The sequence below is a fragment of the Micropterus salmoides genome, unplaced genomic scaffold (assembly GCF_014851395.1).
Source record: "Micropterus salmoides isolate LMB-PRFRI ecotype aquatic unplaced genomic scaffold, ASM1485139v1 Ms_hic_scaffold_1, whole genome shotgun sequence".
Lineage (NCBI taxonomy): Eukaryota > Metazoa > Chordata > Actinopteri > Centrarchiformes > Centrarchidae > Micropterus > Micropterus salmoides.
This window is the reverse complement of record NW_024040040.1, coordinates 64554909-64699087: the sequence shown is the minus strand read 5'-3', so window position 1 is coordinate 64699087 and position 144179 is coordinate 64554909. Positions and strand designations below refer to the sequence as shown.

Sequence of the window (144179 nt, the reverse complement as noted above, 5' to 3'; positions counted from 1 at the left end):
TGATGAAGTACTCATTAGTCGCAGCAGTTCAGCAGATGCACAACAACATGCTCTACATCTAAATAAAACACATATATGAAAATAAATGAATGTACAAAGTCCAGTGTGGATTTCTCCAGTGTGAGTCTTACCTTCTCCAGCTCTCTCAGACTGGCGGTGAAGTTGCTGGCCTCAGACCGCTGCAGGGCGCACAGCATGGGGGGTGGGGCATGTCTGGAAGTGGGTGGAGCATCAGCCGTTGATGGGGTTGAATTAGGGAGGGCGCGGAGGAAGGCGTCTAAATCAGGGAAAAGAATGTCAGAGAAATTAAAGGTGCTGGGTGAAACATTTTTAAATCCTCATCACTTTCTGTATAGGAAATAAATAAACTACAAAGAATACATCAGCTGTTAATATATTTTCCCTTTTAATATATTTTCCCTTTTTTAAATAAAGGATAAAACATTTTTGGACATGTTTGTGGAATCTTCGAGCCATAATGTTTTTAAAGCTTTCAGCCGTTTAATATTTAAGCTGTCTGCTCCTTTAAAACGTTTGGAAGGGCCCGTCATACTGTTAAGTTTATATTCTGCTAAAAGCTGGTGGAAGCTAGTTAGCAGCATTAGCAACCCCAGCTTGTTAACTTTCTTTCTATTTCGAGTGCGTATCGAGTGACTTTCGAGTATTACACTAATCAAATTACCAGCACCAACATTAGTGGCAGGGAAAATTCATGCGCCTGTGGAACACTAATGTAGGGGGCGCTACTGTGGCAGACAAAATAAATTCTTCCCCAAATTATTACACAAGTCAAATCAAACCAATATGGTCTCACTTCCTGGGTGAAAGTCCGGTGTTTCCACTAAAGGGGTACCCAGTGCGTTAAAAAGTGACCAAGCGTCCATCTGTGACGTGTTGATCAAACACTGGGGATATATTTATTTCTTCTTTCTCATTTCTCATTTCTCATTTTGACAACAGCTTACATAAATATAAATAATTCAGTGTATTTAAATGAGAGCATGGAGGAGATGGTCACTTCACTGAATTCTTCCCATCAACCCATTGCTGCTTGATAAACATGTTGAAAGTAAATTGTCCATTGATTGATTACTACTACCACACCTGAGACTCTGTTTGCTTTGTTTGCTCCACAGCAGCTCTCACTTCCTGTTTAGTGCCAGGAAGCAATCGAGTAGATTCACCAACACGTCTTACCATTGAGGCTGAGACTGTGCTGGATGGTGGCGTGGGAGGGAGGAGGAGGAGGAGGGAGAGGCAGGGGGAGGGACTGCAGGGAGGCGCCCATAACACTCACTAGGAAAGGCCCAGGCTGAGGCCCAGCTATGTCATCTGGAGGAAGGACAGGAAGGAAAGGAGAAAGCAAGGACGAAAGGAAGGGAGGAAGGAAGGAGGTGAGACAGAGACAGGGAAGAAAGAAAGGGAGAAAACAAAAAGAAAGCAAAGCAAGTGTTAAGACGGGAACAAACAGGAAGACAGGGTGAAAGAGGTAAAAAGGAAGGAAAGATAAAAGGAAGGACCATCACACAGAAAGCCTCACACCTCTTTCTTAATATTGACCAAAAAGATTCCTCTATTTTGTGTGTTTACTCAGTATCTCAATTTATTGCCCAATTTTTATTGTCAACAAATCTCATGAAAAGACCAAAACCAACAGTGAAATGTATCAGCAATCATGTGTAAATCCAAAGCCTGATGTCTCTTCGTCCTCTGAGCCATTGAGCTCCATTGTTGTCCAAAAACTATTACAAGCACATCAGTGAGCCTCACTGCTGCACTGGTTGACAAACACACACAAACACACACACAATGTAGTTTGTTCTGACTCATTCCCACATATTGCTGCCCCAAATACTCAATAGAGCACTAAATGTGGATTCATCCACCACTGGAAATAGTCCCCAACAAATGTTTCCTCCAGTTTGAAAACTTAAAACTGCAGTGCGCAGGAACTACATATTTGTGAGGTGTTTTTAAAGATTTACATCTTCAGTAGGAAACAATGTGCTCGGGATTGAGTGCTGCAGAGTAGGAAAGTCAGAAAGTATTTAGAGACGGACTAACACATTGTCGGTAATATTGCCAACCTTTTTAAAGTGTGCTGCAAATGTGGGTCAGAAAATAACACCAGGCTCAGAGATGAAAATATGCATTTTAAAGGTCAGAGAATGGCCATGACATTAAAAATGGGAAGACATAAATGCCCTGATATTTAGGAACATATTTTTTTTACATTTGGTGTAGTCTCCTATCAGTCTCTGTGATTAATGGGAATCTCTGAATGAGCAAAAAATAATCAAATTTGAGCTGAACTACATTTGAAAAACCTTCTGTCAACTCAATGGATCATAAAAAACACAACCAACAAATGACAAAAAAGACAAATATGCCCTAAAAGTTGTTTTTTTTATCCCCTCTCTGGTACAGATTGTTTTCCTGTGAAGAGGGGAAAACTGTTTCTCATCGATTGAGTCGTTGCACTCAGATTTCAAATTAAATCTGTAGTTTGCAGCTGACCTTTCAAAGCTTCTCCAATCAGATTACAACAGATTAAAAAAAAAAACTTGTCTGTGTCTGTTTCTGGAAATGTACGACAGAAAATTGATAACTAAAACTGCCAGAGCTTTACTCTTTATCTAAATTTAGACAGGCTAAAGTACTTTGTAAAGCTCGGAAAGGACAGTTTGGCCTCAGCTGTTTTCTTGCTACCATATTTATCATTTACTATTTTATATAATTTTGTGCGTGTGGGTTTCTGTAGAGCAAATAAGATGAGGAGACAAATAGAATTAGAAAGAGACAGGAAGGAGAGGAAAGTACCTAACAAACTGAGACTTCGGCGTGGAGGAGGGGGAGGCGTGGGAGGGTGTGGCGTGTTCACCCCTCGCCGCGAAATGTCCACATCCACCAGGGAAACAGTCTCACCTGAAGCCAGAAAAGCAGCAGAGGCGAAAAAGAAAGGAAGAGAAGGAAAAGTGAAAGGGCGAAGGAAAGTGAAATAAAGATGCTGACAGTAAGCAGGAAGAAAAAGATTAAAAAAAGGAAAACGGGTCCTGGTTTGTATATCTGTAATTGAGTGTTGTTTTGTCTGTGCTGCAGAGTGCCATTAAAGCTGCACCCGGCAGGATGTTTGTGGAAAATTACACCCAGCTAATCAGCCTAAATCACTGCAATAAAGAAGAACATCCCCATCCCCGCTAATTGAGATGCTGCAGATTCACTGTTTACCAAAGTGAAATTCTGCAGTTGGGGATGGTTACTGGCAGAGAAAGAAACAAATTCAAATGTAAGGGCCAAGTCCCCACTGTCTCCTAAACAGCAGAGAAAGCTGGACTCCTCGCCCACTTTACATCTCTTCTTCTATCATCTCTCTAGCTTCTTTTACGATTGGGAAACATCACAGACCGGCTGGGTTGGTAAATACGAGCATGCTGTGCGCAGGACATCTGGGTTTTTGAAGTCAAACAGCACACCCTTGCTCCTATGGGGCCGCCAAATGCAAAATGTTACCCGCATGGTGCAGCTTTAATGTTTCTGTCTAATTGGTGGTTAGCTCTCTGCAGAGCTCGTGCTCATTCAACTACAAAAAAACAACAAAATTCATCACATTCAATAAGTGAATATAGATAAACTGAAATCTACGAGTAATGTGGGACACCAGAATGTACTTCTGAGCCCTGCGGAGGTTGTGGGCTGATTCCCATAAAGTCAACTAAATAGTTTTGCCAGCTGAGCTACAGACCTCACCGAAGGCCTTTTGTGCTAAATCCTGACTTATTTTATCTGCTGCACCATTTCCAGTGTGTGACTGGTGAGGTTGCAGCTTTAAAAATGTTCCTGTTTTTAAATTACATTTCTCACTTTTATAAGAACTAATAAGTTATTAGAACTTTAAAGGAATAGTTTAGGGTATAATAATAATAAAATTTTCGGATTTTCTTTTTCGCCCAAGAGTTAGATGAGAGGATCGACGCCACTCTCATGTCAGTCTGTTAAATATGAAGCTACATCCAGCAGCCAGTTAGCGTCACTTAACATAAAGACATGCAACTGGTAGCCTATCCTTTCAGTCACTTCACCTAGTTATTGTTGGTGAGTATAGGCTTCCTTCAATTCTTCTACTCATTAAACCATAATGTTTCATTTTCTATTTCTTCACAAGTTAAATCCTAAATACAAAGTGTATAGGAACCGAGCTGGAGTTGTTTATGAAACTATAGGCTAGCAGTTTCCACCTTCTTCCAGTCTTTTGCTATGCTAAGCTAAACCTTGCTAAACACAGAAGGATGAAACTGATATCAATCTTCTGACTCTGGGTAAGATGCTAAAAAAGTGTTTTCCAAAATGTCTCTGTGTGACCTTTGTAGTCAGCGTTGTGACAATTTGACTACAACCCAGCAAAAATCAGGTTAAACAGCTTCACAAACACAAATACGCAAATATTACTTATATAACAATTCACAAACATGATTTATAACGTTTATATTACAATACTCCAGTCTTAGATTACACTTTTACTTTTGTAAAAGTACAAAATTATTATAAGCTAAATGTATTTAAGTATCACAAAGGATTACAAATGTTTGTTATAGTTTGGGTGCCAAAAAATTGTCTATATTAAAGATTAATATGCCACTAGTTGTCATTGTTAAACATTCAATAAAATATGTCTTGTTAGAAAGTGGGACTCAGCATTTTTTCTGTGGAGGTGGAATTAGTTTAAGGCAATTTGTTTTAAGACAATTCCTTACATCTAATGAGTTCATTCAAGTGTTTTATATTTCAAATCTTAAGCTGCAAACTAAACCTACTAACTAAACCTGTCAAATACATGTAGCAGAGTAAAAACGTACAGTACTTTCCCCTGAAATATAGCGGAGTGGAAGTATAAAGTAGGAGAGAACTTGAACATATGCTCTTAATTTCTTCTCACTACTTTAAAGTGGTGTAGAGATTCATTAATATACAGCTGACAAATGCATAAGTATATTTAAAAGACAGGAATAAAGAGCAACCGAGATCGGTCTGACCGTCTGCAGTTTCTGACACCACTAATGCACCTGTCTGAAGTTACTTTACGTTATTTGAACATAAATATAATCAAAATTATATTTCAAATTAAACTATTTTGATAATTGACTCATTGTTTAAATAATGATTCAAGCAAAAGTGCCAAACATTAAGTTACAGCCCTAAAATTGTGAGAATGTGCTGCTTTTCTGTGAGTAAACAGAATATTTTGGGGAGGGTTGGACTGTTGAGTGCAAGAAGCCATTTGAGGTCACCGCCTTGGGCTTTAGATGGGGCAGACATTTCATAGACGAAACCATTAACCAATTAATCGAGAAAATAATCGGCACATTTATCAATAATGAAAATAGGCCCCACCGGGGAGTTTCGAGTGTTCTGTGTGCTGAAGTAAGTGTCAGGGGACTTCTTTTTATTTTACCCAGGAAAGAAAGCATTTCTGTGGGAACCAGAGTTACAAGCGAGCAGCCCTTACCAGTGAAAGCAGAGAGGGAAGCAGACAGGGAGGCAGGGGAGAAGGCACTGTGCGCCCTGGTCAGTCTGGGCTGGCTGTGGCTGCAGGACCGACATCAAGACAGGCAGAAGAAGAAGAACATGAGAGCAGAGAAGAAGTATTAGTAGCCGCAGAGGTTCAGAAAATTTGCTTTTCAGTGTGTGTGTGTGTGTTTGGGTCCTGCAGCTTTTTTTTTTTTTTTTACTTTTTCTGTTTGATGCTCTTAGCTCTGGCAGTCAAGACTTCTGAAGCTATGTTTTTTTAATCATAGCCTTCCCTCAGTGTGCTGCTGTGAATAATGACTAAGCAGTGAGTTGGATAGAGGGTGACAAGCCACAAAGGTTTGAAAAATCTCTGCATCTAATAACAGGCATCACTAAAAAGTACTTGAACGTCTAAAAGAGAAGGCCAATAAGCTGCCAACTGAAGGAGTAAATTCAAGCCATTAGAAAACAATGACTGCCCAGCTTATTAAAACAAAAGTCCACAGCAGAATGGAAAAAGAAAACTTGGAAAGAAGTCAACATGTCTGGACTTTGAATGAGTCAGTGACTGGATTCAAAATGTGTTGCTTCATTTAAAATATTGAATGGTTTTACTACCCATCAGATCTGGCAGAGCCTGCCATGGACTTCCTGACCAACAGCAATCACTTTTTACTTTATGTAGCCTAACTTCTGACCTTATCAGTGGTTGGACTCCCATTTCTGAGAGGTCTTATTAAAAAGCTAAACACAACAGAGGAAATACATGAAGGGACACTTGAAAGCAGAATATTTCAGTTCCATTTCTGGTTACAAGGTGGAGTGGTAGTGTCACTCTGGTTCAGATCTTGATTGTTCCCCTGGAATGGTTTTACATGTGTCACCCAAGCAAGATTGTTTCGTTCTACTTCTCATTGATAGTGGGAAAAACAAATAGGCTATCTATATAGGCTCACCTGTCTGCGTCCTGCTCAGCACCAGCGGTGCTCGCCATGTCCACCAGACTCCCGGCAGAAGATACTGAGTAGGTCACTGAGGGCCTCTTGTCCAGCAGGTGATTGGAGCCACTGCAGCTTTTAGTCCGGAACAATTTACTCAGGCGGATCTTTAACGAGCCCTTTTTGGACTTCCCTGGAACTTTGAGCGCCTTTTCCCCACCCGCTGCCCAGCCTGTGGGAGTCCGCGGCGCACTGGCGCACCGCTCCGGTCGCCTTCTGGGTGTCGACGCCTGACTCAGGTTTGGGCTTGTTGCCCAAGGGGAACTCTGGACCGGCGTAGGAACCGGAGACATGGCTGAAACCTGGGACACAACCTCTGAAACCTCGGAGCTTACCTGCGAGAGCCGGCTGGCCAAGTTCCCGTGGAGGCTGCACACCTGCGCGCCCAGGCGCGCTGCTGCCGCCTCCTCGGTCGCCGCCGGGGCCATCCCTTCCACCTGCCTCCTCAGCTCCGCTTGGAAGCTGCTGATGGAGAAAGCCCCGGACATTTTCTGAACAATTTCCCTTTTCCTGTTGAGTAAAAACTCTCGGCGACCGTTCTCATCATCCGTCTCACCCTCCGGGCAGTCTTCCATGTCCAGGCCGGCAACATCCCCGCTCCCCAGCCCTTCCAGTACCAACAAAGCATCACTGGTCTCTGTCGGGTCATCCCCGGGCTCTACTCCCCGTCCAACCGGTCCGTGTGCACCCTGACACGAACACTGCGGGAGCTCCCCTGCTTTGAACAACATCTTGGGTACAGCACCGACCCCCAGCTCCCCAAACCGTCGGGCCAGCTCAAACACGGCTCCCTCTCTGTCCCTGGTGGCACATCCCCATTTAGAGTCAATCACAGTGAGAGGGTTGGATCTCTCCGACAATAAGGGCCACTCGGGCGGGGTAGTGATGAGTCGATGCCGGCGGCAAAGCTCCGCAGCTCCCTGCATGTCCGCGGTTACTGAGAGCGGCGGATGCGCTCCCCATGTCCGCTCCAGCAGGTTCTGCTGCTGCTGAACGTCTCCGGGGCTCAGGGTGTTGTTATTGACAGTCGGGCCGGAGCAGCCAGACCCCGGGCTCTGTTCCAAACCCAGAGCATCCCTCGGCTGATTCCGATGGTCTAATTCTAAAATCCCTTCTCCATTCCGCATTATATTGGAGAAGACCAGCAGCTGAGGCCGTAGGCCAGGGCTGGGAGCGAAGTCAAAGCCCTGGGCCTCCATGGGGCTTTGCGGCGGAGGAGGCGCAGACAGCGGGGCTCGGTTCTCCGTCACCCCGGTGTCAGGTGCGGCCGTGCCCTCGCCGCTCGGCTGGGCTTTGTTCAGGCGACTGCTGGGATGCTCGAGGCCCGCCGCCGGATCTCGGCTGATATCCAACCCCGCTTTAACGCCGCTGTGAGCCAGGACCTCCTTCCCCAGCCCTGCCACCACTCCTCCCGGCGGCAGATTCCCGTTTTCTGCGTCCAAGCGGTCATCCTCGGCCGCGGAAACCAGGCGCATCAAGACGAAATCGGGCGACATATCTTGCGCGTTGTTCATAATTATTCCTCGGGGTCGCGAAATGACAATTATTAGGCGATCTGCTCTTCACATAGCAAACCGCGGAGATCTCTTTCCTATAATAAAGAAAGGGCCAAGCCGCTGCTGCCTCCCATAAATAGGCTATGAGCGAAAATGCCAAAAAATATATCAGGCGATTTTTTCATCCTCCTCCTCTACGACAGGACAGCATCCATCTGTCAAATATCGGGGAAATGAGTGCAGTTTGCTCCCGGCAGCAGGCGGACCCCTGGGTCAGACATGCGGTCTGATTTGAGTAGAATAAAAGCCAGTAGAGTCTTCGGTCAGTGACCACAGTCTGCCTCTGTGTTCGCAGCCAGGCCCCACCCGCCCCTCCTCCGCTCAGCCCTTAACACCACTTCATGAGCACCGATGATGACAACAGTAAATCAGTCTGTGGCATTTCCGTATGGCAGGGATACCTGATTCCGCCCCACATCTGAACAGCTGATTTCTGTGTCCGTTCTTTATAAGAGGATGAAGGTAAAAAGAAATTTAATAAAACAATATCCTTATAATATTCCTATAATATTCAGTCAGGAATCAGCAGTGTCTCTGCAGATTTGTATTATGTAGGACTATATATATATGTAGGCTATCTGTGGGCCTATGTGTATGTATTATAATATTTCTGAATCGACTATGTTTTCTTCACATTTCTTCAAATTTTTCTAAACAACAGGCCTATTTATGCAAAGACATAATATCTAGGCTGTTTGGTGAAATCTGTTACATTTGTAACACTGCATTGGTTATATTAAAGGGGCACATTTGAAAACAAGAAGTCCAGTTGCCTTCATGAAGAGAAGATTGAGTGTGAGAGAATAAAACAACCCTGATGACGTCATAGCGATGTCATCAGGGTTGTTTTGAATTGAGCTCATGACCTTAAATTATGGTTCAAAATTACTATAAAATACCAAAAGTATTTATTATGCAGAATCATTTCAGAATAATATGTATTATATTACTATATTACAATTTGTGTTGCATTGATGTGTAAGCATCATGTTGCGGCAGGTAAAGGTGGAGCTCATTTTAACTACTTTATATATTGTTGGGTAGCTTAATACAACATAATTTATTAGTTGATTTATATTTTATATTAATAATCTGAATCTGCAAAGTAACTAGCAGCTCATGTTGTCAAATAAATGTAGTGGAGTAGAATCACAAAATGGAAAAACTCATGTACTCCATATATACAGTAAATCTGCTAATGTTACCCAATTAATGTGGAAGTATGTTCAGGAGGAGAGAACATTAAAGAAAGTAGAAAAAAGAAAGGTTGATAAAAAAAAAATTACGGTAAAATTACAATAAAAATGTAACAACAGTATCCTATAATAGTATTTTATAGTAAGTATTTTCAGGTTAAAGGAGTTTGAATGAAGCTGCAGTTCAAACAGAATAAGAAGCTTTAAGGTTCATATAATGTAAGTATACTTAATTTTTGACATGGTGATGGCGCTAGAGGAATAGTTACAGTTACAATAGTTAGTTTTTCAATTGCTAACTTGCGTTGGTCAAATCTGATGTCAAATTGTCAAAACTCTTCACACAGTCAGCGAAACACTGAAAACTGTAAATCATTTTGCATTGCTTTCACACAAAATGCATTCAATGACCACTTTTTCCAAAATCCATGAACTCTTTTCTCATTACCACTTCACCACCTGCAAAAATTGTATATTTGCAGCACATTTTTCAAATGCTAACACGCTTCGTCCAGAACTGCTAAAACACATTCAAAACCGAATGATTACAAATATCCTGCATTTTTCCAGTAATTTGGACAGATATACAGTATATAGAAAATCTTAGCAAAACATTTATGTGCATTTTATGTTTATGTCTAAACACAGAGTTACAGTAAACATGGCAAGAGATTGGATAGGATTCACAGTTACACTTTTACTGTATGCACTGTAATTTGTTGACAGAGCATGTCGTTGTGATGCAGAAAATAAAAAAACAAGACTATTTTATAGCACTGCATAGCACAGAAACAATTAGAAAATAAGAAATGGAAACATGAAAACACCCCCTCAGGTTGATTTTCCCTTCCTTTTCGGCCAAGATTCTTATTCACAGCACAAGAGATCGGAATTTCATCAATTTACTGACACACTTACGAAACAAATCTAATAGACATATGTAGGAAAATGCAGATTATGACGTGTTCAACCACTTTGCATGGAGTGACTTACGCGATGAACTTATGTGTAGCTGTTTGGGGGGTAAGACTTCTCAACAAAGAACCAGTATACTGTAATACATTGTGATCAACATGACATACAGTAAGCAATTGATAATGTAGGAAATAGCCTACAAATGTACATAATAATTTGCATAAATGTGTCAAACCATGTGCAATTTGCAATTTCTCAAAAAAAGACTGAGAAATTGAATTGCTTTTACATATGATGTGCACAAGCGACTAGATGATGTGGAGGGTGAACAAGTAGCATTTCAATTCTGATCTGAGAAATGTATCAAAGTGACTGAAAACAACTGTATTCTATAATGAAATACTGATTTATATGAAAATATCAGTCACATTTCAAGGATAAAAGTTCAACAAATGTACATAATGCTTCCTGTTGTTAGTGTTTTGTTGGTCAGTGTGTTATAAGTGACAATGTATGCTTTCTGAGTGGATTTTGTTGCCAGTGTTTTGGCTGAACGAGTTTATTTTGAGGCTTATATGAAGTGTTTTGGTGGTTTGAGTGACTTTTGGAGGTGAGATTAATTGTTTGGCCAGGATGCATGTTGGTAATGCAGACTGTGTGAAGAGTTTTGAAAAAGTGGCTTCAGTTTTGACCATTGCATCTTAGCAATTAAAAAAAAAAAACTGTAAGACCTTTGTATGTGATTCTTGTTTTTATATCCCAGTGGTGACTTTAACCCGAATGCACACTAACCATCTGGGACTTGTGCCACTTGTGTCACTGTGGGAACTCGTGCCACTGTGGGGACTTGTGTCACTGTGGGAACTTTTGTCACTGTGGAGACTTGTGTCACTGTGGGGACTTGGTTATGGGGTTCAGGTTACAATTATGTTAAGGCTAAGGTAAGGGTTAAGATAAGGCATGTAGTTGTGTTGGTTGAGGTTAGGGTAAGGGGCTAGGGAATGCATTATGTCAATGAGATGTCCCAACGGGGACAGAGGAACAAACGTGCGTGTGTTTCATGGCAAAAATATCAACTATCAAAAAAAAAAACTATCAAAAAATGTGCACACTTGTATGTAAGCACGTGCTTAAAAGTAAGTAAGTAAAGTAAGTAAAGTTTATTTGTAAAGCACCTTTCACAGATAAAAATCACAAAGTGCTTCACAATAAAATGTAATACCAATACAACAAAGTAAGGGCTTAGTCTTTATCTTTTCTTCTCTTAACTCTTTATGTTAGGGCTTTTGTCTGACTTAAAATCACCTCAGAGATATATAAAGTACCTATCTATATCTTTCTATCTATCTATAGACATCTCTATGATTGGCTATCTACCTGGTCAGAAGCGGGACTGGTCATGCAACTACAACCCAGAATAAGAAATAGAAGAAGATGTTTTGATATTTTGGAGCTGGATTTTTAAATGTGCATTGTTATATTTCTCTTTTTGACAATTTCTTTTTTAAGGATAGTATGGAAGCTTTATATTACATTTGAATGATGCCACTCATTTGTGTTGTGACTGGCGGGTCTATTGATCTTTTATATTTAAATTGTAGTTGAAACACAGGATTGTAAGAAACTGTACAACAAAGAAATTGTAGGCTAACTAAAGTAGATATGAGTAGTGATGACAGAAATGGTAAATTAAGTCTATTCTGACATGTGTGTGCACCTGCTCAATGCCCCTGCCGCATAAGTCACCATAAGTTTCTTTGTTTGAGGGCCCCCTGGTGGCTTCAGGGCCTCGAGCACCAGCTTAGCTGCATCCTACTCTGACTGCATAAAGCACAGAAAGCCACGTTCACACCCAACATGAGCCTTAACTGTCAATGATAACACTGATCTGGAGTGTTGTATTAATGTTAAGTGACAGGCAGATGGCGCTGCAGGCCATCCAGCAGTGATGGGCAGTGATGCTGGTGAATACAGGTGCTGATGGGAGAGTGCATGAAGGGCCATTAATCCTTAAAGTGTGTGTGTGTGTGTGTGTGTGTGTGTTTACATGTATAAGCCACAGGGAAGGAGGCAGTGTTTTTTCATATCTGAGGTTTATGTGGAGTAATCAAACTAAAAACCCTGCAGCCCTGCAGAGCTGAATATTGATGTGATGCAGCCTGGAGGTCAGAGGTCAGCAGCATTAACGTTACACCACCACTCTGTTGTCTGATGAATGCATAGAGGAACAGCACCGAAGGACAAGACAGGAGCAGAGGCTCTGAGAGAAATTAAAACATTTTATCTTATGTTGACTTCTCTTATTTTGTTTTCTCATCTCACTTTTTTTCTCACTTTCTTTGTCTCGGTGGATCTTGTCTTGTATTATGAGACAAGACATCCCATTTGATCTAATTTAAGTTTGTCTGGTTTTACTTTGACAAAAAAGACTCCACTTCTTTAGGCTAAGAGAAAAGACTTTAAAATAAAATTTACACCAGATCCCCCCAAAATAATCATTACAAAGGATGAACAACCGTATATTTATTTACTCAGTACTTCTGCAGCTTTAATGTTGGCAGATACAGTCTGTGAGTTTTTGGTTTTGGTGACTGTAACCCTAACCACCAAACCTGGCAACCTCACTGCTCCCATTGATGGGTGGTTGTGGCTCAGGGGGTTGAGTGGTTGTCCAATTAACAGTAGGTCGGTGGCTCGATGCCTGGCTCCCCCCAGTCTGCATGTCGAAGTATCCTTGGGCAAGATACTGAACGATGGTGTGAATGTAGTGTAAAAGCATTTTGAGCAGTACCATTTACCACCCTATCTCTCCTCAGAGCACGTAACAACCAGACTTGAGGAAGCTAGAAATAGCAATAATAGAATTTAACTCTCCAAAAGGTTAAGTTGTGTTTTTGTCTTGACAACAAGACCATAAACTGTTGGAAGAACAGAGGAAATATGATCATTTAAAGGCTACACTTTTTAGTAAAATGTCTTTGTTTCCTGATGAGTTTTTGTGGAAGGATGATGGATTTTAGGGGGTTTTGTCCCCATCCATCCTTCTTTGTTTGCATCATAATGTTCTCTTCTGAGAACACTTTCTAACACCTCTAACATGCACCTCCTGTGCTCTTCTTCTATCCTTTTACAATCCTCTTGTATTGATTGCACTTTTTTGTTTCTCTAGGTGTTTACCTCTTTGATGCCATTTGTGCTCTTACTATTATTTTTTGCTGCTCTTACTACTATGTATTGTCAGTTGTAGATCTTGTGCTGTATTTGATGCTTTGTTGATTCTTGTATGTTGTTCCTCAAATGTAAGTCGCTTTGGATAAAAGCGTCTGCCAAATGACTAAATGTAAATCTAATGTTATAAGTAGGGGGTTGTGTTCTTGTCTCACAAATGTTTACCCACTGTGGGCTGGGCACCTCAATGCGCACGACACAATAAATAACATATGTAGAGAAGCAAGAATTTCAGAGAGGGGAGTGAAAAATAAAATAAAAAGTAGGAAACTGAAGGAGCAGAATGTGACTCGTGTTGTGTTAAACGACGGTATCTTTTCATTATTACACATGAGAACAGACAGGAACACGATTACACTGCAACACAACACATATGCTCAGGTCAGGTGACACACACACACACACACACACACACACACACACACACACACAAACACTTTGCCTTTTTGTCTTCCGCAGGGTTGACTGCAGCTTTGCTGCTCTGCAGTGAAGTCCCAGGGTGGGAGGTGGGAGTGGTGTTTGTGTGTGTGTGTGTGTGTGTGTGTGCATGGGGGGGGGGGGTGTGTGTGTCTCAGAAATTGGTTGCCATAGTCACCAAAACAAGGATTCTCGCCTGCATCACTCCTCCCAGTGAACACGCTTTCTATCGCTCTTCCTCGTTGTCTCTCTCATTTTTCCTTCCTTTTTTTTCCTCATGCTTCTCATGCATCTCTCGCTCATCCAGACAGACATACCCACAAACAGAAAGTGTATGCTGCTGGGCACTCCTGCACACACCAACACACACACACCAATACACACACACACACACACACACACACATACAGGGAATTCCCTGACGTTGCAAAAACCTACAAACAATAATACAATTAAAATCTCTTCTTGATGTTTTGATACCTGTAATCTACATATGTCAGCATTCTGCATCTATGATCTCCTCCACTGTGTGTGTGTGTGTGTGTGTGTGTGTGTGTGTGTGTGTGTGCAGTAAGAGAGCATCCTCTTCCCCACCCACTCTCTGTAGGGGTTAATCCATCATCCATCCAGCGGGGCGATTCTTGATGGATGCCCAAATGCAGCAGAGCTTAACCTTCATCTCTGACTGACTGCATCATCCTCCCCTCTGTGAACACACACACACACACACACACACACACACACAACAGATGTACCACTCTCATCACCTTTCAGCACTGGTGAGCATCCCTGTCGATACGGAGGAGGGAGGCACAGGGTGAATGAAGGGGAGGAGGGAATGATGGGAGAGAGGAGATGATGCTGGGCGGGGGGTGGGGGGTGAGCATCACAAGCCTCTGTCAGATGGGCTGGAGGCTCTTAGGAGCAACAGATAGCAGAGTGGCAGACAGAAGAAGACAGCAGAGGAGATAAGAGGGGTAACATCGCTCTTCTCTCTCCATCCCTCCGTCTCTACAACACACGACTCTCCTCTCCCCTCCTCCCACCTGACGCGGGGATTCCCCAACTTTGAGGCTTTTCCCTCCTCCTCCTCCCTGCCTCCTCCTCCTTCTTTCGCGAGCTGCGTTTGCTTTGCTCTGGAGCTTGGCGCACGGCTTTGCGACTCTAAACCGCAACGCCGCAGGCAGGAGAAGACGGACGGACTGCGGAGATGCGCGGATTTGTTCCCTGCGTCCGCCGCCTCCCACCATCACCACCTCGGACGCGCTGGTTTAATTAGATCTTCGTGCCAGTGTATGCGTGAGTGTAGGAGCGCGCGTGCGTGTGTCCGTGGGGCGCACAGATGGAGCTGTGCGCTCCGATTGTGAGAAGAGCGCCGCAGACCGAGTGGCCGCGCTCCTCCCCGGACACCTGCTGCTGCTGCAGAGCCTCGCTGATGTGAGGATGAAGAAAGTTCAAACCTCCGCCAACATGTGAGTTTTTTTTTCTCCTCAAGGGAATTACAAAGGGGTCAGGCGCCAAAAAGAGACAGTGTGTCGGTGTGTGACTCCCTCTCCCCTCTTTCTCCTCCTCCTCCACTTCTTCTTCAGAGTGAATTCAGGATGGGTCCTGTATGGCTTCTTCTTCTGCTCCCACTCCTCCTCAGAGCGCAGTTGACTCCAAACCTCACATCAGGAGTCACGGTTGAGGCAGACAACAGGACAGACTCTTTAACAAACAACACAGGAACCTCAGACAACTCCACCAGCCCCTCCAGTTCCTTCAGGACCCCAGAGCCTTCTGGATTTGCAGTGACGCCATCACAAGCTCCCACAGTGCAGGAAGATGACTGGTCACCAGCAGAAACCTTCATGTACACTGGAGACCCAACCACTCTGAAAATGGCCCGCTGTTCACGGGCGTACAGCCCACCAGGGCAGACCGGCTCCCTGCCCTTCAGCTTCAGTGACTCCCTACGGCCAGCTCTGGGCGCATTGGCCAACACGGCCAACTTCCTGAACATGATCTTCCAGGCCAGTGACCTGCGGGAGAGCACAGTGCAGGAGGATATGGAGTGGTACCATGCCCTGGTGCGTGCCCTTCTGGAGGCCGACGTGCTCATCCAGCGGGCCCTGTTCACCTTTGACGCTGACCCGGCTTCCCCGGTGCCACAGCTGGTTCTCAGTGCCTCACGAAACATGACGGCCAAGGTGCAGACCATCATCCTCCAGGACTTATCCAAGGCCTGGGAGAGCCTACACCCGCCCGCCCCAGCCCCCGATGACAGCTGGTTCAGAAGCTTTAAATTCTCGGAGTCCACCCAGCTGACATCAGCACTTTCCAAGCGGATCCTCCTGAATGACCTCAGCACCCTGGACACGCCAAAGTGGAGGTTTGGCGACAGCTATGTGACCAATCATAGTGGGGTGCGCTGGGCCAGCGCCCCCTTCCTCGACTGTAAGGACGGATGCTTTGTGCCTGGTTGGATGCTCACCCTGTCCACGTCCTTCTACGGCCTCAAGCCTGACCTGACACCAGAGTTCAGGTTAGGGCTTACTTACACACACACACACACACAGATGAACCATTACAAATGTTTTAAGAAACCAATACACAGACTGTTACAACACAAAAACACTGGAAGACACAAACACAACCAAGCTGTCTCATGCTGATGACATCACTTAGACAAGTGCATTTTTGCAATCAGTGGCTCCAAGATTGAAAATTATCACATGACAAATGTTTGGAGGCGTATTAAATTTTTGGTGCTTTTAATTTCACATTTCACACTTACCCGGCTGTGACTAACTGCAGAACTTGTCAACATAAATGCATCTGTTCACTTCAGACTTGAGCACACAGGAGACATGACACCAAAATGTCTGAGAGGGTGACCAGCAGCACACACAGTTTTGATAGAGACGGTTAATCATTTCTGTGGCGTTAAATGTGAATGTTTCCTGTCTCATCTGCAAGGATAAAGCTGACATTCTCCGGCAGCATCACTTTACTAAACATACAGAGAAGTATTCTAGGGGTAGAGGAGAGGGAAAGTCCAGTTACTCGGCCTGAGAGCCATTAAAGTGGATCACTGTTGGAAACAATCACTTGTCTGATGGAAGTTGTTAAAGGGAATAAAACTACTGTGAATCATCATGATGCTTTCAAACTCTTGATTGTACAACATAAAAGCTGGTTAAGGGTAGGACCTGATCCATCTCATGGTGATGATGTTATTGCAAGTAAACATCCCTCCAGTTTTAACTCCAGTCTTCTGGCCTTCACTGCCTGTAAAACATTTTAGAAATACTTGGTTGTGAGTCGGAAAATACATCCTTTTTTTCTAAGTCCCTGAAAAGAATGAAAGCTTTGACAGCAGCAGTAATTTTGTTTTTCACCTGCCTTTCTAGGTCTGTGTTGGCCCTTGTGACCATTTCTCCATCACTCTGGAGAAACGTTTGATAAATATTTGGAATAAAAAATGTGCTTCAATCAACAGAGTTGGATAAAATCTGACATTTGAAAGGAGAATCCACTTAAAGGTCATGCAGGTTTCTGCAGACAAGGAGAAAAAAAATGATTACTGTGTGTGTGTGTGTGTGTGTGTTTCTCTATCAGAGGTGTGATCCGTGTGGATGTCAACATCCAAGACATCGACTTGGACCAGTGTGCAACAGGAGACGGCTGGTTTGCTGATACTCACCAGTGTAACCGCACCACCATGGAGGTAAACAAAATGATACAAGGGCCCGGGGGGCTCCCTGCTACTTGCTTTCTTTCGAATGAACCAGAGTAGAAAGTTTACTTTTCTGTACTTGTATTTAGTCTATTGAGCATCAAACTGCCGAATTACAGAGGAACTGATTATTAGTAACAGATGTCACAAATACCTGGTTTACTACCTCTGCCAATGATGCCATGTTTTCAGCAGTTTGTCAGTTATCAGGCTATTTAAAAACTATTTAACAGTGAAATTGGATGGCGAGTTAGGCAACAGACCAAGAAATAAGTACAAGTGGTTGTTTTAGGGCCACCATTTATTGACCGATTTATATTTTTAGCCACGTTAGCAGCAGAGAATGTCTGTCTATTTTCCACTTAGGCTCCTCACACTGACATATCTTAACAACAATTGGATAGATTGCTATGCAATTTGGTACCTAGAAGATAAATCCTTGTGATTTTGGGTCAGAGTTTTCCCTTATTCTAGTCTATTGGATGATTGGCACAAAATGTGTTACAGACATTCATGAGACAATGAATCCTGATCACTTTGGTGATCTTTTCACTTTTTATGTAGCCCCACCAGGAGGTTGACTTTTTTGGTTAGGGGGCATGAGTAAAATATCTCAAATATGAAATGGATAGTGTTAAGATTTGGTGCAGATGTTAGTGTTCCCCTAGAGGATGAATTGTACTAACTATGGTGATCAACTGACTGTTTTGAGGGGTGATTAGCAATCTTTCACATGCTAGCACACTCAACATTACCTGCTACATGTTTCATTGCAAGTATGTTAGCACTGAACTCAAAGCCGCCACATTACATTTATTCACTTAGCTGATGCTTTTTTCCAAAGTAACTTACAATTGCTAGATATGTCAGAGGTCAGAGCAACTTGGGATTAAGTGTCTTGCTCAGGGACACATTGGTGGATGTGTCGAAGTGGAAATCCAGCCCAGGTCTTCCACACTAAAGGCATGTGTCTTATCCACTGTACCATCATTACCCCTGCTAGTGTTTCTATGTGCTTGCTTAATGTCATTAAGTCCTCGTGAAATCCAGTCCTTAAATTATGTGGGTATGCCAGTGAAAACGCTATTAATTTGATTTTTGATTTGTCATACTGTTTTCTAAAAGTTGGTTACCAAATGTTTGTGGGTGTGGCTATATCAACTCCCACCACAATTTCATGGCACCCAGCAGGTTGGTTTGAGACTTTGTATTGGTCAAGCCCCTCCCTCTAACCTTTAAGCGGCCTCCCAAAAGGGCACCCTGTCCTACAAATAGCTTTTAGATGATAGCTTACCTTTGAAGCAACAAAGCTAGAGACCTTTTACAGGGACAAAATGGATGATGTGAAAAGCAAGATGGATAGTTAAATGAGGATGTTCAGTATTATCATACTTAATTAGATGGTCCCACAAAGGGTTTTGGATATCAGGAGAATTTGTTTCATAATTTTTTTTCAAACATGATTCCACTGTACACACTCATCACACATTAGTCAATAATCTTGTGATGGGGCTGGGTTGTGTTTTGAGTGAAAAAGGCTGAGCACTCCAAGATCACACAGTTTTTACCTCAATTCCAGTGCAGCAGTTTGGAAAATTTGGATATTGGATAAAAAAAAAAACTTGCCTAACTCCAGATAACTTTAGATCCAGGCCTGGTGTTGTTCAAAACAATCAACCAATTCGAGCTTTATAGTGTCACAGCACAAATCCTACTGGAGAAATTATCTGTCGTTATGTCTAAATTAATTAAATAACATGATCCTTGATATACCGCGTGCCAATGGTTTTAGATGCCGAAGAAGTGATGTAGGCCTTACCTAAACCCTGGAGAGAGAAACTAAACCAAAATACTTCAGGGATGATTGCTATCATTCATTGTTGATCAGCCCGTCTCCCAACCCGTTCTCCTCCCAGGGTGTCACACATGGACACTTAGTCAAGACCACTTGGCGTCCCTTTTTAATGCCATGGGTACTCTTTAGCATCGTTTTTGTACATGTAGGGCTCTGCTGTCAAGTTAGCAAGAATGCTTTTGCAATATTTGGTTAGACTTTCAAAAATAACTAGTGGTTAATGTTGTGAAACGTTGCAATTAGGTTAGGTTTAGGAAACAAAACTACGAAGGTTTAGGAAAAATCATTGTTTGGGTTAAAATAACTACATTACTTACGTGACTTAACTTACGTGAGTTACAGCAGAGACATTTTAGAGGAGACACGCCGCTCAATCACATCCTCAATACATCTCAAAGATGGCGGTTATCCCGCCCCTCCTGCTAGAAAGCCAGTCTTCTGCTTTTAACAGCCAAAGCAGGAATCAAAATCGTGTGGTTCCACTGACGTAAAGGTCTGTTATTCTTCTATAGCGCATGCGCGGAAGTGGTGACACATGTGTAGTAGAAGTAACCGGTCGGGAAAAGGCGTTGCCAAGATGGCGTCCGAGTGGCATGACAAGCCTATAAGGACTTTGGTTAAAGGGAATGAACGTCTCCTGGGTGAAGCTCTGGTTTCTGACCCACCCACCTCCTTACTCTGACTTTTCTGTTGTTTATAATAGGTCTGCTTTTAGCGTTGAATAGCCTCTAAAGGGCTTCCCCCAGTGCATTGAACTAAGATGCTAAAGGATGAAATGTGGGTTGGTACCACACGTGACAAAGCAGCTATTTGACGCCCTAGGAATGAGAACGAGATGGGTATCCACAAATAAGTTTCCCGCAATTCTGCATCATAACAACTTTCTTGCGTTTGTACTTTCTTCCTCCTTCTTTCTATTTTTTTTCTTTAGTGTCTACCTCTGACAGGCTCATATTAGATAAGTCCCGAGAATGGTTAAGTCATCTTCCCTCAGCTTCCTAGCTAGCTACCGAGCAAGATCCATGATAAATAGTGAAATGGCCAAATACATGGTGAGTCAACTTACAGAAAGAGCAGCTCTTAAATCAACATATTTTTTCAGAATATTGAAAAACGTTTAGTGCTACTAAAACGGGCTTCTGTTTCAACTAAAAGTGACCTTGGCGCCTTCTGGTTAGTTAGGACAAAACAAAATAAAATGAGTAAAACATTTTTAAAAAACATAGATTGATAGAAGTGTTTCCAAACTTGAGACAGCATGTAACAACTCTGACTTCAGCTGCAGTCATGAAACAATTTCACCACAAGGGCTCTTCAGCAGCAATTCAGAAGCTTTCAATCGTATCACACAGTCTTCCTCAGCAGAGTGAGTTGCAGAAGTTCAATTTAAAAAATCTTCTGAGCACTTAAAGGACTTCTCTTCCATGTTGTACAGAACAGCAACTAAATGGACATTATGACAATTCCATCTGCTGTTTCCAAACTTTCAGTCTCAACTTTAAAACCAACATGGCAAGTAGTCCTTAAAGTGCTCAGGAAAACTAGACAATTCAATCTACTGGGGAAGATCATGTGATTGAAAGCTGCAGAACAGCCGCTTAGTCAGCCTTGTGGTGAGATTGTTTGCCAACTGCAGTTTCCAAATTCAAGAATGACTTTTAAATCATAACTGTAGGTATGCCACAACTCAGACGATCTAAACTGTAGACAAGCTGTTTCAACTGTCTAACTCACACTTGTGACTCTTAGTTACATCACAGAAATACACTCTAAACTGTTTGGGACCTCTAAATGCTTTAAGCCCTTTCTGTCTGTGCTCATTACTTTGTTTTTGCCTCTTATCCTTTGCTCATGCTTTCACCCAGTCACACTTTCACTCTTCTGTCTGCTCACCCATGCACTCCACCTACACCCTGCTCTTTTAGCTTCTGTTTCCAGTTTCCCTGCCAGCCCGTCTGTCCAAACACAATCCTCTACCTCTCATCTCAGCCGTCTATTTAAAGTTGGTTGTGCTGGGTGGCGGGCTGCAGGATCATCTGATGGATTATGGCGATAATCCAGCCCGCTGACATACTTCCCCTTTATGCACCGCACTCACAGAGATCTGAATCACAAGAGAAGAACAGTCCTAAAAATCCCCAAATCCACATGGCAGCCTTTGTCCCGTCGTGTCCTACCTGGCTTAGAGGATTCAGACAGTTTGGCTGAGCAGAGCATGTACTGGGTCACCCACTTTCTTCTGTGCTGTGTCTTATTTCCCCTCTCATTTCTTAACTTGTCTTGTCTTATTACCTTGGCACATATCGTCCCATCGCATCTCATCTCTCATCTTGTATTGTAATCTCTCCTCGTGTTGTCATCTCATCATATCTCATGCAAACAGGTCTTGCCTTGTCCATTAATGCCATATCTCTTCTTGTCCTGTCCTGTCTTTTCTTATCTTGTCTAATCTTGTCCTGTATCATCCCATCTTATGTAGACTTGTGCTGTCTTGTCCTTTTATGCCTTGTTTCATCTTGTCTTGTTTCATCTCTTCTTATCTCATTTCTTGTCTTGTGTTGTCATCTCATATCTCATGCAGACTTGTCTTGCCTGGTCCATTCATGCCATATCTCTTCTTGTCCTTTCCTGTCTTTTCTTATTTTGTCTCGTCTCATCTCATGTCGACTTGTCCTGTCAACATTTATCTCCCGTCTTCCCGTCCTGTCTCCTCTCATCTTATCTCTTCTCATCATCTCTCATGTAGTCCTTATTTGTCTTGTCTTATGTTCTTGTTTCTCATTTCCTTGTCCTGTTGTGTCCTAAAGTTTGACATCCTGCCTTGTCACATATCACCACATCTTATCTTCTCTCATTTCATCTCGTCTCATCTCATATGGTGTAGTCCTGCCCGGCCTCGTCCTTTCCTTTCAAGCCCTGTCTATGCGAGTCTCATGTAGACTTGTCATGGTTATAGCTGTGAGTTTTTTTGATAACAAGGCAACATGCATCTAAGTCTACAGTACTTTCACTTGCGATGTTGCAAAAGTAGTTTGTACTTTTTACTGATCATATTCTGTTTGCTAAAGCTGTAAAGGTTTGTATATTTAATAAATGAAGACAGAAATGTCTCTATAGCTGACTACGTAAATGTAACTATGTTCAAACAGTAGGCCTAAAACTGCAGAGGGTATGTTTCTACAGAAACTATTGAAATAATCAATTACAATCTTGGACATCCAGTTTGAATAATACATTAGTAGATTTGAAGGCTAATCAGACACCATAACAACAGAGATTTATAATACTATTAGACAGGTTTTTACAACTCTGGAAAATTATCGTGGCAACAATACTCCTCCAGTTTCTTAGTTGACTTCTCTTTCTTGAATTGTGAGGCAAACAATAAAATTAGCACAATGCTACAAACTACACAGCTATAAGGCATCAGCACCTGGAGTGCGCTGTTGCACGTATTTGACTGGCCAATGCACAGTGTTTCCAGATGACATCCCATTTTGTTCCAGCAAAAGTTGAGCATTGCATTTTTTTCGCCAAAGCGCTCTGCCAATGGTTTGGTCACACTGAAATGACATAAGTGGGGAATTACTTCAGCAAGGAAATGCAGAGAAATTTGTTGTGGTGACATAAAGCATTATTATTGATGATTTTGCTTACGTTTTTCTTATGTTGGATTTTTTTTTTTCATTAATCTAGTGCTGAAACATGTGGCATGAGTGTTTCTTGATCATACATGTTGTTTTACGGGCCGAGTCACTGCCTCATAGCAGTTACATTACTTTGATGTAAGCGACGGTTTTTGGAACAACCATGAAGCTGTAAATTGTTCAAAGTGGCAGTCGATGTTTCCACTTAAACTTGACACATGACAGGCTCTGCTGATTTACTACGACTTTACTATTTGTTGAATTGAGAAATGCAACCATGCAGAGATTTAAGTTGACCGCTCTGTATAATCCATATCACATTAATGTTCGACCCATGGCATTAGTTCTTCAAGCATCTGATAAGGGGGTAGTGGGTTTATATATACATATCTCAGGCCAGTGTGTGTGTGTGTGTGTGTGTGTGTGTGTGTGTGCGCGCGCGCTAGGGAACAGGATTTCTCTAGAAAAGGATAATGCTCTCAGTCAAGGCATTATGTATCCATTTAGGTTTTAACTTAGATTAACACACAGAGCATCCAAGTGTGTGTGTGTTTGTGTCTCTCTCTATCCCGACTGGCTAAATTGAAGCTAGCATCAGAGGGAAATAGAGTGTGAGAGAGTAATGTGACCCCTTTTCCAACCTTTATTCATTCAGGTGCTTCACAGCACCAGCAGGAAAGTGGCGGAGCTTTATGGTCTCATAGTTTAACATTATTTTTATTGTTTACTACTTAGTTGGATTCCCGGCTCCTTGAGTCCTTGGGCAAGATGTTAGTTTCAGTTTCTGATGAGCAGTCGGCACCTTTGCCTCTGTCATCAGTGTATGCATGTGTGTGAATGGGTGAATTTTACATAGTGTAATTACGTTTTGAGTGGCCGGAAGACCAGAAAGGTGCTATAAAAGTAAAGACTATTTATCATGTGTTGTGACTGTGTTATATTATTGGCTGTTTTTTTGTCCCCTATAATAATAAGAGAAAAACTCATCCATATTGCCTTGCTTTGGGGTACAGTAAGAGTTGATTGTGTACTGTAACTGGGCAGCTTTAAGTGTGAATGTGAGTAATGTAAAAACAGATTGTTATTGTTGACAAACAAACCCTCCCTGTGTACACTAAGGTTTTCACATTGGGTGATTCCACACGTGCAAAAGTAAAATAAGTCCATGCAGGAAAATCTGTTTTTAAAAAACATATAACAATTAAAACAAGTAAAAATGAATAAATGCACTTAATTAGAAAGTACTAGTACTATTTGTTCTTACTGTATTATTACTGAAAGGAAAATGACAGACAGTCTGAAAAACTTTGCAGGGGGGAATGAATAATCAGAACAATCTTTCTGTTCTTTTCAGTGCGTACCAATTCCAGGCCGGGGTTTTCGACTGGGTCAGTACTGCTGCCGCTGTAAAGAAGGTTACTACAACCCTGAGATAGCAAGTCAAGTCTCAGGTAAGTCCATTGCAAACCTCTGGCCACAGCAGGTTAAATATCTCCTGAGGTTACTGCCTCAACTGTTGGTCTTTAAAGCCCTGCACACTGTTTTCTGCCCATTTCAACAAAACCAAGATTCACATGAATTAGTAAAAGCATGAGTAAAAGCATTATTTACATTTTAATAGCCAATTGATGAAATTGTTAGTACAGTCTTATTTCAAATTCCTATGATTTATCTGTCATCTATATTTCTTACTCTTATATTAGAGAGATGAGGAAGCCATGATGGAAATGCACAAGTTAATTCATTCACAGTAACTTAACAAGAACAAATTAACTCACTTGGTAGCTCAGATTTGCAGATATGCTGATTTGACATTGGTACCTGGATGCTACCGTGTTCTCTAGCATGATCGAAGTCTAAGCCACTCTCAAACCAAACAGCCATTTTCATCCAAAAAGAAGCTTGATGAACCCGCTGCTGTTTACTACCTGCTCAGTGCAAAACAGCAGACACAGTTAGCGGTAGCTGGCAAAGAAAGTGGAACATTTAGCAGATGAGCCAGATTTTTTTCTCAGAAATTGTTGGAAACCCTAACAAAGCTAAAAGGACTCCAAATAAATGCAAACACTGTTTAATGTCTGGATGTAAAAGTAGGCAATTGTTAGCTAACACATTTGTCTAACAACTTGAAGCTGGTTATATGGTAGTAGTTGTGTATCTGTCAGTGTGTTTTGATACAGCCACCTGAATCCACTTAATGTTTCTATAGACTAAGACCGTAACAAATTCTACTTTTAAGCTAATCAAAAACTTGATTTGATTTTCCGACTAGAATAGTTCCACAGATTAGATCATTTAGAAACGTTTTGTCCCCATTTTCTCCCATGTGTAACTTTTTATAATGTATGATGTAGAAAGGTTCACACTCCATTTGACAAGTGCCCCATTCAACTAGTAGGTTGGTTCCCTCACAGGTTTCCCATCTATCAAATACAGGCAATCATGTTGGGATAAATGACTAAGCTGGGAATCAAATTTTTTTGTGGTGTACTTCTCATTATTTTATATAAAAACAAATCCTTTAGAAATATAAAATTATGACTTTTTCTGTTTCCAGAGAATTTAAAAGTGTAAGTCACGTGTAGGTCTTCACATGGGTTTGTGTAGGTGTAGATGCAGATGGTCGCCCTGTGAACGGGACTGACGGTGGCGGCATGTGTTACCCGAACATGCCCATCTGTCTCCCGTGCTGGACGGGCTGCAAGAGCTGTCAGGATGGCACTCCCTGCTGGGTGCAGGAGGCCTGGCTTCTCAGGGGTGCCGTGCTGGCCGTCCAGGGCATCTTCATGCTCCTCATCTTCGTCAGCATGATGGTGGCCTACAGGCATCGTCGAAACCGGGTGAGTCGGGTCTTTTGGCTCAACAAGGCCACCATACGTGTGGGGTTAGACAGAAGGACAATCAGGAGAGCTGTTCCAGGAATTGAATCATGATGTCAGACATTTTGCTGTGTTTAGCAGAAACTTCTTTTTTTGAAAGTTATTGTCAGCATAGACTGTGATAACCCTGAACCTGCCTTGCAATATGACTCTAAAATTGTTGCTGATTAAATGTCTTATTATAAATGTTTTTACAGACAAAACAGATGCACAAAATTAACTGTAATCAATAGAGAGCCGAAGCCCCACCTTTTTACCAAGCTAGCTTTTGTTGCTTTAGCGTCAACCAGATCATATATTTTCTAATACATGGTTACTTTCATCAGTCTCGCTAAAAAGCCAAAACATGACACTGGGGTCTCTGAGCACTCCAGTATTTTGAAACTGTTATAACAATCATCATATTGTTAGCATGAAACAACTACAGCTCGGATTATATTTTGCTTGCGCGCCAACAGCTAAGACTAACAGGTGTGAGTTCTTTAACATTTACAATTATTCATTTAAGCTGACGCTTTTATCCAAAGCTATATATGTGAGAGGTCGCACGCCTCTGGAGCAACTAGGGATTAAGTGTCTTGCTCAGGGACACAATGGTGGATGGGCCAAGTGGGGGATTGAACCGGGGTCTCTCACACCAAAGTAATGTGTTTTATCCACTGTGCCATCACCACAAAACAAAAACACAATAATTGGTTTATCTAGGTTATGATGGCATTGGGTTTCTTTATTGTTCAGTACTGTGATCGTTTTCATGGGTCCACTTGGTTCCTAGTGGTGGACTATCTCAGCTCTGATCATTTGGTGCCTCCTCATCATCACAACGCTCCGGCCCACCAGACTCCATTAAGAAAAAGAGTCATTTTACATTGCAGATCATTGTAAAAAAAACTCTTCATTCAAACTGGACGGAAACCAACTCCAGTTTGTTCAGAATAGGTCTTAAAGTCGTTGTATCACTCTCCTCAAAGCCAAAAGCTTCACAGCGAGGGACTCACATGCAGTAACATGCACGGTCAGCCGGGCCGGCTACCAAAACTAAGCACAGAGGAGGTGTGATTCTTTGCATGTAAAGAATCTCATATACAGAAACTTTAAATATAGATTTCACGTAGTTTGCTTCACCCTAGTATTTCCATTTTATGCTACTTTATAGTTCTACTCTACTACATATCAGAGGCAAATATTTTATTTTTACTGCACTACATTTGTCTGACAGCTTTAGTTGCTTATTACAGTTTTTCACACCTTTCCTGTCCAGTGAAAACCATGTATCTCAAGATGTGGTGATTTTGAATGTTTGTGATAAACTGCAGAATAAAGGGTTTTTTTATGGACTGAGAAAATGCTCCTCCTTCTTAAGCTAAATAAACTATTTAAACACCCCCTCAGATCAGATGGAAAATACACAAGCTGAAAACAGGGCTGTTTTTCTGAGCTCATTTAAAGTTGACTTTTTAGAGAGATGTGGTTCTCACAGGACAGAGATGCAACAAACACACAATGATTTTATAGAATATGATGCATTTTTGTAGACTAAACTACCCATCAGTATATAAAGTAGTTAAAATGAGGTCAGCCTTAAACATCTACAGCAGTAAAATGCAAGAGACACATTAATGCAGCAGGAATATTAATCCAGAAACATGAGATATAATAGTAAAACACTGACAGGGACCATTTTACTGATAATATTTATATACTTTTACTTAATAACGGTTTTGAATGCAGGACTTTTACTCATTTAAACCTATTTAACATAGTCAATGGACAGAAAACCCCGGTTTCATGTTTCAGCTATTCAGAAAGAGCAATAAAAGAACCATCAATGAGAAAAATCCTTGAAAACTAGTGGAACAGAAGCTAACCTAAAATCAATCTAGCAATCTAAAAACATATCATATGCTGTGGGAGATGATCAGCAGTAATGTGCAGAATAATGTGAAAATACACTGGTGTGGTGCTTTTAAGCTCATAAGTGCAACTGCCTCTCATAACTTCCCAACTGTTCCTTTCTTGTCCACTTTCTCCTCCCTCAGAGGATCCGGGCATCCGGCCTCCTCCTGCTGGAGACTATCTTGTTCGGCTCTCTGCTCCTCTACTTCCCGGTGAGTGTTTGACCGAGCCAGGCCGGCTGAGAGGCCGGCACAGATTAGAGCTCTTTACAGATCACTGCACAGCACAGCGCCACGGATTATATCATAATGGACCATTTCTGGAACGGTGAATGGGTTGAGGGCGTGTGTGTGTGTGTGTGTGTGTGTGTGTGTGTGTGTGTGTGTAAATGGTCACAGTAGGTTGTCTGCAGTTTTCATAACGTCTCTCTGCTCCAGTGCTAGATCAATCAATTTTAGATTCAATTTACCAATTAAAGAGCCATTAACATGAGTCAGCCATGACTTTTTTATCCATCTATGTGAAGGTGTCAGTCGATATGAGCTGTTCCTGCTGACTCTGACTGATTCAGTGTGTGTGCATGTGTGCGTGCTGTACTGGAGGGGGCGGCTGTGGCTCAGGAGATAGAGTGGGTTGCCTGTTAATCGGCGGTTCAATCCCCGGCTCTTTCAGGCTGCATGTCGAAGTGTCCTTGGGCAAGATACTGAACCCTGAATTGCCTCCGGTGGCTGTTCCACCAGTGAATGAATGTGTGTGAATGGTGAATGCAGATGTAGTGTAAAAGCACTTTGACTGGTCGAAAAGACTAGAAAGGCGCTTTACAAATACGGAGCATTTACATTTACTGCAAGTCATTGATCACAGATTTAGTTTAATGAACATGTTAATGCGTTCTCATGGCAGCCATATTAACTGCACACCTGGTGGGATGATTTTAAAAGATCATAACTATTATCATTATATGCAAGTCAAACTATTTTCTTTTTTGTCCATTTTGGTAGTCGTCATTTTTTCAGTTCATGAAAGCCTTCCCCTGTACTGGTTACTCTATCCCTGTGCACAGGAGATTACTTTTCTAGTTAGTCTAGAATAAACCAAAGGAGTGAGTTTTTGAATGAGCAAAGGAGTGAGTTTTTGAATGAGCAGTGATGACAAAACAGGTTACAGACTGTAGATAAAAACAAAGGTTGGGGTAGTTTAATGCCTGGATTTGATATTCCCACTCGCTGCCATCTTGGCAGCTACATGAGACAATCCTAATTCATATGCCTGATTTTATTTAGGATTACGATCAGGGTGCAATTGAGGGGGACAGGCTGAGACATCTGTCAATCAGGCAAACATGCTTTGAAACACACACACATTTGGTTGTCAGGTTATTGGGTACATTTAGCTAAAACTAATGCATTCTAATACAACCGTCAAGCAATAAATTGTGCCTTCGAGAAGGTTATAATTTTAGCCGAAACTATTTTAGAGACGTGTTGGTCATTTTGGAGGTTTTGCAGTTTATAATGCTGTTGAATTGTGTAATTTTGAGTTGTGTTGCTAATACTTACCTGCTCATTAGCTCCTCCAGTTGTTCAGCTCCATGGAAATCTTCTTAACTTAAGCCAAAACTCTTAAATGGAAGAAATTTTCCATTCAATTCCAATACACCTTTTTAAATTCAGTGAATTCATTTATGCTATTAGTTTGAATGAAAAATGCAACAAGTGCTTTTTACGAAGTTTCAATTTAGTCACAGATCAATACTGGCCCTAGTCCTTATGATATGTTAGATGTGAATTTCCTGTAATTTCCGTGTTTGAAGTGAATTTTCAAGTCCTTGCTAAAGACCCACCTCTATTCATTGGCCTTAAAACAGAGTTGAGTTTTGTCTTTGTGATCTATCCTGAATTTGGAAATTAGTTTGGTCAACTGAGGTAGTTTTTAAATGTACTATATAAATATATTTGAAATTGAACTTGAATTTACAACTAACAGCTAATGTTCTTTAAAGTTTAGTTAAAACTCGGCCCTCTGTCTAACACCGTCCAGCAAGCAGTTAAAGATAAACAAATGTTTTGTATAGTTTATACACTTGTAATATATGGTTTATTTTAAAGACTCAGAATTTATTCGCGATGTATGTCGGCACTATGTGTAGTACAATGCAGCATGGAATAAAGACTACTGCAAAAAACAAAAAACTGAAAAGAAAGAAATATAAAGTATAAAAAATCAAATATTAAATATTATATATGGTATATATATATAAACTGTAAAACTATATACAATGAAGTAAGACAGGCTAGTGCGGGAAATGAGTAAAATCTTTTTGGTGTTTTGGGACGATGCGGGAGAAATTCAAAGGTAAATTGCAGCCCACATACCTGACTGCAGTTCTGAAAGTCCCGGATGAAAGGTTAGAGTTCGCTCTCTCATCTCAGTGAGGGGTCACTGTGGTGGGGGGTCCATTTGATCTACAAACAGATCACCTGCTGGAGGGCTTGTTTGGTGCGCACATGGATCACCATCGTCTCTACCGTTTTTCGGCTTAGTACCAAGTAAAATATAATACATGCAGATGGGAAATGTAACTAAATACATTTACTCAATTACGGTACTTGTGGACAAATATGAGGTACTTGTACTTTAGTCTCTATGAGTTGTTTCTTTTCACGTCACTTTCTACTTCTACTCCACTACATTTAATTAAAAGTTTTACTTCACGACATTTATCTGACAGCGTTAGTTACTTTACAATTAGTTACTTTGGATGTTTTACAAACTAAACAATCAATCAATTATTGGAGAAAATGAAAAACAAATTAATCAAAAATGATAGACTATATAACAGTATAAAAGTCAAAGGAGACATTTTACACCTTTAAGCACTTTCACTTTTAATACTTGAAGTACATTTTCCCAATAACATCTTTAGTGCACCTTCAGTGCAGAACAGAGTATTTCTACAAGTTGGTATTAATACTTTGCAAAGGGTCGGAGTTCTTCCTCCTCCAATGAATATATCTCTCATGTTACTTAGGAAACAAAAGCAGCCACATTTGTGAATAAAGCACCCATATGACGGCTCTGTTAAAGCCCTTAACATAAAAAGGGAAAATTGTCTACTAAATATAAATCATCATAACTTCCCTTGGAAGGTTTTTCTATGATTTGTAAAATGTTGGCAATTCAGCTAGGAGGATTAACAGCCATTCAGCTGAAAAATAGATTTTAAAAATCCATTATGTTGGCAGCGACTTTAAACCACTCTGTGTCTGTGGTGTCCTCATTTTCCAACCTGCCGTTGTTTCCCCGCAGTACTGATACATATAATTAGTAGACAAAATGTCTAAAAGGTTTGTGCCATGTGTGAACAGTCGACACAAAACATTTTACATGTGAACTGTTGAAACCATCCAGATAATCAAACCCATCAATGCTGCAGATTATTTGTGTTAAAGGAATAGTAAGCTAAATCTGTCTTTTGACTTGAAGGCTTTAAAGGTGTAGGGTGCTGCCCCTTTAAGGACGTTGATTCTGTGGGCTCATGGGATCGCGGAAGAAGAGGCGCTGTAAAAAAAAAAAAAAAACTGAACCGAACCGAACTGACCGAGAAAGCAACGTTGATGCTCATTTGCAGACTTTCTTATGTTCTACAACAATTACAGCTAAACACTTAATCTGAACTATATGTTCCCAGCGTGGTAAGTCAAATGTTGTTGTTATAAGTATATTGATAAAAGCACTATGTAGATCGCCATTCGCGATTAGCGCCTAAACGCCTAATGCTATTAGTTTGTTAGTTTGGATTGACATTTGGTTTAAATTGCTTATTTAAACATATATGCAATATGTGTAGCATTTACAAGGTTTAATAGGTGTTTGTAATACAGCGACTGTTTAGAAATCTGTATTGATAGTTTTATTACACACATGTGATAATATTTAATGCCTACATAGTCTACCACGTGTGATATTTGCTTTGTACGGAATATCTTTGATTTATAATGTTTATCATCTAAGCTGATGTTATGTTGTAGAAAACTTATTTGGGAAAATGATACATGACTGGAAACTAAAGGTGAATTATTTGTATTTACAGTTTGACCGCACGCACACACTTATGTGTACATTGTGAGTTCTGCACAAGTGGAATAAAGAAAAGAGAAAACACAAAATCCAAGTTAATGTTATCATTCATGGGTAACATTAAAGTCAAACACGAGGAGTTAAGAAGATTAATGACAACATGGACCAAGATTCAGAAACAAGTGTTACTCCTGATCAACAACAAAGATGTCTCAAGCGTCAACGTGGAAGTGCAAAGGCTGCAGTGACACGCTTGATGACACAGATTACAACTTCTATGAACTGTAACCAACCCAAAGAAGTGGAGATGAAACTTCCTGCTTTGGATGAGGCGGTTATGCGTTTTAATGAGATTCATGACATGTACCATAAATCATTAGAAGACGATGATGACGTTGATGCTTCTAAGGGCTATTTAACATCAGTCCTGCGTGATGTTCAAGACTTGCAGCACACAGTCTTGAGCTGGTTTGACGACTTTAAGCCATCAATGGAGGATCCAAACATAGAATCTTCAGATGCACTTCATTTCCAAGAGGAAGAGTCAAAGTTTGATGAAGCCGTTAAATCTCCAATGTCTTCAGTAGACCAGCTGTCTACCCAGCTTCAAGGGCTACAAAATCTAAGACAGAAAGAAAAGGAAGAGTTTTCCATGCTTATTGCTCGACAGGAAGAACGCCTTCGTGCAGAGTTTAACTTACAACTTCAACATGCAGTATTGGAAATGGATGGTCTGAAAGGCTTACTGAAACTCAAAGATGCTGAGATGGAGGAAAACCGTCGAAAGGCTGAGTTAACAACAATAAATAAAGACTTTTCCACTCCTGTCTCAGGTAACGCATCCATCAACTTTCGTTCCTCACTTTCAGCAGAGAATGAGAATTCTTTATGCCAACTATTAGACCTGTCAAGGCAACAATATCAGTCACACATCGATTCCATGCATCTACCACCAGTTGACATCATCAAGTTCGATGGAGAACCTTTAAAGTACTGGCAGTTCATGAGATTGTTCTCCTCTGTGATTGATAAAGAGACAGTGCCAGATCAAGAGAAACTCACTCGCCTGCATCAGTACACTGTCGGTCAAGCTAGAGATGCTATCTCACATTGCTTGTACAACCCCAACTCTAGCTTGGGCTATGCTGAAGCCATGGCTATTCTGAAGAGACGTTTTGGCAATCCATATGCAATATCACAAGCATGGGTTGACAAGGTGCTTAATCACAAAGATATTAAAGACAACAAGCAGTTGCAAAGCTTCGCGGACATTCTGTGCAGCTGCCGAGACACTTTAAAGGCAATGAAGTGTGAGGAAGAGCTAAACGGTGGACGCACTTTGCTACAAATTGTGGAAAAGCTACCTGAAGACATAAAGAAAAGGTGGCTCACAATAAACTATGAGATCATCAAGTCTGGTCATTTGCCAAAGTTAGATGACATAGTCAGTCTTGTTCAATCAGAAGCTGAAAAGAGGGCAGATCCTATTTTTGGGAATCTCCTTAGCTCTGCCAGTCGAAATTCTCCAGCAAGTTCTAAACCAAGTACTAAGTCAACTTTCAATAAGAAAAAGCAGACATTTGCAACAGTGTCAGTTACTAATGAATGCACCACCTCATCCACACCAAAACCAACATCAAGATTTAAGTGTCCAAAGTGCACTGACGGACATTTTCTGAACCAGTGTCAAGCCTTCAGAGCTCTGTCTGTTCAAGAGCGGTTGGCCTTTGTTCAACAAAAGCAACTCTGTCTGAACTGTTTCATGAAAGGTCATCGCAGCACAGTCTGTACTCGCACTTGGGTATGCAAGGTGCCTGGATGTGGGAAAAAACACAACAGTTGGCTGCACTCCGCCATTGTAGCTTCTAACAACGACGACAACGCCCAATCTACTAATCAAGCTACTAGAGGTGAGCCAACTGCTGACCCGCCTCAAGCCATTCAAGCACATGCCACTAGAAAGTGCATTGAAGCCAGTCGAAAGAAGATTGCACTTCCCATCTTGCCCGTAGTGGTTTCAGACAGACACAACAGATTCTCTATGAATGTCTTTGCTTTGCTTGACAGTGGCTCTAATGGGACCTTTGCTTCTAAGAAGTTAGTTCACGCACTTAAACTGGAGTCATGCAAAATGAACATTAAACTGAACACCATGGAGACCAAAAATCTCAACGTAGCCACCTTAGCGGTGGACCTACGAGTTGAAGATGCTCAACAAAAAAACTCTTACCTGATGAAAGGAGTGCTCTGTCGGGATCAGCTGAACATAAGTCTAGACAACTTGGTCACACAGCTTGAGGTGTCCCAGTGGCCGCACCTAAAGGACATTGCTGATGAAATCAGTTTACCTGACGTTGATCTAGCTGATGAGGTTCACCTGCTGATAGGTCTAGACCAACCAGACATACTCGCCCCCCGTGAAACACGCTGCGGTGAGTCAGGCGAACCCTATGCGATTCTAACTGGCCTGGGGTGGACACTCCATGGGCCAGTAGCTGATGGTTCAACATCTGTTTCGGCCAATTTCATTCAAGCTGACCACTCTCTACAACAAGCTGTTGAAAGATTTTGGAAACTGGATGATCCAGTGCACGTGAACAATGACTCGCTGTCAGTAGTCGACGAGCAAGTTGTTGATCTATGGAACAAGCAAGCAGTCAAAGAGGATGGTCATTATACTCTACCGATCCCTTTCAAAGAACATCCACCACAACTGCCCAATAACTACGGAATGGCCAAACATCGATTAGACCTTCTAGGAAAGAGGTTAAAGAAGGACCCGATTTTGCATCAAAGGTATACAGAAGGTATCAGAGACTGTTTGCTGAAAGGATATGCAGAAGAGGTCATTGACGTTAAAAGAGACGATGGTTGCGTGTGGTACCTGCCACATCATCCGGTGCTACATCCACGCAAACCGGAGAAAGTTCGTATTGTCTACGATTGTGCGGCACGGTACCAAGGTACTTCGTTGAATGATCATGTTTTCCAAGGCCCAGACCTTACCAATAAGCTACTAGGAGTTCTTCTCAAGTTTAGGCAAGAACCCGTTGCTCTGAACGCGGACATCGAGAGCATGTTTTATCAAGTCCGAGTGCCACCTGATGAAAGAGATGTGCTTCGCTTCCTGTGGTGGGAGGACAACGACCCGGACAAACCGCCTAAGCATTACCGTATGATGGTCCACCTTTTTGGAGGTGTCTGGAGTCCTAGTGCTGCCAATTTTGCCTTGCAACGAGTGGCTGAAGACAACCGTGGAAGTTTCTCTAATGACACCGTGCAAACATTGAAAGGAAATTTCTACGTCGACGACTGTCTTAAGTCAGTACCTACGGTGGAGGTCGCCATTAAACTTGCTTCCGAACTCCGTGAGCTACTCACCTGTGGAGGCTTTAGATTAACCAAATGGTTAAGCAATTCTAAGGAAGTGATGAAATCGATACCAGCTGATGATTGGGCAAAGTCATTACATGAGGTCAACCTTGACCAGGAGGATTTGCCATTTGAACGAACACTGGGTGTCCTTTGGGATGTTGAAAGAGATTGCTTCACATTCGATGCCAAGGCAGTGGACAAACCTGCAACAAAGAGAGGAGTATTGAGCGCTACTAGTTCCATCTATGATCCTTTAGGATTTGCAAGTCCATTCGTGCTCAAAGCAAAGGCAATCTTTCAAGAGTTGTGCCGCATGAAAGTCGACTGGGATGAGGAGGTACCGGTAGACTTAGCAGCACAGTGGCATAGATGGCTAAATGACTTGCCTCTGTTGTCTGCGCTGAAAATTCCAAGATGTCTTAGACCAACATCCGCTAGTTGCTTGCTAGAGACTCAGCTCCATCACTTTTCCGATGCTTCGGAACTGGCTTACGGCGCTGTTTCATACATCAGGATTGGCGACACCTGCAGGCTGGTGATGTCAAAGGCCAGACTTGCACCAATCAAGCCAATTAGCATACCGCGTCTGGAGCTACTTGCAGCTGTAGTTGCTACGGAGCTGGATCAGCATATCAAGCGCCACTTGGAGATTCCAATTGAAAAGACTTTCTTTTGGACAGATAGTACCATTGTACTTCAGTACATCAACAACAAACATTGTCGTTTCCAGACATTCGTAGCCAACCGTATTTCAAAAATACATGAGCGTTCAGAACCATGCCAGTGGAGACACATTGACTCTGCTTCTAACCCTGCGGATGATGTCTCTCGAGGAATGACTATGGGAGAGATTTTGTCAAGTGAACGATGGGTATCTGGTCCGCACTTTCTTCAACTGGAGGAGGAACATTGGCCTGCTCAACCTATCATAAAGGATTTGTCAGAGGAAGCAGAAATTAAAAGAGCCAAAGAGGTCTATGCAGCTAGCATAAAACCAAACCAAGTGATGAAAAATGCAGTGGACAGACTACTGGAACGATACTCCAGTTGGCATCGGTTGAAAAGGGCTACTTCTATCCTGTTGCGTGTCAAGGCTTTGTTACGCAAGAAAACAAGTGTGCATCTATCCGACCCTCTTACTGTAAGTGAGCTCCAACAAGCAGAATCAGCCATTCTCAATTACATACAAACTGCATCTTTCGGATCTTCTCAAGCAAAACCCAGTTCTCTTCTCAAGCTTAAACCCTTTGAGGATGAAAACGATCAACTCCTTCGTGTGGGAGGCAGACTAACAAATGCCCCAATTCCCTTTGAGGCAAAACATCAAGTGATCCTACCTAACAATCATCATGTCACTCATCTGATTATCAGTCACTACCATCTTCGCCTGGGTCATGCAGGTCCAGAGCGAGTACTTGCAGAAATTCGTCAACGTTTCTGGATTCTAAAGGGACGGACCGTCATTAACCGAACTCTCAAGTCATGTCTACAGTGTCGCAAGTTAAGAGCTAAGCCACAAACCCAGCAAATGGCGGACTTACCTGATTCTAGAGTGACTCCAGGTGAGCCTCCATTCACTCGTGTGGGCACAGACTACTTCGGGCCATTCTTGGTTAAGAAGGCACGCAGTGAGCTCAAGAGGTACGGATGTTTGTTTACATGTCTCACTACGAGAGCAATCCACTTGGAAGTTGCACACTCCCTCGATACCGACTCGTTTATCAATGCCTTACAGCGATTTATCTCCAGGAGAGGCCCACCCATGGAAATACGTTCGGATAACGGGACTAATTTTGTCGGTGGATTACGAGAGTTGCGGAAAGCCATCAGTGAGTGGAATCAACAAAGGATTTCAGATTACCTTCTACAGCACAATGTAAAGTGGATCTTCAATCCACCTGCCGCCTCCCACATGGGTGGTGTTTGGGAGAGGCAAATTCGCACTGTTCGTTCCATTCTTAACACTGTCCTCTCACAGCAGGCACCAGATGATGAAGGTTTGGCAACACTGTTTTGCTGTGTTGAGTCTATTGTCAATGGTAGACCAATCACTAAACTATCAGACGACCCGTCAGATCCTCTACCACTCACACCAAATCATCTGTTGTTGCTTCGTTCAGGTCCTACTCTACCTCCGGGAGCCTTCGTAAAACAAGACCTTTACCGACGCAGATGGCGCCAGGTGCAATATCTGGCAGATGTCTTCTGGTGCAGATGGCTCAAGGAATACTTGCCTGCACTGCAACAACGCCAAAAATGGCTGCAACCAAAGAAAAATCTTCAAGTAGGAGATCTTGTGCTTATTCTGCATGAGAACACACCACGCAATCACTGGCCTCTAGGTCTGCTTACTCAAGTCTATCCAGGTGCAGACGGACTTGTGCGTACTGTGGAAGTGAAGACACAGGCAGGTGTCTTCATCCGTCCTGCAGACAAGATCTGCCTCCTAGAAGCCAGTCTTCTTAGTTGATTTAGTTTAATTGTCACATCACCCTTACTTTGTTTGAATGACCTGTTTGGGTCATTGGGACCGGGATGTAGGGTGCTGCCCCTTTAAGGACGTTGATTCTGTGGGCTCATGGGATCGCGGAAGAAGAGGCGCTGTAAAAAAAAAAAAAAAACTGAACCGAACCGAACTGACCGAGAAAGCAACGTTGATGCTCATTTGCAGACTTTCTTATGTTCTACAACAATTACAGCTAAACACTTAATCTGAACTATATGTTCCCAGCGTGGTAAGTCAAATGTTGTTGTTATAAGTATATTGATAAAAGCACTATGTAGATCGCCATTCGCGATTAGCGCCTAAACGCCTAATGCTATTAGTTTGTTAGTTTGGATTGACATTTGGTTTAAATTGCTTATTTAAACATATATGCAATATGTGTAGCATTTACAAGGTTTAATAGGTGTTTGTAATACAGCGACTGTTTAGAAATCTGTATTGATAGTTTTATTACACACATGTGATAATATTTAATGCCTACATAGTCTACCACGTGTGATATTTGCTTTGTACGGAATATCTTTGATTTATAATGTTTATCATCTAAGCTGATGTTATGTTGTAGAAAACTTATTTGGGAAAATGATACATGACTGGAAACTAAAGGTGAATTATTTGTATTTACAGTTTGACCGCACGCACACACTTATGTGTACATTGTGAGTTCTGCACAAGTGGAATAAAGAAAAGAGAAAACACAAAATCCAAGTTAATGTTATCATTCATGGGTAACAAAAGGTTTGTAGCTTGTTCTTTCCCCCACTGACCCAGAGTTATAACAAAAAAAACATTAGTTAAACTCAACCTGTCCCTTTTGATTCATTTGTTCAGTATTTTCCAAACTCATAGTGTTTCCACAACATAACTTAAGAGGCAATTTGTGTGTGTGGCGTTCATCATCTCCCCCTTTCTCTGAAGCTTCGCTGGAAACAGTGCATTTAGCGAGGTAACTGGTGAAGCTACAATAGTTTGGAACATACTGAACATGTGGATCAATAATGGAGATCAGGTTTGCAACCTGTGGAGGATTCAAACTTTTTAGAGCTACTTTTGAGGTTAAAGGAAGTGAGCATTTAATGTTTTTGTCTACAACCATGCAAACAGCTCTGTTCTTAGCAATGCTTTAAATGCTAACATCAGCATACTAAAATGCTTAAAATAAAAATGCTAACACGCTGATGCTAAGCAGTACAGAAGCCCCAAGAGGCCATCCATTCAAATACTTTTTACTCCATTTTCCCGTTATAACAAGATCACTTTCTCGTGATCTTGAGATAATAAACTATAGCTGGTCAGCAGGTGCGTGTCTTTAAGATAATTTCAGAAAACTGTCAGTGTCACTGTGTAGCTCATTAAAAGTAGCTTAGATGTAAATAAGCTACTTTTGCCACATTGCTGTAGCTTAGCTTGCTACATTTCACTGGGGGGTAGCTTCTGTGTAGTGAAGCTTCATTTAATGTCGAGTAGCTAGTAGCTTAGCTCACTACATTTTTCAAGTAGCTTGCCCAACAAAGTCAGTGACACTAAAATCCATACAGAAATTACCATTAAGAAACGTTCCTGCCGACCTGTGTTTAAATAGTGTTTTGTTATCTTGAGATCACAAGCAAATTATCAAAATGGAGTAGAAAAAATATTTGAATCAATGGTTGCTTAGGGCTTCCGTAAAGCAGGTATAATGTTAACCATGTTCACCATCTTAGGTTAGTGTTAGCATGCTAACATTAGCTAATTAGCTCTAAGAGCAAAGTACAGCTGAAGCTGATGGGAATGTCATTAGTTTTGCAGGTGTTTAGTCCTAACTCAAAGTATAGGACACATTTTAATTTTAACCTGATGGTGGCGCTAGAGGAAAAGTCAGGGGCTCACCAAAGTCATTAAGGTTAATCCTCTGAGGGACCTGAATGTCTGGTCAGAATTTTGTGCCAGTCTCCAGGATAAGGGTGGTGATGGCGCATAGATGCCTTGGTGTGGGAGACCTGGGTTCAATTCCCACTGTGACCCATCCACCATTGTGTCCCTGAGCAAGACACTTACCCCCTAGTTGCTCCAGAGGCGTGCGACCTCTGACATGTATAGCAATTGTAAGTCACTTTGGATAAAAGCGTCAGCTTAAATGAATAAATGTAATAAGTGACAGCTCTGACCTGCTAAAGAAAAAGTCAGGAGAAGTTAACCAGTTGACATGGTCATAGGTTTTTTAATCAATCATCTTATGGTATTCATTATATTAGAACATCAGTTAAGCCAACTAACTGAGCTAAGAGACCAGGTAAATTTCATATGGTAAAACAGCACCAGGCCTTTCAATTTCATAAAGGTTTGGTGTTTTTTGGCTCCACCCACACAACGTAGTTTAAGATTGACCAATCAGATTACTTCTTCTATAACTGAGACCCCAATCTGCCTATGAGTACGGGCCATTTCTGCTGATTAAAACTGCCTTCCTCTGGATGTTTACTGCACATTGTTTCTGGTTCTATAAGTATTCACTCTGAGTCGTTTATCCCTTATGTTGTTCGGACTTGATGATGATGAGACTGACTGGCACAGTACAATGGCCTTTAATTCCTGGATTACAGACATCCACTCTACTGAAAAGAGACGACAGTACAACCTGTCTACACAAGTATAAGACACATTCAGTTCAGACATCATGTTTTTTAAACTGCCAGTTTAATGCTGATGAGACGTATTATTAAGCATCTGTTGGATATATTGTTCATATACTGTCAGACTTAGTCAAATGGTGGTAAAATGTCAACAGCAGTAGTACTTTTTGGTTCTATTAATGTTTTGGACATCTTCACTTAGGGGTGAACTCACTTTTGTTGCCAGCGGTTTAGACATTAATGTCTGTGTGATGTGTTATTTTGAGGGGACAGCAAATTTACACTGTTATACAAGCTGTACACTCACTACTTTACATTGTACCAAAGTGTCATTTCTTCAGTGTTATAATATATTTGATATAATCAAATATTTACTAAAATGCGAGGAGTGTACTCACTTTTGTGAGATACTGTAAGTATTCCATCAAAATACACTTTAAGTGCCAAAGGTAAAAGTTCTCATTTTGCAGGATGGTCCATTTCAGAATAATACATACAATAACACTGCATTATAATTAGTGATGCATTAATATTTAAGCATCACTAATTTATTAGTTGATTTATGTTTTGTATTAATTATGTGAATCTTCAATGTAACTAGCAACTAATGTCGTCATATAAATGTAGTGAGTAAAAATTACAATATTGGCTTCCAAAATCGTAGAAGTATAGATGAGCATAAAATGGACATACTGAAATAAAGTAACTCCAAATTGTATTTAAGTACAGTACTTGAGTTCATGTAGTTATATACATTACACTCCGAAAGCAGTAGTACTAATGTACTTTTGTCTAGCAGTACTCATACCAATAGTAGTACTTTTAAGGAGCAGTGATAGTAGTAGAACTAGTAGTAGTAATAACATATTTCATACATATAATCAGTGGAGATACACACCAATTAAATCAGTCGTCCACATTGATGCTGTTGTTTGACTCACAGTAAATGTCTGACTCTGCAGGTCTTCATCATGTACTTCAAGCCGAGTACGTTCAGGTGTATTCTGCTGCGCTGGGTTCGAATGCTCGGCTTCTCCATCGTCTACGGCACAGTCACACTGAAAATGTACAGGTAGGTTGGCATTTTATTTTATTTTACAGTAACATCCCACAACAGGTCAACACAACAATAAGGCCACCAACGTTTAGTTGATTAAAAACATAGAGATCTCATCACAGTCTGTACTTAGAATAGTATATATAATTATTAATTAAATTATTATAATAATAATTTTGAAGTGATACTTCTAGTTTATAAATCTGATCTCGTTGAAGAATATAAACCCAGATTTGATCTTTAGGAAGCAGTCAGCAGGTAGAACCTCGAGTCAGACCCAAACAAAGTGAAGCTGCGATGCTGCACCTGCACAGATGGAAGCAACTTCCTGATGATCTATAATGCACCTGTTCCCCTGAGCCTATGATTACCTATTAGTGCTCTGTCACTGTATTTCTGTTCTATTCTATTTGGACTTTATTTAGTGTTATTGTATTTTATCTAATCTAAACATATTGAAATGCACCAGCTGAATCTTGGACAATCACAACTGACTGAAATATAATGAAACTTCACAGTTTCTAAGTTAAACTACTTGTTTTTGATCTTCCTCATAGAAATGAAAAGTTGAATTCATAAGACATAAAAAAGGCAGGTTGCAGGGAGCTCAGATGGTAGACAGTGTGCCCCATGTACAAGGCTGAGTCCTTATAGCTGCAGCCGGGGCTCAATTCCAGCCTGCCCTTTGCTGCATATCGTCACCTCTCTCACTCCTTCATTTCCTACTTCTCAATCCTATCTAAATAAAGACTAAATGCCCCAAAAATATCTTAAAAACAATAAATAAAAAGGCACCCTTGCTCAATTCAACCTGCTGCAGTCTTACTTGCTCTGGTGTGACCAGTCTCTTAATGTTCTCTAATGTCAGCTAACTTCACATAGATATTGCCTGTAACTGACAATACTGAGTCTGTTCACAGACTCTATGACTCTCTTCTACTTGTGCTACAGGTACACAACGTCTCCATAAACATAATTAACATAATCGTAAAATAAGCAAAATATGTAAATATACCTTACCAGAAACATGGTTCCTGTTTCCTAACTGTGGGAAAGGAAAATTAAATTTACTATTATCCAATTATTTTGTTTAGCAAAAGTTATATAGTCTTACTTTAAAGTCCTTAAACCTAAAAAGTTAGTTCCAACAACAACATTTTGTCTTCAGCGGTCAAATACTGATTGATCCTTGCCTCTGCACAGGGTGCTGAAGGTGTTCCTCTCACGCACGGCCCAGAGAGTGCCCTACATGTCCAGCCTCCACCTGCTGAGGATTCTGGGAGTGATGCTGATGACAGTCAGCTGGTTCCTGTGTGCGTGGACTGTGGGTGTCCTCCAAAACCGCGACAGGAACATCCCAGTGTTCATCACAATGACCACATCAGACGGGCAGGGGTTCAACCTGTGTTACCTGGACCGCTGGGACTACATGATGGCTGTGGGTGAGTGTCAGTAGACAAACAGCGTGTGAGGCATTCTGAGCTGATAGATCCTTTCACTCCAACAAGCAGTTATTATTAAATTGTTTTTTTTGTAAGTATTATTGGTATGTTTATGTAATATACTGATAAGTTAGAATGGATAATACATTTTTTAAATAAACAATAAATTCAATTTGCTCATATTTTAACCTTAAACAATAGTCAAGTAATTATTACGCTAAAACCAAAGACTTTACTACAACAAAATCCTATTAGAAATCTATGAAAGACCAGATTATCAGACCGGTTAGCTAACTGTGGATTATAGAGACACATTTTATTTTCTTTTAGATAAAACCTGAAATGTCAGTAATAATGCGTCATTGTACAGCAAACCTACACAACTACAGTAATATGGTAGGTCAAAGTTGAACCATAAAACTACAAAAATAAGGCCAAACTTGCTTATTGACTATATTGGATGGCAGTTTTCACACATTATTTAGCATTTCATCAGTATTAGATTCCTTCACTATTCATATCTGAACTTTCAAGCGGTCAGCATTTCCTCTGTCCTTACTTTCTTCAGCTGAGCTCCTGTTCCTGTGCTGGGGCAGCTCCCTGTGGACCGCCGTCAGGCCGGTCCCCTCAGCCTTCCATGAACCTCGCTACATGGGCATTGCCATCCACAACGAGCTGCTTCTCTCCACCATGTTTCACCTGTTCCGGTAAACAACAAGCATTTCTCTGTACCTCAGATGCAGCACAGCTAATCTGAACAATACACACAGCAGTGTATTTGTATACAAAAAACACAGTGTAACATGATTTTGTATTTTCTGTCTCCCTCAGGTTCACTTTTCCCTCTCTCCATCCTGATTGGATGTTGCTGCTCTCCTTCACACACACTCATGTGACCATCACTGTGACACTCGCCCTGCTCTTTATACCCAAGGTACTCAGCATTTGTGTGTAGAATAAGGGGTCAGAGTAGAAAAAGTAATCTTGATGATACATCCTTGCTCTTGACACTTCATCTTGATTTATTTTAATAACTTTAATGTACATGTAAACTCACCAGAAGTGACAGCTCCCACTGCTTTGCACCTTGTAATCGTTCAGATGATGTATCTAGACTGAAATGTACATTTAATATAGTGATATATTGGAGTAATGGGACACGTTCAAGTGCTTTTGGCAAAGTGGAAGGAAAGTGCATGAAAGGTCAAACTAATCCACTCTCATTATTGTAGCCTGCTTGTCCAACCAATGATTTAGTGAATACAAGTGTCATTGCGTATTTTAAGTCATTCAGGATTTCAAGAAGTACTGCGTCAAAGGCACAACAGAACACACACAACAGAAAGCAAAATTGCTGAGTGGATAAAAAATGATGTTCCAAGACTCTGTAATGCTAGCTAGCTAAATGCTCCATTATCATAGTGACCGCATTCCCTTCAGTTAGCATTTAACTTAGTGAGTAATGCTACAGTTTAGCATATAATGTTTAGTATTAGTGTTAAAATGCATACCATGAAAGTCTTTGTGACAATCCATCCAAGATTTTACTGTGGACAGTGGATCACCAGCCCTACACACATTAATGAATGTGCATGACTACACTGTTGTTTTAACGTGCAAAAGATTACATATTAATTGTATGCCTGTGTGTCTGTTCCACAGTTCCTTTATGTGTCCAAGCCTGTGAGAGAGGAGATTGCAGCAGAGGTGTATGAAGATGAAGTGGACCTTCGGCGCTCCGGCTCATACCTCAACAGCAGTTTTCACTCTGCTTGGAGTGAGCACAGTGTGGACCCGGATGACTTTCGGGTAAACTCTATTGTCCCCTCAGAACGATGTTATCACTTTGCATTGGGACATCATTTACAAAGGGTAGAAGAAATTCCAAAGCTCACATTTAAAGAAAAATAAATGTCCCTTAATGTCAGTTATGACCACATGTAGACTCAATTAAACAGATCTTAAATGTATTATAATTCAAATCATAAATCAACAGTAAATACAATCAACAATTTCTCCCCCCTTTATCCTTCTCTTATCCTAAACTGTGTTCTTCTTACCTTTCCTCTGACTTGTTACTCTCCATATCTTCTCCTCTCCACAATCATTTCAACCATTTCCTTAATCCCTTCATCAATTCCCACCCTTCTTCATATGCACCAGGATGAACTGAAGAAGTTATATGCCCAGTTAGAAGTCCACAAGACCAAGAAGATGACTGCAAACAACCCTCATCTGTCAAAGAAACGAAGTTCTCGATGTGCACTGGGGAGATCCATTATTAGACGCATTGCTGAGATCCCAGAAACCATGAGCCGGCAGTGCAGCCGCGAGGAGAAAGATGGATCCTTCCACAGTAGAAGCGTGAATCTGTCTGAGTCTTTCAGGAGGGCCCCAGATACAGTATCTGTCAGTATCAGTTACAGGAGTTCAGTGAGAACACCATCTCCATCCATGCGCAAGTCTCAAAGCGATCATCACTATGTCAGGGAAAGAGACTCTTCTTTACGTGACTCCATGTTAAAGGCCAACGCTGTGAAGAGATCATCCCGGCGATCTGAGACTGATTCTTTGGATATTCCACCAGGGGTTTGTAAGTCAGCCAGTGCCCAAAATCTGACAATCGATACCAATCTCCTGCATCCTGATCATACCAAGCTCCATAAGTCCTGGAGTCTAACCTCAACTACCGCCCATTCTATGGAGAACATAGCTAAGGTTAACAGAGCCAGCACAGTGCTGACAAGGTCCAGGCAGAGCATATCCATTAGTGATCAGACCAGGAGTGCTCTCAAGTCAGAGTCATTTGACAAGGCTGAGGTCTGTCCTTGGGATGTGGAGCAAGAACAATCAGGGGACAAGAACCAGAAGCATGTCACCTACGCAAATTCTGAGAATTGTGAGCAAAAAAGGGCAATATCTCCCGAGGCACTTATCTGTCCCTGGGACCATTTACCACCTGTAGACAAGAATCCTTCAGAGGACAAGGCAACAAAAGGTGAAACTGAGTCCCCCAAACCACAGCTCACTGTGTCTGCAAGTGCACCAGGCACTCCAAGACCAAAGGTCACAAAAGATCAACGCATCTTTTCCTTCCGCACCACTACCACTAAGTGGCTCTCTGTGAAATCCATTATGGGATCCATGGATGCAGGAAGCAAGGAGGGAAGTTTACATAAAGAGGATTCTGTCTCACAAAAAAGTCAGGAAAGTGCTTCCACAACACCAAGATCAGGGACATCTAGCAGACGTCCAAGCATAGAAAAGAGGTCACTGCAGAAAAGAAGTATGACAACGGATGGAAAACCATGCCTTGTGAAGCAGAATGCCATCAGACTGTCCTCTGGGGATTCTACAGACAGAAGCCCAAGAAGGCTTGTTATTGTCAAATCTGCAGTCTACCCTTGGGACATGGAGGATATGCAAAAAGATGGCACCTATGAAAATGTGTTCTTATCAAGGCAGAATAGCAAACGTAGTAGTATAAGTTCTTGGGAAACTGCCAGCAGCTGTAGAACTCCTTCGACCCGCAGAAGAGGTAGTTATCGAAGAACACCAACCCGTAATGTTTCCTATGCAGATGTGTGTCCATGGGATGGAACTGGTACTTCTGGTACTTTCCAGGAAGAAGAGGGATCAAAGAAGCAGCAGAGCATTAAAGCAGACGTCTGCCCTTGGGAATCGCAGGTATCTGAACCATCTAATGTATGTCCATGGGAATCGCAAGAGCCAGGGGATGTGAGAAGACGAGGAAGTACCCATAGTAATGTATGTCCGTGGGAATCTCAAGAGCAAGATAAAGCGAAAAGACGAGGAAGTGCTCATAGTAATGTGTGTCCTTGGGAATCGCAGGATGTTCCCGTTATTTATCATAGTAAACCATCCATAGATTCACAGACACAACAGTCTTTAAAACGTGCAGCAGACATATGTCCCTGGCAGACTGCAGAAACTCCCCAACCTTCAATAAGGCAAGAAAATGAATATTCTAATGTTTGTCCTTGGGATGTTCAGGACAAGCCTGACGTTGTATATGAAAATCTAAGTCCTTTGGAGACCAAGGGAACGCTGACAGTGCCCTTTCGACAAGAAGTTATGAAACCTGCAGTCTACACGGCGGCATCAAAAGAGCAGAGTTTAAGTAATGAGCAAAAATACAACGCAAAATCACCTGCCCTGCATTTGGGCAGACAAGTGACCAAGACAACAGAAAGTTGTCCATGGGATTTCCCTGATCCCCCTAAAACGATGGAAAACATTTGTCCATGGGAAGAGAGCAACACAGAGCCAACAAATACAAACACAATCTCACAAATGATCATCAAGGTAGATATTTGTCCGTGGGAGACTGGACATCAAGACAAACCAGAAGACTCACTACAAGGTGTCTTGCCTTTGAAAGCTGCTTCTATACAGACTGAAGGAAAAGACGGCACAAGAGTAAACATATGTCCCTGGGAAACTGAGCCCCCTGAAAAATCCGCAGCTAGCAAGATGGGTTCACAAGGACTGGAAAGACTGGCAGATGTTTGTCCATGGGATAGTAGTGAACCAGAATCAGGAAAATCAGAGATCCCCAAAACATCAGAGAGTCATATAAGGCAAGACACAGCTCGTGCAGATGTTTGTCCATGGGAGACAGAAGCACCAAAGGTTCTGAAAAAGCAAGATAGTGCTCTGGCAGATGTTTGTCCATGGGAGACAGAAGAGCCCAAAGTTCTCAAAAAGCAAGATAGCACTCTGGCAGATGTTTGTCCTGGGAGACAGAAGAACCAGGAGTTGTCAAAAAGCAAGACAGCACTGGAGCAGACATTTGTCCCTGGGACTCTAAGGATCCACAAACTTCAACCCAAAGTCAAGCTGATATTCCCAACACTGACAAAGATGAAGTCATAGAGAACCAGGAGCCACTTAATGTAGAAGATACTCCAGCAGATATCTGCACAGAGCAGATGGAGTCCAAAGAAAACCTAGCCCTGGGCCGCCGTGATGCTTTGTGTCCCTGGGAGATGGTAAGGAGCAGATCTGGCTCATTCACAGACAATGCCTCTGACATTTTTACATGGGAGCCTGAGAATATTCCTGAGGAAGATGAAGAGGACGATGCAGAATGTGCTGCTGAGGCTCTTGTATTCCCACCTGACTTGTGACCTAAATCTAGCCCGCATTTGCTTCCACTTTTGACCCCTCGTGCTAAAGCAAGGGCAATGTGAACTCTTTAACCATTTTTGGTGGCACCCTGTGGAAGGGGAACGCTGAACTTCTCCAGCTCCACGGGGAGGTCAGAGAACAGGGTCAGCTCACTAACAGCTTCTGCAGCGTGCAGAGCTGAGAACCCTTTTCTGCTGGACAATTACCTGGGCTACTCAAAGACAAAACTTAGGGCTGTGTTATTTCAGGTTGGACTATCCATTTAGGCTATGCCACTATCTGACTAAGCCTGTAGTTGAGACTTGATGAGCTGGACACAATAAGTTGTGCAAACCTGATTGAAAATGTTTTCTTTTAACTGGAGCACATATTGCACACTCAGTATGTCCCTAATCAATCCAGCAGTAAACTACAAACTGATTTCTTGGCTGATGGAAGGGCATCTAAGGCATTTAGATGAAGTCCCTTTTCTTCCTGCTTCTACCCCCCCATTTTAAATTAAAATGTTTTTGTGTGTCTTTGTATGTTTTTAGGTGACAATTCACATATTTGCCATGTACGTACAATATGCTGGACCCATGGCTGGGGTACATATGTTACAAAAGCTGAACTTAACAAGTCTACCGTGCTCACAATCACAAATAGCACAGGGCCTAAAATATGGAACTTAATTAAAGATGGAAGCCTAACCAGCATACACCAGATAAATTCAGCCTAATAGTGGACATATTTTCAAAGTACAGGAAAGTGTTACATGTAAAGTAGCGCCACCAGAACTACAGTTGATGACAATTTACATTTCTACCAGGTATTAATGATTAATACAACTATGCAAACCTGTTTGCTTAAGACTGATTTCATGACTAAAGGCCAATAATTGATATTACTCCCTTACTTTTGATTCAGTAATAAAAAAAACATAAATTTAAATAAACTGCAGTGAAAAGCAGCCTAAACATTTTATATCTGTGCATTTAGAAAGTCATGTCAATGCCTTTTATGTGGATGCAGCTCACTGTACACCAGTTTCATTGAGATGGGACAATGTGATTTAATATTAAAAACACACTGTGAAAAATAAGTTTTTAAAAAATGTTTGGCAATTGCAAAGAACATCAAATTGTATGTCCTATACAATTTGATGTTCTTTGTAATTTTTTTGCAGTTTATGTTGCAGCTAACCTGACCTGCTTCCAAATTTTCTCCATCTAAATGCTGTAAATAATGTGAGTTATGGAGGTAAGGCCTCAGTTTCAATGAAGAATAGGGCTGCCCCTATCTGTTGAATAACTACAAACATTTTTGTCAGGGTACTTTATGCAGATAATGATAATCATTTTAAAAAGTCAAATCTTTGGCGACACTTTAATATTCATAAATATTCCTTGAAGTCTTTGAAAGGAACTAGATAAGAGATTCTTATGCATGACTCCATTAATATGCAGACGACCGATAATACTGGAGAAATTACAGATTTTATTTCAATTAAATCAATTTATGGATTAATCAAAGATGTCTTGTGACTATTAGATATTTTTATAAGAGTGGCCCTACCTTTCATGTCTGACATTAATGAGTCCTACTTTCAGAATCATTATGTTTCAGATACAGACAACTGCAACTTTTTAAAACCCAGTATTATGTTGAAAAAGGTTTTATGAAAAATAAAACTTAATATTAACAGTTTTCTGTATTGATGTAATTGAGTATTGTGTCTATGCCAGCAATTTGTCTGTGAAATCAGGTGTTTTTCAGCACTTCTGCTACAGTGACTAGGTTTTTCATTCAGTGATCTCATTGTTACACACTGCACCAAGTTTTTTGTCAATGGAGTGACCTAGTTCTGTGAGCATTGTTGCATGTAAGTGTGTTTTTGAATGAGTATGCTGTAAATTGTTGTTCCGTAAAAAAAAAAAATCTAATATTGTTGTAACTTGCATAAAGAAACAGCCTATGCTCGGTTTTCCATTTTGTATGCAACATCATCTATAAAAGATTATTCTGATAAAGAGAATCTACTGGTGTGAAGAGAAGCAGATGGGGCACTTTATTTTTGTATTTCCTGAGGTCAACATGCAGCACAATCATCAGAGAAATAAACCATATCATTTCTGGAGATCTGAACATTTTATTTTATACATGTACATGTTAATTTTATTTAAAAAAAAGAAAACTTGAAAATGTTGTGACTATTCTGTGGTAATTCATCGCAAAGACAGAAGCAGCTTTATTGGCTGCAGGACACAGTGGTTTGTTCATCCTAAATCTCACCTGCTGTTTCCATCATTTCAACAGCCAACAGAGTTTTTCAAACAGATAAGAGCCTCCAAAGGAAGCCTGGTTTCCTGCCAAAGTGGACAAACTAACCAACCATGGCCAAATTTTAAACAGCATTTGGCCCATGCCTGCAGATAATATCCTCCTGTGGTTTGATGAAAAGAGCAGTGCCACCTGGTGGCCTATTTGTTCCACTGAACTGCCTCTGGTTTGGGAACTTCATAGTTGAGGGCCTCAAACTCTTGTCCTGGCTTCAGCTCTGGACCAGGAATCATCACAGTCTGAAAAAATGTAAGAAGAGCAGATGAGTATCACTTGTTAGCAGAGTCAAATGTTAATAAAATATATTTAAGTGCCATCTAATCCATACTTGTGTTTCAAGGGGAATTAACCTTCAGGACCAAGATGAGAAAACAAGTTTGTGATATCCAAAAAGTATTGTATTATATCACAATAAATGGTTTCCCAGAATTTCTTAGAATTAGGAGGTATTTGCTATTTACCTTAGTTATTTTACAAGTAAATACTTGGAGGTTCACCACTTACTGTCCCCTAAACCCTAGAGCTGCAATTGTGTCAAATCTGGATTTTGTTTCTCTTTGATTTCATGGACTACAGCTGGAGTCCTGCTTTCATTTGTCAGCTGACCTGACAGATTCTGATTGACAGGTGGCAGAGTCTAAAATACCCACAAAGAAATAGTCAAACCTCAGAGGTTTGCTGAAACTGAGTTTAAGATATACTGTATATCATGTAAGAGCTTCAAGGTGTTTTAAAAAAAGGAATGTCTAGAAAGAAATCATGAAATGAATCACTTTTGGTAAAGACAACCAATATACAATAAAACATACGTTTAAATATTTTTGGAGGCACACCGTTTAAGACTCATTCTGTTGCGATAAATTACATAAATCTAATTCCTCCTGTTTTCTTATTGAGGGATGAAACGTTCTGCTTTGTGATCACATTAATAAGCTCCTTATTGTCACATTAACGAACTATGAGAATAAAGAAGGGATCTCCTGTGTCATCACTTTAAAGGATTCTTTGGGTATTTTTGAACCTGGACCCTATTTTCCCATATTTTGGTGTTAAAATGACTGGTAGGTACAAAAAGTTTTGGAATTTGTTCAGTAGATGGCTTCAGACGGCAGACTTTGGGGGAATTGTGCCCGTCAAAATTACATCCACAAAAGTGCTTATGTTTGCCTTTCAATTGTCCTTGAGCGAGACTTCAGTTTCCTGTTAAAAACAAAGGGAGTCACTCTTAGGGATCCTTTCCATGATAGTGTCAGACACCTGGTATAATATTAATTATGGAAAGGTGCATTTACATATTGCCTTACTTATTGTAACCTTGGATTTTTATACATGTTTGGTCGACTGTTATCCTTTTTATCTCTTGTATTTTCGGCTGAATTTGCTTTGCCGGTGCTTCAGAACCTACTATCTGGGCGGATGTGTGGTTTTTGTTTGTGTATGTATGTTTTGTCTGCGAAGCTGCAAGTGCACTTTGGGCCAAAGAAAAGTTTCTCCTTGGTGACAATAAAGTTTATGTAATGTAATCTAATAACAGTATGACCTGTCGTGGCAAAAAGAAGCAGTTTTTGTGGACGTAAGTTTGATGGGCCCCAATTGCCCTGAAGGAATACGCTGCAGTCAGTTTGCGGCTGCCAGCTGAAGCCAACTACTTCACAGATTTCATAACATTTTATACCTACTAATCAATTCAACCCAGGTAGGGCCCAGGTTTAAAAAGCACCAAAATTATCCTTTAACATTTTTGCAGCACACTGATGGTGAAGCTTTTTTTTTTACGATCTATCAGAGCAGGGTAAGAAACACCTTCCAGGCAACATTACCGCTCCATCTGTCTGCTATATCTGAGACACAGCAGGGGCTGACTCACAGATTTAAGGTGATTATATTCCATGTTTTGCAGTGATGCGTATAATGCAAGTCTGGTTCTATTCCAGTCCTACATTGTGAAAAGTGGCGCAGACACTCAACATGACCTCTCAGGTAATCAGATTTTAACAAGGCTTTGTGTATCCTTTGCTGATGCTCACATGTTTATTCTTGAGGAAACTTGTACCATATGAGAATAAATTATAGGCAACAGGTCATGAAATCATATAAATTTTAAATGGTAGTTCATGTGCATAAGACTTAACCACAACATCCTATTCCTCCTGCTGCATGTCCAAAATATGTATATGTAATGGAGATATGCTAGGTAATAAAACTGTTGCAGAGAAGAAATGTGGTTTATTCCTGCTTTCACACTGTGAACAACATAATCAGGTCGACAGGAGTCCTCTCGCTCAGTCTAGAGCTTAGCGATCGGGAACACACTGATATTATTCAAATGCTCAAACCTGTAGACTGAGGAACATTAGCTCTTTATGCTTAAGGAGCCACCTAAATTACAAAAAATATATTTTCTCATTTACCTCTAGTGGCATTTAGATATGCAGATAGTTTTGCCTTTATTTGTCTAGGTTTTGAAATATCTGGGTCTGAGATTTCTGTCTCAACATTCACTGGTATTACTTTCTATCATACAAAGAGTCCATATGAAAACTGTTGACAGTGTGTTGTGTGGATTATCCAGAGTAACTGGGACATTGTTTCTTGTTTCATGTTGCTGTCGGCTTTTAAATGTAATCGATTCAATAATGATAGCACCACAAATTTATTTTATTAGGATGAAGGCAGAAATATCAGAGATAAATGTCTCCCGAACTGGGCAAATCAAATAAAAGCTATTTGTCAACAGCTCTGCATGCTCCTCCGACTTCTCTCCTAATGTGATTTAGGTCTATTAAAACGTTCTTGTCAAAAAATAACTAAACAGCAGCCTTTAGTAACTGGCCAGTTCACGTTGCATCAAATGTGTCAGTTGAATTTCAGCTCTTTAGCAGAGAGATTTCCAAAACAGATCCCAAAACAAGCATTTTTTCTTGGAGCTTCCAACTTTGAGCAGATGGAGTTTGCTCAGTTGTCATAGAGATGGATATGTTGACTCAGTAGCTGTTCTGAATACATCCATAAAAGTATATAAAATACTGATCACAGTCCATTGGTTGCTGTTGGCTTTTTATTGTGGCCAGCCTAAGGATCACCTGTGCAATAGCCATGCTGTCTGATCAGCATCTTGATATGCCACACCTGTGAGGTGGATGGATTATCTCAGCAAAGGAGAAGTGCTCACTAACACAGATTTTTGACAGATTTGTGAACAATATTTGAGAGAAACAGGCCTTTTGTGTACATAAAGAAAGTCTTAGATCTTTGAGTTCTGCTCATGATGAATGGGGGCAAAAACAAAAGTGTTGCGTTTATAATTTTGTAATAATATAATATAATGTATGAACTGGCAAGTTTATAAAAGGTTTTTTAATCTGCTTTTTAAGGGAAGTGTGTCTTGGACCTCTGCCTTATTCTTACTAAAAGATATATGAAAGATATTTTCAGCTGTTGCAGAGTAGAGGGTCACCTTAATAATGGGGTCTTTGGCAGGAGCCCAGGACGGCACTATTTTTCCATGTAACCTCCATCGGCCGTAGGGATTGACGAGGTGTCGTTCTATAACCAGGTACTCTAAGACGTCCTTCGGCTGCTCCTCGCTGCCCAGCATCAGCCTCCCGAAGCGGTCGTAGATGGCCAGAGTCTGCAGGACAAGCAGACGTGAAAGAGGATTCATCGAGTCATCTCAATCCTGATTGTAATCTTGGCTTTAAGCCCGGGTGCAAACACAAAATCTGCTCTTGAATTTGCTTTGTTTCACCCCTGCAATTAACTGTGTGCAGCGTAGATACATTACAGTACTTATGCTCAAAACTTAAGCTTTGGCAGCACATGGTTAAGAAATACTGAAACAGACTAGCTGTACTAATTAAAAAATGGAAAATAAAGGTAAACTAGCGCACAAAGCTCTGCACACAAATACTGTATCACTATATCATGACTGAATATGAGTTGAGATGACAACAGTCTATTAACATAGGAGTCGTACCTGTTTGGAGTGCATGCGGACCGTCACCTGGCCGTACAGGTTGCCTTTGCTGACCATGTCGGGGCAGCGGGCGTGGACCACTTTGGGCGGCTCCAGGGACTCCACAAACCTCCAGCGGATCGTCTTGTAACGGTTCCCCCTAGTCATCTCCTGAACGCAGCACAGAGGAGGAAAAACAGTAAAATTAGGATTTGATGAAATTAAATTAGTAAACAACTTCAGCAACATTCAGAAGAAGCACTTACAGGATAACACCTCTCTGTCACCAAGGAGTGAAGTTTCTCTTTGTTGAACCTGCAAAACAAACAGCAGGTGTTAATCGTACTTATCTTAACATTTGTAAGGTTTGATGAAATTACATGCTGCATTACTGTACATTAAGCTCTGCTTCCTGTCAATCCCCCCACATAAAGTCTCACTTAGATAATTGTTGCTCAGCAAAAATCTTTTTATTTGGAGACATTTTGCTTTGGCAGGGAGAGCAGCAAAACACTGTTCAAATTAAATATTATAATATATGTGTTACTGCATGTGAACCAGACTGAGGAAATGTGAGCAAGATATTTTATGACTGTGCCATTTTGTTTCTAACAAAGAAAAACAAAGTTGATGAAATGTACAGAATGAATTTAGTAATAGACAAAAAATAATTAAGGTTCAGGATTTTCAACAACACCTTGATCAGCAGATGGAGTTTGCCAAGTTAACTTAGGTTTAATCAGACAGAGCAAAAGCCCATTTAAAGTGAATTCTTCAAAGTTACTTTATTGTTTACTTGATTTTTTGTCAAACTACTCATATTGCCAAGAATGAGCTTTCACACTCCATTTAATAGTTATCTTAGCAAATTATATTTGCTAATTAAACTTGAATTGAAATCTTTATCCTCAATACTTCCCAAGGACTTGAAAATATGCATCAGAAGAGTCTTCTTTAAGTCATAGGAAGATGCTGTTAAAAACAGCTGGACTGGACTCTTACTTCAATGAATAACTGTGGTTCTGCTCATTTGTTAAGATTGAAACTGTCCTAAATGGAGAAAAGAACGTATCACACAGTTTGATATCAGTAAAAGGGCAACACGACTGTCCATGTACATCAGCTTTGCAATGTATTGTGAGAATCAGCTAATTAATTATCAAAGTAAGTAGAACAAAAAAAGAAAAGCATCATAACTGGGAACATCACAAACTGGCATGGGATGTGCACGGTGCAGGACCGGAGGGCTCTGCAGCGGGTGATTAAAACTGCTCAGAAGATCATTGGTACCCATTTCCCGAGCATCAGTGATGTCGGTGAGGTGAGGTGCTCGCGCAGAGCCCAAAGGATACTAAAGGACAGTACCTGTTCACCCTGCTGCCTTCTGGGAAGAGATACATGCGTTTCTGCTGCCACACCACCAGACTGCAGAGCAGCTTTTTCTCCCAAGCTATCAGACTCTTAAACTCTAATTCATCCTCAGCACTGCTCCAGTGTTATTGTCTGCTATGTAGCAGAAGGGAGTTACAAAACTCAATTTCACTCTATCACTCGTTATATTGTGACAATAAACCTACCTACTTACCAAACTTGTTTTAGCTTATTTTGTTAACAAAGGATCGTTTCTTTATCAGAGAGCTTTGCCACCTTGCTCTCACATTTCTCACTTCTATAACAAATGTCTCACTGTAATATTCAGCATCCCTCGCTGACTAAGAGGCTGAGCCAAATTGTGTCAGCTGGCTGAGCGAGGTGAGAGACATGAGTTCAGTTTCTTACTGTGCCAGGGAGTTGTGAGCCTCAATAAAGATTTCTTGAGCTCGCTCTGCAAAATCCTTAGTCTTGAACTCGGAGTCGTGCTCTTTGATTTTACGAATCCTGTTAGAAACAACATTAAAAACAAATACATTCAGCCTTCTCACATTTCCTGTAACGTTTATCATCTTAAAATGTTTTGGATCTAATTCATTATAACAGCTGAAAAAAGGTGGTAAGAAACAAGCGTCCTCTTTATCAATGACACAGCCACACCAAACTCTTTCCTGCAAGATCCAGATATGTTTGGCAAGAAAAACATCCACATGAGGACAATCTTACGCTAGCTGTGAGGCAGCACTCTGTCGTATCTGTTCGGTTCGTTGTTTCAGGCCTTCTTTAGACAGACTGGAAAGACGAGCGTCACCCTCTGGGGGGATGTAGGGGTCAAAGATTCCCGCTGGAAAAGGACAGCAGACAGGACTGATCAATCAGTATCTACCCTCCAACCAGGAGAGATATTTCAAAAGAAATAGTTTCACTGCCGTCTGATTGATGAGGAGTAGCTACACGCTTTGGGTTATGAACTGGCATTTCTTATAAAACATTTGAGGACAAATGTGCTGTTGTTGAGTACTAATACAACACTTTCTTTATCCAGACGATGACTGGACACCTGCGTTTCTGTACCAGTCGCCAAAACAAAACAGTTTTCTGAGTACTGTGTAAAAAAATAAAAGGCTGTATTCCTTACTGTGAGGAAGAGACTGGGGTCATTATTTTATGTCTATATGGCAACATCCGGCTTAACTTAACTTAATTATTTCCTACGCTATCTCTGACACTTTGCCCTCGAAGTAGTCCCACACCAGCAACAATTTCATGCATCCCTGTCAGTAAACATTTTTACCAGTGCAGGAGATGTTAATGGGCCTCTCAAAGTACTCCTGTCTGAAGACGATCCCTGCTGCTCGGGCCTTGGCCTCTGTGTTCTCTTCCCTCTTCCCCTTCAGCCCCACTGCTGGTGGGATAAAGTACCGCTTCTTGGTCCGGACCGGCAGGAAAAGTGGGACGGGATGCCGCACATCCAAAGACGCCTCGGCATTCTAAGAGGAGGATGACGACAAATACGTGTTTTATCATCAGAGGTGTTTTTTCAAAATTAGTTTATCAATCTACACTCATTGGCCACTTTATTAGGTACATGATCTAATAAAACAGGTCTGACATTAATTCTACTTCCACAATATGAGCTTATACCTTTTCCATTTTTGGTGAAACTGTCAGACAGACATTACTGAGCTTATAGTAGTGTTGTATGTTACACTGGAAGGTGTTTCTAATATTTTGCCCCCCTCACGTATGTAAATGGAATGGACAAAATATTAGGAAGACCTACCATACAGCTCTTGAGAAGGAGTTATAATATGACTGCAAGTTAAAATGATGTGTTTGCCTTTGTACATCTCTTAATTTGGACCTCCTATCCCATACTTTTGACTTGATCAAGAATATGTTGATTTTAGTTATTCCTAACATTTAATTTTCCCTGTCTAAAACAGGCTTCCATGTATCTGTGGAGGTTATATCCTGACAGTTAACGTTAGCTAACGTTAGCTAAGCTAGCCTCTTAAGGACTATGTGCAGTGTAACGTGTTCATAACAAGGAAAACAAACTGAGCTGCTTCCTCAACATATTGAATATCTGCATACAATACATTAAAGCGTTATTAAATGTCTCAGTACCTTCAAACTGCTACATGTTGCTCTATGGAGAGCCACCAGCGTCCTCTTCATGGGCATCGCCATCTTGCCACCGTTTGACAGCGTGAGGAAAAACAACTTCCGCTTCCACTTTCAAAATAAACTCCACAGTAGCCGCCAGTGTTCATGACACTAATAAACAAACAACACTGAATAGTCTTCTAAAAACGTGTTTCACCAGTGAGTACACATACATTTTTGCTCCTAAAAATTTACATTTTAAAAAGATTAATTTGATTTATTTTTTATTTTGTTCATTATGTCTTTACAGTAGTATCAGGTCTGACATTTCATCTCCTTACAACAACAAAACTGACCAGCTTCAGCTCCATACTATTCATAACAGGATTTACTCCAACTGGTTTAAGTTTTTTTTCCGTTTAGTTTACTTTATTTGACACAAAGAGAGAAAGGACTCCGGGGCAAACATATCTACAAATTATCAAGGATAACAATAACAATAAAGTCCACAACTTATTTTCATTGTGGTCTGTCCCTGACAGCATTGATGCAGGTGCGTCATACTACAAATCAAATCCGCACAATAAATACAATATGTATTATCAACAATAAAATCACTCCAAATGAATACATCAGTAATTATTACAGCAAAATAATGACATTCAATGTGATGTGATGTCAATATTATAATATATGATGTAAATTTTTGAATGTCACTGCACAAACTGCCATATTGCACATATTCCTTACCATTGTTTTACATTTGGTCAATCTTATATTTACCGTTTATATATTTATATAAATACCAAATCCTCTCCGACTGTAATATGTTTGCACTTCACAAATCTGGAGTAATGAACATGTAAATAACTGCCACATTGTTTTCTTTTTCTTTTACACATGTTAATATGTGTAAAAGAAGCGGTACTTTATCCCTCCAGCAGTGGGGCTGAAGGGGAAGAGGGAAGAGAACACAGAGGCCAAGGCCCGCGCAGCAGGGATATGTTAATATATATATATAATTATTTTATAACTTGCATCTGTTTATTCCATATTTATATATGTCAACTGGATGTTTATGTCTATGTCTTGCATCTATTCACCAAATTCCTCATACGTGTAAAATAATACTTGGCAATAAAGCTCTTTCTGATTTCAACTGACTTTAACAAATTCTCTGTTTCAGGACTCAATGTGCAATATTCTCTACTCTCTGTCCAATTGTGCATTTTTTAAGAATTTTTCAACACTAGCTGTACTCATTATTTACTTTTTATTATTATTTATCATTACATCTCTGTCATATAGCATACTGTAAATTACTGTACTGTATTTCTAATTCTGGTTCTGATTCTTTCAGTATTTCAATTTCAGATGTTCAGTAGCACCAATGCTCTTCGAAATATTGCCTATTCTGCAAATACTTTGTTGTAGTCGGAACACTGTAATTGTACTATACAGTATAGAAGATGTATGTTATTTGATTGTACGACTGCATGTAAACCGATGTACACACACGTATGGCACGTACGCTGGAACGTGATGACGTTGTGTATCTGTAGGTCGACGCTGCTGAACTTCAGTTGTTTGGGCTGCCTACGAGGAGAGAGAATTGTTAGCTGGCAGCAGTTGATGTTGCTGCTCGTGGCCCGCAGGGTTCCGCTGTCATTCCGTACACAGACTCACTACCTGCTGCCCGCCCTCACTGTCGAGGCCCCGTTTTGGTCAGCTTTATACTAATAAAACTAAAAACGATAATCAGAGTTACACACAGCACCGTGTTCGACCGGCCAAAATACAGGAACCATGCCCGAAAGGAGGCCCTTCGTACGGCTACCAACTGACGTTTACCCCGTCAACTATGGCTTATGTCTGAAGCCCGACCTGATCGACTTCACCTTCGAAGGCAAGCTGGAGGCGATGGTGGAGGTACGTGTAGCCGAGCGCCTGGCTGCATACACGGATGGATTTATCTGTGAATGGCGGGGATCTTGTTATGTAATCTAACCAGCTAACGTTACCCAGTAGCTAGCTAATTTACTGTGTGTTCGACTGATAACTGTAAATTCTTAGCCACTAGCCCAGCGGTGGTAACCTAGCTGACATTAGCTGTCAGTTGCTAACTGGCTAACTGACGGGCTCGGACTGGCCGATGGAAACCCATTAAAGGGGAAAAATAACTGCTGGATATTTCTGTAACTAGCCGCAAGCTAATTGAAGCTAGCTAGCTAGCACAACAGTCCCATACACAGTAGCAGACTTGCACTCTCATGTTAGCTTAGCCTGCTAACAGCGCTTGGCAGTGCGCTTAATGTGATTCAAGAGCAGTTGGTTGTAACGCGCCAGCAACTTTAACCCCTTTTGTAAAAGTAATGCATCATTATTAATGTATTAATCAGATGTTGTTGGCTACTGAAATTGTTAACTAGCCAAACTAGCGGTTAGCTAACGTTCACTAGTGTTTGCTAAATCATGGCAACATCATGTCGCCCCCTCCCACCCTCTGGCTCACTCACTAGTTCAGATCAACTAAGTTAGAACATTACCTTATAAATAGGGCTGGGCAATGAAACAGTAATTATTGTAATATAATTTCCCTCAATAACAATATAACAAATGTTCAATAAATGTTTGATTTGATTCATTTGAATCACGAAAGAATTAGAACTTAATTTGGCTACTAAGATATTTATTCTGTTGAGGAAAAGGGACTGAAAAAGATTTTACTTAATTTTACTCATGCATATTTGTTGAAAAAAATCTCATAATTATTCATAATTCTTATTCGTAAATAATCATAATTAATTTGCACGTTCTACCTCAGATTTGTTAAGTGATTCACTATTTGTCATGTAAAACCACAAATAAAACTATAATTAACCATCTGGTTTCTTCAAATTTCACTCAGGAGCAAATATCAGCTTTCAAACTTGAAAGAAATAATGATTTGAAATTTCTCATGGTAATTATCAATATCAAATGACATGAGATGTTTTATAATGTTTTGTCATTGCCAGCCCCAGTTATATATAAACATGTTAAAACACATCCTGCCCGTAAAACGGCAGCAGATGAGTGCATTTTGTGATATCTATTTTCAGAGCAGCTCTGGTTAAATTTAAACTGTTCTTTAAACAGTCTTTGGGGTAAATTTGAGGAATGCACACACAGTCTATGGTAATTACGTTAATGTGTCAGTTTGTTTCCCCTTGGCTTGTTCTTTATAGCCCCATCCACACTACTGCATTTTTGTTTTTTAAAACGGAGACCTTTTTCACATTTGCTTATCACGTCCAGACTAAAACGACAAAGTGGTTGTAGATCAGTGGTCGGCAATAGGCGGCCCGCGGGCCAGAAGCGGCCCGGCAGCAATACCCGGCCCGCTTCCAGATTGCTTTGATAGCAGAAAAATAAAAAATAAATAAATTGATAGGGCTGGTGCTGAAATAGATCCCAGTCATGACAGCTACAGTTACTCACATTATCGCTTCCTCTTAAGTGATCGTGCCTCCAAAATAAAAGCAGGAGAACGCATGCTTGACACACATCTAAAAAGCCGTCAGTAAACGTGTGATTGGATTCCCCTGAATTTCCTCAGGGAAATGAAAATAAGCGTCCAAGCGAGAAAAAAATATATCTGCCGTATGCTGGAATCGATCATATAATCCTCCGAACATGAATCCCGCGGCTATTGACTGCGCTAAACGTAGGCCTACACACAGGTGAATAAGGATCTGAAATAATTTGACTATGTTCTGGCCCACCATGTAACGACTTGGAAAAAACTTTGGCCCGATGCCAGACTTATTTGCCGACCCCTGTTGTAGCTGGTAACTTAAATGTAACTAACAAACATAACAGCTCACTTAGCATTTATTTAAGAGAGATGATTTGTGCTTTAAGAATTTGAATTGCTCCCTTGTGCGGGCACAGACACCTGTAATCTGAGCGTTTTAACACCTGTGCCTGGTTTTAAACACTCGCTCAACACACATTATCAGAGCAAACAAGACAGACCACACCATTATGTATGGTTTAAATGTGTACATGTGTAAATATTGTTTTTTTCTTTGTTTACATGACACATTCACTAATGGGATTTAAACTGCTTTACTATCAAGAATAGATTAAAATAATAGTAATTCATGAAAAATAATAAGATAACACAGACACCATAGAATGTGAGAAGGCGCAGACAACTGTAAAACAAATGTTTTGCCTGACCAACCCAAATATATATACGGTTTGTAAATGATATGAATGAAGACAAAGACAAACGTAAATCATTGCATTTGAAAATATGTCATTTTTCCTTGAAGAATGACAGAAAATGATTACTTTTCTGTCGATTGATTAATTGTTTTAGTACCAAACCATTAAAAGTTTATCACCGGAAACTTTTGAGAAGTTTGGCTTATTTTGTATCTGAATCAAAACTTTGGTATGTTATTGCCTTCTGTTCTGAAATGACACCTAGCACAAGGAATGTACATGGGACATCATAAATTATGCTGCAAACTGTGCTCATACAACATTTAAGCAAGGTTTGAATAGATTGAAAACTTGTGTCCTTGTGTTAATCATTAAAATAGTTTGCCGGAAGGTAATTCAAATCCACATTTCAGCAAGTCTTTTAAGTTGAGTCCTCCTGGAAGTTGTTTTTTTAATGTTGTGTTGACCACAGTTTGGTTTAGTTGGACCCTGTTTATCTGTGGTTTGTACCAATCATGAGTAAAATTCAATAGACCAGACAAAAATGTGAGCAACATGGCACTTTCCTGCCTCTCTGCCGCTGTGTCAGCTTTCAAGTTTCTCTAACAACAGCAGCGTCCAACCAGCACTGCCACAAAACGTGAATGTCACTATTACTGCCCTTTTTGAAAACTGCATGGTATCCAAGTGTGCTGCTGTGTTTCTCCTAAGTAACATGCACTGTTCACAGAGGCCCCATAATCCGCCTTCCTTTCCTTGTTTGCGTAACTTTTTTTCTTTCCAATGTTTTTTCATAAACCAACAGTTTCTTTATCTGTAGCCAGTTTTGCCCTTCAGCCTCTGCAGGTTTAGCTCACAGTAAGTAGATTTATTCCTGTCTTGGCAATCTGACCCAGGTTCAGTTTGGATTTACCATCAGAACTGCACAAACAAAAGCTCCTTTACATACTCCATTGTCAAGTCCCGGTGATAGTTTCGTTGGAGAGTTGCACTTTATTTAAACATAATCTTTCTGAGACAGATTGGGATTTGAAATTATGGCACAGCGGTGATTGTCAAAGTGTAAGTTATGCTGCTTTATGTCAATATTTTTAGGTTACACAAGCCACAAATCAGATTGTGATGAACTGTGCTGACATCGACATCATCACAGCTTCCTTTGTGCCGGAGGGAGGAGAAGGTGAGACTGTCAGCTTTTTTTCCTCTTTTATCTTTGAATGAATGACATTGTCCTAAATGAAAATGTAAATTGCATGTGTCCTATCGCATTTGATCTCTACACATCTCAATTTTGGGAGTACACCTGGTTTAAAATGAAAGAAGAAAAGGACATATTGCATGGTCTGGTAGTCGGCCTTGGTCTTTTTCTTACTCTCTTTTTCCTCTTATAGAAATTAATGCTACAGGATTCAACTATCAAAATGAGGATGAAAAAGTTACCCTGTCATTTCCTAGTGCGCTACAGAAAGGTAAGAATGGACTTCATTTGGCTCTGCTGGTTGTTGTCCCTGCTTCATCATTGCTGTTGAAGAATAATAGATTTCCGCCTTTTGGTTGTGACTGAATGAACAGTGCAACTCTCTCTGTGTACGCCTCCCCAGGCTCTGGCACATTGAAGATAGACTTTGTTGGGGAGCTGAACGACAAAATGAAAGGATTCTATAGAAGTAAATATACAACCTCTGCTGGAGAGATCCGCTACGCTGCTGTCACACAGTTTGAGGTAAGTTGATGGCCTCGGGGAAATGGGATGTCTATTGCTTAACCCACTACTTGCCTGTGTTGCTACATAGGAGGGTGTGGTGGTCATGTGGGTCTTGTTTATAATCCAGAAATGTCTTAAAGATTATGCAATACCTCAGGTTTCATTCTGTTTATAAGTATGTTTTGAAAAAGCTGCTTTGTGTTCGTGTGTTTCTGGGAAAGTCAAGCCAAAACCAGTTCATTCTAGTCTGGACACGGACTGGGATGCTCTGTGTGTCCTCTGTTATCTGCAGGATATACCTGCTGTTTTCTACCACAGCATGCGCACACTGAAAAATGAAGTTATGACAGAGGGTCTCCCATTATTTATTTATTTATTCCCATTTCTCACATGCATGTTGAAAAATCCTGCAAGTTTTGGTCTTATATTTGACAATGACGGGTTCAGCATAGTTTGACGGGTAACCCATTTCTATGGAGATAAGCAAATTCTGAACAATATGAAAACGACAGTCTTTTGGGACGCAAACTAAGTAAGTAATTAAACTTTGCTTGCTTTAGAAGTGTAGGAAAAGAAAAATGGTAAAGAACTAACAATAAAACAAACGCAACATCATCATAAAATACTAATATATAGTAATCAAACAATAAAACAAACGCAGCAACATCATAAAAACAATAAAATTATCAGTCAGTAAAATATAAGCAATAATGGACCTTAAAACGCCTGGCGAGACAAAAGCCAACATGAAGTAGCAGTAAAGAGAGATAGAAAGTGACTTCCTTTGCCTTTGAGTAACAAGTAGAGTAATCTTATTCAGACTAACTTCCTCACCACAAGTTCTGTTTAGTTGTCAGCTCACACTGTGTTTCAGGACACACTTGGTTATTCAAGAAAACATTCCAATCATAACGTGGATGTTCGTAAGTAAAATTAACACAGGTAGAAAGCTTTAACGACTCCCAGTGACCGGTCACCAGCAACACCAGTCAGTCCACACCTGTGGTGTGGGATTCTGCAGGGGTAGCTGTTTCAGGCGCCCAACTGGAAAACATTATCCAAGGCTGGAGCTCCTTATCTTTCTTAATAGATAAAATGATTGGCTCCAGGCTATTTATTTAAAGGGAATGCTTCAAATGTCACAACTAAATTTGATGCTTTCATTATCTCGGCTTTGAAAAACAGCTTACCTGGCACAGATGAAAACGCTCGACTGTGGCGCTGCCTGCAACAAAGAGGAAAGAGTCTGGGGCTGCTCATACAGTGAAATGTCACTTTGACTTCTGAAATGGAAAATAGAAGTCAAAATAGTCTTTAGCTTGGCATAATTCTCTTTGAGTCGCCACCGAAGTGATTTCTGTTCATGGAAAATGGATATAATGTGAAAGCTGTTGCGTCCCTAACCACGCAGATGAGCCAAAAAAATTGTTCTTATATAACATGGGAAAACATATAAAAGTGTCTTTAAATAGGGTGGTTACTTTCCTCTCTCTAGCTCTGTATATCTATTTTATTCTCACATAGAAAACTCTGTCTTCATCATGTTTTTCATCCTATTTTTTAGTTTCTGTGTAGCTCTGTTCAGTATGCAAACAGCCTTCTGCAGTCCTCCTGTATCAGTATGTCTACATGAAATATGATCACAGACGGAGATTTGTTGCATTTTGATGCCGGATGTGAATTGCAGTCCACCTGAGCGGGACCTGAACACGGTCTGGACTTATCTAGATGGAACACACAGTCTCAGGTTGTGTCCTTTCTCTCTGTCTGCTTCCTCTCTCCAGGCCACGGATGCTCGCAGAGCTTTCCCCTGTTGGGATGAGCCAGCTATCAAAGCCACCTTTGACATCACTCTGATAGTTCCCAAGGACCGAGTAGCCTTGTCAAATATGGTACGTGTCATATGTTCACTCCTCCCTCTGAGAAACTCCAGACCCCAGACTGCCTGAGTCCCTGTTCACTGCCAAGTTTTCTTTAATGTGTGTGACTGTGTGTGTGTTTTGGTTTCCAGCCCTTTCTCTTCCCTCTCTTTTCTCTTCATATCTTACATAACAGAGGGCAGGCAACAGTCACTGCACATTCACATCATGTGAAATGTAACTACTGTACATGTACAATGAGGTTGGTTGGAGGAAAGAAATGTCGTTGTCTTCACTGATTTCAGATGAAGGCATTTGCAGCTACATTGCATCAGAAAACATCATCTGGCTTAGATTATTTGTAACAACACCCTTCAGGCTAACACACTTGGGCGGGGATGATAAAGCTAAATTTGGGTCTTTCTGATGACTAAATATGAATGACATGAATGCAGCCTGTCACTCTGTAATAATGTGTTTTTATGTCCTGTTGTGACAGTTGTTGAATCCAAATAGACACTTTTCCTCAAGACAGGACAGCGAAATTGGATTGCGGAAGACAGCTTACCAAATAATATTATAGACATATAACCCTAGATAATAACATAAAATAATGCAATTCATTGTAGACATATACTGATTATTATAGAGAAATTGCAGGCCATCATGCGCACAGCTGAAGTGAAGAAAATTTAATTAGCTTGACCAGCAGGACTGACGCCTGCACAGAGATTGATGCTGGTCCAGCTCTTGACCTATTGTTCACAAACCTGCTGAAATTTATTTTCTCAGCAAGTCTACTGTGACCTTTAAACACAATACTGCTTTTAGCTCGACTGTGTACACATGCTTTTCAGTGGATACTTGTGCTAACATGAGGGTTTACATGTTGGTACAGATGGTGAAAGATATGTACTGCTAGTAAGATAAATACTGGCCACAATGTTTTAAATGTCAGCATTGATACTAAAGAATAAGTCTGGGGATATTCAGAATTATACTTTTTTTGTCAACACGTTCCATAAAGCACCAACGCCAACAATGAATGTAACTACTAACAAGTACTGTCTGATATATCTTATCCCTCTGAGCTCCACTGTTGTATTTAAAAGCTATTAAAAACACATCGGTGAGCCTCACTGCTGAACTAGCTGACATGTTCCTTCATCTCCATGAACACATACTCTGTAGTTTATTTAGACACCGTCCTGCTGCCCTAAATACTCACTAGAGGACCAGATGTGAATTAATCCATCACTGAAAATAGGCCCTAACAAGTTTCTTGATTTTTGAGTTTGCTCAAAAAAAACTACAGTTTATAAAAATGAAGCTATATATTTGAGTTTTACGCTTAAGACGAAACCAAAGGGCAAGGAGCTGATAGCCTCAGACAGGAAGGACCCTTATGTGTTTGCTCTGCAAACATCTCAACCTGGATTCAAATATTTACCAAAAGAAGGGCGTCATGAATATTCCAGTTAATCATGTAGGTCACCTTTAGAAAACTAAATTTTAATAATTAAATGCGTGACAGGTTTTTTTAAAGATTTACATCTTCAGTAGGAAGCAGTGGGCTTTGAGCCGAGAGCCACAGACAGGATAGGGTAGTCAGACAGTATTGAGAGACCGACTAACACATTGTTGGCTTTGGTTGTTTTCTTGGGTTTTGTTGACAGTAAGAAAAATATCCTTTTAATGGATGATTTCAGATTCCTAATGATCGTGGTGACCTGCTGATGTTTGTTCCAGCGCCACCTTGGGACTAAATTTTCCATTTGTACAAAAGCTAATGGAAACATTGGTATTCATTTTACTAGATTTTGCAGATTCATGCAGAAGAAGAAGCATTTTGACTTTAATGACCTCATGACCTTTCCTCTAGCATCACCCTCAAGACAAACTTCACATTTTAAGCCCCATTGCCGGTGTGGCCCTTCAAATAGTGAAATAATTTGTACATTGTTTGTTCTACCGGACGAGTCTGAGTCACAGGAAGTAGGCTGTGGGTACAAGCCTGCCATCGGGCGACTATTTCAGTCGGAATTCCTCTCCTCCTCCTTTCGCTCCTTTGTGTGTTACTGTTTTACTATTTTGCAAGGGCACCGTCACTGCATCCTGGGCTTAGCGCCACCCAAAACAATTGTGATTTGTTTAAAGAACTCCAAAAAAGCTGGGACGTGGTTTTCCCCCTATTCCAGAATGATAATGGATTCAGCCAGACCACAGCACTAAAATAAAGTGTGCAGTGACTGTGAGACTACTTACAGAATTTTAATCGGTTTGCATTTTACAACATCACTCTTTGGCCAAAAGAGTAAAAATAATTACAAGGGAATGGATCAATATCAACTGTTGGATTCACTTTTGTTGTCAGTAATCTGTTTGTATGATGATCTCCATGTTGAGCCATTTAATTTTCCCTTTCCAGAATGTCATTGATCGAAAGCCATATCCAGAAGATGAAAACCTTGTGGAAGTGAAGTTTGCCACCACACCCATCATGTCCACATACCTTGTAGCTTTTGTCATTGGTGAATACGACTATGTGGAGAGCCAGTCATCAGACGGTATAACGGTACGCGTCTACACACCTGTCGGGAAGGCCGAACAAGGGAAATTTGCACTGGAGGTGAGCAGACTGTCCGCAGCAGGATTCACAACGTGCTCTCACTTGTACACTAAGAATTTTACAAACTACAAACCTGAGTGGAGAAAAATGTACGGATAACGACTAAATTTACCAGCTTTTGTGTGATGGCGGATTCAATCCTGAATAATCTGCTTGATCCTTTGTGTCTCCTTTAATCTTGCTGTGTACAGGTTGTCCTGACAGCTGCTGGTTAACAATTTGTTTTTCTTTTTTTGCAGGTTGCGACTAAGACCTTACCTTTCTACAAAGACTACTTCAATGTTCCTTATCCATTGCCTAAAATTGATCTCATAGCTATTGCCGATTTTGCTGCTGGTGAGTAGCTGCCAATTCTACATTCAGTCATTTGAGACATTTCCACTGAAAATGTTGTGAAATGCGTACTGCTTCCTCCCATTCAGGTGCCATGGAAAACTGGGGCCTTGTTACCTACAGGTAAGCTTTAGTTGCTCTTCAGCTACATATTTTAAAAATATTTAAAATTTTCAGATGCTGAAAAAAGTTAAAGCCCCTTCGATTTTGCAAAAGCACAAAGCCTTGCTGACATCAGAGCCCTTTCTTTGGAATTACTTTCATGCAACTTTAGGTCACTTTTTTTCTTTCTGAAAGTTCTTGTTGCAGTTGTGTTATTTTGCCCGACAGCAGTGATGGCTTTTTAATTGCTTTGTGGTTAGCTGAACGTGTTGCCACCTGTTCGTTTTTCAGATGGCGTGTGATTAGCATACGGCAGCAGGTTCCATTCATCTTCCATCTACAGCCGCCTGCATACAGGTTTTCTTAATAAACAGCCCAGCGGCTGAAGCGGCCTCCGGATGGTTGATGGAGTAGAAACCTGCTGGCGTTGAGAGGAAGCATCGACCTTCAGCTGTCTCTGTGTTAACCTCAACTCTCTGTTGGGTGTTTTTTCTCAGGGAGACGGCACTGCTAATCGACCCGAAGAACTCCTGCTCATCCTCCAGGCAGTGGGTGGCGCTGGTGGTGGGACACGAACTTGCCCACCAGTGGTTCGGAAACTTGGTCACCATGGTAACTAGCGTAACCTTACATCAACCACTTGTAGCTAAAAATACCTCCAGAAATCCAGTTTGTGAGGAGCTTTTAAAACATTAATAATAATAATTACCGTAAAAATAACAAAACCAATGACTGATGATAAAAAGTAATGTTAAAAAAAAACTGAGCTCTCAGCTTAAAGAGTTTTATCCTGTGTATCCAAAAAGATATAAAACAGATAAAATGTTTTAATATTGATAAGCTAGTTAATTGCAGAAACCAATCTGCATCTCGGGGTTGTAGGAAACAAACCTCATACTAATTTTATTTTGTGTCTGTACTATACTGTATCTGTTACGGCTGCAACTAACAATTATTTTCGTTATTGATTCATCTGCCAATTATTTGCTCAGTTGTCTAGTCTATAAACTTTACATTACATTTACTCATTTTGCTGACGCTTTTATCCAAAGCAACTTACAATTGCTATGTATGTCAGAGGTCGCACGCCTCTGGAACAGGATTAACAGTCTTGCTCAGGGATACATTGTTGGATGTGTCACAGTGGTAATCAAATCTGGGCCCAAAGGCACCATCCCCACTCTCTAAAAAATGTCAGAAAGTTGCAAAAAAAAATGCTCATCACAATTCCCTAGAGCCCATAGTGACTTCTTCAAATTGCTTCTTTTGTCCAACCAACAGTCCAAAACCCAAAGACTCATTTATGACAAAAGCAGCAAATCCTTTCATTTAAGAAGCTGGAACCAGCAAATATGTATATAAGTCTGCCATTTAATATTTATTTAGAATTAATTTATTCGGTCTTTTGACTTATTAGCCCGAACACCGAAAGTGCTTTTTTTGCTATTTTCATACGATTTCTTTTGGTGGCTGAACATTCGGTGCATCCCTACTTTTATGTGGACAGCGATTGCCTACTTGTGCATCCGGAGCACCCTGGTTACTGTCGCACCACAGTCAGAGCCAAGAATCCCTTCCTTTTGTTTTAATCGAATGTAGAACGTAAATATTTTTATATCTTGTCAACAACCTAAGTTACCCATTATTCTTTTAAATAAAAGTATTGTCACTTTGAGGCAATGTTAGTATTTGTAGTGTAGGTGATCAAATTTTAGAGGGGAACAGTTGTGAAGGACGTGGAGGACACTGTGTCATGTTAGTGTGTGTCTTTGTGTATACAGGAATGGTGGACCCATCTGTGGCTTAATGAGGGATTTGCATCTTGGATCGAGTATCTGTGTGTGGACCACTGCTTCCCAGAGTACGACATCTGGACCCAGTTCGTCTCAGCCGACTACACCCGCGCTCTGGACCTGGATGCACTGGACAGCAGCCATCCCATAGAGGTGAGCTGTGGTGGCAGCCTGGAGGAACTGAAAGCTGCCGTCTGTTGGGAAGAATGTGTTTACTTGTGGATTGTTATAATTGTTATTATTTATTTAGCTTGTGATTGCCAAATACTTAACATCTGATTTCTAGCTTTGTGTTATGTGCTCCAGGTGAATGTGGGCCATCCATCAGAGGTAGATGAAATCTTTGACGCCATTTCCTACAGCAAAGGAGCATCTGTGATCCGCATGTTGCACAACTACATAGGAGATGAGGTTGGTTGCTCTAACACACTCAGTACTGTTTTTATGTTTGTTTTTTGTTCATTAAGCTTGACCTCTTACTCATTCTTTGTAGGACTTTAGGAAAGGAATGAACGCTTATCTTTTGAAATTCCAACACAAAAATGCTTCGACTGGTAAGGAAATATTTCTCTCAAGATGAAACCGTTGTGTAAATTAACTGCACTGATTCCTGATCCTCTTAACTCCCTGCTGCCTTCCACAGAGGATCTATGGGACTGTCTGGAACAGGCCAGTGGAAAACCCATTGCTGCTGTGATGAGCTCGTGGACCAAGCAGATGGGCTTCCCGATAATAGTTGTCGATCAGGAACAGGTGAGCTTAATTGACCACAAGGTTGAGTGCTTTAAATCAGACGTTTTTGTTCACTGACTGAGCTGCGTGTGGTCAGAAAGTTGGAACAGAGCTAGAGTCTGTTCAGAGGTGGATTTCAGAATTCACAAGACCCAAGTATTCACTGGTCGCGAATAGGGCAGGGCGTTATATCAGTATAAAGTACATACCGATATAATTTCAAAAGACATATAAAATTAGACAATACCGTTTATACCGATATAGTTTGATGTTGAGTTAATTAATATGTTTCATAAAGTCCCGCCAGCGTTTGCTCCTCTCTCCCTCCCTCACTGTGCAGCCCCACCCTCTGCGTCTGCACGCAGCCGTTTACTCACAAAGTCTCTAACAACATGGAGAGTGAGACACAGTGCCAGTAGACACTGCTGAAGACCTGGTTTGTAAAAAAACAACAGTTCAGTCATTGTTTCCCACACATACACTTTACTCCGGCGGGCTGCCCAGGTGTATTAAAAGCCGCCAAGGTGTATTTGGCGGCACATTGTAGCATTTTTCAGGGAAACACAGTCATTATGTTACAAATCGCGACACTGTGGATATTTTAGATGCATGGACCAGGTAAAGTGACATTGAACACAATAGTGCAGGTGTAATTTGTTAGCTACCACGCTGGTTTTGTTTTGAATGGCTAACATGCAGCGCAGCTGCTGCTATGAACTGCATTGTGGGAGAAAAGGTTCTTTTTTGGCGACTTTATACAACGTAGCCTACTACTGATGGAGAAAGTTACCAGGGAGAGACCGAAAGAAGCGGAGCACATGGACGTGTTTGCAGCAGAGGCACGTTAGGTCTGTAAGCGTGAAGAGAACTGGAGGAGGCGGATTCAGTAAGTGAGTGAATGAAGTACAATTTAAACTGAAATTACAAACAAGCTAAGTTCCTACAAATAGTAAAAACATGCCCCTAAACACTCCCCCACAGCCAACTTAGCAGAAAATACTGATATATATTTTATACCGGTATAACACAGCCTAACAGTACTGGGATATGACTTTTTGGTCCATATCGCCCAGGCCTAGTACCGAATAGGGAAGAAACGGTTACCGGTTTCATGATAAACCATGGTAAAATTCCCAGTGGTTATTATTATCGTACACATTTTAATTACCATGATTACCAGGTTCGGTTACTGCGCTTCGATAAACTAATCGGCAAATACTGTCCAGCATCAACCAAAGTCATCGACACTCTCCCAGAAGCAGGCGCACTGTTTGTTTGGGTCAATGACAACAAAACGGGAGACCAGACTGCAGAGATCACTCTGAAGTCTGGTCGTATTTTAGTTTTTACAAGAGTACTGAGGGAACCTTGATTGAAAAAAATTGCCTTATTGAACATCGGGTGATTTAACTTTTGCTGTGGTTTGTCTGTCTGACTTGGTGAGAGCATTTTGGTGACTATAGTTGTAATATGAAATGTCCCGTCGCCTTTTTTTGTGTCCGACAAAGTGAAAATTAGGCTACAGATAGTTATTTATGTTATGTTTGATTGCAGTGCATCTAAATGAGACGGACAGACCTCAATTTATATCCAACTGTATTTTGTCCCTTAAATCTGCCAAGCGTCCGCCCCAACTTACTTTTCCTGACACTTACATGGATCTTGTACATAATCCATCAATGCGCCGTTGCAGGACGGGTGAACCACACCAAGATATGGCATCTGGAACAGAAAAAATATATATGTGATCACTGGACATGTAAGTGAGTCAACAACAATTATCACCCATGTTATTTCGGTGGTGGTTAAGTCTAGAGTGATCATGCTAGCTAGCGAGTTAATAGCTAACGGGCTTACAGCTGCTTAGCTAACATTAGCACTCTAGCTCACAGGTGCGACTTTTCATGCAGACTGGGTTTCCATTCAGTTCATTAGCATCTTTTACATGAAGATTCGGCTAAACAAAAGTCTCCTCGGGTAGTGGTTGCTGTTACCCGACACAAAAATGGCGATAAAGCACTGTGATGTCACATGGTCTTTATGAATAATACCTATTGACTTTTTTTTTTATTCCCTTAACTTTATTCAATTCACCAGCAGAAGTGACAGGTGTCTGGTGTCTTTTTCTAATTCTGTACTCTGTGTTTCATTTTGTCTTCCTCACACACACTGAACATGTTATTTATAGCAAGGTGACGACCGCATCCTCAAAATATCTCAGAAGAAGTTCTGTGCCAGTGGACCACATAATGGTGAGTGTTTATGACCTGTTTCCAAAAAAATGTACGCAACTCAAACCATTTGCAAAAAAACAACAACACAGGGTTAATGCTGCTTTGCATTCATTTTAAAATAAAACTGATATCTTTTTGTGCTAGCTTCTCATTGGCTCCTTTACTTTTCTGTTGGACAGGTGAGGATTGCCCCAACTGGATGGTCCCCATTAGTATTTGTACCAGCGAGGACCCCAAGTGCACCAAGCTCAAGGTTCTTCTGGACAGACCCGAGACGACCATCACAGTGAGCGGCGTGGCTCCTGACCAGTGGATCAAGGTGAGGTCAAGTCACGGTTCTTCCAACACCAGCAGTTAATGTTTCAGTTCACCTTCGATATTTAGATGAGTACTTTATCCACAGCAGTGATATCAGTTTTAGTTTTTAGATCGCTCAGCAGTAGTCACCAGCAATCAGGGAAGCATGATCCTGATATTGATTGCCATACCAAAGGTCAGGGTGTTTGCCAAGTTCTGATCCGATACCTGGCATATAGTCAGGGTGTCCGCGGGGTCTTAAAAGGTAATAAATCCATTTTGCAAAAATTAAGGCCATTAAAAAGTCATTTAACAAGGTATTCAATTTTGTAGATATTTTTGTCAATGTGAACATCCTTTTTGTCCAAAGAGTTTGTCTGCTAAAAGTGTCGGTGAACGTATTTATTTATATTGCATAGCCAAAATTACTAAATAGGCAGGACTTAGCGAGTGATTCTTCTAACGTTAGGCGCAGTTATCGAACTGGAAAACTGATTGACGAGCACAAACCGACTGTAATCTTCCACCACGCCGGACCCCCGATGCTAATCGTTAAAAACATAGTCGGTCTGAGCTCTGTGGCCACTTGAACAGCCCCGTTAATCAAAAACAAGAGCGAGATGGAGGAAAAAAAAATTATAATAATAGAGGAAAATATAAGCAGCATTTGGGTTTGGCTACGTTAGCTGGCTATTTAGCTAAATCATTGCTTTTTATTGAAACACGTTCAATATTTCATAAAGCCGATGCGCTCGTCTGTGTCACTTTTTGTGAACAGATCAATCATAGCCTGGACGGAGCGGGACATTAAAAAAAAGTTTGATGTGCTGCAGCAAACTTTATAAATGCTGACCTCCATTGTTCTGTGTAAATAGTTATGATTATTGACGAGTTAGTTGCCTACTTAAAATTAAAGTTAGAGACTAACTACCATGTAGAACATTTTTCTTGCACAAAGTTAATGAATGAAAACAACCCCAAACTGAAACTGCTGGAATTAATGAATATAGTAACATCATATAATTAGCATATTCATATCAAACAGTTTACTATTTTATTATCAATATACATTCAATATAATGTTATAATATTATATTAATACGCTCATTTATACTAGGTTCTCCTCCAGGCTGTGGATAAAGGCCCTGTAGCAGACAAATGCCATTGTGCCAATATGTGGTCCTCCTGAGAGCAACAAGTTCCCCTTGTTCTGTTTCACCTCTGTTTTACCAAAGTTATTGTTATAAAAATGTACACAAATCAGCTTTACAATGCAGACAGCAGTTGTTGATCGCAAATGTCTGTGCTACACCGACCACACTGCCAACGTTATCCATCACTCGAATTTATTCTCTTCAGCTTTGTTCCCTTCTGGCCTATTTGAATTGTGTTGTATTTATACAGTGCTTGATGAAAGTTATCAAAGTGTTTAGGTTTACAGTCTCAAAATCTGTTTATAGTAAATGTAAGTTAAAGGTGCGTTGTGTAGTTTTTAGTGGCTTCTAGCAGTAAGGTTTCAGATTACAACCAACAGTACGCCCTTTACAAATTTATGCCTGAAAATAAGTTATGTCAAGTAGTTATCGACTGGTTGGCGTTTGCTGGCAAGTTAACGTTATCTAGATTGAACCAACTAAAACACAAATCACACTGTTTCTCACATGTTTGGTTGTAATGTTGTGCATTTAAACAGTTCAAAGTGGTGCGACAGTCTTAAAATATGTTTAAAAAGTCTTGATATAGGTCTTAAGAGGTATTGAATTTTACTTCAGGTTTCCTGTATATACCCTGATAGTGATAAATAAAACAATTTTATGTACCAAGGTTTGTTGTGGCAGTAATATCTTGTTTGGTAGCCTGCCGTGATGGTTGGAACGTACCTGAAGGCACCACTGAGTGACATTGTTGTAGAAACTATATTTAATGTGGATCGGTCTCACCTATCACTTGTTTATCTACATGGGATATTCATGCGATCATTTGTTGGTTTGCTTTTAACAATTCAACATCTTTGTATTCTGCAGTATGAAAACACTGCCATCATAATGTGGCTCTACAAATCTGTTTATACATGTTTGTTAAAACGCGGCCATGTGCAAACAAAGTAGGGCTGCAGCTGTCGATGATTTTAGTAATCGAGTATTCTTCAGATTATTCCATCATGTAATCAGATAAGAAATACTTATGTTTGGCGGCCCCGGTACCAGGATCAGCTGTGTAACCAAGCGGGAAGCTTCCAGTCAGCAATCTGATGCGAATGTGGAAGTCCCTGAAACCTGCGTTCTATCAAACGGCCAGCAGGGGGCGACTCTTCTGGTTGTATAAAGAAGTCCTGCTCCATTAGAATCAATGGTAAAATGAGGCTACTTCTCAGCTGGTTTATTACCTCAGTAAACACTTTCCAGATGAGTTTATGGTCACACTCGCTAGTTTCAAAATGATGTTGATTTAGTAAATAATGGTCCCATTTATTTTAATAGACCATAAAGCAGAGTATGTTTCAGGGCAGGATTATCTATGATTGACAAGTCGTTACCATGGCGATCTGTCAGTCAGGCTAGAGTGACTCGTATCCTCGGCACTGTGCAAGTTTAACCAGCGCTGTTGAAAAAACTTATTAGGAGTTGGCTGTTAACTTTCTCTGGTGAGTACATTTAGTTTAGTTTCAAAGTTATCAGCCCTGTTAAAATGACACTCCGCACACGGCTGTTAGCTCCACCGTCTCGTCCAAGTATGGTCACTTCCGGGCACTTCCTAGTTGTAAAAACTCGACATGGCGGCGCCCTATCGGCCAAACTCGAGGCTTCAAAACAGCAGTCCACAAACCAGCGGGTGACATCACCATGACTACGTCCACTTCTTTTATACAGTCTGTGTGTAACTAATATAACTACAATGTTACAACCCAAACTCACAGACTAACCAGAGGACAATAACATCAAATGCACTTTTACACATTTACAGCTAAGTTGTACCTTGACTAGCATCATCTCAACTAGCAATCATGATTTACGTTAAATACTACATTAACGTTACCTTGTTTCTATGCTTCTGTCTACGCTTTCTGCTCAGATACTGAAGTGTTGTCGTCCCATAATCTGGACACTTCCTGTATTTTTCTCTGGCCTGCCTCTTCTTCATCCCTCGCTATTTTCTCTCTCTTCCTCCATTTTGCAGTCCACGGCATCAGTTCACGTCGTCTTCACTTGTCCACAGCGTAAGCTCGTTGTGTGACAGTAATAATCCTCTGTGCGCTGTATATAATTATTTGGATTAAACGTAATCAAGTTATTCGAGTTTCTTGATGAATCGTTTCTGCCCTAATACAAAAAAGTAAAACTTTGAGTTAAAAGAGTCGACATGTTTGGCAAAAATAACATTTCTTCATTCATTCAGAAAATTTACCAAACAGGATATGGCTTCCAGTGTTTTAATCTGAATTCATGAGTCATAAGTGAAGATGTCTGACATGTTTAAAGTTCAAACAAACTGGACTTCCTTGTTGTAAGTTTGGGAGGAAGCGCAGAAGAGCACTTCTTCAACTTTGCACATACTTGTGCAATACTACAAATACTGGCAATAAACCCGATTCTGATTCTGTCAGTCTCTACAGGCATTCGGCTAGTCTACTAACGAACTGAGACTTCAGTCTGTTATATTATTTAAACTTTTATTCTGGTCATTGTGACCCAGTTTGGCTTTTGACAGAACGTGAATAGGCTTGTTTAATCGCTCAGGGATGTAACTTGCAAATTAGCTGTTGATGCTTTATTGGGCTTTATACAGCTGATACTAATCTATAAATGATGCCTTGAATCCCCCACTCCTCCAGTCCTGTGGGTCGGCTTGTTATCAGCTCAGTTATGTGCCAGCTGCAGATTACACACAGACATCTGGAGGACTACGGTTCTCTCCTTTGTTCAGTTAAAAGTCAGAATTACCAGGGGAAATTCTGCCACAACAACAGGGTTATTGTTAATGCTAATGCTCCAGGGTTTAGTTAAGATGCTGCGGTTTCACTCACTTTAAGCCATGCTGGATAAGAGCACTCAGCCTGAGAGTTAAAAATGGTTAGACTAAATTTTTTCCCACCGTGTGACCCAGTTTTTGTCCCTGCTGTTTACAGATCAACCCCGGCACTGTGGGCTTCTATCGCATCCAGTACAGCTCGCCCATGCTGGAGAGTCTGCTGCCGGGCGTCAGAGACCTCAGCCTGCAGCCTGTGGACCGGCTCGGCCTGCAGAATGACCTCTTCTCCCTGGTGAAACACACACACAACCCTACTGCTGGGCTATAAAACAATAACAGTCATTTTCTTTTTTTTTTTTCTCTCTTTGTGTTTACGTCAGTGTAATCGTATATCGTATAAAAGTATTTAGGCACCCCAAAAGGCTAGTTGCATGTCGGTATGGAAAGGTGTAAACCAATACATGGTGCAGGAAGACTGAATAGGGAAAGTGAGGGATGATGGAGTGTGGAGAAAAAAAGTCACATAAGTGCAAATTCAAATCGCTGATGTTGTTGACAGAAAAAAACATTCCGACACATTAATGGTTTGGCATTATGACAAAAATCCAGACTTTTCCAAACTCTCATAAATGTTACTTTTAGAGAAACCAAGGGCAGAACTCTGCCATTGAGATAAGATTAAAGTGTGTGTTGTGTACATATTGTTAGAATTAGTTACAAGCAGTGCAAGTCATGTTTTTGGGAAAACTATGAGGAACGCACGCTGACTTTCATAGTCTGTTGTTCTCTTCTCAGTGTTTTAAGAGGAGGGTCTCATGCAGCACAGTAGTTTAGGCCTGAATATGAAGTGTTAGGGATGCACTGAGTGTTTGGCAACCGCAATTAAGCTTCTGAAAATAGCAAAAAAAAGCACTTTCGGTGTTCGGCGTAATAAGTTAAAAGACTGAATAAATTTTTCCAAACAATTACGTTGCCATGTCGGCAGTGTGGAAGCATTTTAAAGTGTCCGTGAAATATGCAAAAATCGCCGTTTTGTAGACGCTGTTCTACTGAATTGTCTCCTTGCACATCCACTCCGTCTGTGGCTGACTTCTTAGAGAAGGCAACAAACTGTCTGACCCGCTTTGTGTTTCTGTCACTCATTTTTGTGAAGGTGATTAAGCTACCTGCACCTAAATTTGGAGTGCGCACATATTTAAGCCTTTATGGTAAATCCACTGAAACGGACCAGAGCGAGCTGACAGGCAGGTTAGCGACTTTATCCTGTCAGTTTCTCTCTTTACAAAGAAAGTGTTGCAGTAGGAGAGTCCTACCTGAAGTGAGGCTGTCAAGTCTTCATGTTACACCATACGAGAACCTCATGCAAGATTATTATATTCACATAAAGTATAAAACATATTACATGTGTCCATTAAAAGTACCCACCCCCCATAGTCTCCAAATCCTAGTACAAAGCACATTATGACTATTTATGCAATGGTAAAAAAAAGGCAAAATAAATGGAAAAAATTGTGTAAAACCTTGTTCGGTGTTCAGGAAAGTTTTTCATTATATTTGGTTTCGGCTTTCGGACAAGAATTTTCATTTTGGTGCATCCCTATGAAATATCTTTAGGGTTACATCCCACAGTTTAACTCCTTAATAAAGGAAATCTTAATGGAGAAAAAAATGTAATTTTTTTTCCCTTCAGTTTTATGTGTTTGGCAACTAAAAGCTGATGATAGATGTGAAATTTCAAAAATGACTTGAAGCACAGTGTCTGCTGTTGTGAGTCAGTATAATAAAGAAGATTTATAACGCCTTATCCAACGTCTGTGTACGAGAAAACAGTTTAATCAGATGTTGGGCTATGACAAATAGCAGCAATGTTCAGGGCGGAGGATCAGATAGCATCTGATCATGAATCTTTCTTTATTGAATTCCAGACGGTCTGGTGTTTTCAAGCAGAACAGCGGGATTTATGTGTCACAACCACATTAAACTGAAACTTCACAGAGTCTGTTATTGGTTTTTGTCCTCACATGAGGGATTTTCACACAGCACTTAGCCCACGCTAAGGAGCTGTTAGCCCCAGGCTAACTGGCACAATCCAAAGTGGGCTAACCCCGAATTTAGCCTAGGTCTTGTTGGGCTTGCTCCAGAGCAGGGTTAGCCCACAGTTTGCAGCCTTATCCCCTGAAAATCGACTGAACTTGGGGCTAAAAGGTGCCAGTGTGAAACGGAGCTGAAGTTAACAGAATGTAAACATTACTCGCATGTTCAACAAACATTCAACTGCAGGCTAGAAGTGCAGAGTGAATCACATAGCCCTGGGCTTACGTTAACTCTGGGTTAACTGTGTGTGTGTGTACGTATGTATGTATGTATGAGGTGGCAGAAAGTTGATGTTCAGTCTAATGTTACTTTCTTTCGCATACTACTTTTAGCTTGAAGTTACAAAACATGTTGTAACCCTGACCTCGGCCTGACCAGGAAATCAAGAGGACATCACTTGATGTGTCAGACATTTCAGTGTCTCTTCACAGTTCACAAGTTTATTATTCAATCAAAATTACATTTTGATTTATCTTATTTAAGAGCTCATTGATTCCTGTTGTTCCCTACAGGAAATTGCATGTTTTGTTTGTTACAAAATTTTTCACTAGTAGACCTGTGTTCATATAAATTTTAACTAAATCAATTTGAGGTTGTTGAGCAACTTTTCCTCTTCTTTGTACGCTATAAAACATTGTCTGATAGTTTAAATGTGATATGAAAGGCAACTTAGTATAGCAGTCTTTCACCCTAAAAAACCTAACTTCCATAAAGCAGAATGCTTTTAATATGCAGGAAGAGACCTCTGAGATACCAAAGGATTTACTTGTACAGGGTTTTTCCTGGCTCAGATTGGGCCTTTGGGGTATGTGTACAGTAAAGGCGATGAGTTACCTTATGACTGAAATATATGCATTTTTCTAGTAGTTTCTGACCATTTGATAAACATAATATATCTACAACCTGGAGGTATAAAAGTACAGTATAATGTTAATATAATTATATATTTACAGGTTACACTTGATTTGGATAATTTGCTTACAGATAGTTTATTAGTTGAGATTAAGCTGTTTCACTAATAAAACCTCTCTCTAATATTAGCCTACACCACTGTGGTTAAGGTTTGATTAGTGCTAATGTTTGTTTATTCATTATAATTTCAGATCATAGTAGGCTATGGTCTACTATAGCTTACCATTAGTAGCCTAATATTAATTCCAGTTGGACAAAACAGCAGTTTCATTTTTGTGGGTTGTTTTCAGTCATTCAATTATTGTGCAAGACAAATACTCTACTTGGTGGTTAGTCTCTCATTTATTTATGCAAAGTAGCCTATTAAGTCATTAATAATAATAATCGTGCATACAGAACAACAAGTTCCACATTTCTAAAGTTTACTGTAGTGCCTCAACCATTTTTTAATGTCCCGCCTCCTCCAGGCTGTGATTGGTTGGTTCGCAAAAAGTGACTTTGACAAGCTTGAGGCACACGGCTGCATGACAGGCACCCGATCTCCCTGCAGAGATCAGCAGGCAGGCGAGAACGGGAACAGGTGAGCGTCACGTAGTGCCCAGAAAACCTGATCTGGAGAGGGCAGAGGACCGGTGCCGGTACGCCAAAGAGTAAAATGTAAAAGTGGCAGTACCGGTGAATACCGGCGCACTTCAACCACAAAAGGCTTTTATATTGTGAGAAATAACAGGAAGTCATCGGCCATCACCTTCGTAGCGGAGCGTTCAGGCGCAGTCAGACCAACACAGCCGCTGGGTTATTAATTCATCGCCAGCTGCATGTGTAAAAAAAAAAATAAAAAATGGGTGGCACCACACATTTCTCTATGGAGGAAAAACCCTGCTTGTAGCGATTATAGTGGCATAAACTTCCTTATGTCCTTATGATTTATTTTTATTTGGGAGAATCTGACAGACTAAGGCGTCTCTGAGTTCTACAGATGCTGATTGTTTTGTGTCTTCAGTCTCGTGCAGGGATGATCAGCACGGTGGAGGTGCTGAAACTGATGGAGGCGTTTGTCAACGAGCCCAACTACACGGTGTGGAGCGACCTCAGCTGCAACCTGGGAGTCTTGTCCTCGCTGCTGTCACACACCGACTTCCACGAGGAGATCCAGGAGTTCATCCGGGACCTCTTCACCCCCATCGGCCTGGAACTCGGCTGGGACAGCAAACCAGGGGAAGGTGAGGGAGGAACAAACTGTCACGGTGTTCAAATCTCCTCATTCAGACCCAAGTAGATGCATTTTACATTTATTTAGACACCTTGTAGAATAAGATATTTCAAGCTGTGTTTGTCTCTATGTCTCTCATAATTTTTTAAGTTTATATATTTCTTTTAAATCCTAAAAAGCCCAGAGTAATGTTAATATGCATATAAATTCTGCATATATTATCTTACATATATTATACAATTAAAGGATGGAGATAGTTATTATGAACTGTCCTCTTGAAGGTCACAGTGCTGCGGCGAGACGATAACTTGAGCGTGACGTTTTTGCCCTGCAGGTCACCTGGACGCCCTGTTGAGAAGTCTGGTTTTGGGGAAGCTGGGGAAGGCAGGACACAAGCCCACGCTGGAGGAGGCCCGACGGAGATTCAAGGACCACGTGGAAGGCAAGCAGACCCTGCCTGCAGACCTCAGGAGCCCGGTAAGCAAAACAAAACACGACCCATGAGCCCGAGTATTTTTTGTTTTTGTTTTGTTGTCATTTTTCTAAAGCACATTGTTAAACAGCCTTCGCGCTCAACATGGTTTGTCTTTTTGGTTAGTGATTAAAAAAACAGATAATTGTATTCTGTTTAATATTCTGACTTTGTAATGACAAACCATTTCCAAAACATGGCTGAAACCCTCTTTTCTTTTTCTGTGTGTGTGTGAATTTGTTTGGCCCTGCCTGTGTAGCTATGACAGCACATTAGGGCCATTGTACTTTTTTTTTTTTAAAACAACATGGGGGGGGTTATTAATAACAGTCAAGAGAGAAGAGGTGAAGCTTTCAGACAGTTGGGCACATATGACCGACTGCAACAAAGCCTCTTGTAAGCATGTGTCTTGTATAAATGTCTGCAGTTCTTCCCCATTTTTTTATATACTTTTTGCTCTTTGAACAGGAAGGAAGTATTTCATAAAACTGGCTGGTGGAAGTGGCTTATTATGTGAGGGCTGTTTGCCCCGCCTCTTCCTGTCTCTCTCTCCCTCCCTGTTTGTCTCTGCTCCATCAGCAGTACATTTTATAAAGTTGCCGAAAACACACAGAACCCGTCTTTTGTTTTTTTTTTCTAACTGCGATTCAGTTTTCACAGCAGCAGGTGCGCCACGTGTGGAGGAGGCCTGTTAATAACATAGCCTTTCATATGATTGAAACAAACGTGGTACAGAATGTCCTCTGCACTGGTGTGTTCACTGTTGCTTTACCTGGTCTGTGCTTGTGAAATATCCTTGTAACGTAATACCAGATAACCTCTCTGTGTTTTGTTGCAAAATGCTTAAATGGGTCGTCAAATACACATTATATACCTGGGTGGCCCGCCCAGGTAAAGTCTATATATGGGCAATGATGCCCTAATAAGATGTCGTAGTAGCACAGGCCTTTACCACTGCGCCGTTTATACTGGTTACACCACAAGTCCAAATGGCTCCTCATACAGAGATTGGAAAATTCAGGGATTGACCAGTATGAAATAATCCAGTAGAATGTCGCAAACTACAATTTTTTTAATTTTTTTTTTAATATAGCAAAGATCATGTTTCAGTATCATCATGACTGTTTATTTTTTTCTTGTTTCAGGTGTATTTAACAGTGCTGAAACATGGAGACAGTGCCGTATTGGACACAATGCTGAAGGTAGACTGCAGCTTGCATGTTACTTTGACATGAAGATCTTCAGGGACAATTACACTAACAAATTAAATTTAGTGGGGGATTGAACTTTATCATAATCATTCTAAAATAAGTGATAATTTTCACAAAACCAGATTTATTTTATCATGTTCTTGAGCTCACTTTCTCTTTCATAACTCATTTTATCCACGGTTCTCTCTCCACCCTTCTTTCTCTCTTTCTTATACATGTATGTGTCGCTCGCCCATTTAGCTCCACAAACAAGCCGACATGCAAGAGGAGAAGAACCGCATCGAGCGAGTTCTGGGCGCCATCTCTGCCCCGGACCTCATCCAGAAAGTCCTCAGCTTTGCCCTCACGGTACACATGACCACGTTTACTTCATGTTGGAAAGTTTTAGTTTTGTTTCTCTGGGTGACAAAGGAAATGAAAGAACTTTGATTTATTGTAAAGTTCTGTTTTTAACCAGCATTATCACAACCGTGTGCTCTAGAGGAAAATCAGACCCAGTTTCTGTTTTTTATTTATTTTTCATTGAATGTCCTCTCTCTTTTTGTCCTGCTCAGTCTTTCAGTAAATGTGTGCAAACACGGCGTTTTAATTGGCCTCCATTCTTAATATCAAGAATGGATCTGTTTAGCATAGGACCCCCTTCAGCGCAGTAGAGGCTTCGCACACTGAACACATACTGAACACACTGCCCGCAGCCCCACCGTACCACACAACACCAAGCGGTCGATCCATCGAGCTACAGCTGGAGGTCGTTCAGTCTGTCTCGCAGAAAGTGCTTTTACAGTTATTAAGAAAAGTTAAATCTCTGGTTTTTCCCCCTGATGTCCTCCAGCTGCTCTGCCTCAACTCTGCTACAGTTGTTTTCTGATGGACAGATAGCTTGTTGCTAATGCCAGAGTAAGAGCTAGCTGCTGTTATCAGCCGGCTCTGCCTGAACCAGCGGTCCAAAGCTTCTGTACTAACGTTAGAGGTATAAACACCAACACACCCCAGAGCACCAAGCTTCCAGTCCAGGCAGAGTCAGTTAATAGGACATCTAGTTGCACAGCAGCTACCATTAGCATTAGTTAGCGGCTAAAGTAACTGCTAACAACATCGGGTCATCATTGAAAATTGATGCAGAGCAGCCGGAGGACATCAGAGGGAAAACCAGACAATATTTTCTCCATAAAATCTGATCCAGTTTCATTAAAACCAGAGAATAAAGTTATAAAGTTGTGTTTTTGTTCAGTAATCAGTGAGGCCTAGTCTCCCTGCGCGTGTGTGAGCCCTGCGCCAGCTAGTTCCTGCCCCTCGACAGGCTTCCTGCAAGTAGGCCAATCAGAAGAAAGTGGGATTTCAGGGAGGGAGGCCAGTGTTCAAACAGGGTGAACAGAGGTGCTGAAGCAATGGACAGTATGAGGAAAAAGATGAATTTAAAAAAATGTAAGCACGTAAACATTTTTTAGTAGAAATCCTAAATATAAGTATGAACCTGAAAATGAGGAAATATGGGACCTTTAATGGTTTTAGTAGGTTGCTTACTTTCAGACCTTTTCGACTCCAAGTTGCTGATGCTGACTGCATCTGAAACAAGCCTCACTACAGCTCTCTCTGGTTCTTCTCCCCGACAGGAAGAGGTTCGTCCCCAGGACACGGTGTCAGTAATCGGGGGAGTGGCAGGAAGCAGTAAACATGGCCGGAAAGCTGCCTGGAAGTTTGTCAAGGACAACTGGGAGGAGCTTTACAACCGCTACCAAGGCGGCTTCCTCATATCACGGCTCATCAAGGTGAAAAATCTCATGGGGTCATGTGTAAGATTAATTTCGTTATCACGGCCTCAAACACAGATAACTACACCTTTTTATTCTGCTAGATGAATAAGCAGAAAGGTTAATCATTCAGTTTCTGGTCTGTTCATATTCACAAGGCAGATCAGGGACTTCACTCTCTGTGCGACTGTTTGCTTTTGTTTTTATTGAGCTCACCTGTTTCTCGTCTTTGCAGCTCTCAGTTGATGGATTTGCTGTCGACAAAATGGCTGCTGAAGTGAAGGTGAGGGCGCTTCACAGAACTGCTCACTTGCTTTACAAAGTTTTCAAGTGGAGGGGAGAATGTGTGCTAATTCACAAATATAAATCATTACATCTTATTTTATTTGGAACAGAGTTTGAAATGGGAACTGAATTATGTGAGGGGGGTACTTTCACCACTAGGGGGCAGAAGACTTCACAACAACCCCTCAGTAACACAGTCCTGAAATACCGTCTCCATAACAAGTTGTGGTACTACAAATCTAAAATATAACAGGAAACATTTTTTTGCCTTTTTATTTAATGGTCGACAGTTTAGACAGGAAGTAAACGTGGGCAGAGAGGTGGGGGCGGCGGGTGCAGTCTAACGGTGGAGGTTGCTCTTATGTCGTGTGCGCCTTAATCATTCGGTTTTCACCCTGAAACCTTAAACTCTGATTATCGTTTTGTATGAAATCCTGCATTTGCCTTCATAGTATCACTTATCAATCTTTATTTTTGTCTTATTGGGGTGCTATGCATTGTTTTGTTTGTTTGTTTTGTCAGATTACTGTCCAAGTATTTAAGGATCAAATCATTCATATTTTCATCATCCGGTATCTCTGTATCTACAGGACTCGTACCTTTAATTTAGAAAAGACTTGAAGCCCTTCGTTGCAGAGTATAATGCAGAGACTTTTTATCTTTCCTCTTTGATTGTAAAAAACCTACATACAGCAGCTTTAGTTACCTGCTTCTGTTTGAAAAAGAATAAAGATTTTTACCTTAGAAACAGCAGTTTGACGAGAAGGCTGTTCTGAAAGCTTTCAAACACGTTACATCTGCAGGTGGAGTTTGCAGTTGTCAAGGACATGTAGGCTTTTAAATTTCTATTTTTGAGCATTTTAATGACAACTGAAAAAAGTCCAGGAGCCCAGAGGGACATCGTGGCTTTTTGTTTCTTTGTATTTTCCTCCCAAGAGCTCCGCACCCTTTTTTTTAAAACTGGTTTCTGTATGTTTCTATTCCTGCAGAGTTTCTTTGAGAGTCACCCGACGCCGTCAGCTGAGCGTACAGTGCAGCAGTGCTGCGAGAACATCCTCCTAAATGCTGCCTGGCTGAAGCGCGACGCAGACGACATCCAGCAGTATCTGCTGCAGCGCAAAGCGCCCCCAGTCTGAGCCGACCGCCGCCGCCGCCGTCTCCTCCAGCCCCCTTCCCCCCTCCCTCCAGCGCGGACCTCCCAGCATCATAGCTGCCTCGGCCCCCCCGTCAATACAGACCAGAGCGGGAGACCAGAGCGTAACAGCAGGCTTCATTTCTCTAAAGAAACTGTATGAATCAAGAAGACAAAGACAAGAATTTAACAGAGTGTTGGAAACGCAAAGAGACTCTTTCTACGTTTAACAAAGCAAATCCATCTTAGTCAGACCAGGAATGTAGTTTTACCCCCATTCTGCCCACGAGCAGACGACATCTGCAGTCAACAAGTAACGTTATAAAACCGATGCTCAGCGAAGTCGCAGAAACACCACGTCGCTCGAAATGATCACTAACCCTGCTAACGCACTCTGCATCACCTGCCCCGTATGCACACCCTCATCCATCTCTGCGTCGTAGCTGAGAAAACTGTGAACCCCCCCCTACCTCCCCCAATTTTTTCTGCTGCTGCCACTCATTTTAAATGCATGATGTGTGATTATTTTATTTTTTTTTGCATTTGCTGCTTTGTTTACTTCCGTTTGTTTTCTGTACAAACAAATTATTTCTTATTGTGTTGAATTTTTTCCCCCCTTTTCTCCTGTTTCCCTCTCTTTCGGGCGTTGTGATTGGGTGAAAGCAGAAGGCCCCTGGACAGAATGGGGGTTAACAGACAGTAGTGTGTGTTGTAGTTTCCAACAGCACTGATTCTCCATTTGCTAATAAACGATTAGGATGAGGCGAGCAGCGCTAGCATGGTACTACATTGTAAACTGTTTAATGCAAGCATTTTTTTTTTTTTTTTTTTTTTTGCAGATGATGTTCCTTTTTAAAAGAATTAAATGGAAAAATTCATGATTACCTGTTTCCACCTCCCCCTAAAACCCCTCAAGCTCTGTTCAGACAGAGTTTGTATAGTCTGAATCATCAACAAGCATATTTAAACTCCCGTTTCTTTATCTGCCAGACAGTGGCGTGTTTTATAAGACATCAGATGCAGTGATTTATTTAAATGTTGAGATAATCTTATATTCTGAGCAGAGAGAGAAAGAACAAAAGATGGCAACACTACTTTTTCGGGGCCTTTTCGTTCTGAAGTAACATCAGGAAACGCCTCCTAGTAGGGTTGAGAGTGCGGAGGAGGCCCGGTCCGGACTTTGTGGACGAGACAGATCGACTTGACTTCGTTGTCTAACTTGGAAGCCTTAAGTCGGCCGACTGGTTTGCAGTAAATATTTAACACTGAAGTGGTGATGATAGGTGACTTCCACATAACGTCAAGTGTATCTAATGTGACAGATTATGCAGACTTGTTGAACGAGTATATCTATATAGAATTTAAAATTTGATGTGGTTTTTTTTTTTATTTTGAAAACATCCCTACAAAGTCATCCAACCTGTTGTCGAGACCCTCCCACGCCCCTCACCCCGGAACATTTGTTGTTGTTTTTGTTTTTTTCAGTTTATCTTTTTGTTTCTTTAAATTTTTTGTTTAAAAATACAGTTGGTGTTCATTAAAGTGAAAAAAAAGGATTATAAAAACAAATTATGTGATATTAGTACACGTTGACTTTTAATGAGTGAGGTGTGAGTGTGCATGCCTGGAAACAGATTTGTAATTTATTTTGTATTATCTCGCACATCAACAAGGTGAGGAGATGATCATATTGGATTACAAATGGTTAAAGCAGCACTGAAACTGATGAATAACATGCATATATGTCTCAGCTGAGTTACACCCAATGAAAAATGAATTGGTTACAGATTGACACAGATGATTACAGAGAGAAAATTCAAACGTCTGCACATTTTGGTTTCATAACGTATCAGGCAGCTTTGAGTTTGTGTTGACCGTCTTGTCTTTTTCTAATGAATATGAAGTTAGTTCAACATGTGGGATGTCTTTGTGGTTCTGAGTTAAAGAAGAGCAAAATCTTGTCGGGTAGGACGGCTTTGACTTCAGTGATGCCAAGGCAAACGTAAATATGCAGTCCAATAAAGTAACACTTGATCCGGTGTCTGTCACTACGAGACATTTCTCAGATGTGTCACTGCTCTTTAATTGTTTAAAACAAGTCTTTCCACTGTTTGCAGCGACGGGTACACGTGGAAGTCTTTTTGATATAGAACATCATGTCTTCTATCTTTTATTTATTTTTATTTTTTTAATCAACTAAGTAGGGAACACAAGTGGGGAAAGCGGACCCCCAGACTGTCAAGGGTGCCAAAGGCCTCAGGTTGTCTGTGTTGGTAATACAATATGCCCCACTAGAGCACAATTAAAAACTAAAATGGTAATGGCCTCAGGGTGGCAGCTACATTTTAAATAATATGTTTTTGCGGGGTCTCTATTAGGTGGCTGACAGTAGAGATAATACAGAAAATGATAAATGAGGGAAGAGAGCGAGACAAGAGGAACGACAGAGCCCTGCAGCTGCTTCTTGTTTACCTGATCTTGGGGCCCTGTCTTGTAGAGACACATTTGTCAGAATATTATATTATATTTATGTATTTTGGGGACATTTTTTGCCATTTATCTGAGAGGAAACGGAGAGCTGCCAGTAAATGTAAGAAAAATGTTACTGTCAGCCAGACATGGTCTGTGATGACCCAAAAACTTACTTGAACTCAGTTACGCTTACGTACATTGTGCATAATCTAAAACGTGTGTGTTTGATCAAAATACATTACAGACATAAAACAGGGTCATATCCCAGTGTGGGACTGGCAAGTTGACTAAACCTCTACAGAGTTTCTCCAGTTGGACTTTGTTTTTTTTGGGTTGTATTTGTTCCTGGTTTAAATTCAAATGTTTTTAGCCATACTTATTAGGGATGTCCCTCATTAGGAACATCATATTTGATTTTTCTGTTATTTTTGGCTGTGTTAATGCATATGGTATTTGGGCAATGATGGTCCCAATTCATGTAGTCTATCATGTCGGGTTTTAATTAAGGAGTCCAGGCTTCCTATTGCAGCTTTTGGCAGATTAGTCAGTAATTGTGTGTGCGTGTTGATGGCTGTTGAAGAGGTGTGTGTGTACACATGTCCAGCTATGGCAGCATCCACAGATAGAAAATACATTGTGCAGAAGATACGATTCCTCCCTCCCTGTCTCTCCCTCGTTCAAACACATGCACATACCACCATCCATCCACTCACACGCTTGAACATGCGCACGCAACTAGAAAATAGTAAATGGTGCAGTACATTTCTGTATATAAGTTACAGTGTGCTAAGCTTTGAAGATTGTGTGTGTCTGTGCTGTAGGAGTGTACCTGTGTACATTGGATGACCTCATGAGCCAAGAGCATGTGGTTCTTGTGGAATTTTTTCCTCCATTTGCTCTTACATTTGTAAGTTCAAAGCCGCTCTATAATGGATCCTTATCATATGCACGCCGCACACGCCCCCACACATGCACTCTCAAGTAATAAAAACATGGGCATCTTGCAGCGCTGCAGGGAAAAGTAAAACAAAGTCTGGCTGTTTTTGAGCCCTACTAATTATATGCAGCTTTGTGAGGGAGGGTGGGACCGGACAATTCAAACCTGGAGAGATGGACATTTCAAGGATGTAGGCTTAGAGGCTCAGTAAAACCCAATAATTAACATTTTACATGAAAAATGAGTTGAGATTCTTTACTTTAATGTGAGACTGCACTAGAAAAATGCATATAAATCAATTTTGTTGCTGCTCATTGCCAAATCCCCCCCCCAAAAAAAGAAAATTAGCAGCGGCATTATGTAAACTAATTGGCAGTTAAAATGTTAAAATCCTGAAAAGTAATGGTATGATCAGGACTGATGTTTTAAAAATGTACTTGTAAAATAATATTAATATATAATATCAGAAATCCATTAAGGGCCAAGAAAACCTTTTATTTCAGATTCAGTAAAAATGGAAGAGTAGGCCTAAAATGCAAAATAACATAGAGCCTTCAAATATCCTCAACACTGTGGAATTTTTGGATATAAAAGTTTTGCATAATATTCTCTTATCCTCGTTTTATTATTGTGTTGGTCTCAAAAAGTGATCACATGGTTACGGTTTAATCGGATCCTGGTGGGTGTGGTTCGCAGGTCTCGCCGGTAGGTGGCGCCAGCGAGCGGCTCTCTGCTGTTGGCTGTGAGCTAAAGGAAAAGGATGTGAAGAAGTGAACTTTGTTTCCAGCAGGTTGCTGTGTTCTGACGAAGATGCTGGTTAGGAAATGACAGCAATGTGAGTAAACGGAGTGGGAGCGTTAAACTGCGAATGAATACATTTTTAATAACAATTTCCTAACTTAATTAGCAAGTTTTAAGTTATTCGGCTTCTTCTCTTTTCCGGAAACTTGTGCGGATTTAGTTCAAACTGAGCAAGCTAGCAGGAAGGTTAGCTGCGGGATAGCTAACTAAGTAGCTTGCTGTTAGCTCAGGCGAACGCTAGACTACTTTATACTAAGCGCAGTGTGAGATAACAGGTAAGAAGGTTATATAACTAAATACTTATATATTTTAACATGTATCTTTATTTGTTTGCACAGGTTGAAACTGCTGACAGGTGTTGTGCTAGCAGGTTTAGCCTTCAACTCAAAATTCAGCGTTAAGTTATTGGGACGAATCGGTTTTAGTTAGTTGTCGATAAACAAATATACAGGATTTTTTTAATGTTTAACTTCTCACAGGAATGTCGTTTGTAAGCCATGAAGCTGAACGTTATAGCGAATATCAGGTGATTCGTTGGTGAAACAGCCGTTGAAATCATTTTTTCCTTCGTATCAAAGGTCAGACTCACCGGTGAGTTTATTTTTAGCTCTTTCAGACTCACATTTCACTGAACAGTGAGAAAGCGGAGGCTCAGGTTTGTGCTGGTTAATGAGTTTCATTTAACAGGAAACCAAAAATACTGAATGCGGTGCGTTAATAAAGAAGTATTAGGTACTTTGTTTTGTGCGCTGCATCCTTTTCCTTTTCATTTTTCATTGATACAGTTGTCTTAGTGGATAGAGCTGCTATTTTGATAGATAGATGGATAGGAACTTTATTGATCCCCGAGGGGAATAATAGATTAATCGTTTGTCATTTTATTCAAGCAGAAATGTGAAATATTACGACGTCACTTTGGGCTCAGGGAAAGTTGTGAAGAGCATTTCTCACAATTTATTGACCTGTTAGACTAAACGATTAATCGTGAAAACGTGTTTGTTCTGATTGTAAAAAAAAGTTTAAAACCACAATTCAACTTTCACTCAGGAGCAAAAATAAGCTGTTAAACTTACAGCAGTAATGATTTGATATTTATTGTGATAATTATCGGTCTGGAATGACATGTCTGTGAAGGGTCTCAGTCATCCAGGTCATAGTTATCCAACAAAGGTTGAGGTCAAGGCCAACTGGACTTGGTTGAAGAACTAGTTGAAGTTTCTTCAACCAAGTCCAGTTGGCCTTGACCTCAACCTTTGTTGGATCTCGATTGATATTAATTTTTTTTACCGTGAAAACATATTCTCCCAGTACTGACTGAAGGGTGTCACAGAGAATGGGAGGTGGCTGGGAGGCCAATAGGGACTACTGATAACATCATCCTGACTCTGTCACATTAACATGAACTAATATATTTCACTCCACTTAGTCATCCAGCCATCCATCGTCAGCCTCTTATTCTGTGTAGAGGGTCACGGGGGGGCTGGAGTTTAGTCATAGTGATCATTATTTATATCATTAATGTTGCTCAGATCAGTCAGTCTGGGTGTTAAGATGATCTCACACTGCCAAGATTTGTTTTGGACCACATCATGTATGATTCATAAGTCACAAACACCGTGTATACTCACATTGCATTTGTAACTGTAGTGGTACAAATGTCAGTGCTTAGAGCTGCTACGATTAGTTGTCAACAATTAAATGAACTATTTTGATAATCAGTTAATCTCAAAAAATTTTAATTCTCTCATTTCAGCTCTATTGTTAATATTTTATGGTTTCTTTACTCCTATAACAGTAGACATTTGAGATTGTCATCTTTGGCTTTGGGGAAACACTGATAGACATTTTATAGATGAAGAACTAATCGATTAATTGTGAATATGATCGACAGATTAATCGATAATGAAAATAATCGTTAGTTGTTGCCCTAGTGGTTTGTATGATGTGCTGCTTTTTTAATCTTGTTTGGTCCCAGACTTAAAGTGGGTCCAAATAACAAGAAACAGGATAAGAAAATGGCTGAATAACAGAAAATGTTTTAACCCATCTGGAAAGTCTATCGTGAGAAAACTGACTGAACAAGTAATCTATCAAAGAAATGCCAAACATTTGCTGGTTCAAATCCACTTTTGAACCTTATGAATAAAAGGTGCCTTTTGTGATCAGCATTTTTCACTGTTGTCAGATATTTTAAATACTAGAACATTTATGAAATGTATCATTAGATGCAGCCCTAGTTGAATGTTTTCATGTTTTTTTTTGTTGGGGTGCTTCATAATGCTTCTCGTCCTGTTGTCAGGCTGTCTGGTGTCGTCCAGGCGGTGTTTGACTGACTGATGCCTTCGCCATGATGCTGAGCTGCAGCGCTCTGGTCGTTGGCCTCCTGCTGTCCCAGGTAAGAGGCTTCCTGAACTCCTCGGAGGACGACGGCGTACCCGAAGACTGGGTGCTGCTCCATGTGGTTCAGGGCCACATCGGGGCCGGGAACTACAGCTACCTGCGCCTCAACCACGATGGCAGAATCATCCTGCACATGCAAAGCCTCAAGGGGGACGCGGATCTCTACGTGTCGGATAAAACCCTGCGGCCGAGCTTCGACACGTACAAGCTGCAGTCGGTCACCTGCGGCCAGGATGTGGTGGTGGTGCCGGGGGACTTTGCGAGGCCCGTGGGCATCGGCATTTACGGCCACCCGTCTCACAAGGAGAGCGAGTTTGAAATGCGAGTGTTTTACGATCAGATGGTGCCCGTGGACCCGTTTGAAAAGGGCTTATACACTTCAGAAGACGGACAAAGGCAAGGGCAATCCCCTCATGAGGCAGAGGAGGACTTTCAGGAAGAGGAGTCGATCTTTTGGACAATCCTAATCGGACTTTTGAAAATTATACTTGAGATTTTGTTTTGAAAACGGTTTCCTGCCTTGCTGCTGCGACAGAAGGAGGAGATTCTGCTTATTTGGCTCAGTCAACCTTGATACATAAAAAGATACATCTTTCATGCTGTATGGATGAGAAAATGTATTAACAAGTCATTTTAACAATTCCTTTCCCTGTGATCAAACAGACTGTATATAAAGATGGACGACACTTTTTGAGCCTAGTCTCGCTGTACGCCTGGCCGACTCGGTTATGAACGAGGCTCAGCTGTCAATCATGACGTGAAACCCCGTATTTATAGCGTCAAATACTAATTAAATAACTAATAAAAATAATATATGGTTGATGATTAATGCAGGGGCGATCAGGGTGTTTTGGCTTCACTTTCGTCCATCTTTATATACAGTTGTCACAAACATACATACCAGATAAAACCAGAACAAAGAAGTTTTTAAAAATTTAAGTTGCAAGTTAAAACTTCACTGCTGAAATCACCAGTGAAGCCAGACTGATCAGAAAAGTGTATGTTTGGTGACATGACAAAATAACATTTACCCTGTCTTTGGGCCTTTATGATTTTCTCTATTGAACTGCAGTTCAACCAAAAGGCCAAGTTAGAGACATTTCTGGAGTCTAAAGGAAAAGTTTGGGTTTTTCTTAACAGTCACTGTTGTCATCCTTCATGTTCACACTAGTCGTGAAGTGACCCCTTCCCAAAGCGACTTCACTGCCTAGTTCGACAGTTGGATCTGAGTTTCTTGAGCCTGGTGCATCACAGACCTACGACCACTTAGAGCAGTGACATGCGACTTTTCAAATCTGGACCGGTGACGCTCGTCTTGTCGGTCATCGTATCTAACTCGCCCAATATGAGATAAATGGTTGTGATTGGCCCGACCAGTTCCAGGACAGGTGGGTGCCGGTTTGAATGAGAAGGAGGGGGGGGGGGGGGGGCAGAAGCAACTGCCAGAGCAAATGAAACGTGAATTCGGTAGATTCGTCTGGTTCCCAGGCTAAGTCTTGATGTGTTGAATCGTATAAATGGGGATAACGGGCATTCTTGGTGTGGCACTTGACATGAGTAGTGACAGAAGTAGAGCTTGAGTAATTAAAATCCTGTGAGTTTCCTCAACTCCGGTCAATCAAGTGATCGTCAAAATTATCTGTTTACAGATTGGACACATAACATTTTAAGTTTCCTCACTGAGATGTGGCTGAGAAGCGTCCTGGTTAGTCGCATATAGGTTTGAGGCAAGGACGCCACTCCAAGTAGCAGGATGAAGATACTCACCTTGTTTGTCTAACTCGGACTGCTGAAGCTTCAACTTATTTAAACACAGAAGGCTTTTGTCCTTCTCCTCTTAACAATGAAATGACATTAGAAGGGATCACAGACAGATGGAAAGATTACAGCGACCCATAGTTCTCACAATGTATACAAGGTATCTGTGTGTTGTGTTAAGATGGACTTGAACCAAACCATTTAAACTTTATCCTGATTCTTCAGATTAGGGCTGCAACTAACGATTATTTTTCATAGTCGATTAATTTCTCGATTCTTTTTGGTCTGAAAAATGTCGATCAGTGTTTCCCAAAGCCCAAGATGACCTCGTTTTTTTTTTTTTTTTTTTTTTGTTTTTTTTTTAAATGTTCACATTTATGAAGCTAGAGAATTTTGACTTACTCAAACCGATTAATCGATTATCAGCAGCTGACAACTAATAGATTAGTTGCAGCTCTACTTCAAATCAAATTTAGCATTCAAACTGTTGTGGCGGACTCTCGTCTCGGCCTGTAAATGAAAGAAACCACTTGTCTTATCTCTGCTCATCAACACCATGCAGGATGTGTTCGGGTTTAAATGTCTAAAAGCTTACAGCAATACAGCTCTTTTTTTTTTTTTTTTTAATGACATTAACTTTCCTACAGGGCAGGTTTGTTGTTGGACGTAAAGGAAAGCCTGAGCGTAAGGATTATGGTACTTTGTTGACTTTCACCAAAGCAGACGGTTTAGTTCATTGGGACGTCTGCGAAGGTGAAGACGCTGCTGAAAATGCCACCGGCCTGTTAACATTAGTAGCAACTGTTCTTTTCTTCTCTATTTATTTATTTTTTTCCTTGCCTGTTGGACAAGCTCCCAGTTTAAACATCAGCTTACGAGTAAACTTGCGACCACTGAGCAGAAATGTTCAACAGTGCCTTCAGATCCCGTCTTCTGCAGGGGTGAACAGCCGAGCCGGGCTTCCTGTTTTCCAGAGACGATTCAATAAGGTTTCTAAATAAAGCAGTTCTTTTGCAGACTGTTTAAAAAAATGTTTTTGTCTGTGGTTGATTTTTTTGTTTGTTTGTTTCAGATTTAACCTTGTTACCAGAAGGCTGGTGGAGACGCTGGGACCTTCATTACCCCGTTAATGAGCACTGTAACTGTCTCTTTTTTTTCCTTAGTAGCTCTGAGAGAAATGTAGCTTAACTAACTTTAATTCAGGCTATAAATGTGTCCTAATGATGTTTAAACAAGGTCCTTATACTGTTACAATGACCGAGATCGTAATGTATCATAATCTGTTTTAGATTTGTTTTCTCAGCAGCAGATGCTGTGTGACTACATAACTGCAGCTTTTCCACAGGGCCACAACAAGTCTACAAAATGAAAAAACTTCAATATTTTTCTTATCAGTACTTGACAAACAAACAAAAACGCCACACAGAAACACTGACACTGCAGTTTTAAGATGATTTTTAAAGTAAATTAATGGTTAAATGTTTCCATTCACCACCTTGTATTGAATAGTAATAATGACATATATGAATATAAAACCCAGCCATATTGACATGCCCATGAGTAAGACAACATAAACTAAGATCAAACCTTTTAATCCCTCATTTTAAGACTTTTCTAAACCCAGTAAATAAGGAAGGATAGACCTTTCATTGCAGCTATTATTTTTCTTACAGATTCATGTGCAGTAAACATAGAAAACCAGAAAATCCTGACAATCTGAAAAGCTGAAACCAGCAAAGATTTTTTACCTGCTAAAGAGTTAGGGGGGTATCAAAGTATCTGTGATTATATTTTGTTAATCAACTTACTAACTTTTTAATGAACTAATTTTTTTTTTAATATAAGTATGTTGGTTTGTTGTCTAGATTTAAAGATTCATAAATAAGACTGAATTTGAGAAACTTTGTTTACCTGCATTCAAGGCAAATGTAGGTCTTTAACACATTTTAATACTTTCAGAATTTAAAATCAATAGAAACCTATTAAATAAATATTTTCATCTAGAAAATGTTTGATATTACAAATGGGGTATCAATCAGTTAGTTAAGCTTCCTAACATCTTTCTAATCAGTACCTGATGATCAAACACGCTACTGGAAACACTGACGCAGTTTTTTAGATGATATTTTTAAGAAAATTAATGGTTAAATGTTTCCATTCACCACCTGTTAAAACTCGGGAGTCTTGTATTGAAGAATAATGATAAAGACAAATATAAATGTAAAACCCAGCCAGGCCATATATGAAGATATTAAAAAAGACTGTATTGAAGAAACTTTGTTTTCCTGCATGCAAAAAACATGGAGAGTCTTTAACACCGAGAAAAGAGAATTCAAAATCAATAGAAACCTATTAAATATCAGTCATTTGCAAAAGATGGATCTTTATTTACAGCAGTACTATCCTGTCAACAGTTCTGCAGGAACCCGGTCCAGAGAGTCACGTTGGGTTTGCTGCTGCATTAACATGAACCGGCTCCCCGACCTGCACGTGTTTGTTTACATATTTCTTTATAATCAGTGGGGACAAATAAACCCTCAGTCTGTGTGTGACATCGTCCACTCTTCATCTTCATCATCATGTCAGTCTGGGGGCCAGCTCGATGCTGTTGATCCTCAGCACCGTCTGTGGCTGGATGATGATCCTCTTGCGCTGGAACCGGTGTCTCTTCCAGAACCTCATGTGGACTTTGGGCCAGGACTCGGTCTTTTCGATCACGGTGGCCTCGACACGGACCAGGTCCTTCCCCAGCAGAGGCCTGCCGATCAAGGTGAAGTTCTCCGCCCCGACCAGCAGCACCTTCTCCATCCGGATCCGCTCCCCGCACTCCGCATCGATGTGGTTCTCGATCAGGATCAGGTCCTCGGTGGTGACCTTCCACTGGTGGCTGGCAAAGTGCACGATGGCGAACAGCCGGCCGTAGTCCTGCTGGTCGATGAGCTGGTTCACGGTGCTCACCACCGCTGCGTGTCGGCTCCGCTCCTCCTCCGGGACCAGTATCGCCTGCTCCGGCCACGGCGGCCTAGACAGGGAGGTCCGGGGCACCAGGTCCCGGCTCACGGAGCTCTGTGTTCGGGCAGCTGCGGGGAACAGGAGCGGGTGTCTGGGTAACAACATGCTGCATGTCCTCCACAGCCCTGCTCCTCTGCTCAGCGCCATCTTGACAGGAAATGCTTCAGTTTACACCGCGCATGCGTGACTCCTCTTTCACTACCCTACATGCGCATGCGTCACCTTACAGTCACCTGACTTTCTGTGCTTTCAAACCTTTATATACAGTCTATGTTTCAAACCTTTAAATACAGTCTATGTTTCAAACCTTTAAATACAGTCTATGTTTCAAACCTTTATATACAGTCTATGTTTCAAACCTTTATATACAGTCTATGTTTCAAACCTTTATATACAGTCTATGTTTCAAACCTTTAAATACAGTCTATGTTTCAAACCTTTATATACAGTCTATGTTTCAAACCTTTATATACAGTCTATGTTTCAAACCTTTATATACAGTCTATGTTTCAAACCTTTATATACAGTCTATGTTTCAAACCTTTAAATACAGTCTATGTTTCAAACCTTTATATACAGTCTATGTTTCAAACCTTTATATACAGTCTATGTTTCAAACCTTTATATACAGTCTATGTTTCAAACCTTTATATACAGTCTATGTTTCAAACCTTTATATACAGTCTCAAACACATTTTATCAGTAATGGAAATAATTATCACAAGTAACATAAGTAGTAAAATACCATAAATATACAAAATTACTACATATATTTGAGTAAAAGTAAACACATATTACAATTGGTACACATGGTGAAATATTGTTCTTTACAGTATTTTGGTCAGAAAGTATTTTAAAAACAGCAAAGTAGGTCCACATACTGAGATTGTGGAAAGGTTTGGAAACTTTTAAAGAAACTTGTTGCATCTTTTTCTACTCCTCTCCGAACATTTCCAAACTTCTGTTAATCATAAATCTTTACATTATTGTTGGCAAATTCATCAACAAAAAGCCATTGTTATGATGATTTTTCCTTTCTGATGTGAACATGTCATTATGTCTTATTTATATCTTATGTATTTTAAATTCGATATCACCACCGTATTACATGTGCTGCTTTTACATGATGTAATGTCTCTCCTTACTTGTAATTTCCCTGACTGTTCAATGCAATACATTTTATTTATTTATTTATTTTTATTGCAACAAGTAGAACATACACGTGTGGTGGTCAGGTGGTCCTGAGTCTGTTAAGGACTGTTGGATGGCTGTACATTATCTTTAGATAATTAACACTTTATATAAGAATCGTGTAATTGATGTCGTAAAAGCAGTGGTGTAAAATTTTAATGCCTCAAAAGTTCTGGCAAGAGTAGAAACGAGTACAGGTAGGCCTATTTGATTTAATATTTAGTACATATATACATTTGTGTAATCGGATATCTCAGGCTGAGCTGGGGAGACCTGACTGGTCACGTGTCAGTCACAAGGGAGCTCCGCCCTAAAGAATATTATTTCTTATTAATCGTCTATTTTCCTCTAAACAAGACAATAATTTACTAAATGAACATCATGTTGTGTTGAAAAAAAAACTTGAAACTAGCGACTGAGACCATAAACTCATTATGAAAGTGTTTACTGAGGTAATAATTCAGCGGAGAGGAGGGCGCATTTTCTCATAGACTTCTGAACAATGTGACTTCTGTTTTGCAACCAGTGGAGTCGCCCCCTGCCGGTCGGTAGAAAAATGCAGGTTTAAGGTACTTCCACCTTTGCGCTGAAGGACTGTATGAAATACGATGTTCAGTTAATTTTAGATACAGGCTGATATGTTTCACTACAACAACTTAGGTGACCATTATGAGGAATTAATGGACACTCAAGAGCCAATCAGAATTGAGTATTGATCCAGACCAGGGTAGGAATTCATATTATTTTCCACTTTCACAGAGTTGTCTTTTAACTAACTTCAGTTCTGCTAATAACTATCGATTTCAGATTTTTTAGACCCTTTAAATTACATTTATTACATTTTACATTTTTTATGAAAAACGTATTAGCAACAACATTGATTTTAATGCGTTTTTCTAACTTTTTGTGCAGTGCAGTCGGATCGATCCGTGGCTTTATTTTAAAATGTGCTACTTGGCTCTATCTAGCTGCTTCTCTTCTCTGTGTATGTGAGCTTTGTGTTTAAGGGAAGGCAACCGATATTACTGAAGCTGCAATAAACTTCACAGTCTTAAGATCTGTTTCTGTGTCCCTGTTGAACCAGTGTGAACAACCCCAAGCACAGCCACGGGGCTCAGTCTCTCTCCTCTTACCCACTCACTGAATTAAACACAGCTTCCATCTGTCTTTTATATATTCTCACTGCAACTCTGCATCGCGATGTAACGTAACATCTTTATTACTATATAAATAAACATTGGGAGAAAGTTTTTTTTCTCATACTGTGTAACTACTTGTAATCCACAGTTCATCAGCGGGGCAGGAGTCATTTTCATGAAGACACCCCCCCCCGCTTTTTCACAGATCGCACCCTGTATGTTACTATACTTAATAGTATTCTTTAGATAACTATAGCCTAGCCTAAAGAAAAAATACAAGATCGCTTAAAACAAGATTTATTTTTCAAAAGTCTACAGCATTAAACGCAGTATAAAATACTATAAATGAAATGAAATGAAAGGCTCTGTAGGCAACTCTTCGGCTTTTTGACTGAAGAGCAGAGAGGTCAAGTCAGTTCGGGTGCAGCGAGAGCTGCAGCATGAAAATATCTTTGCCACACTTGCAGCAGGTGGAATACACAACGTCCTGAGAAACCCACCAATAATGTCCCGTTGAGGCCTGTGGCACTAAAACCACGCCCCCTTTGCAGTACAGTCTGTTGTGATTGGCTGTTGGTGCTGACAATACCCGATCCGCGCAACCAGGCACGTGTATTTTTTTTGTTTTGTTTTAAACTTTGGATTTTAGGAGCACATGAGCTGCACAATATGTGATTTCATGTCACAAACCGAGGGACGCATAAACCTCGCTGTGTCTGTTATCTCCGTGTTAGTTATCAGCACCAAGAAAACAAATATACCAAACGGAAGTTAGTTTGCCACGACTACAAGTTAGCAGCACTCACTCTTAAAACAACTAGGCCTATTTTTATGTGCTTATAGGTGAAGACAGAAATTATAACATTCTAGGAAACAAAAATACAAACAAGATGGGCTATTACAAGGAAAAATGGCGTGGATTAGGATAATGAATGGACTAAAAGAAATGACACCCACCTCTCACACAGGGGACAAAAAGGGGATGGGAACGGCTAAAGGAATTTATAGTAGGGACCACAGAAGAATTGGAGGAAGGGGCCTCTGAACTTCAACACTACACATTCTTGGGTTAAGAGATAAAGTCCCAAATGACTCTGTTACCTGCACTTAACGCTTTCGCGATATTGTTCCCCGACATTCATGTCAATAAAGCATACTGAATCGAAAGGGTGGTGTGTGGGTTAAAGTTCAGCTCAGTGGCCGCAGGAGCTGCAGTATGAGAATGTGTGGTCTTTGCAAATATGCTTGTTACACATGTTGCAGGTGCTGGCGATTTTTCGTTTTCCTCCAGTGCAGAACTGGCACGGCCTCCTTAGTTTTCTGCTGGTGTAGTCTGCGTCCCCGCTTTTCTCTGGGGTTTCCCCTGACTCTTGCTCATCCTTCGCGATGGCGGCGGCGGCTGGTGTGTGAGGAGGGCTTTGTGTACGTTGCATTTGTGGGGACACTAGCATTTTCCCCAGCTCCTCCATGAACAGCCTCCGTTTGAAGCTTTTGTTGTTGTTCCAGGAGGGATGCAAGGCTGTCCACAGCACAAATGCATTCAATGCCGAGACGTCCAGGATGTTATAAAATAGAACAAGTGGCCACCGACAGGTTCTTCTCCTGCAGCTGTAGGTGCTGATACTCTGCAAAAGAAAACATTATTTATAAAACAAATGTTCTTCCACAAATATATTCTTTATGTAAATGCAATAAATAACGAATAATAAAAGCACTATATATATCTCAGACAAGGACATGCATTCAGTAAGAACAAATAAGTGAGTGCGTAATTTATGTGTAACGGTACCTTATCGAAGTTGTCCACACCTCCTTTGCAACTGTTGTAGTCGAGGATTATCTTTGGCTGTCGGGGCTCCTTGTTACTCACCTCCGGCTCTCGGTGCTTGGTGCTGAGGAGCAACACGTTCTTCCCCTTTTTCGGTATGTAGGACACCGCTGTGTGCGTCCTGGTGAACGCAAAGAGGGAGGATTGGGGCGCTCTCTGATTCGTCTGCAGAAGTTGCGGGGGAAGCTCTGGCTTGTTTTTCCCTATTTTGCCGACCAGAGCAAGTTTTCTTTTCAGGAGCTCCTCCGCCAGTGCATAAGATGTGAGGAAATTGTCACAGGTCACGGTGTTGCCCTCGAGCCCCTCCGTCAAGTCCAGGACGACCCTCTTTCCCCGGTCAACCTCCGGGGGACTGCCGGCAGTTTTACCGGTGTAGATTTGCATCTTCCACGCGTAAGACGTGAGGACGTCGCAGGCGACCCAGATCTTTATGCCATATTTCGCTGGTTTTCTGGGCATGTACTGGCGGAACACGCAGCGACCTTTGAACGGGACGAGCTGGTCGTCGACGCAGACATCACTGCCCGGGTTGAAGAGAAGGGGGAGGCGATACTTCCACTTCTCCCAGATGGTCCTGAAGGCAGCCAGCTTGTCTTGCTTGTGGGGCGCAGGTCGTGTTTGCCTGTCATCAAACCACAGATGAGAGTTTATCCTACTGAATGTGTGTAGGGACATGGTGGCCCTGAAGATGGCCCGTCCGGTGTGTTCACCCCACAGGCTGCAGGTGGACTCGTTCCGTGACTTGTACACAGCAGCCAGAAGCAGCAGCCCGATGTACGCCTGCAGGTCAGTGGCATCGATGTCCTTCCACTGACTGACGGAACGTCTCCCTTGTACGTTTGTCATGTCCACAATCAGCTGGATGATCTCATCTGTGATGAACAGATCGAAGCAGGACTTGACAGAGGTGATGCGGGAGGTGGCGTACCGTGTCGGTCCCCAGGGCGCACATTTCTCTGGAAAGTAACGCAGCGTCTCAGCTTCAGTGCGATGCCAGACAATTTGTCCATTCGTGGATTTCCATTCATCCAGATCTTCTGTCTTCTCCGTGGACTCCCCACAATCACTGGACGCATCGGAGGATTCAGACTCCAGCGAGACCTCGAAGTCACCATCCGTGTCCTCGCTTTCGCTGGCTTCATCAGAGTCCTGCTCGCTGTCGGGAGGGTCCAGTTCTCTCCTCGGAGATTCTTGCACCGTCAAACGTCTCTTCATCGTGTCAGTTATTAAAGTACCAGCTGCGTGATAGTTTTGTCTAAAACACAGTGCAGCCGCATAACAACTGTCTCAATCCCAGACTGTCTTCTGGTTTCCCTGCAGCTGCGTGCCTGATGTTTTCATTGTTGCAAAGGCATTTAGGAGGAACAGAAGACCGTATTTCCCCCCCCAAAAGGCTCAAGCATGACCCGCCCTACTGCTACTCTGCCAATGATTGGCTTACCCTGACATTCTTACCAGCTCACTCCATCCTAGGAAAAAAAAATGTAATGGACATGCCCCGCCCCCCCACATGCTTCACAGAAGTTTGGTCCTCTATACTTTATTCAGACCCACAGCGACTTTATTTGTCATTTATCAGAATATGAGTTGTTCAGACCATTATGGGAAGTGAAGTGAAGTGTTTTTCATTGTGGGCTAATGTTTTCCCCTGCATGCTGCTCCGAGTAATCTCAGTCACCGAGGAAGGAAAAGGGAGGGGAGGGGCAGACAAAACAGGAGAACAACGTGGGGTGGTAGATAAGCAGAAGCCTCTGTAGAAATTAGTTCGTTTCGTTCTTTGTCGTCGTGGCGCCATCTGGTGGACAAACTACAGGTTTGAAGTATTTGGTGCAGTATCAAATTCATGCCGGCGGCTAACAGAGCCAAAATGATCAAAAAATCTAAAATGTTAAATAAGTAATAATATAATGGGGGGAAACTATATTAAAATGTCTGCATTTAAAATTGTATAGCCTACACTTAACTTACCTAAGTATACCTACTTGTTTTTATCAAAATAACTTATTATTATTTTTTATACTTATTATTATGCTTGTTATTATTAAAAGTAGAAATGCTAATTATGCAGAATGACCCCATCCTGAGTGTAATATTAGTTTATTTCGCTATTAGGCCCTATTTAATTAGTAAATATATAATAATGTAATTATAATAAAATATTATTGTTGCATTAACATGTAAACATCCATCGTCAACCGCTTATCCTGCGTACAGGGTCGCGGGACATGTCAACATGTAAGCTGCAATTTATTGTAGCCTAGTTGGTTGAAACATTGAGATGGAGCATTTCTTTCTCCTCATATACTGTTGGGTCGGTAATCTATGACAGTATAATCCTATGTAAAATGATGATTAATATAAACTGATCATATACTTTGTCTAATGTAGTTAAGTGGAGTCAAATGTACTTCCCTTTAATCAAAATCAGAATCTCTTTTAATGGCCAGATATGCACACATATAGTACATACAGTGAATAAGCATAAACAAACAAGACAAGACAACAAGACCTTCAAACGAGAACAGACATTAAGTATCTTCAGAACCTTTTTGTTGGGCAAGAACAAATTGTTTTAATTGTTGTAAAGTTCGATTTCTTTCTCAAGGAAAATAGGTAGCCTATATGAAATTTAAACGAAAGCAACATAAAGTAATCAGAAAAATAATGGTCAGAGTGTTGTTTTTCATTACTGAAACCCCAAATAGGACATTCTGCCAAAACAGCTGAAACCTGAAAATATAAAGTATAAATATATTGTTTTACATAAACACAACTAACACGTGTCTCACTGAAGGTACTGTTGAAGGTTCAATTTCATTTTAAACCTACATGAGGATGTAGTGTTTGGTGGGGTAAAACGTATGAATAACCTTAAGGAACTTCTTCAGCCTTGTTAATAAGTAATGCTGCATTCACGTGCTCCTCGGATGTTTACTAAGTATTTTTCCTACTTCGGTGTGTTCATGTGATTTGAGTCACGATGTGTAAACAACATGGACGTTGTGTTATTTTTATAAGTATGCTGAAACGTTCGAAGCTTTCTATCTCAAAGTGATTTTTGTCCTAGAGTTGTTACTGCACCAGTAGCTATACTATTATCTGAAACCCTAAAATATTGCTTGTACTGCCAATAACCTACTGCTAATAAATAACTTAATCCTAATTAACCTAGTTCACCTACATGGACAGCAAACAGTTATAATCTAATACCATATTACAAATGACCCAATATCAAAAATTTTTATAGCCTACAATACGTGATTTCGCACCATTAATTAAACGTTCCTATAATTTATTTATTAATATTGATATAATAACACACAAACTAGACACGACTTTTTTTCAATGAGGCACCATGAAAAGAATATCTCCACTTACTACTATGGATGTGATATTTACCCATGAGAACAATTATATTAACCAAATCAGAAAAAATGTGATAATTAAAAGTCATCAATCAATGTGACAACCATTATGTAAATCAGACCAGATGTTTTTGGACACAGGACATAAAAGAACATGTGTTCAAAAGTCTCCTTAGCCACCTCACAAAATACATAGGGATCAACTTAAAATTTAAACCTTTTCTCTAAGAAAGTCAGCAAGTGGATAGATTTTAGATTTAGATTAGATTATAGATTTTGTTTTTTTAAATTTCTTTTAAAAGATTGTGAATTTTCTTTTTTTAATTTTCTTCTTTTTTCGTTTTTCTTAAAATTTCTCAATTGTCTTTTGTCATTATTTTCTTTACTTTTTTAAACTAGATTTTTTATTTATATTAATTTTTTAAAGATTTTAATTTTCCTATTAATTGTTTTTTGAATTGAGTTTCTTCGATTTTAGGGGAAATGGGCCGTTAGATGAATTTTAAATGTGATTTATCTACGGAAAATATATCCACACTGTGTACACACACAGCCCTCTGCTATGATCAAAAGAAATTTTAGATTTCAGAGTTAAGTATTTAAGGGGACCTCGAAGTTTGGAAACTGGATTTTCCAACCGCACTTTAACGCAGCGCAGATCTGCCTCCATTTTGTGTCGGTCGACCCGTTTCCGGGTTTCTGGGAAGAAGAGGCAGATAAAACCGTGAGAACGGGGAGTAACGTTATGGCTCTGCTCGCAGGTCAAGAGTGCGGGCAAAGTTTTCCGTAGCTACCTGAAACTACAGAAAGTGACTCTTAAACGCGGCCAGCATTTATTTAATACTCTGAACTGTTGTTAACGGGACCCACAGGCAGCCGGACTGCGCTGACACTGACAGCTGGAAAGTAAACAGCTCGATGCTAACAGCTAGCCGCAGCTAGCTCCTCTCCAACCGCCGCTAGCTGAAGCTGCTAACCCGTCGACAGCAAGCTAACGTTAGCCGGGCTAACCTGCGAGTGCTTGCGGTTACATCACCAGCAACCCACTCCCATCCTAATTTCTGTTCTGTCCAGACGAAGGATTGCCACAACAGCACTTTCCATTCATGTTGTTTTTGAGGACGAGACTACCAGACCTCCTCTTCTTCGAGCCAGGGTGAGTAAAACCTTTAGGATGTTGAAGCTAACTTTAAGTTTAAAGCCATCGCCAGGTAGGTAACTAACGATAATGTTACCTGGGAGCGGCTAAACAAACCTGCCCAGGCCTGATAAATCCTGTTTTACTGAGCTGGATGTCACTCGACTTGCATGTTTCTCTTGTCTCTCGGGGGAATCTACTAGATCTGTCCAACAACACGTTTGACTTATGGTTTTAAGATAAGATAACGTTAAGCCTTTAGTAATCCCTCATATGGGGAAATTCATGTTAGCGCAGCTGCAAGTTACAGAGGAATGAAAAGCGGTGGCTCTCAAACTTAAGGACCACTAATGTGACACAAATTAGACCACGACACGCATTTGATAAGAATTTATAAAGCACATTTATAAATTCAACCAATGTTGACTAAACTAAAATAAAAACTAAAGTTAAATAAAACTAATAAATACAGCAAGCCTATGAATTTATGACAAGCAACAAAAAACAGAAAAACAAGACAGTTAAACTGTCGAGGGTGCAAATTAACTTTTTTGTCTATCAGCCAATGGCTAGTGAATGCTCAAAGTGTACCAGCCACTCAATAGATTACCATTTGTTTTTCGGGCTCATGAGTGAAGTGAATCTACAAACTATTAGCATATTTTACCAGCATTTGGCTGGTGCTGATTTTGGACCCTGCAAGGGTCCCTAAACAGACTCAAAAGCCAAATAAAAAAAAAAAAAGAAGGGTTTTAAGACTAAAAGTCTCGGTGGTGGGAGGACAACCTGATAACCAAGGCAAGTTTATTCCACTGTCTTTGGGCCACCACTCATAGTCATACATTCAGTCAGTGTTCTTATGGATGGTATTTAAAAAAAAAAAAGATTCCCTTTATTACTGGGGAAGGAGCCCTGGCAAGGACCCCTGGGGGACCCCGGATCCCACTTTGAGAACCACTGATGTAGCCGAATGGCACAATCTGTCCAGGAAAGTAGGTGAGAGCACACAAAGCAGGCTATGTCATGGCACAAAAAAACCCTAGAAAGACATACAGAGCCGCAGGCCTTTTTGCTCAGTTTATTTCCTTAACCACAAAAGCATCTGACTTCCTCATACAGCCCCTCCTCCTCCTCCTACCCCCCCCCCCTGGTTGTGTTTCTCTGTTGATGTGGGGAAACTTTGGTGTACAGCTTTATGGAGGCCAAACATCATGACCTACTTAGGACCTCCACTTTACTTTGATCTTGTATGGAAAGGATTAGTCAGATTATAGGGGTCAAAAGTCAGGACCTGTTGGGGGTTTTTTTGTTTTTTTTTACCAGCGTATAGCTGTCAGTTTTGTAAATACATACATGCTTCAGAGGTTTTGCTGAAAGCCATAACTAACTAACAATCACTCCAGAGTGTGTGTTCTTTCCGATCCCTTTAAGACGCTCAATAATTCCTACATCTGTTAATGTTTTTACGAAGTACTTGTGTCAGCAAGAGGATCGGAGTTTGGCATCTCGGCTGTGAGTGTCCAAAATAGAAAGTACTGTAATGTCAGCTGCAATGATCCGCTATTTTTAATATCCGTTTATCAATCTAGTGTGCAATATGTCGATGGAAATGGAAAATTCCCATCAGATGTTTACCACAATCCAAGCTAATGTCCTACTACTTATTTATGTTGTAACTAAAACTGTTTTCTATATAAATTCATATCAAACAAGCTGTAACGAGCACATTTTTCTTAATACGTTGATTAACTTACTATCAAAATTGTCTTTGATTAAGTTTCTGTTGATGGATCAAGCAGTTCATCAACTAATTGTTGCAGCTCTGAATTAGATGCAGTGTGATTAAAAATGCTGATAAATACCGGAAAGCCCGGCAGTGTTTGGTTTTTGTTTTGACTGCACTAAAACTAATCTAAAACATTCACATGACAGGGTTTTATCTGTCTGATTGGTTATAGGTTTACGTCTCAAACAGAATGACGTCATTGAGTGAGATGTTTTAATAGTAGTTGGATAATTATTCTGTTTATTAGTGGAATAATAACAAGCGTAATGCAAACTGGGATTCAGAGTAGTCTGTGGCTTCAGCCTTTGTGCAATCAGCAGATCTTGAAACATTTCTTTCTCCACCAGAGGAGAGATAACTCCCCCTACTCTCAGTTTCTGTTTGTGCTGCTGTGTCTCTCTGCTCAAACCACGTCACCGACTGACTAGCGAGCTTGTTCGGTGAGATTCCTCTTGGTTTCCCTCAGTGAAAACCTGCCTGGACACTCAACCAGGCAGCCTGAGGAAGGGAGCAGAGAGTGAGGGTGGGGTGAGGAGCCAACACTGCCTGCATGAGCCATCAATGGGCTCAGACAGCTAACTGGTTTGGGGAGATGTGACCTCAGCCATTGTGTGCGGAGGTAACACTTTTAAAACCGTTTCAGGTATGGGTGGTTCGTATCACAGGATCATATTGAAGTTCTGGATTTGCATGATGTAAACAATATACGCACGGCGACACTCGAGTAGGTTACTATTTTGTTTTCCGCCATGCATGGGCGTAACGTCTCGGACTTGTTTGCATTCATTTTTGCAGGTCTACTTCTGAAATGGAATATTTGTGACTGTGCACCATCAATGATGTATCATACAAGTAATTGCAGCATTGGTCTGTCAGCTCGTCTTCAAAACTTGCCACCATTGTTGTCGCCGGCTACTAGCCCCCTAACCCGCTTCCCCATACTACCCCAACACTGCCCTGCTGTTCATCTGCAGACCCTTAGCATCTGTGAGACATACTGAACAACCTCTAGCTCTAGCTTGATGAGCTAGTATGATCGCTTCTCTGGAACATGGGCTGGTCAATCTAAAGTTTGGGTGCGTAAATATTAACGATCCTAGATTTTACGTCACATCTAGCGCTTGTTGCCATTCGCACATTTTTCCGGGGTCTTTTGCATGCATGAGATTTGCATATGAATGAGAAAACAATGTGTGTCAGTTCCACGTATGAACTAGTTTTATTCAACTTTGCCATAGTACAATACCTTTTTAATGACAGCACCGTTTATTGTGTGATCATCAGAAAGTTGTTTTCTTAACTTTACTACTACACAGACCCCCAACCGGTCTTACAGCTTTTTTTTTTCCAATAGTAAAATGCAAGGCCTGCATTTTCAAATTCATCCACTCAGGAAAGGATTTCTGCAAAACATGAACCCCACCTACATACATACATACATACAGTCCTCCTCGTAGGCAGTGAAGACACCAGAGTCACTAGGATTCATCCTCTGAGCTTCATGACTCTTTGTACCAAATTTCATGACAATACCTTGCAAGATTAGTTTTAGTTCAGCATCAACACCGCCATCCTCGCTGCTTGTGTGTCTACAAATATGTTTATATGTGTAGCGGGGTTGGTGCGTGTGTTCACTCGCACAGACTTCACTCGGTTAAAAACTTGAAATGACGTTACAAGTCGCAGTGGATATTTTACAAGCACAGACCAGTTAACGTTAAAGCAACATTGAACACAGGGTGCAGATGTAGCTTTCGGCTGTTTGAGTTGTTTGATAGGCTGCATCATTAAGCAAACGGCTCACCTGCTGCCGTGATAACGGATCGCGGATGGAAAAATACGGAAAAAAGATGAAACCGTAGTCTGTTGAAGCCTCCCTGCACTGCTTGTTTGGGTGGCTGATTTGCAGGCTTATCAACATCCCGCCCCTCCTGTGTGTATTCAGAGCCAGTGAGCAAGGGACTTTCAAACTAATAATAAAATAAAAACTGCGTTAACATGCGATAAAATAATTGTCGGCGTTAATTAATTAATGCGTTAACGCGATGCCCAGCCCTAATATTTGACTATATACTGAGCGCAACACTTTTGGTTTTGCATTCATCATGAGATGAACTCAAAGATCTAAGACTTTCTCTATATATGAAAGGCCTGTTTCTCTCAGATATTGCACCAGCTGAAATGCATCCATCGTAGACATAAGTTGCATCTTAAATCTTAGACCTAGTCCTTAATGGGTGTAAGTCCTCCATAAAATAGTCAAGTGGTTGTCATGGCGCATCGTTTTGAAAGGTGGGGTGACTGGGCAAAATTTTGAAATATGTGGGGGATAATGGCTCCTACGCGTACAGAAGTTATAATGTTACAATTTCATCTGCCCGTTATACTTTACCGTTGGTTACGGGCACCATTAAATTACGTCTATGTTGTAGTTAACGGTTTTACCGCTCGTTGTCACTGTTGGACTAGCTGTAGATTAAGGTTTTATAGTTATCACCTAATCATAATGATTGTCCTTGTATATGTAGGCCTACCTTTTTGTTGGTGTTTTGTTGCTAATTAGCCCATAGCCTCTTCAGTATTGCAAACGTTGAAAGAGAGAGAGACAAACAGATGACAAAACCGTAATGAACTGATTGGCCATGGGATGTGTAAACATCATTTTCTGCAACACTGTTTTGATTAGTATGGACCTTACACCAGAGTAGCTAAGATGCACCTTACGTCTCAGTGGTGCAACAAAATATCATTCTCAAACTAACTAACTAGTTTCAACGTATTGTTTAGTGTGGACTTTGCACCATAACTTAAGGTAGAACTTACGTATCACTGGTGCAGCAGGCTGCAGGTGTGCCTTAGGTTGGCCACAATAAAAGGCCACTCGAAAATGTGCATTTTCAATGTATTGGAAGTAGGGGTGCAACAATTAGTCGACAAAAATCAATTATTAAATTTGTAAATTGAAAATCGATTTGAATTATACAATTCAATTATTGATTTGTTCATGATGTTATCGGGCCGTAACAGAGTAAAGTGATGTGAACAGTAAAGTTACTAAAACAACAATACATCAGCGCTGGTAGTAACCTTCACAACCTAAAACCTCCAAAGTGTGGGAGCATTTCACTCTCCACTCAGCCAAAAGGTTAACTGCAGCATCTGCAAAGCTGAGCTTTCCTGGAAACACCGGAGCATCTGAGCTCTGTGGATGATGAATACTCGTGTTGGAAAGCTAGTTAGCAAGCTAGCTTCACGTTAAAGCTGTGTTACTTCATGTTATGAGCTGTAACGTTTTTTACAATTTTTTTGTTTGATTGATTAATGGCGAGTAGCACATAATTATGATACACAACGACCGTGTCATATTCCAGATGTGCCCTGACTTTACAATCACAAACGATGCATCGCTCATGGCGACGTTCCCAAAAGGAGAACGTGTTGCTGCCGAGTTTGCAAGATTACACAACATTGGATAATTTCACACTTTTTAAACAAGAGAAAACAGTTCTCCTGTCTTTGCGTGAGGCGCGGCGCTAATCGCCCCAAACTCGCAGTGAGTTTTTTGTGAGTTGTTGAGTTAGGGAAAATATACAATTATTATTGACCTGGAAATTCGGAAAATGTAATGCATGACTTTATTCCTTTCTTTATATTTAGTGTCAGTTTGTCCCGGTGTGTTGCAGTACTGGCGTGTAAACTGCTCCCTCACTAAACAGCAGATCAGCTGCAGAGATCAGGACTTGGTTTCAGTGGAACTTTGTTTTGCTGCAGCAGAAACGTTCATTAAAAGATGGATTTTTGAAAGCAGTATTTATTGTTGTGACTGTTAGTTAGCACATGCCTAAAACAACCTCAAGTTTAAGTTAAAAGCTGATAGCTAAATAAGACGCATTGTGTAATTTTGCAATTCATAATCTCCTTCACATAGAATTGATCGGTTGTTGATTGTGGCCTGTGGAACGTTGGTCCACTCCTCTTCAATGGTTGTGTGAAGTAGCAGTCAGGTCGAGACCCGGATGAGGACGACGAGCATGCAGATGAGTTTCCTGAGACAGTTTCTGACAGTTTGCGCAGAAATTCTTTGGTTATGCAAACCGATCGTTGCAGAAGCTGTCCAGATGGCTGGTCTCCAGATGCTGGATCTGGAGCTCCTGGGCTGGTGTGGTTACACGTGGTCTGCAGTTGTGAGGCCGGTTGGATGAACTGCCAAATTCTGAAACATCTTTGGAGACGGCTTATGGTAGAGAAATGAACATTCAATTCACGGGCAACAGCTCTGGTGGACATTCCTGCAGTCAGCATGCTAATTGCACGCTCCCTCAGAACTTGCGACATCTGTGGCATTGTGCTGTGTGATGGAACTGCACATTTTCGAGTGGCCTTTTATTGCGGCCAGCCTAAGGATCACCTGTGCAATGCCCATGCTGTCTGATCAGCATCTTGATATGCCACACCTGTGAGGGGATGGATTATCTCAGCAAAGGAGAAGTGCTCACTGACACAGATTTTGACAGATTTGTGAACAATATTTGAGAGAAACAGGCCTTTTGTGTTCATAGTGAAAGTCTTAGATCTTTTTGAGTTCAGCTCATGATGAATGGGGGCAAAAGTGTTGCATTTATAATTTGGTATAATTTATATTCAGTGTATATTGACATCAAACCATCTCATCTGTTCTGGACATCCTCTCACAACTTTCACAACTGTTAGTTGTTCTTTGTAATGTTCAAATGTTTTTATTTAATGTGTAAGTTGAAGTATATGGGATTTATTGTGTTGTTTGTTTTTACCTTGGTATCAAAAATTGTGGGATTTTACTGATATTGGTATAGACTGCTAAATTTTTGGCATTGTAACATTTTTAGGATTCTTGTCGAAATGCTCGTATTGTCCGCACACTTCAAGGATGCATCGCAGGAGCTGCTTCAGCAACTATTTCCTCCTACAAAGAATTTGTTCTTTGAGAGGACATTAAACCTCGGCCATTTGTTTCCCCTGTGACGGAGCAGGATGAGACGTGTTGGCATCTAGCTTCAGGCATCTTGCAACTGGTGATCTCGTGTTTTGACCTGTTCAGGGTTTGTTCTACAATATAGGTGGAGTGAGTTTCCTCACCTGTGATAATCATGTTACAACACCACATATTGGATTTAGTTGCAGGTCCACTGTCAGACTCCCATCACAAATAGGATTGTCTTAACTTATTGTAATTGTAGGGAGATCTATTTTGTGTTATTAACTATTCTGACATTTACAGTTAAAGTCAAAGCTTTTACCGTCATTTGAGACATTTTTCCTATTAGTCTTGTCAGAAATCATGTGAGTCATCCTGGGCACTGTCACAGTCACTTTAACAGACTGACAGAGGGAGAGGCTCATAGTCTGTGTTTCTTGCCACAGGAGCCAAAATAAAAAGCACTTTAATATTGTGCTCTACACAATAAAGCACTTTCATTCATCCTCTATTATACATCGGCTTATGTCCCTTGGTCCTTGCTACGTAGGCAGTAATGAAGTTGTTCACTACAGCAGACTGAACTCTTCACTGGCTGGTTAAGTTCAGAAGCATGAATTTGCTCGTGAATAAGGCCACCTGTACAGGGAAGTGAAATTGCACACTTTAATATACTGTATATATTATATTGTATATAAGTAGAAGATTTATGTGTCTTCTGTTCGTTGTGCCTGTGACAAGCGGGAACCTCCGGGCCAGCAGGGAGCGTCTTCGCAGGTTGCAAAAGTAGTCCAATTGAATAGAAGTCTATGACAAATGACCCCTACTTCTAACTTGATTTTATTACCTCAGTAAACAGTCTCGTCTCTACATCGCTCCACACAGATCTGATGTTTTCATCTGCTGTCCTCTTTGTCTCTCCAGTGGACGTTTAAAGCAGCGGTAGGGATATCTTGATGACAGATGATCTGTAAAAAAAATAAAAATAAAATAAAACTGAATTGAAAGAAATCTGATTGCTATGACTCCTGCTATTGCTCCTAATAACATTTGCAAGAATTCACCTCTCCCGAGTCAAAACAACCAATCGCAGCCTGCAACAGTCTTTAACGTAGTGTCAATCAGTCCCCCTCCTTATGCATGCTTCATCTCGCGGCTGAAGAGGTTTTGCAAACACAATGGCTGAGAAACAACCAACACCAATCTGCCCATCCCTCTTTGCCAACAACCTCGTATCCTACAAAACACGTCCGGCTCCACACGAAGCTTTGGGCTCAGTAGGTTCAATGTCATGGCGCTCGTATCAACGAGTAACAAAGATGCATGATGACAAAGGGTACGGAATAACTTTTGAGGGGGGGGTTGTGGTGTACTAGCTTCAGAAAGACATGCTTAAGATTTTGCATTTGGTGTCCAATTGTTACCAACTGCTGCATCATGATTAATTCACTACGTCTGTTGCTATTGCACTTACACCAACTTTTCCACCTCAGCCAAGCTTAAAAACTTTAATATTTTGATTTCATGTTCAGGTTTGTTTAGGTGCAAATTGAAAATGCAGAAACAAAGAGGTGGATAGAAACACACCTACTGCCAGGTTGAGGTTCTTATACCCCTCAGTGGTCAGACAGCTGGAGGAGCCTTGTGGATTTTACATTGCAGCTACATACTTGTTGCCTAAATTATTCCTTTTTAGTTATGTAAAGTAAATATTCTGTGTTGTAGCCATCCCATCCTCCTTTAGAGTGTTTTCTTAAAACCAAAGATTGCTTCCAAACACATTTGCACAGAAGGTAGAAAGATTATTATCAGTAGTCTAGGCTTTCTGTGATAAATGTTGAAGAAGTCTACCAGTGCTGGTGCACCCCACACCAGGGTACATCAAGAAAGCAAGCCGACATCTGGTTAAATATTGGCTCAACTTTATACATTTACTACATCTAGCTTTCTTTATACAGTAGTTCAGATCTTAGTCTTCTTACCTTCTTATGGAGCTATTGATGCCAAAAAGCGCTTCAACTTTTATTCACTAAAGTTTTTATTGTATCCAAGAAAGGAGCTATTTATATTTTCTGGCCGCAGCATCTGTAAATTTCATTATTCACTTGTGACTGCTTCATGAGTAACAGGATCTTTACACTGACTTGCAAAGCAGAGTTTGCCATCAGCGAGTCTGTGCAGTTAAAAATGTTCAGCGTAATGATCAGTTGAAATTGTTTTGCAGGAGCCAGTGTGTGTCATCCCAGCAGAGACGGTGAAGTCACCGGTCCTTACCCCACACAGAGAGGTGCCAACAGAGGGACAGGATGCCTATTCCTCCCCCTCCCCCTCCTCCCCCAGGACCCCCGCCTCCCCCCACCTTCCATCAGGTCAGTGATCGGACTGAACGCACACACAGCACATCGCACTGCAAAGGTGTCAGCCACAGAAACTGGGATTATACGATTGATAATTCAGTTCAATATACTTAATCCACGGGCAGTTCAGTTCTGACATAAGTGAGACATTTGCAGTAAGTCTGCTGTCGGTCGGGCAAAAGAATCTAGATAACATGATTATTGTGCTGCATTGTTTTTCCCCCACGATGCTCTCATTTTGTTTTTGTTATAATCCAGCTCAACCCTTTCCTTTTGCAGCGGTGGCCATCGCCCTTCCCTAAAAGCCCAAACTCCCTCTTAGCCTGGCTGCTGCGTGTTGAGTTCAGCTCATGCCGACATCACGGGGTTATAACTGCTCTAACATGTTAGTCACCATTCTTAGCTTAGCAGACTTTTCCTCTACTCGTATACATATATTATTATATGTATACGATATATTACTTATTTATTTTTCTTACTCACTGTTGGTTCAAGTCACTGCATCCCCCAACAGAACAGCTCATTTAAATTTCACTACGCAACTTGCCGTCTTGTGACGGGAGTCTTGAAGTGGTTGTGGCGTTCACACTACGTGACTGATCGGTGACAGGGGGTCACACAATACACGAGCTGACAGCGGCTCTGTCAGCCGACGCTGCTCTCCAAACCACATTTTGTCAAGAAAACGCATGTCAAATGTGAAACGGGAAATGACAGGAACCTACCCAAGAAACAGCTGTTGTTGGTTTTTATAAAGATAGCAATTATAAAGATACAGAATCTGGGTGAAAGGATGGATCAGCACATGCAGGTAGCAGGGATCGTCTGAGCTACAGAGAGAGCTGGAGGTGAGTAAAAAGTGTTTTGGTGAAAAAGTAGCTGCCTGCTCTCATTGGCTGGATGTGGATGTAGAGTCGGCCGACTTTTCCAGATATTTGGCATGTGGCACATGATGAGTTGGGGAGCCGTTTTGATGCGTCATTGTGTAGTTCACACACAACGACTGGTCGCTGAGCTCTTTAGAAACAATGACGCAGACGCACACATTTGGCTCTCTGATTCGGTCTTATCAGTCACGCAAGCAGAAACACGATGCTACAGACAGAGTTTTGATTTTGTATTTTTATTAAAATGTCTTGTATCGTACAAATAACACACATAGCCTACACTCGTACTGTGCATGTTGGCGTATTTACTTTGCAACGACTCGCAGTCGGTTTTCCGCCGCCACCGTCGCTTTAAACTCCCGTGTTACATTCAGTAACAGTCCAAGCTCGTTATTGGTCCATGCAAAAAAAAATCTGGTGTAATTCTTCGTCTGCATTTCTTTATTCTTTCGCCAAATCTTCTGTAACTACTAGACCAGCTGCTTCATGTTTACACCAGCACGCGCATGCCCAGTGTACTTGAACGGCCAATACATGTGCGTTTTCAGTCGTTTTAATATAGACTGAGATCAACTATGATACGCAGCTAAAATGCTGCTGTGGAGTCCCAATAGCTGAGTCAATGCTTTGTGTTTAATTTTTTTCTTTCACATCATCTGTAGAAAATTCCATTCACACAAAGACTTAATTATAATAATCACAGTACATTTGTTTTGACTGGATTGGTGGATGGAAAGAGAAGGACTATTAACACACTGTAAAAGCACACCAGGACTTAAACAAGACTCAAGGCCGCATTCAGACTGCAGGCCAAAGTGATCCATTCCCTTTCTTCCACCTTAAATCAACTTAAAAATAAAGCCGTAGGCTCTAACCTCTGTGGCATGTGAAGTCTTACTATTCCTTTGCGGATGCGGTGCACTTTCAGGCCGTGGCCAGATCACACTGGAGTCTGATATGGGCTGCAAATGCAGAAATAATAATGTGAACAGTCAGTCAATAAAATCAGATCTGGGCAATAAATTGGAATTGAGCACTAAGGCCTGCTTTGTGAATGTAGTCTGTGAGGTTATTGGTTCTTGAGTCCTACCTGAAGTCTGAGATGGTGCTAATGTAACATCAGAGAAAGCTAATTATAGAAAAATAAACAGTTTCAGGGACTGCAGTCAAAATCTGCCAGAATGTGTGACCTGCTGTCCAGTAAACCAGTGACCAAGTCATGTGACTTTTGTGTACAAGCTGGTTCTCTGTTGTGCAGTGTGAACCCAAATAAACCTCAGGTCCATAAACCTTCCACTGTGGTTCAGACCAGAGGAACCGGAGGTGTGATTGTAGGTTTGTTAACTTCCTCCACAGGCGAACACGACTCCTCCCAAACTGAGCTCCTCCGAGACTAAAGGCAGGGGAGCGCTGCTGTCGGACATCTGCAAAGGCGCCAAGCTAAAGAAGGTCACTGCGATCAATGACCGGAGCAGTCCGATTATAGAGAGTGAGTCACAGCAAGTTCATTTCACGCACACACACCTGAGCTGATGTATAACAGTGAGCTTATTCAAATTATACACACAAAGAGAGATGTATCTAAAGACGTCAGCAGGAGTAGTTTAAGAGAGTCATCTTCTTTCCATTTCCTAGATAAATAAAACATTTCTACTAATCTTCAGGAAAGGGATATTTGTAATGATGCAGATTTAATAGCCTTTATTAAAGGCTAGTCAATCTAAAGTTATTTTAATTAGTAACACACTTTCACGAAACAATAAATATGGAGATATTCAGTATCATTAAAGGATATTTCTGACTTGGTAAAGATTAGAAATGTTGCTGATAAAAGTTTGTTCCCCTCTGTCTGTGCAGACGTATCCTGTCTCGTGTACCATGATGTTGAATAGCTCTCATTCTTTCCAAAAATTTGAATATTAAAATGTATTTCTAGTTCAGGGGCGTTGGATAGCTCACCTGGTACCGCTTGTCTCTTCTTTCAAAAATAAATGTTTTTCTACTTCTGCTTTCATGTTTGTGTATATTGACCTGTCTCCTCTTCTCACCAGAATCAGGAGGAGGAGGAGGAGGAGGAGGTGGCGGTGGAGGTGGTGGTGGTGGTGGCGGAGGAGGTGGTGGTGGAGGTTTTGGAGGCGGAGGGCCAATGGGAATGGGAGGCCTTTTCCAAGGAGGTGTGCCAAAATTACGCCCAGTTGGAGGTAAAAACATTTTTTGTGTGTTGGATTTATCATATATTTGCTTATTTCTAATATGATTGTTTGTCTACAAATTTGTTTTCTGTATGGCCTGCACTCTTATTGGTTAAAGCATCATCTTATCATTTGTTGAAATGAATAAACCAGAGAAGGGACCTGAAGTCAAAGTCCACCTCTGAAGAGAGTGAGTGGGCTAATATTACATCAGTCATTGATAATCTGTCTGAAGTTTATCCAACAACAAGTGAACACAGTCTAACTACAACAATTCACACACAATGTTTTAAAGACCAACGTATGAATCAGCAGGGAGAATATTTCAACATGAACATGGTTATTTACTTAATGGCCCTTTTTTCCCTCCGGTCCACTCATCTCTGGCGGAGCAAACGTATCTGCGGTGCAGTGAGGAACGAGGGATGTGCGTTATGAATGAAAGACTAGAACTTTCTTATTTTAGAGATAAAATATTTACAGCTAGAACCTGTATAGAAGAAGAAAGTGTAGTGATTGTGACCTTTGACCTCCTTATTACTGCTGAGAGAAGTTAAATGCAGAGGATGTAAAACGTAAAATATTGATTCACTTCTAAAAAGGTGGAGGGCTCAAATTAGTTCAATGTCTTTTTTAACAGCAATGTTTTTGTAACTGACAATATGTATTGATATCGTAACCTGAAAATTTTATATACTTTATGAGAGCTGACTCAATTACTCAATTAATCACCATTTTTATAATGAGTCAGTCGTTTCCAGCTTCTCAAATGTGAGGATTTGTTTGTTTGACTCCTAAATGTTAAAGTGCACTCTTTTTTGGGTTGGACAAAACAAGCATCTCTATAAAATTATGAGCGGTTTATTTCACCTTTCTGTGACATTTTTATAAGCCAAAGGATTAATTTATTAATCAAGAAAATAATCAGATTACTTGATAATGAAGATAATTGTGGTTTTTACATTTTAGTATGTCTGACGTGTGTCTGTGATCCTAAACACCATCTGAACATCTGTCCTTCCTCCAGATGGTGTAGCCGGTTCGGTGGGCAGATCCGCCTTGAGGCCCCCAGGGTCCCGGCCTGCGGCCCCTCGCCCCCCCACAGGGCGCTCCTCTTCACCCACCCCGCCCAACAAGCCCTCTCCTCCAGAGCACCAGCGCTCCCACCGCCCCTCGCTCCCTGACATCTCCCGCCCCCCCAGCAGCAACAGCAGCAGCTCCTCCACAGGCAGCGGGATGAAGCACAGCACCTCCGCCCCACCTCCTCCTCCACCTTTCAACAGAGGTGGCCGTGGCAACGCTCCACCTACCCCCAATCAGAAAGCACCTGCTCTACCTTCCTCATCTTCCTCTCACAGCAGAGAGAAGCCCCTCCCACCGACACCCAACAGAGGCCCCACCTCTCCCAGCTCCGCGAAGCCGCCTCCGTCTTCCAGCAGACCCCCCACCGGTGGCTCCTCCGCTCCTCCACCCCCACCTCCTTACAGACCTTTTGGATCAGGTGGCGTCTCCAATGGGCCGTCCCAAGTAGATGTGGGCGGAGCTCCGGAGCTACCACAGAGACACAACTCCCTGCACAAAAACACTCATCAGGCAGCCAAGGACGCAGCCAGGCTCCTCCCCCGCCTCCTTCACCGTCTCCATCCTCCCAGCAGGGCAGCAGACCACCACCTCCTGTCAGAGAGCCACCTGGGCGCAGAGCAGGTACAACCATCTGTAACACACAGAACCGTCAGTATTCATGTCTGTTTTATGCTGTTTTATTCTTCTCATTCTCGTGGAATCACAAACGCAGAGTATATAATATTAAGGGTGGTGATGGAGCAACGGATAAAACATGCCTTTGGTGTGAGAGACCGGGGTTTGATTCCCATTGTGTAGGTGTAGGGGCAATTCCGTGGCAATACTGTATCGATACATGAACGCCAAGTATCGATCTTTTATTATATAAATTTTATTTTTTGGTGCTATAATAATAGAATCAATTGCTTTTTCAGTCTGCTAGAAAAATAGTTTTCCTTAATTTAAGTTGGAAAAAATCGCAGGATGTTTAAAATCGCAGTAATATCGTATCGTGACATAAGTATTGTGATAGTATCATATCGTGGGGCCTCTGGTGATTCCCACCCCTAATTATGACCCATCCACCATTGTGTCTCTGAGCAAGACACTTAGCCCATCGTTGCTCCAGAGGCGTGCGACCTCTGACATGTATAGCAATTGTAAGTCGCTTTGGATAAAAGCGTCAGCTAAATGAATAAAAGTAAATGTGGGGGTTTGATTCGGAAACGAGATGATGATAATAAGAACCGGATTCGATGAAGAAGTTGAATCGAAATCTATAAAATGAATACGATACTCAGCCTTACTCTCAGCCAGGCTGTTGCATGTTGAGTTCGGCTCGAGCCAAGATGACGGGGCTATAACTGCTCTAACTTGCTAGTCAACATTATTAGCACAAGCCTACTGCATTTTGCATAACCCTAGTGCTGTACTCATAGCTTAAAAAAATACTTACCTTCACTTATTTATACTTTCTTTACTCACTGACTTTGTTTAAGTCACTGCATCTCCGACAGAACACCGCGGTTGAATTTCAGCGTAATTCGGAATATCTGCTTTAGCTTGCAGCCTTAACTCGCTGACAGACTGTAACCTACAACTGTGTATTTAATGCTAAACTTCATTACTGTTTCTGGCACTCTCTCCCTCTACTGAGAGAGAGCTCAGCCTAATGTTGGATTACAGTTTCTTATTTCATGGGCTGTTTGGGGTAATGCATATATAATAATTTTGAAAGATGAAGCTTTCAATTTTAAAAGTTCAATAAATGCGTGATGTGTACTTAAGTCAATGAGTAAATAATTGTGATGTCAATATTGATCCAAAATTATCTTGATTTTGATTTTTGTCATAATCGAGCAGCCCTACTTTACAGGGTACAAAAACAAACAAATATTTTTTATATGCATATTTACAATTTTAAAAAGTGCAAACGTGGAGCAGGTGATACAAAAGATTAAAAATGAATAAAAGAACACAGCAAACCTCACCACATTATGATGCACATTTAATGAAATGATTTAAAAGCAAAGTTTTCCTGTCATCTCTCCGCTGTCCAAAAAAATGCTGTTTAGCTGAACACAACGTTAACCGATTAATCCATCAGCACCTGTTTTACTGTATATATACGTTAATGATGTGAGTGTGACGACTCCTTCTGATTCAGGATTTGAACAGTCAAAGCGATGAACACAACATCACTCTACTTTCTCAGCTGGAGGAATTTTCATTTAGAGGCCAAAGCAAGTTTTGACTCGTTATCTCCAAACCTTCGAAGTGCAGCACAGCAGCCTTAAAGCAAAAAAACCTCAGTGTGATCACATTTTACTGTGGCACGATTCTGAAAGAGGAGCGACACGATTTGTGTGCCTCTGTGACCTTTAAATCCTCCTCTTCTTCTGACTGTGGCTTCCAAGCCAGGTTGTTAACATGCTGTTTTGTGCGCCTCTTCGCGGACATAAAGTAATTCCATACGTGGATCAGACATTTATTTGTTGGCGTGCGTGTTGAGGCTTGATTTAGTTGATGCTATGTGGATGATAACGCGCATTAGATGCCTCCGTATGTGTAACGCCAGAAGCTGCTATGTTTGTGTTGATGTAGAAGGAAATACTGAAGGATTTAAGACCTACAAAACACTATAGCGTTATCAAATGAATCCTTTTAATAGCTTAAAGATAATGATTTTGTTTCCTCCCCAGAGCAGATTTATAGCTGAGTGGAAACATATTCATAATTTGAATTCAGAGCGAGCACACAAAACAGGAAGGCACTTGTTAGCTGGAGCTGTGTGTGTTGTGATTGGACGACGGAGCGCTTCGCCACGAGGCCGCCTGGTTTCTCTGCATTCCTGAAGCCCTGTGGAATATTCCAGCATTCCTCCTCACGTTCTGTCTCTGCTTCTCCTCTGCTTTTACATTAAGTTGCCAGACGTCTCATGTTTCTTTTCATTGTTCCTGTTCTCTGCTCCTCGTTGTGATGTTCTTTTTAATGTTCTGATATTTAAGAGAGCTGAGAGATGTGTTACTAGTCCTGTACAGCAGCTGCAGTGTCTGGAGAAGCTGCAAATCATTTCACAAACCACAGTTTATAACTGTTTCTGTTCCAGACAGCCGTTACTATTACCAGCTGGTCATGGTTGGTATTAATCTGGTGGTGATTTGCTAAAATGTGACATTATGCCACTGAGATCTGTAGCGTAATGATATGAACACAGTTGGATATTTTCGCATTTTTAAACATATTTTCAAATATTTTGGTGTGGAAATAACAAGTGATTCCCTCTGATACCCCTTTGTTTTAACAGGAAACTGAAGTCTCTCTCTGAAGTCTCGTGAGAGGCGAGTGCAGGAAGACGCTGGTGGAAAGGAGGTAGAGGAGTTTGTTGTGTACGTAGAGCAACTGCTAGCAAGACTTTATTTCCTAGCGTTACTCCAACAAAACAAACTCCTCTGTCCAACTCTGACTCTCGTTTCTACCGTCGTCTTCCTGGAACAACTCGCACATTTCCCCAAAATATGTAAAAATAGGGCCTAGGTATAAAAATACAGAAATGGTCTTTAAAAGAACTATAACAAAGGTGTTTTGTGCTGAAATGATTAGTCTTAGTACAATCTATTGTTACAGCTATTCAAATGTGAGAATATGCTGCTTTTCTCTCTTTTATATCATTTAAAATCAAATATCTTTGGGTTTTAGAGGGTTGGCCGCACAAAATAAGACATTTAAAGACTCTAGGAAATTATGATGTACATATCTTTTACTATGTAGAGACATTTTAAAGACTTGATGATGAAATAAAAAAATGATGTAATCAAATTAAGTAAATAATATTGCAGCTCTATGTGCCATTCTGTTGTCTGTGGAGATTTACGAAGGTAGAAGTCACTTAGACTAGACTAGGTAGACTATTTTCCAAAACTTAACATCACTTTTTTAGACTGATTTCCTTCCTTCCAGGCAGTACAGTACAGATCAATACAGAACATTCATCACATATTTAGTAGGATATATTTGTTTGTTACCTATTCTCAAATCCCATATTGTCAGAGCCTCCTCGAACGCACCGTGGAACATTTCATAGTCAGATTTTTCTGGAGCTGCTGGAAGTTTCTGAACATGATGTGATTTTCATGGGAACACAGGAAAATACAAAAAACAACAAAAAGAGCCCAGAAATCTGAAGGCATGTCGCTGTTGTAAGCGAGCTTTATGGATAACAGCAGTTCACTCCTTCACTCTGAATAGTGTAGTGTACCATAATAAAGAGAGTAACATCATACATGTCATCCTAATCATTTGTGTTTGTGTGGGTTATCAACACAGCTCCCCAGATGCCCCCTCCTGGGTCCCGAAATGGCAGTCGGGACGCCCCTCCTCCCCCGCCCCCATACCGTGTTCACAGCTCTGTGACCTCAGAGACCCAAAGCCGAGTGAGCAAACCACCTCCGCCTCCCTCCTCTTCCTCCTCCTCAACATCCTCCACCTCCTCCCGAACCCCAGCTGGACCTCCTCCACCCCCCGCCAGTCCGGAACGGACACTCCCATGTCTCCTCCTCCAAGCCTGTCATAGGTGAGTCAGGACTGACCGCTTCGGCATCATAATGTCCTTCCTCCCCAGTCATGCTCCCACCATCGAGAGCTGCTAAAAGATTTGTGTACTTCTGCTTTCCAGGGAAATAACAGACTCATATGAAAGTAAATATCATGAGTTAGTGAAATGTGTAAACACAGGATTAAAAATTCACAGAAATCATTAATATCAGGAACACAGGACTCGCCTTCCGCAAACAGAGCGTGCTGGATTTGAGATTACATGGAAACTAGTTGGTGAGCGAACAGAGAGGTTGTTATAGTTAGCTAGAATTAAAGAACATATATAATTATTGTTGAAACGTCGGGCTTCTGCCGCTTCAGGTGGTGGTTCAAATGCAAATGTGACCAAACCTACTAGGAAAAGAAGAAAACCAATCTAAACCTATTTGATCCAGGGAGGGAATCAGTGGTATAATTAAGTTTTCAATAGCATCCAGTGTAAAATTAAATTGCACGAAATGAACACATTTAGAAGAACAGATGGCGCAGATAAAGGTTGAGTCGTTCAAAAAACATTTATTACATTAATCGGTAAATAATTTACAAAGCAGAACATTCTCTGCTTCTCAAATGTGAAAATATTCTACATTTTCCAAATAGAAAATCTGAAAGAGCTGTGGCAGACAAATAAGATCGGAAATCACTTGATTAGTAAAGTGAACTAATATTCCATAAGTATTAAAAGAGGACACTACATCCTTGGTGGTGTGGTGTAGCATACAAAATAAAAAATCCCAGGCACAATCTTTTATGTTTTGATGAGCAGTGCTTTTTAAAAGCTTCTTAATACTACAAGAGTACGGTCTAGACCTGCTCTATATGAAAAGTCCATTGAGATAATTACTATTAATTGTTATATAAGATCAAAATCACAGCGTCCGAAGCCAAGTGCTGATTTTAAGTCTCCAGTATAGGTCAGGCTTAAAAAAATATAGGATTCTACATCTCCCATAATGCAACTCGGTAGCAACTTTCATCACGCTTTCTCTGCCATCCACTTCTTTTACCGCGCGTCATCATCCTTGTGACGAGTAAACTGAACTTTTCACTTGTAAAATTGTTGAAGTTTCTATTTTTAATATCCCAAAATATCTTTAATGTTTTGTACTCTCCAAGTGTATTATAGTTTGGGATTTTTCACTAGTTTTTATGTGTATTTCGTTTTGTTTTTTAACGTGGGTTTGCTAGTTTTAGTTTAGTTTTTATTAGTTTCAGTGTTAGTTTTAGTCTTTGTCGCTGCGCGGAGCCAGGCAAGGGTCTTAGAGGGGCCAGTGCTAGGGGAGCTCACGTGCCACGACTAAAATCTGGCAGGAGATTTAAAATGTGAAGAGACGTAGGGAAAATAAAACGACCCACGGCGTTGATACCTCTTTTAAAATGAAGGCTTGAAATTATATTCTGTGAATTGTTTTTAAATGCACCAGCTGTTCTGCTGTTGAACTAGAATTGGCCTCTACTATTTTTCATTTTAGCCGTGTGTTTAATCCTCTGTCACACTTGCTGTTAACGTGGGTTTAGTTTATGACCTTGTGTTGTGATGAATGGCCGTAGTTAAATATTCCACTGCAGCCAGACATGCAAATGAGCCCCTTTTTTTTGTTTCCTCCTGCACTAGAACAAATCAGGAGGGCAGGGACGGGTCCTAGATTACTGTCTAAGGTTCACGTTGTACCTGTCGGGTTATACAGCGCTGCCTCAATATTAGGACAATGATGTGTTGTTTGGTTATATTATATGTCAGCACGTTGAGTATTAAGTGAAAACATTTCCTTTTCCTTTTAAAGGTGTTATTGGGACGTTCACCCCCGTACAGTGTAGGACTATTTATACACAGTCCCCAAATATGTGGGGACTATGTGGCAGTATAATAATGCTAAATACACTTGGTAACCAAGGCGTCTTATAAAAGTCAATCACTAACTGGTCACATGTTTCATAGCTGAAGCAAAAAGTTGTGAATTCTCTTTCACAAAGGACTTGACAGAAAATATTTAAAAAGAGACTTTATTTATTTTGTTTAACTGATTATTTTTGAAAAGGTGCTTCAGTTCCTTCACTGTTTCAGGTGTGGATGTAAACACCATCAAATTAAAGCAGAAAGTCAGCAGTTGAACCTCACAGTCACTGTTTTGAAATTTAAATTCAATCTGCTGCAGTAAAAATATGCAACTGTCAAAATACTATAATATCTTGAAGAATGTTCTTGCCCACCATAAAGCCACAGGTGTTGGGGACCAAACAAATTTTACTTGAAGGTCTGAGGAACAAAACATTGTTAATTAAGTACAAGTGTGAGTACAAAGGTTCTTGTTCTTGTAGTTTTATGTATCTTTAACGTGTAAAGTATTGTGTAATCGAAAAGCAATCAATAACAGATATTTAATGGCATTTCAATGTACCATAAATGTATGTTTTTATTGAGTAATCTGACTTTTATTGAGGTTTTATGTTTTGCCCTCTCATAAACTGACATACAGACATGCCTCTCAGTATAAAACAACACCACTAAGTAACTAACAGCTTTGTGCTTTGTAATGAACTGGTAACTTGATGTATATGCATTTTATAAGCTGCTTTTGTTTCTTCCCTCAGATGATTTTGAATCCAAGTTCAACTTCCACCCTATTGAGGACCTTCCACCTCCAGAGGAGTACAGGCATTTCAGCAAGGTCTACCCCAGCAAGGCCAACAAGGGTACTGCAGGACCCCCTTGTAAGTCTCCTCACATTCATATTACTAACTGCACTGATATTGTACGTGGTGGGCGCATTCACCAGGGTTTGGGGCGGAAGTCATAATGGTATTTTTGTTTGCTTCACCTGTTCTTGACCGCACTCACGCACCTATGAGCTCACAAAGTAATTTTATTATTTGGTAACTGCAGTTCAAGTTTTATTTAATAAATGCCGAAGTGGAATAAATGATGGAACTTGAATGTGTGAATGAACTGAGTTTTAGTGCAGTGTTGTTGTTTTTTTTCTCTCAGTGTTTAGCCCCTCGCAGCAAAGCCCTTACAGGCAAGTGCTGTAACTCGACAGCCTTCTTGCTAACGCCTTATTTCGGACCACGCCCCCTATCTAAATGAATGAGGAGAGAGCCATAACTGTACTTTCACTGGTCATAAAAACTGCAGCAGTAAAATCTGATAAAAACCGCTGAAAAAGTTTGACTACTATGCTTGCGTGGTAGACGATTGGCTTAATATGTTTCCCACCTCAGCTGTTACAAGCAGACCATTGGCTTTCTTGCGGGAGCAGCAGGAAAACCACCATCTTTGTCGTTAACGGGCTTTCCCTATAGAGTTGTACTAAGGGATCCTTTAAGCGTCGTCTCTCCTCTTAAAAGCCTTTTTTTGGGCTTCCTACAGCGGCGACTCCACTGGTTGTAAAAATAAGTCATAGTGTATGAGGAAATGAGGCTACTTCTCAGCTGATTAATTACCTCAGTAAACACTTTCCTAATCAGTTTATTTATTTATTGTTAGTTTCAAGTCTTCTTCAACACAGAATGATGTTCATTTAGTAAATTATGGTCCCATTTACAGGGAAAATATAAAGCAGGGGGGCCTTTAACTTGTGATTGTTCAAGAACATTTTATTATAAGCCTGTTTTTCACTAGTTAACATGAATTTACAGAATTTATTTAAACACATCTGATGGAGGAGAAAATATTCTTTTAAATAGACTTATCTATTCCTTGTTTTCGCTGCTTATGCGTTAGGTGCACTCTTACATTTCCATTTTGCTTAATGAGAGTGCTGTCAGGTTTATTTGTGCAGTGGAGGGGGAAAAAGGTGTTTAAAGCGTGAATAACACACAGGACAAGAACAAGAACAAGAATGAATGATCAAGAGGAGAAAAGGGTTATTTAAACCTGCAGTGTGGAACTTTTGTCTCCCTCTTCTGGCAGTAAGAGTAATTTCACAAACCCCATCAACATGCTCATGTCGTACTACTATGTGAGCTCGCCTCAGGCTCCTGTTCAGAAATTTCCACTTATAATCCATTATTTAGTCAGAAGAAATGCATAAATAAATGCACAATTCTGGAAGACTTTACCAACCTGCACATTTCCCCAGACTTTTGAAAGGAAATAAATTAGGAGAAAAATATTTTTGGGGTGAAAGCAGATCTATATATGTAGAAAGACTCTCCTAATTAGTTTTAAACACATCTGTAGACGTCTTTGTGGGTTAGAAGTTAAGAGTTTGACCGCAGTCCTGGTTCTTGTTGTTGCATCCCCTCATTTCCTGTCATCCCTCCACTACGGCACAAAAATACACTCAAAAACTACCCCAAAAATACTTAATAAACAGGAAGTAAAATAAAAACTATAGCTTCGCTTGATTTCTACACATTGGGAACTGTTTCTTCGGTTTACCATCACATTATTTTGTTTATTACTTATTTCCAGCTTCCTCTCTGTCTTCATGTCGCAGCAGCCGTGAGGAATTTCTAGCCTGTTTTTACAGAGTTAATCATTTCTACCAGTGTGGGGTTTTTTTAAAGTGTGAAAACTGACCTGTAGTGACCTCGTCTCTCCTTCTGCCCTCAGCCATGAACAGAGGAGCTCCTCCAGCACCGCCGGCGAACACCAGACCCCAGCTCAGGACATGAACTGTCAGTCAGCCGACTCGGTGAACAGCTGGGAGGGAGGGGGTGGAGAAACACTCAAATCACACTAAAACACACACACACTTAACACTAAACCACCAGCTGGAAGCACAGCGGCACTACGACGGCACACAGGTTTCACACTTCTCGCCGCTCACCTTTTTGGTCTTTGCACGAGAGAACAAAAACCACTCGTAGACGAGAAACGGACTCGACCTTTTTCCTGACTGCGACCAGCTCTGCTGACTGAACGCAGAGGCTTCTGTTTGACACGACATATCAGGACCAAACACTTCCAAAACTGTGCATTCCACCTTTTTTTTTTTCTTTATGCATATTCCCGATAATAATGGTGATCTTATTTTGTTTAATTTTTATTACTTTGGTGTCCTCGGGAGGAGAAAATTCAACACTACGAATGGAAACTGTCTTTTGAAATGATGTTTTCAGCAGATGGATTTACACTTTCCACAAAATACTGATAATGCCATGAATGTGGGAGTTACTGATGGTGGTTTTTGTTTTTTTTTGGGGGGGGGGGGGTGTATTTTGTCTTAAATAGCCATTCCAGCTAGTGCCAGGTGAGGGTTTGTTTGAATTTCTGTGTGAGAGTGTGCCAAATGCAGGTGGAGTCAAATGAAGTGCACAGAGTGAGGACAGTTTCCGTGTATGTCCCAAATACAATTGACTCTTTTTGATCATGAACAAAATGCGTTACTGGAAAACGTGCCAAGTTATGACAGAAGCCTTGCCTGGTCGATTATTTTTACATTTGGACAGGGACTATTTCATGTTTGTTTGTACCTCCCCCTCTCTCCTGTAGTTTGGGGGTGTTTATATCCATCTTCAGGTGATTTTGCACGGAAGCTTAACTGCTGAACCGAGACACTGTGCATGATGCTTATTAAAACAGAAGACCCTGAGATCAGGATTATAGTCATAAAAATCTAGAATCACAAAGTGGGTTAATCTTTTCCCTTATGTGTCTGACAAACTGTAGTTCACACAGCCAGCATGTTTCTCCACAGCGGAAAACTAAATTATTATTTGTGAACTGGACCAAGTGTAGATGGTGTAGCTGCAGGTTTGCGGTGCAGAGTTTTGGAGGTGTTTTTTTATATAAGGGATCATTTATCAACTTTCTGTCGTCGGTCTGAAAGCTCTGTTCAGAATCCATCTTTATACTTTTGCTGCTTGTGGCCCCCCCTTTTTTTTTTTATATAGAAGAGAAAGATGATATAATGTTCAATTGCTATGCAAGGAGCAGTTTGTACAGATTGTAGTTTGTAGAAGCTAACCAAAAAAAAAGAAAAAGGAACACTTAAGTGCCGGAGAACTGTTGACGCAGATGGAGGTTCTTTACTTTTCTGTAAGCTTGACTTTAAAATCACTACTTACATCATAGTCAAACTAAAATGAACAACAAGCAAATGCTTGTTCAGGTCATATTCTTTGTTCTCAGTGATGCAGCGCCTCCTGCTGGTCCTTGCCTTACACAAACCTAAATCTGTTGTCACTCCCATCGGTACCAGTGCTTTTTATTTTTGTCTTCTTTTTTTTTTTTTTTAGGGGGGAGTTGATGACAACAAAATAAGAAACAAGTTTATTTGAAAATGCAATAAATATTGTATATTTACATTAAGGAATAATGGTAATCATAGTTATTGATCTATTTTTATGTTGTAAAAAGCGTGTAATATAGGAAAGAGAGATGATTATAACGATGTTCCAGTCGGCGAGCTTTTGGTCTGATAGAGCGGCCTCTCTGTCGCACTTCTCTGGATGTTTGGCCATAGGGTGGGGCGGCAGGTGAATGAGCCGAGTGGATGTGTGTGAGGTTTTGCCAACGAGCCAACATTTTGGGGATGTAAAGATCGGGTACTGTAGTGAAGGTGGGCGTGGGTGACGGATGCCAACGTCAGCACACACAATGGAGCCGCACGTCCTGGATGTACAGCCTACTCACCTTGTCACGCAGGTGACCCGACACGTTTGAGTCCTCCTGTTCTCACCTTTATCCACTCTTGAGAGTAAAAAGCCCTGTGGTCATTTCATGTTAATCAACCATGTTTTTATCATTTGAAATAATTTCAAATAAATATGGGGGAAAAAGGGTACCCGATGCTTGTCCTGTTTGTTTTCTCCTCCTGCTTTAGTTTGTGTTTTAAATTAGTCTAATGATCTTGCAGTGATTTTATTAAAAAAAACAACAAAAAAAAAGCATTGAAATCATTTTACTGAAGTAAAAGTGACAATAGAACCACAAAGAAATGCTCTTAAATTTTACTAGACTTGTAACTTGTCTGGGCTCTATGGTCATGTCAGACTGGTGCTATTACATGTTATTGTTGATAAATTAGAACTTTATTTAGGAGTTTAGTGTAAAATCTGACTGTAACTGATAAATATCACCACAATACTTGAGCAAAAATATTTACTTACTCCGATAAAATGTCATTGCGATCATTATAACCCTTTCTCACAGCGGACGTTTTGACTTGTCATAGTAGGGGAAAATCACTGGTGTTAATAACATTAACGATGGCTCTCTTCTTTTTAAGTGTCCCCAGAAGCCAGTGGTTATCAAACTGGGACTAATAGGGTTAATAGAGCATGGGGGGGATTGTGGATATAGAGCGGATCAAAAGTTGCATGAATATGTCATGTGATTTAAACAAACAGAAGTGCTCTGATGTTAACCTGAATCCTGTTTATTTCAGTCACCTGAACTTTTTTTGGCTGCTGAAGGGGGGAGCATGACAGAAAAGGTTTGAGAACCATTGCAGTAAGTTATGACTATATGCACAAAACCAGGACCCTGAAACTGAAGCAGCAGTAAAAGTGATTTAAAGTTAGGTGTAACTTAACTGATGTAGAGATTTTTATTGATCTATTTTCACAGTAGACCTACAAGTACTGTAAAATGTCATTTGGGGCAAATCTGTAGATGCCAATTTTGGGTAATAAGTATAAAAAGTATGAACACTTATAGACAATAAATACTATAAATATCAATAGATAATAGAAAAATAGATACATACAATAATAGATAGCATGTAGATGTTGCATAATAGTATATTAGGTATTGACAAAATAACAAACAAAACTTCCTAAATGTTAAGTTAAAGTTTTGGTGTGAAATGTATCTAAAATGCTTTCCAAAGCAGTCTGGAGTAATTACATGTTATTGATAAGCTGTGTGTCTCTGAATTAAAAATGGCCAATTGAAAGTATATAACTGTCTTACTTTATATTTTCCATCCTGTGTTTTAGTTTCCATTTTTGATGCTTTTGCAGTGAAAACCTGTTTGTTGCTGACTAGCTGAAACGCCTCTAGTGGCGTCAATGTCAGGGAATGTGGACAGAGCTGTGTGGTAAACACAAAACATGTCGCAGGAAACGTTAGCGCGCCAAAAAGCAGATGATTGAAACTCCCGCGGCCCCTCTCAGCCAATGAGATCCTCCGGAGCCCCGAGCAGCGCGGGGTTTAGATGAAGGGGGAGGAGCGCGAGAGACATCCTCTGCAAGAAACTGTCAACCTTCAGCATGTGCAGAGCTCCCCGAGTTTCAGACCAGGTAAATATCTAACTTCATTTCTGAGTGTCTGTTTATTATTTTATTAGATTAAATGTGGAGCAGTTTTATATCAGGTTGTTCCAAAGGAGGGTTCATGTGATTATTTTACATATTATTATATGTAGGTGGAACTATATGTTCAGTAGTGATGGGCTGTTATGTGCAGGGGTGATGAAATACTTCAATACTAGCAATGTTTTTCTTATATAATACAACCCAGCTGACTTTATCATTTCGTTGCATTACAGTTTCAATGCTGAGAGTCTTAAAAAACCTAATTTGGGTCATTTTTTAGAGGGTGCCATTTGGACTTCATAACTTGGGATAAATAAATAGTTGATTTACCTATATTTTAAAGTTCTATTATATAAAGTATATATCTAACTTTATGAAAAACATATTGGTCAAGCTCAGGCACCTTTTATTGTATTAAATATAAATATATAAACATGTGACACATGGGAAATGTCCACCCTGTTAAGGACTTAAACTTAAACTGTTTAAAAGTGTTTTCAGGGTAGGATTGCTACTAAAACTACATTTTTATAGAAATCATATGTCCCTCACTCTTATTAGATATTAGATATTTGTTTTACAATAAAATATTATACAGCATAGGCAAGCCTATAATGAGTAAAACAAGCTCACATAATGAAAAGGGGGATGTATTTTTCCACTTCTTTTCTCAAGAAAAGTGAATTATTATAAGAATTACTCTGTCTCTTGCCTGTGTAGTCAATCCCTTTTTATTTATATATATTTTAATGTAAATGCAAATATACACTTAATATTTGCCAATTTCAATAAACTATGAAGGAAAAATACCAACATAACAAGGTGGACAGAGGTCTATTAGCAAAACGCCAGTATATACTATAAAAATGTCAGGGTGGACATTTTGAGCTAAAGTTAGCCTTTTACCTGCCTGTGTGAGCATAATGGCTAGCATGACCTTCAGTACTAGATGAGGAATCTATATGTTTTTCACAAACCGTTTTTGAAATTAGTTAATTTGATGATCTCCTCAAAACTTTGGCCTAACAGGGTGGACACGTTATGATCAAACACATTAAACTGACTTAATAAAAATGTCAAAATCAGACAGTAAGAGAGCTAGAAAATCACACAGCTAAATTCCCTTGCACTGGTGTGATGTCACCTAATAAGAGTGCTGTCTCTAAAAAAAAAACAACAAAGTTTTCCACTTAAAGGGAAGGCAACTCAACAGGGTGGACGTGGTCGCTGGGGATAAACACAAAACCTTAATTTCTGTACAACAGTTAAAACAGCATTTGATTAAATAGAAAATCCCATAGTACCTCTTAAACCAAAGCTTTTAAAATGTAAATAAAACAACTTAGAAGCCAATCTCATTGTAATCATAATTAATAAGAATTACCCTTACATAAAAAACCAAATGGAACTAGTATTTGTACAAATTTAGACCAAATACAATCTGATTTGTACTGGTGACGCAAAAGGCACTGTATAAAAAAACTGATTGCATTGAGTGTCTACTTTTTACAGCAAACAGCTGCTCAATTGGAGGAACAACAAAATACTGACAGACCACTTCTGAATATTTAATGTTGACTGTAGGACATCACAACTGAATTGATATTGATACCAAGCCACATCAGGGCCTGTCCTGACCGAGTTGGAGCCCTGAGCAAGATTTGAAATTTCTCCTTTAGATCAACTTCTCTAATATAATAAAATCCCTGCTGAGTCAGCAGCACATTAGACTTCTCTCCTCTTTTGAGTCTTGTTTCACCTTTTCACCTCAATGATAAATGAATGATGATTTTACAGGAGAAAAGTTGATCTGCAGGAGAAACCGATCTGAAGCAGCACAGAATGCCTGAGAGCTGCACTCACTTATATTCTGTTAAATTTATATATTTTGTACAAATAATGTGCTACCTGAATTTTGTGTTTCCTTTCACATAAATAAAAACATTTTCACCAATTGGCAGAAACTTTCACCAGAATGCAGGAAATCAAGTGTTTAAAGATCAAAATGTCCTGGGGAAGTTCCCACAGACCCCCGCACATCTTGACATTGAGGATATCCTTAAAATACGGTTTAGGAACTTTTCATCTCGTTCTCCTGAACCTAATGTCGTGTATCATGATGTCTCTCGTCGCTAAGTGTCTCTTCACAGCCCTAATCTGAGCCCCTATGTCTCCACCACTTTTCAACACAAAGTGACGCCCTTGCTCTCACATATCTGCGTTCTCTGACATTTCGAGAAACAAGTCGTTTTATTACGAGAATTCATAATAATTTTTAAGTCTGCCTTCCCTACACTCCGCTGTGCATTACGTTATTACTCCGCTGGTATATAGGCTATCCCCATACATACTGTAACATTATATGTAGTAAAATCTATTATTATCTCTTTCTTTAATAGAAAAGTAGAATAAAACAAGTAAAATTAGAGCAATAATGGAAGTGAAGAGTTTTTCCCGACTGTACCATTCTGATAGGGGTGTGACAGTGAATCCACTAAGCCAAAATAAATATAATAAATGTCGCCCATGATCAGATAATTAATATACTGTATATTTGTGTAAAGTATAGAAAATAAATTGAGTATGAATCTATTTAATGATCCTGTTTCAGCGACAAACATAGACCTCTAATAGCCGCCCCCCTCCGGACTACAACATGGAGGCACCTTCCTCCCTTCTGATTGGCTTACAGTAGCGCCATGTCGCGGGGAATTTAACCTGCAGGAAAAATCATTTTCATTAATCCAGTCCGTGTTTAAGGACCGCGGGAACTTTATCTGCTTTTACTCTCCACGTTAGTTTAATAATGGACGTGACTCTGGAAACTTATTGTTTACTGGCGCTGATAGTTTCACCGTTTGCTTCCGGTAAGTTTAAACATCGACTCCGGTAAAAAAAAAAAAAAAAAAAAAGGAAAATTAAAACCGGTCAACGTTAAAAAGCCATTACTGTTTGGACACTGCTTCATCTACATTAGTACTTATTATATGATGACATGAGACTAATCTGGCTTTGTTTAGCTCTGTTTACACTTTAAACGACTTTTTTTGTTTGTTTGTTGTTAGTTTGACCCAAACATTTCCTCTACAAAATGGATACTGTAAATTAATTAATTAATTAACCATCTGCTTTAAAAAAAAACACTATGTTCCACATATGTTGGTGTAGGGTGTTATTTTAACCTTACTGTCCTGTACTAACATCATTAAGTGTCCATGTACATTATAATAAATCCAGAATAACACAATCAGCTTTTGGTCATATAGGCCGCACCAGGCCTATATGACCTACAGAGCATCTACACTCTGCTCTGGCGGCAGATATGGTCTCAGTTTAGTCTGCTTTTAACTTTTAAGTGCATCAAACATTCACATCAGTTCATCACAAGTCAAGGAGTAATTTTCTCTGGTCAACAGTTGAAAAGATAAGTTTATTTAAATGCCAACATTTGCAGCCTCAGAAATGAGAGTTCTTGCTTGTTTTCTGTGTGTTTTGGTTTTTAGATGGTTCACGGGTCAAAAAAGTAATTTGAGGACGTCATTTTAGGGCTCTGGTAAACTGTAATGGACGCTGTTTTACTACTAGAATTTATCTCCTGATAATGTGATAATGAAAATAATTGTTAATTGCAGCTCAATAACAATAACAACAACAACATTTTCTCCTGGGTCATTTAATATCGTATTAAGTACGTCACTCCTGGTTCAGGTGGTTCAGTGTGGAGAGCTGTAGGTGTGCATCAAGCTTGCTAAGCATATTAAACCTTTGCTTTGATCAGTTTATTCAGCGTAGGAGGACTGTCCTCTACTGAAAAGAGAGGAAAGGGCTGAGGGGAGGCTGCACGTTTAGTTTTAGCACTTGTTGCACTACTGATCAGAGGTGATCAAGCTCTGAAAATGTTTGTTTGTTTCACAGGAAAGCCTCGAGCCATTTGCCCAAATCCAACTATCCAGGCAGTGGAAGGTGATACAGTCACTCTACAATGTCATCTGAATCCCCCGCACAACGTGGTGGATTACGCTCTTGATTGGACAAGAGATGACCTCAACAAAGGGGTGTACTCTTATCGAGGCAAGCAGGAAAATCCAAATGACTGGATGGATCAATACAAAGGCAGGTCGACTCTCCACCTTGAAGACCTGAGCAGAGGCATCCTGACTCTGCAGATCTCCTCAGTACAGCTGGCTGACAGCGGACCGTACAAGTGTTTTATCTCAAGACTGAGGACCAGCTGTGTTGTTAATGTCACTGTTGGTGAGCATGCTGAGTTCATACAGTTTCAGATACTAAAAAGGTTTGTCAGAATTAGACATCATAATCAAGGCCCTGATTTGAGTCATTTAATACTCCACTGAGTCTGATCTGATATTTAATTCATCCTGAAAGATTTTCTTGTGCAAAGAGATGATCAGTATAAATATATACAGAGCAGCAGGAGATGCAGCGTCGAGATCTTTCATTGAGACGTTGGCTGAACTTTTCTTGAGCTTTTAGCTTCAGTTTATAGTTTTGTGTTTTAACGTGATTATTAGGTGTCCATGTACATTTTAATGACACCATAAACAACAGCACAGTGAAGCCAGGTAACCCAGAGAGAGCCAGACCTAAAGGGTCATTTCAGTAGTTTTAAACCTTGGGTCCTATTTTCACATATTTTGGTGTGAAAATGACCCGAAGGTACAAAAAGTTTGGAATTTGTACAGTAGATGACTTCAGACGGCAGACGTGCGGTTCAGGCGAATTGAGCCCGTCAAAATTCCGTCCACAAAAAGAGCTTCTGTTAGCCACAGACAGGCTGAGACTGTTACACCAGGTGTCTGACAACATTATGGAAAGGATCCCTACGAGGAACTCCTGCTGACACAGTTTGTTTTTAACAGGAAACAGAAGTCTCGCTCTTTACTCTGTCATTTCCTGCAAAAACTCGCCACTCACGAGATTTGAGTGAGTGTCCTTAAATGAGACATCAGTTTCTTGTTAAAAAAAAAGGAAGTCACTCACAGGGATCCTTTTTATGATCAGACATAGCACCCAGTGTATTAAACCCAACAACAGTTCAGATCCTGTTAAAATGAATCCTTTTGTTAAATGTTTTCTTTGTACGTCCAGTGTAAACTCGGTGGGGCGACCTCATAGCACTGAAAGGAAAGTGTTGATGTAACAGTCTGAGCCTGTCGGTGGCAAAAAGAAGCGGAATTTTTTTACGTGCACGATTGTCCTGAATGAATATGTTGCAGCCACTGCTGTCGGCTGAAACCATCTACTGCACAGGTTCCAAAACTTTTTGTACCTACTTGTAATTTCGACACCCAATTTGTGTAAAAGTGGGCTCAAGGTTTACAAACACCAGAATTACCCTTTAAGTTGGACTTGCTCTGTGATAGAAGCATGGTGGTCGTAGTTGGTGTGTTAAAAGTTAGTGGTTTAATTCTCTGCAGGTCAATTTAGGAATATAATAACTAATGAATAATGTATATGTTACAGGCCCCAGGCACAGGGCATGTGGACAGATAATAAACCTGTAAAACAGGAGAAATGATGAAGCAGATGAAACTTGCAATCTTGCCAGAATTATCAGATATATAATGAAACTGCAGATAATAAAAAGTTTGTTTGTATCCATCATCTGAAAAAGAAGCTCAACGGTTTTGTATCTGTCGTCAGAAACGAAGGGAAAAGACCAACAGAACGAGACAAAGAGAAATGAATCCAGCACAACTGGACCTCCAGACGATCACAGTAAATGTCTTTAATGATTCCTCTGTTACACTTTATTCTACATTCTCTCTACAAGATAATCTGTCTGCAGGAGTTGTGTGACAGCGTGTCGTTTGTTTTTCTTTAAATCATGACTAATTCACTGTAGACGAATGAACAACCAGATTATAAACTGCGTCACCTCCTCACCTCAGCTCCGTCTGATTTTCCCTCAGATGCTGCAGAGATGGAGGCAGTCTGGAAAACTCTCATTCCCATCCTTGTTGTTGCTGCTGCTGGCGGCAGCGTTTTGTTTATCCTGGTGAAACGTGGAAAGATCAGTAAGTTACAAACTTCTGCTCTACACTATTTTAATATCACTACATTTACTCAGGCGCTGTACTTAAGGACACTTTGAGGTATTTGTACTTTACTTGAGTATTTCCATTTTATGCTTTTTATAACTTTTACTCCACTACAATTATTTAGCATCTTTAGCTGCTAGTTACTTTACAGATTAAGAGCTTTGAAAAGCTTGTAAAACAAAATGCATTGTTAACTATTAAACCAGTGGATCACAACATTTGTATCTTGTGACCTGTTTACATAAAGGCTGCTAAAGCACTGATGTGGCTCCTCGTCAGGTTGAGGTCTATGAGTTGTTGACTTTTCCCCTCTAAACCTTTAACATGGTTTCATTTAAATAACTGTTTGAAGACTTAAAAGGTTTAATAATCCAAAATAACAATCCAAAAAAAGACTGGTTGGGAACCACTGGACTAAACTAAAGTATTTTCCTGAATATATGATGACCCCCCTTTTCCATCAGCCATTTTACTTTTTGAAGCTAAAACACACTTTCACACTCGTCCTGTTGGGAAAGTTTATCTTAATGCAAGGAGAGAAGAGAGTCTTCATCCTCGAACCCTTTTGTCTAAAAGTGAACATGAAATAATTCCATTAACGCAGAAAGTAAATCCCACATTTGTGTAGCTTGTCTATCAGTGGTCTACTCGCACTCTCCTGTCAGACTCTTTTTGAGCTCGTCTTTGTTTGGGACAGCAGTCGTTCTTGGCTGTGTGACAGATTTTCTCGATGGTTTATTTCGCCAGTAAAGACGTCAGAATACCAGATTAAACTGAGGTTAAACTGGACTAACGGAGCCCAGACTAGCTCTACAAGACTCGCTATAAACTGACTTCTTACTAGTTTAGCAACATTAACGCTACAAACAACTATAATAATAATAAACATTATTTATGGAGCACTTGTCAAATCAGAGTACAAAGTGTTTCACAGAGACATGAAATAAAACACCTCGGTGAATGATGAAATACACGAGGTGCAAGATAAAAACTTGAAAAGAAGCAGGCGACTCAGATAAAATCAGGATATGCTGTCCAATAAAAGTGAGTTGTAAGAAGAGACTCTGACAGCCTGACTTCCTCAGGCAGGTCCCTTCAGAGCCTCGGGGCCCCGACAGCAGAAGCTCTGTCCCCTTTAGTTTTCAGCCTGGACTCAGGGAGAGACAGGAGACCCCTGACTGAAGATCTCAAGCTTCAAATAAGATCTTAAAATCAATCCTAAATCAAACAGGGAGCCAACGTAAAGAAGTGTGATGTGATCGAACCTCCTGGTTCTGTTTTAAAAGCCGAGCAGCTGAGTTCTGAAACCGAGAAAACATAAAAGCAGGTTCTTTATCAGCATCTCTAGAGTTAAAATAGATTTCTGATGTGATTAAAGCATAAATGGACAAGCTTAGTAATGTGTTGCTCAAATCTGCTGTCAAACACTTCAGGCTCGACCAGTAGATGGCAGCATTTGTTTATATGTTGGTCCAATGACAAGGATTTCTGTTTTGATAGAATCTTAATGCAAAACTCAGGAGCCGGAGAAACTGTTTAGTCCTCTAATATAAAACAACCACAACTTTTCCAGAACAAAATATCATCTTATATTAGGGCCACTATGTTATTTAAAACTCTAATATTGATGCGTCAGTATTGATAATCTGATCATTTCAGTCACAATAATAAATGAGATATTTTACTGCAGAGCTACTTTTGATACTTATGTACATTTTGCTGATAATACTGTTACTTAAGTAGGATTTTGAACGCAGCTCTTTTACTTGTATTGAAGTATTTTTACATCGTTGTAATGGTACTTTTACTCAAGTAAATCACGTGAGTTCTTCCACCACAACATAGAAACATTTGAAGCCGTGAGCTGTGATCACTGTTGATCACTGTTGATCAGATTTCTTTTAGCTGATGGAGGATAAACACTTAAGGTTTGAGGGGAAGAGTTCAAATCAACCTTCAGGGCTTCAGTTGAGTTAGTGTGATATTTTAAGAGTTTAGTATCATGTGATGCACAACAGGTGGAGTAGAGGTTGTTGCTTTTAACATCAATTTTCCATAATGTGATTAATGTTTATATCAGAAAATATCATTAATGTTGTGGTGATACCAACAACATCATTAAATTACTCTGCTCTGCCTTCCTGCTTAGCAACTTTCTTTGACTTTCCTGAGTTGTATAAATTTAGTGTAATTTGATTTTTCTCTCAGAAATTTGCAAGAAGACGCTCAGAGAAGCGATGAGGCCAGAAGCAGAGATGAAGCCAAACAACTTCGAAATGGAAAACTTGAGGACCGGAGCAACAGAGAGGGATGAAGACTGAGACCAATAACTTGTTTTGCTCAACAAACATCAAGTTAAATGTTGTTTATGGAACGTAATATCTCAAATTTGCCTCAGGGGGCTTTACAATCAGTGCAACACACCACAACCTCTATAGACCATCAGGGGGTGAATAGTTTCAAGCAGCAGCAACTATCTGTAAATATTAATGCATCATGTGCATTGATTACTAAGTTCACTTCGCCAAACGTCTCTGACTACGCTTATATTCTCTCTCTATATGTCTAATAGCCTTACTTCTGGGGACTGATGATGATTAAGTTTGGAGGGAAGAGGGACTGCGCCAAAATCATGGAAATACATTCACAGCAGCGACCATATTTGCAGCAATTCCCTGTGTGTGTGTATATATATATATTAACACATGATGTGTATCGATTACTACGACGACTACACTTACAGTAGCATTTTGTTCTGGGGAGTGACGGCATTAACAGTGTGCATCTGTTGAAATGTATCAGGAGAGATGGTTACTGAGTGAAAGACTGTTCCTACATACACTCACCTAAAGGATTATTAGGAACACCAGACTAATACTGTGTTTGACCCCCTTTCGCCTTCAGAACTGCCTTAATTCTACGTGGCATTGATTCAACAAGGTGCTGAAAGCATTCTTTAGAAATGTTGGCCCATATTGATGGATAGCATCTTGCAGTTGATGGAGATTTGTGGGATGCACATCCCGGGCACGAAGCTCCCGTTCCACCACATCCCAAAGATGCTCTGTTGGGTTGAGATCTGGTGACTGTGGGGGCCATTTTAGTACAGTGAACTCATTGTCATGTTCAAGAAACCAATTTGAAATGATTGGAGCTTTGTGACATGGTGCATTATCCTGCTGGAAGTAGCCATCAGAGGATGGGTACATGGTGGCCATAAAGGGATGGACATGGTCAGAAACAATGCTCAGGTAGGCCGGGGCATTTAAACCATGCCCAGTTGGCACTAAGGGGCCTAAAGTGTGCCAAGAAAACATCCCCCACACCATTACACCACCACCACCAGCCTGCACTGTGGTAACAAGGCATGATGGATCCACGTTCTCATTCTGTTTACGCCAAATTCTGACTCTACCATCTGAATGTCTCAACAGAAATCGAGACTCATCAGACCAGGCAACATTTTTCCAGTCTTCAACTGTCCAATTTTGGTGAGCTCTTGCAAATTGTAGCCTCTTTTTCCTATTTGTAGTGGAGATGAGTGGTACCCGGTGGGGTCTTCTGCTATTGTAGCCCATCCGCCTCAAGGTTGTGCGTGTTGTGGCTTCACAAATGCTTTGCTGCATACCTCGGTTGTAACGACTGGTTATTTCAGTCAAAGTTGCTCTTCTATCAGCTTGAATCAGTCGGCCCATTCTCCTCTGACCTCTAGCATCAACAAGGCATTTTCGCCCACAGGACTGCCGCATACTGCCGCATACTGGATGTTTTTCCCTTTTCACACCATTCTTTGTAAACCCTAGAAATGGTTGTGCGTGAAAATCCCAGTAACTGAGCAGATTGTGAAATACTCAGACCGGCCCGTCTGGCACCAACAACCATGCCACGCTCAAAATTGCTTAAATCACCTTTCTTTCCCATTCTGACATTCAGTTTGGAGTTCAGGAGATTGTCTTGACTAGGACCACACCCCTAAATGCATTGAAGCAACTGCCATGTGATTGGTTGATAATTGCATTAATGGGAAATTGAACAGGTGTTCCTAATAATCCTTTAGGTGAGTGTATGATCCATAACATTACTGTTAACGGGGGATTCATTTCAGTACGGCTGCTGTACCGCCTTCATCCTTTCCTAAACATCAGAATCACTTTTATTGGCTAGATGTGTGGACACATACCAGGAATTTGACGCGGGTCTTAAATTGCTCTCAATGTACCTACACAGAATAAGCTTAAATAAACAGGACAGCAAGCTCAACAAAAAACAGACACAAACTAACATGTACAGATGCACACATAAAGAAAAACATTATTTATAGACAGCAAGACAATCGTGCAATGAAGCAGTGCAACACACACTAACACGTGCCTAAGATGTTTTATCAGTCTTTATTTATTTCTTTCTTTCTTTCTTTCTCAGCCTTAATGTTGTTATGTTCATATATATATGTTGTGTACTGTGCAAATATTATTGATTCTTTATTTGTGAAACTTTCGTGCCAACAAATTTAAATAAATTTGAATGAATGTTTTTTGTTTGTGTTTTTTGCCCCATAACATCGAATACATTTACATTGTGTATGCATTCATATTTTTCTTGTTTCTATGGTTAAAGTTTTTCATTTCATTAATTTACTGTTTGTTTGACAGGGACAGCGCACAATTAAAACAATTGCGCCAGAGTTAGCTAACAGCTAATTTGCATCTGTTGTCCCTGGGCAGGTAGACAAAACAAAAGATACACAAAGCAACCACTAAACAACAAATACACTAGCCTACATACAATTACAAAATACATAGTATCCATCAATTCAAAATTGATAAAAACTGTTATATATATACACCATATACAGAATACAGAAAATACAATGCAATCATTAATGGTGACACTCTTGCAATGATTTTAGCCAAAGTTTGAGGCTAGCTCTAAATACTGCAAAACTTCTGAGTTTCTAATGTTTGTGGGTATTGACTTCCCCACTACTTTAACAGAGAAGGCGGATTGACCAAAGGTTGTCTTTGGAAATTGCGGTACCAAATCACCCCTAGTTGGTGCTGTAGTTCTACTGGCGCTATGACTGCCATATTCAGAGGACCAAACGTTATTACATGAGTCCCTATCTAACTAAATAAAAGGTCATATTTACTTCTTGGTTGTAGATTTTTTGAATTTGATGGCCAAATAAATTCCAAGTGAGAAAATACCGCAAAGTCACTGTTAGGCTCCAAATAATTTGTTTTAATTCTCTTTATTTAAGATCAAGATCAAAATGTACTCAAATAAAAAACTACTTTTATACAAAGCTGAAAGTC

General features: G+C 40.6%; 9 protein-coding genes across 12 annotated transcripts in view; 5 read left to right on the top strand and 4 right to left on the bottom strand.

The window, feature by feature from the left end:
• socs7 (suppressor of cytokine signaling 7) overlaps window positions 1-8390 on the bottom strand; it is a 17538-nt gene extending 9148 nt beyond the window's left edge. The window contains exons 1-5 of the mRNA XM_038713265.1: window positions 6462-8390; window positions 5504-5583; window positions 2821-2925; window positions 1198-1332; window positions 132-277 (exon numbers count right to left, since the gene is read on the bottom strand). Of these exons, the coding sequence (XP_038569193.1) occupies window positions 132-277; window positions 1198-1332; window positions 2821-2925; window positions 5504-5583; window positions 6462-8017 (2022 nt within the window). The 5' untranslated portion in view covers window positions 8018-8390. The remainder of the gene's footprint in view (window positions 1-131; window positions 278-1197; window positions 1333-2820; window positions 2926-5503; window positions 5584-6461) is intronic.
• Window positions 8391-15136: 6746 nt separating this feature from the next.
• si:ch211-156l18.8 (probable G-protein coupled receptor 158) lies at window positions 15137-48098 on the top strand. Its single transcript, XM_038713253.1, is given in 12 exon segments — window positions 15137-16339; window positions 17416-17524; window positions 24390-24474; window positions 25643-25875; window positions 27954-28022; window positions 41346-41455; window positions 42644-42882; window positions 43451-43589; window positions 43714-43816; window positions 44545-44691; window positions 45046-47635; window positions 47638-48098. Coding segments are annotated over 12 exon segments (5142 nt in total). The 5' UTR covers window positions 15137-15416; the 3' UTR covers window positions 48033-48098.
• A 2043-nt stretch (window positions 48099-50141) lies between these two features.
• On the bottom strand, window positions 50142-57962 carry mrpl45 (mitochondrial ribosomal protein L45). The gene is made up of 8 exons (XM_038712518.1): window positions 57809-57962; window positions 56973-57168; window positions 56405-56522; window positions 56087-56185; window positions 54574-54622; window positions 54329-54478; window positions 53810-53983; window positions 50142-50591 (listed from the first exon to the last, which is right to left on the bottom strand). Exons 1-8 carry the CDS (start codon window positions 57869-57871, stop codon window positions 50493-50495), a joined length of 948 nt encoding a protein of 315 aa, XP_038568446.1. The 5' UTR covers window positions 57872-57962; the 3' UTR covers window positions 50142-50492.
• A 1415-nt stretch (window positions 57963-59377) lies between these two features.
• On the top strand, window positions 59378-88778 carry npepps (aminopeptidase puromycin sensitive). Its single transcript, XM_038711898.1, has 23 exons — window positions 59378-59716; window positions 63095-63179; window positions 63391-63468; window positions 63601-63722; window positions 65489-65596; window positions 67992-68192; window positions 68432-68528; window positions 68615-68648; window positions 69125-69239; window positions 70409-70573; window positions 70727-70831; window positions 70914-70974; window positions 71064-71173; window positions 73341-73404; window positions 73566-73705; window positions 77810-77944; window positions 81662-81881; window positions 82206-82348; window positions 83489-83545; window positions 83795-83902; window positions 85168-85323; window positions 85541-85588; window positions 86580-88778. Exons 1-23 carry the CDS (start codon window positions 59594-59596, stop codon window positions 86724-86726), a joined length of 2622 nt encoding a protein of 873 aa, XP_038567826.1. The 5' UTR covers window positions 59378-59593; the 3' UTR covers window positions 86727-88778.
• A 2105-nt stretch (window positions 88779-90883) lies between these two features.
• Window positions 90884-96121, top strand: cunh6orf120 (chromosome unknown C6orf120 homolog). Of its 2 annotated transcripts, none has more exons than XM_038712946.1 (2): window positions 90884-90966; window positions 93232-96121. In XM_038712946.1, exon 2 carries the CDS (start codon window positions 93280-93282, stop codon window positions 93835-93837), a length of 558 nt encoding a protein of 185 aa, XP_038568874.1. In that variant the 5' UTR covers window positions 90884-90966; window positions 93232-93279; the 3' UTR covers window positions 93838-96121. The 2 variants fall into 2 exon arrangements, with proteins under 2 accessions (XP_038568874.1, XP_038568883.1); XM_038712955.1 differs by lacking the exon at window positions 90884-90966 and adding an exon at window positions 90979-91207.
• Window positions 96122-97335: 1214 nt separating this feature from the next.
• On the bottom strand, window positions 97336-98271 carry LOC119898703 (39S ribosomal protein L21, mitochondrial-like). The gene has a single exon (XM_038712903.1). It carries the CDS (start codon window positions 98247-98249, stop codon window positions 97668-97670), a length of 582 nt encoding a protein of 193 aa, XP_038568831.1. The 5' UTR covers window positions 98250-98271; the 3' UTR covers window positions 97336-97667.
• A 3230-nt stretch (window positions 98272-101501) lies between these two features.
• Window positions 101502-103637, bottom strand: LOC119897993 (piggyBac transposable element-derived protein 3-like). Its single transcript, XM_038712080.1, has 2 exons — window positions 102222-103637; window positions 101502-102057 (listed from the first exon to the last, which is right to left on the bottom strand). The coding sequence occupies exons 1-2, from the start codon at window positions 103473-103475 to the stop codon at window positions 101626-101628; spliced, it is 1686 nt and encodes a 561-aa protein (XP_038568008.1). The 5' UTR covers window positions 103476-103637; the 3' UTR covers window positions 101502-101625.
• A 2642-nt stretch (window positions 103638-106279) lies between these two features.
• LOC119898114 (WAS/WASL-interacting protein family member 2-like) lies at window positions 106280-131328 on the top strand. The gene is given in 10 exon segments (XM_038712278.1): window positions 106280-106781; window positions 115728-115872; window positions 118104-118236; window positions 118799-118948; window positions 119967-120539; window positions 120542-120643; window positions 124328-124517; window positions 124519-124574; window positions 127190-127309; window positions 129153-131328. Coding segments are annotated over 9 exon segments (1449 nt in total). The 5' UTR covers window positions 106280-106781; window positions 115728-115809; the 3' UTR covers window positions 129215-131328.
• A 139-nt stretch (window positions 131329-131467) lies between these two features.
• On the top strand, window positions 131468-141571 carry LOC119898527 (butyrophilin subfamily 2 member A2-like). Of its 3 annotated transcripts, none has more exons than XM_038712682.1 (5): window positions 131468-132787; window positions 136718-136915; window positions 138467-138541; window positions 138736-138840; window positions 141073-141571. In XM_038712682.1, the coding sequence occupies exons 1-5, from the start codon at window positions 132703-132705 to the stop codon at window positions 141183-141185; spliced, it is 576 nt and encodes a 191-aa protein (XP_038568610.1). In that variant the 5' UTR covers window positions 131468-132702; the 3' UTR covers window positions 141186-141571. The 3 variants fall into 3 exon arrangements, with proteins under 3 accessions (XP_038568610.1, XP_038568600.1, XP_038568606.1); XM_038712672.1 differs by having other exon boundaries at window positions 136718-137056; XM_038712678.1 differs by lacking the exon at window positions 131468-132787 and adding an exon at window positions 135571-135669 and having other exon boundaries at window positions 136718-137056.
• Window positions 141572-144179: the final 2608 nt, after the last annotated feature.

Bases quoted from the DNA above. Each gene is read 5' to 3' on its own strand.
- npepps (XM_038711898.1), top strand. From the start codon at position 59,594: ATGCCCGAAAGGAGGCCCTTCGTACGGCTACCAACTGACGTTTACCCC. The intron at 71,174-73,340 runs GTGAGCTTAATT...TGTTATTTATAG, and splicing joins TAGTTGTCGATCAGGAACAG to CAAGGTGACGACCGCATCCT. The intron at 85,589-86,579 runs GTGAGGGCGCTT...CTATTCCTGCAG, and splicing joins AAATGGCTGCTGAAGTGAAG to AGTTTCTTTGAGAGTCACCC.
- mrpl45 (XM_038712518.1), bottom strand. From the start codon at position 57,871: ATGGCGATGCCCATGAAGAGGACGCTGGTGGCTCTCCATAGAGCAACA. The intron at 54,623-56,086 runs GTAAGAAACTGA...TTTGTTTTGCAG, and splicing joins GCTCACAACTCCCTGGCACA to GTTCAACAAAGAGAAACTTC. The intron at 50,592-53,809 runs GTGACCCTCTAC...ACATTTTTTCAG, and splicing joins CCAAAGACCCCATTATTAAG to ACTGTGATGATTCCTGGTCC.
- LOC119898527 (XM_038712672.1), top strand. From the start codon at position 132,703: ATGAAGGGGGAGGAGCGCGAGAGACATCCTCTGCAAGAAACTGTCAAC. The intron at 132,788-136,717 runs GTAAATATCTAA...TTTGTTTCACAG, and splicing joins CTCCCCGAGTTTCAGACCAG to GAAAGCCTCGAGCCATTTGC. The intron at 138,542-138,735 runs GTAAATGTCTTT...ATTTTCCCTCAG, and splicing joins TGGACCTCCAGACGATCACA to ATGCTGCAGAGATGGAGGCA.
- LOC119897993 (XM_038712080.1), bottom strand. From the start codon at position 103,475: ATGAAGAGACGTTTGACGGTGCAAGAATCTCCGAGGAGAGAACTGGAC. The intron at 102,058-102,221 runs GTACCGTTACAC...TTTCTTTTGCAG, and splicing joins GTGTGGACAACTTCGATAAG to AGTATCAGCACCTACAGCTG.
- cunh6orf120 (XM_038712946.1), top strand. From the start codon at position 93,280: ATGATGCTGAGCTGCAGCGCTCTGGTCGTTGGCCTCCTGCTGTCCCAG.
- LOC119898703 (XM_038712903.1), bottom strand. From the start codon at position 98,249: ATGGCGCTGAGCAGAGGAGCAGGGCTGTGGAGGACATGCAGCATGTTG.